Raw genomic sequence first — 143,829 nt, 5'->3', positions numbered from 1 at the left:
ATGAGAGTAATACAGAATATGTACATTGAAATTGATTTGTTCTTGCTAAACATTTATTTCTCCTAGGCTTCTTCTTCGCCATTTCCACTAGATTCTCTTGCTCCTTACCCAGCTCCTTTTGCTCCTCCACTTGCTCCTTGGCCCTCCCCAGCTCATCTTTCTTCTTGGTCTTCTCCAGCTACGCTTTCTTGATTTCATAATATTTTAAATGTGACCCACTGACTTAGATAGGTTTCATCGGTATTAATGTATTGGACTCGCCTTCGCTGAGTGCTCAATCCGGCTGATCTGCTGTACTCCTCAATGGGCCGATAGTAATGCTGCCCTTTTTCACGCGGTTCAGCTCGGACTTGAAGAATCGGTTCCATCTAAACACTGTGGCTCAACTGTTGTATAGCCTTCACCAGGAGCATCCGAATCTCTTGCAATGCCCTCTTGGGGCGGCACTGTTTACTGGGATTGAGGGGGGTTGGCGGCTAAGCCCTGCCCCACCACATGATAAATGAGGGCAATTTCTCTGTCTCTGTCTGAGTCTCTGTCCCTTATGAGCTATGGCAAATCGCTGCAAAAATACGCGCTGATTTATCCTGGACGTCCAGGGAGAGCACTCAGAGGAGGAGTCTTCACTGAGAAATTATGTCTAGACGTTTTTTGTTTCCCCATCCCCCTCACATTCTCTCTGGTCCTATCCTCATTTGATTTTTATTAGAGCAAAGAGAAAAATTACATGTTGAAAGGGAAGATATTCTGTTTTCAAAGAAAAAAAATATTCAAGTTAAACATAATTCACTTTGGCTTAAGAATAAGTTAAGATCTTATAGTCTCTGAAATCTAGGTGCTCATCGGCACGAAGGGACAGACAGACTTATCTATATCGACTAGGCCATTATTGGTGATCAAGAACGCATACACTTCATGGGGTCGATAACGCTTCCTTCTGGGTGTTACACAAATCTAAAGTACCCCTATACCTTTCGAGTACCGCGTATAAAAATCGCCCAAACGGTTCCACTGGTTCCACCAGCTGAGTATCGCTGGTATCGAGATATAAAATATATTTTATAAATTTAAAAAATCATTTTCTCACATATATACATATATACTGACTGATTCTCAGGGATTTTGTCTCTGTGTGTACGTTTGATATCCTCTCCAGAACATTGGCGATCTTTGCCAGGACTATGCTTATAAAATTCAGTTTGATCTCTGATCAAATCAATATCTTGGACATTAAAGTGCTGTATTCGGATCTCCACTTGATCTCCACTTCAGTGTCTGTAAATCAACTCCTCGAAGCTCATCTTCTTCTCCAAGCATATGGCCAAGAGTTTCAATGTCTACAGTTTCTCCCCGTTCCATGATCCCTTCTAAATTCTTCTCCAGCACTAAGGGTATGTCTTCCCAAACCCAATTTCATTTCGCAACATCCCAATCAAAATTTAAACATTCCTACTGTCTGCATCTGACATATGTTTCGAATTTCCCAGAAATGTCGCTTGGCAATAACTTACCTAAATGATCTTCAAATGTGTTTAAAGAAAGATGGCTTAAATTTTTTCCAACAGTCCCCATACTGTCCTGCCACATCTCCGACTGTTTCCGCCACATCTCTGGCTATTCCTTCCCCATCTCCAGACGTATCTGCCACATCTCTCGCTCCGCTCCTGCCATGTCTCTCTGGCTGCTTCTGCCACAGCTCCCCTGGTTTCGGCTCTTCCTGTTTCATGCTTCCTCCTCGTTTTTTTCGCGACCAACTAAATACCTGTATAAATATTTTATTACGCAAATGAAACAAGCATTGTTTGCATTTTATTTGCCAGCACAAGGAAACGTCTCCAGGTGGAGGTGCAGGAGTGTGGTAGAGAGTGGCAGGCGAACAGAGGGACCAGCAAGTGGCAGAGAGACACACATTTGTATGCAGGACACGAAGCGAGAGAGAGTGGAGAGCCCCGCGTCCGTGTCCGTGTCCGTGGCCATTTGACCGCAGACAGTGCCACAGGAAATGCAAAGCAGAATGCAAAGAATCCTCATGGACACAGGATATCCTTTCTGTCTTTGAATGGTAGAGTGGAGGCGGTTCATATAGCTAGTTCAAGCCCTGATTCATAGCCCAATCGCTTGTGATTGAGTGTCAGCGATTGCAATTGGCCTTAGAAGAAGGAGTCGGTTGCAGGTGACAATCGAAATGCTCTAACTCATCGTACATGAATATAGATTTCCAGTATATAGAGATGCCAATGGCCCTACTGATCAAGCCCATGTCCCTACTGCCCTTTTGTACCATCAAGGGGTCCCACCCAACCAAAGGGCGCTACTGCACGATTCGCAACACAGCCAAGGGTTAGAGGGTATCAGAAATGCCACCCTATCAGTGGTGGGGAGATGCCAATTAGTCGACTGGTCGATGAGCACAAGCAACTCTGCTAATTGAACCAAATGGAGAGACCTAGTTACAACCGAGAGTCTCCTCAGTGTAGAGTCCTTGTCCTCCCGATGTACTATCAACTCAAATTCCAGCTTAAAGCACAAATTGATGGCAAAAGTATGTCAAAATGAATTTTAAAAAGGACCAGAACCACACCAGTAATGGCTGTCCAAACAGTCTAAGGCACACACACACACGCCGCTGCCATCGCCGGAGGAGAGCCATCAGAATTGGGGCTAATGAAATGCTTGTAAAGGCAGAGCGAGAAAAATGCAGGAAAATTGATGTATGTGGCTAATGGAGTGCGGGGCTAGATTTTCTACTGACCCACATGGGCCATCTAGGTGCGTCCTTCGTTGTCTACGCGTTAATTATTCATTATTATTTAGCTTTTGTGGCTGCCATGACTGGCCGATCCAGTGCTGTGCTGCAGAGTGAGATTGTGGCCCTTTGGGTCAGGGTGATTGAATGATTAGCCAGTTCTGGCCAATGCTAATTGATTCGCGAAGATTGCCTCTCGCAGCTGGGGATTGAACTGAAGGCCCAGCCACTCTTAAGGCCATTGGCTTTTTGCGGCCAAATCTTTGAAATTGTCTATCTTTCGGGGCCACTCAAGTGGAGCGCTTTCTGGGGCTTCTGCTCTTTAAGTGCTGTCAACATATGTGCATAAATTTCACACGTGGCGCCCATGCGATTCATGCATTTTACATGCACCAAAGGATTTCCCACTCTGTCCAGTGTCCGCTCCTCCACCCTCCCACCCACAAGCCACTCCATCAGCCATTGTCCGTGTGGCTGCTCAGCTTTTTTTTTTGTGTCTTTGCTCTGCTCTTCTGCACTTCTGTTCCCTTTTGCCTTTCCCCATTCCCATTCCCTATTATTTTTTATTTTTTCAGCTTTCGGTTTTTCCCAAAAAAAAGGAGAAAAAGAACACCAGACAGCAGTGGGGAATGGCTGTTTGTTAATACGACGGCATTTAATTTTTAATCGCTGCATCCGACTCCAAGTTGACGCGTGGTCCCCGGTCTCAGGTCTCTCCGGCCGCCCTCCGCCGTCTTCCAACGATTGTTAACCCAACGCGTTACATATGTTTAATGAAGAGAGAGAACCGCACGCACGAGTTGCTAGTGCTCCAGCGGACGAGGACGAGGACGAGGATGAGGACCAGGAGCAGACGGATAAAGGCAGGGAAACAGGTCTTACACAGAGAGAGAAATCTGTGTGTAAATTTCTGTGTAACTTCTGAAACACACAAGAAACACATAAATTTAGAGAAAAGCGGGGGAAAAGCAGAGAGAGCACAATGGTTACTCTGTTATATCACTTTATCAAATGTTTTCCTTCGTTGCTATGTAGATCACTGAAGGATCCCTTCAACGCGTTCTCCCTTAGAGCTCTTACAGATATTCTAAGAACAGAGAAATGGGAGAAATAAACCCTTTCGGAGACGTCAAAAGAAGAAATTCTACAAAAGAAAAGCTTAGGAAATGCAGAGAAAACAATATAGTTTAGTCCCGAAAATCACTCTTTATATGGGTGTCAATCGATCATGGATCTTTCAATGGTATTCCCCGTTGCTTGTCGAATTGGTCTCTTGTTTCTTGCAGTGGAATTTTGTTGCAGTTGGAGGTTTGCCTTTGCATGCGAATGCCTTCGCAGCCGCACTCGCACACATTTAAGCATTTAGTATCTGTGAGTGTCTGTTGTGTCTGTGTGTCTGTGGGTCTGTGGGTCTGTGTGTGTGGCAGATAGATATGTGGATGCTGGGATGCTCGCTTCTGACTCTGCGGCAAGTTATTATAACAGTTCATTGATTTTCAATTTTCAATGCATTTCATTGTTTGCCATTTTCTCTCTTTTTATTCGCTACCACCCTGCCTCACGCCGCCTCTGCGTGCCACTGCATGCGATGCCTCTTCCTGCCCCGAGAACGGCTCAACTTCTGCCTGCTTCTGCCTCGTGCCACACAAATGCAGAAAAATTTCCGCACTGCAAAACTCACTCGCATGCATAAATGCATGCAAGGCCCAACTTTATTTTTGACGAAAAGCGCGCGCGTGAAAAAAAAGTAGGAGAAGAAATGAGGAAAAATTTAAATGATTTCCCAGGCTTAAAAGTGGAGCGAGGGGGTGGCAGGCAGGACTCAGCAGGAATTGTCCCCCCTCGCCCTCACCCCAATGCAGATGCGGTTTATAATGCTTTAAGCTCCAGTTATTTATGGCAGCAGCAGGCGGCATGGAATGGTTGCGCCCCACTGAATGGTGGTAATAGGCCAATGGGCTTGAAGAGGGACTCAAATTAAGGGAACCCTTCCATATTGCATGGAAACTGGTTCATCCTTCGGTCCTTAATACTGCCTTTTTGGGAATTCCTATTCTCTCCTTTGCTTTAATTGAACTCTGATTGTCTTTAATCGTGGATGATTGTCCATATTATGTTCCTCTAGGGGATAGGGGTATATAAGATTTGTGATGGAAGTGGCTGGCTTCTGACCCATAAAGGACCCCATATTCTTAGTCAACATCAATAGCCGAGTCTATCCATTCCCATGAGCGCCTAGATCTCGGAGACTATAAGAGCTAGAACAAATCAATTCTGGATCCAGACTCCTGTAATATTACACTGTTACCAGAGCATTTCGAAATTTCACACCGCTCCCTTCCGCACACACAATGGACGAAAATCTGTGGCATTCACAATTTTGAAAAGAATGACCATAACATATCTACGATATCGTAGGCACGCGCTTCAAAGCCCAAAGACTTATAAAACATAATGTATAAATGTCATATATCATATGCTCACATATATATGTACAACATATACACTCACCGACGACACTCACGTTCGCGAGCGAACAACGAAAAAATTCTCAAAAATCAACTGCAGTGTCCTCAGTATATGATAGAAATTTGGGTTGTGGAGAGTCCCTTTCAAAGGACGAAAAATCGAATAAAAAAGCATTCCTTCTGTAATTGTACAATCCTTCAGGAAGAAGCTAGGGCAGGTCCCATCTCAAAGAGGAACATCTTCCGCTCACTCTAAGTAATGGAAAACACAAGTTTTCTGCAGTAAATGACAGTAGTTTTCTCTTCCAGAAACCTAAGGAGCCTGCATTTTGAATCAAATTTCAAATCACAAATTAATCAGTAATAAAAACAAAAACACTTTCTAAACTTTTCAACGAATGAATACCAAGAAAAATGCCTGGTAGGGAACGCCTTTCTCTGCTTAAGAACACCTCTATTGTGTTTTTTGCTTGCAGGAACCCATGGACATCCCACGAATCCTAAGATCCTACTAAAATGGATTAACATCATGCTCCGCAGCGACTACCGGTCGATGTCGGAGCTAAATAATGGTGCGGCCTGGTGCAGACTCTTTTATTGCATTTATCCCGACTCCTTCAATGTAGAGGCTGTGGTGGATGTGGGTCCCCCTGCCGTGTTGCAGCGGAACTATGATATTTTGATGCGGACTCTCAATCGCTTGGGCATTCCGCGCCAGTTTTGTGTGCAGAAGCTGATGAAAGGCAACACCACGGATACCATCGAGCTGGTTCACTTCTTTATGGATCTTTATGTGCATAAGAAACTAGCACAGAACCGGCAGAGGCCACAGCCCAAACTGCAGAGAGGACCGCTTAAGGAGTTTCTTGGCTGGCTGAAAAGATTAATTGTGGGAACGTCCATGGAAGACGATCCGGAAGCATACCTGCTGCTGTTCGAGGAAATGAATGATCCGAAGCCCCAGCGGCGGTCCCAGCCCACACAAACCCTTTCCCCTGAGATGAACCACCGCCTGAGCGGTGGACAGAAAAAGGAGCCAGCACAGCAGCCGCAGCAGCAGCAGCCTGAGGATCTTCAGGGCCACTCCGATCAGCGTCGCAAGGACCACGATGAGATCCGTCCACTGATCGACGCCTGCCATCAGATGTTGCAGTTCCAGCACGATATGGAGGAGCGCTGGCTGGAGTACCGACGCGCCCGTTTGGCCCGGCAGAAGACGAACCAAAGGTTGCACTGAAACTTCTGCCCTCTGGCCGCCTTTCAGCTTTTCTGCCACTTAACACACTTCCATTTAATGGACGGCGCAGATCTTAATAGGGTTTTCGCGGCAACGAGCATCTTCTATCTTCTGTTTTCTGTTTTCTGTCTTCTGTCTGTTACGGGCCACACTTTTCCTCCCCCCTGTAGCATGCCTCAAACTTTGTTTGCTTGTAATTACTTTGACCTTGCGGGGGCACTCTCTGGGAAGTCCTGTGCCCGCACTGTGGGATTGGCAGGGAGCTTATGGTCTTAGATATCCCCGTTCGATTCGATTGTTTCCATTCGATCATCTGTTAATTTTATAACCAAAATTTGTTAGATATAAAAAGAAATAAACAATTTTTTCCATTTTTCATCCACAACATTCTGAAGAGCTGCATTATATTAAGCGAGAAGGAGAGAGGAAAACATGTTTCAAACTCATTGATCCTATAAATACATACATTAATAGGTGGAATGAAGTTAAAAAGTTCCCCGTCGTGGATCACTTTATAGATCCCTCTGTAAGAATCAAGGAAAACCACACAGCAGAAAGTGGCCTTATCCTCGATATAAACGGTCCATTTGATTCAGATTCAGATTCAGATTCAGCATTCGCTTTACAGCGTCACCAGTAGATGTGGTGTGTTCGGAAATGAATGGACACGGAGGGCTTATGGTCTCTGTTCCGAAAAGCTCCGAGCTCCGACTGACTTTTCCCAGGCAATACAATTTTTGGCTTACTGGAATGGCCGTAACAAAGAACTATTGTACTATATACAGTTCTATGGAGTGATGGAGTGTACTCAAATCAAAGTATTCCTGATTATAGATACCATACCATACCACACTATGAATAGAGGTTGACTGAAACCACACGAACCTTCTACTCTGATCAAATCCCTCTACTTTAAAGGAGTTTCTGTTAACACGATTAGTTGCTATACAAATTTGTCCCATGGTAGCCCTCTGGTAATTTAGTTTTTCCTTTTCCTGCCCCTCTCTGCATCGCTTCTCTCTCTGTTTTCCTTTGCTTTCGTTTCCTTTTTTCTGTTGTCCTTTCTGTCTGAATTGCCATTACAATTTCATTCCAGTTCGGTGTTCAGGCCACCTCTGCTGACCCCTCGACTGAGCTGCCGCCGCGCCTCTATCGTGCTCTCATTTTACAGGTATTTAATTTGAGTGTCCCATGCCCCCTGACCCCATGGTACCGCGATGTCTTCATAAATTTTAATTATGTGCATTTTTAAAGACGCCGACACGGCGACCCTGCAGTGCATCATCGTCCATGACTGGACCCTGGGATCCATGGACCCTGAACGAGGCGCTGAACCATTAAATGGGAAAGGGAGGAAGCCCTATTGAAGGGTTGTTTTCTCTATTTCCGTTTCGGCTGCCGGCCTGCCTTTCCTTTGGTGTGGCTGTTGTGTGCTGCGGGGGAGAGACAAAAGTCCACTGGAGTCGCCCCCATTCAGGTGGTGTTCGATGTGCCGCTTCGATGTCATCTAATTAGCGCTTGAGTTGCTCTGGGCCTCAGAGCGACCCTTTCAATTACAACGCCCGCGGCACTTTCCTACCTCTGCCACCTTGCAACAGAGACAGAGGCGACACTCGATGTGCGACAATCAACATTTTAAGCGATGCTGCCCCTCCCCAAGTCTAAGCATTTGTGTCGGGTGTTTCTGTTTGGATTGCGAAATGCGGTGTGGCCTGCCACTGGCTACTGCCTCACAGCGGGGCAGCACACAATGGACAATCCCAACATTGATTTAGTGCTGCCACAGACAGTGGCACGGCACGGCACGGCATGGCATGGCATGGCAGAGCAGTGGCAGAGCTGGACAAATGCACATCGATATGGCTATTTTAGTTCATGGACGGGCCCAGGGCCCAACTAATGGATGTCTCTCCACCGCCTTCAGGCCAAAGAGATTAACGAGAGTGAGTGACGAAGAGCTCCAGGTGGTAAACGACCTTATAAATAAGCCCCACAAACGGGTGGAAGAAGGGGCAGCGGTTCACAGGTTCAGAGGCTGCCTCCACTGATGTGTTGCTATATTTTTAGTTGGCATCTAATCCACTCTTCTGCGCACTCTATTGAGCCATAATCGTGGCCTGATCTTTCTTTTAATGAAATAGCACGCAAAAAGGCAGCCCAACTATTCTACAAGCCGTGGGGTGCTGCTGCATTACCCTACTCTAACGGTAAGACCATTCACTTGACCGCTTCTGTAAAGAAGTGCTGCTGCACTACTCCCAAGCGGTTCATTCATCATTCAGTTTTAGTAACTGGATATCTAGAGCTCTAACTATCTTTAGTTTTCCACCCAGGAACAGGGCGGGAGGAAACTTCTCCAGACTTGTTTGGACTCTCTCTGTGTCCCAGTTATGGTCCCGGTTTTCTGGTTCTCGTTCTGGTTCTGGTTCGTGCTCTTGGCGCTTCGACGGCGACCTTAAGCCATATAAGTGCAAACAGCTTGTTGTCTGGGAATCCATAATGCATGGCTCCACCACCCACTCCTGGGTCCAGGCTCCTTTGCTCCTTCTACCTCCTGCCTCCTACCTCCTACCTCCTGGCCCCTCCCTGGTTGCAATAATTCAACTTTTGTCCAACATCGAGAAGTGCCCAAGTGCCCTTCCCCTTCCCTGCCCTTCCCTTTTGCTTCCTTCCTTCCTTTCTATAAAAGTTGCAGCCAAACAACAACAAAATTGGTCCAAAAGGTGTAACTTTTTTCTGTCTCTTCTCCTCTCTCTCGTCTGTCTCCTCTCCCGTTTATTCCATAGCTGGGGCCACGCCCACTACTGGCAACGGGGACGCCCCAATAATATTTTTGTTGAACGGCCACATTCCACCTCCCCAACGGCAGCACAGACTCCATTGCTGCGTCTCTTCTTTTGTAGGATGGAGGATGTCTGAACCAAGGTTGTTGTTGTTTGTTGTTGGCCAGACAATCGCCAACCCCCAGCACCCCCAGCACACCCTGCCCCTGTTTGTGGCACACCCCCACCCAATGACCAAGCTTCCCATAGAATCTCCGTTTGTATCAGTGCCAAAGGATTTATGTGTTTATATTGAGAATTTTGAAGTTGGTTTGGCAGTCCGCGGGCTTTTCCAGGGCAGCTTTTCCAGGGGGGTAGGGGGGGCTGTGGAGTTGCTAGAGGGTTGTGCGGTTGCACAACTGACGGGCTGGTCGCATAAATTGCAGCACGAAACGTAGGAAAGGGAGAGGTTACATGTAAGCCAAAAAAATAGTAATAACAGAAATAAACGAAGCTTGGAATACCCTTAGAGATCGTTGGAAAGAAAAGTACTGCCTTCCTCAATCGTTTCTATACTCAGTTATAAGATTATATAATCAGATCTGGGCCATCAATCCAATGTATTCCATGGAAACAGATGCGTTATAGGGATGCAAGTACCCGTCGCTGAAAGGGTGTGAAAAAACAGACATTTGTTGGAGCTTTAGACGTGAAAAGAGGGGAGATCCCCAGAGGAAGTTTCAAGGGAAAGTTTTTTTTGCTGGATATCGAAGAGGGATGCCTCGATTGAGAGCAACTTTGATTGAGAGCTTGAAGGCTCTCGGGGATGTTGTTGTCATTCAACAAAATAGGGGGAGAGGGGAAACATTGGTTTTGATTTAATTTTTGGGAAACTAAACGATAGAAAAGGATCTTCAGAAGAGTAATCGCCCCCTGTCGAGCCATTTGTAATCGTAAGCAAACCTTGGTATTGGATCAAATCTAATCAGAAGCCAATAAAAGTCGCCTAAGAGTAATCTTGTATGGCATTAAAGGAAGTAAAGATGAAGATATTTGTTTGTCAATAATGAGACCTTATATCTATCTACTCGAGATATTCCCTTGAACATGATCCCAAAAGTTCTTAACTTTGAACGAATCTTCAGTATATCAGATATATCTTCTTTGGGTTCCATTTTCGGAGCTGCAAATGGAGAGACATAGCTCTTCTTGGCTCGTCAGATCTCTTTCCTTTGGATCCCGCAATCTATCTCCACTGAAATCCACCCCTCCCTCCCCAGTATAGCCTCCTTCCACTTTGACTTCTGTGGAGTAAAAAATGTATAAAATATAAATTGTAAATGAATTCTATTTCCCCCTCCGTTTGGCGGCTGTAAATGAAAAACTTTTGATTGCTTTTAGCAGCAAACACGAGAGGGAAAAAATACGAGGAAAATATGATCATGTGGCATGCAGAAAGGAGCAAAGGAGCGAAGGCAAATGAAGGCAAAACTCAGGCAGAAAAATTGTTAAAAAATTGCGAGGAAAAAACACATTTTTAGCATATTTCCCTGCATACTCCCTGCAAACCCCTCCTACAACCCTTAACATATGGCGCATAAATCTCCAACCTGAGAGGAGGAAGAGATGTGGCAATGAGAGGATGTGGCAGGGCAGAACAGGTGGCAAGGTGGCAAGGTGGCAAGGTGCTAATGGCAATGTGTGTAGTGCAATGCCTGTGTTCGTACGAAGGAGCCATCCACGGGAGAAGGTTTATTTTTTCAATTTTCAATATAATTCCTGTCAAGCACCCACACTCTCAATTCTGCTCCCCAAATCCCGTACCTTCTTCGACGTTCCCTTTTCCTCAAACCCCCCTTTTGCCCCTCTAAGCGCTCCCTTATCCCCCTTTTATCACCCTTTTACCGCCCGTTCTATCCCATGTCTTGGCTGCTTCTTTATTGGCGCGATATTGAAAATTATGCGAACGCGCTTCATATTTGGCTAAAGCGATTTATGCTACAGCTTTTGGAGGGGGTCACGGCTACATATAAGAAGGGGGAAGTGGTGTGTGGCAGAGGCAATATATTGGGGAACAGTGTGTCAATCCCTCTGAAATGGTTAATGGTGCAACAAGCAGGGGCAAATTGAGGAAGCTGCCACCGCCGACAGATGACAAATGGGCGAGGACAGACAGTGCGCGAAGTAGGACAAAGTGTCTTTTTGGCTGTAGATGCTAAACCTCAAATTAATCCCCATCTTAAACCTTTTTTTTTTTTTTTGAGAAAATCGCTTGTCTTTGCCCGGGGAACATTGCACATGTGCATCGACAAAACCCTTTCGATAGATAAATCGATTATTCGGTGCTTTCGGCCAGCACCGTACGAGCAATCATGGAGGAAATTCCCAAAGAAATCAAGAGGATTTGATTGGATTTGGGAGTGGGGGATCGCATCACAACGAAACCTCTTCCGAAACTATTTTCGAACAACAGCCTAATCAGGTCCGATATTTGGATGATGCGCCCAGATGCGGATGAGGTGTCGACAATTAGTCCAAGCGCGCTGATGGGGCAGCCGGAGATAAACCCCCAAAAAGATGATTATGCGAAGAGGCCTAATGATGATGACGCCAACGACAAAGATGATGTAGATGATGATGATGATCTGTTGCAATTGTTTTGTGTGTGTCGGGGTCACCTATTTGTAAGAGCCATGCACTTTTTGGGTTAAAACGCCACTCGATTCAATTCGGGCTGAGATCTTGCCTGATGACTGACTGCCTGCCTGTGCTGCTTGTCACTCGTTAGGCATTCATTTGTCGAGGGCTCTCGGACCCCAAAACTTAATGACAGACAGCCAGACAGCATTAGACCTTGGTGGAAGTGGCAGAGGGAGATGGAGGTGGCGATGGAGAGAGCGCGAGCGAGAGAGGGTGTGAGGAAGAAGCTTAGGCTGGGGCTGGGGCTGAGGCTGAAGCTGAGAAGGTGGCGCAACCGATGACGGCGACGACGCCGACGACGCTTTGGCCCTATTGGGTCGCCGCGCCACTTGAGGCATTCGCTTTGGCTTAATTACAACACCGTTTCTGTTTCTGTTTCTGTCACTCTCTGTGACTCTCTTTGACTCTAACTCTGCGTCTATGTTGCAGCTGCAACATTTAATGGAGGGGGCTGCAGCAGCAGCAGCTGCAAGCTGCAATCGGCAGCAAAAGCGATTGCCCAATGAGACACTCAAACTATTCGGAGAATCACAGGATTTAGCTATTCTTTCTCGAAGTGGCAGCAATCCCAGGGACCGATGGGAGCTGCCGCATGACTCGAGAGCAAAACCTGGGAATACATTTTTAAGAAAAAACCAAAGCAGGAAGCGATTCGTGCACTCTGATGATGTCCGTCACCAGCTATTAGGCAATCGATGATCGAAACTAACTAAGACAGATGGCCTACCCTCTCATCCTCCCATCCACATGCCAGGTGGCACTCCAGGTCGCACTCCCCCTACCACTGCCCATCCTGCATTATCCTGCATTATCCACACTGCCTGCCATCAGATAGATCATTGCTAAGCCATAAATCACAATTCGTGCAGCGGCCTATGAGAGCAGAGGGGCGCCTCTTGGCATTGCCTTTGCGAAACTTTCCTTGGCACTGTATCATTTTTTTCTGTAGATTTTTGTACTGGAACTTTCGTGGCAGGGCAGTGGGAGGGGGCACAAAAAAGTTTCTTTGGCAAAGTTTATGTGCCACTTGCAAAGATTTACTGGCTAAACTTTTGCATTTTGCATACAGGACTAGGACTCTTGGACTTGGAGATGAGTCGGGTACACCCGGCCATCCCCCCTCGCTCCCATAGATATGCGAGCGATTCCGGTATTCTATATGAGGGCTCCTCCACAGAGTTTGTCGTATTTGTTTTTCCTGTATTTTCTTTCCTCATGCTCTCGCCTCGTTCCTCATTTGGGGCGACAGCAAATCCAAGTTTTTGGAGACGTCTCTCCGGCTGTCACAGAAGGTGCAAAGCAAAAGCAAAGCAAAGTTGAAGCTGCCGACAACTTCTGCAGACAATTCGAATCAAGCTGCAAGCTGGCGCACAGGACGCAGGACCAGCTACTGAATAATGCATGCGCCCAATGTGCAGATGGGAGAGGGGCGAGCTCTACCGATTTGGACAGTTGATTAGGCAGACGGGCTAACTTTGGTCCACTGTGGGGTAGAGCCTGAATGCTGTATACCCTAGCTGTCATCAAAGCGAGTGTCAAAGAGAATTGAGGATCTGTAAGCCGAGGAGAATCAAGTAACAATTGGCTTGATCTGCTGCCGCCTGACCACCACCCACAAGCTCTCCCTTGTGCTCTCTTTAAGGCAGATCCGCTTTTGGTTCGATGACAGAGTCCTCGTCTCCTAGAGCCTTGCTGTAAGCCGCTGGTAATGCCCATGCAAAGACACTGGATGGAGACGGAGATGGGTACCGGAGGCGACATAAATAAAACTAGAAGACTGCAAAACAACGAATGCAAAAAAATATTTCACCAACACATTTTTTTTGTGTGAACCCCAACAAAAGCGGAGGGTGGGGAGAGGAGAGGAGAGGAGAGGAGAGGAGAGGAGCGAAGCGAAGCGACAAACAGCAAACAAACAACGAACTGAACTGGAAACTGAACTCAACTGAAAATGGAAAATGGAAAACTTTTGCCTGCGACGACTCTTTTTGGCATCAGGCAGCAGCATCCAAACATCCAGCATCCAACAGCAGAAGGAAAAGTTCATTTACGTAAATGTTTTTCTTCTGCTGTGGATGCTGTTTTTCTTTTCGGCGAGAAATTAATCAGCAAATGGATTTTCAATTTCCCATTAACACTCCACGACAAAAGTGAGCCCTCTCTCTCTCTCTCTCTATCTCTATCTCTCTGATGCTTCGCCTGCTCCCATGTGGCATGCAACTCCCTTTGTCGCCTTCTAAGCTTTTGTCTCCAGATGCCGTCTATGGTAAGGGGAAGAGGAAGGGGAGGGCATATGTAATCATCGCTAGGGTTTCGCCAGGGCAAAAGGGCGCCACAGAGAGATCTTCTTGTCACTGGCCAAAACGAATATCTATAATTAAACAACACCATTTTCGGATGGGTGAAAAGGGATGGGGCGATGGGGCAAACGGCGGGGAATGGATGATAAAATCAGGAAACAGGTTGCATCATCCATCGTCTGCGCTGGGATCCTCATCATCATCATCATCATCATCATCATCATCATCGTCGTCCCCAGCAAACACAGTTGCCGCATCAGCATCCCACTTACTTGCCACTTGCCACTCGCTACTGGTTGCTAGCTGCTGCTACTGTGTGCATTTTGGAGTGCAGTGGCGTAAGCCAAAACGAGACCCATTAGATGCCTGCCGAAAGGGGGGCTTTAAGGAAGGTTTCATGGAACCAAATGTATAAATACATTATTTCCACTCGCTACTTGTTTAATTTGAAACTACAACAGATGAGGTATTGTTTTGTCCCTCCGTTCTTTCTCGTTGTCGGTGTTTCTCATTTCTACGCACACGTTGCTAGTACAAGATACTCGCAAATCATTACCGCTCTAGCTCGATTCTATACTTACATTCCATTAGTTACAATCGAGTATTCTTTGTCAACTTTCTTTTTCACTTCAACTTGCCTTTCGCTACTTTTCACTCGCTCTTCGTTACTTCTTTTCCCCGATTCTACTCTTGTAACCGTCTCTTCTTAGCTTCTTTCCTTTTTCTTTTCTTGCAATCGCTGCTACTCGATACTTCACTACGGGCTACTCGCTACTTTATGGTATTTATTTTGCGTTACCATTAACTAACAATTTCCCATAACTTACAATCGAATATTCTTTGTCAACTTTCTTTTTCACTTCAACTTACTTCTCGTTACTTTTGCACTCGCTCTTCGTTACTTCTTTTCCCCGATTCTACTCTTGTAATCGTCTCTTCGTAACTCCTTTTTTTTCTTTTCTTGCAATCGCAGCTACTCGATACTTCTCTTCGGGCTACTCGCTACTTGTATGGTTTTTATTTTGCGTTACTATTAACTTTCACTCGATACTGCTGTTTTAAGTTTGTTTTAATCCTGCCTTTCGTTGTTTTTCCACAGTTACACTATACTCTGTTTTTTTACTAATCGCTATTCAGTAACTAGTTACTTTTCACTCGATTCCACTATTTTCCATTACTTTGTATCGTTTTGCTGTTGTTTTTTTCGCATTTCATAGGTACTCGATACTTGTGCATCTCGCTACTCGCTACCGACTCGCGCTTTCCTTTCCTGCAACGCCTCTGGCCCATGCTGTTGAGTAACAGATGCTGCACATCATGATGTAGTAGTCGTTGCAGTGCAACCACTCTGCCTCTGTGGCTGGCTCTGCTGTTAAAGGTGACGATGATGACATCCAACTTGTTGCTGCCGACTGCTACTCCGGCAACCGACTGCCGGCCTGCCCATTAAGTTGTATAACATGGGGCGGCCCCGCGGCAGTCGAAGGATGGCCCCAAGAGGCAGACGCTCAGAGGTAGGGCGGAGAGAGAGAGAGACAGTGTCAGATCGTGCAGATCAGGCATAGATTTAATGGGAATAGCTGGTACACTGGTTCACCCAGAGCCACCGTTTCGTTCCACCTCGATGTCAGCTTTCGCTAACCCAAACAAGTCTCTCTCAATCCATCAATCAGAGAGCTCTGAAGTGTGTCAAACCTTTTACTAATCGCCTTGCGGTCACTCAATCAATTAAGCCAGAACAAGAAGAACAAAGAGAACAAACATAAAGAGAAATAGCGATAGAGATAGAGAAAAGGAGAAACCATTAAGAACCAGAACACAGAAGTTGTGAGCTGAGGTGACGGAGAGAATACGAGTACTCGTACTTGCTTAGAGAAAAGACCGACCCAGATAGCCAAAATAGTTCCGAAAACAGTGCCATAGTCATGTGTGTTCCGACGAGTACTCGTATGAACATGCATATATCTGGAGAGACATATCTGTCAGATACGTGACACTGTCTCTCCCACTCTGTAATTCCCTCCTAAAGCTCCAGCCACAGAGGGGCCCTGGCTGGACACGTATTTCGGTTTTTATCGCCGTCGTTGTCGTTTCGGGGGCCTTCATAAAGTGTCGCGATATTCATAAAGATAAAGCCCTCGGCTCTGTCTCTCTCCGTCTCCCTCCTTGTGTGGGTCTGTGCCACGCCTACAATTCGTGTGACTTTTATCGCCCCTGCCCCCCAGGCACCCCCACCCTATTTGCGGGGGCCTTCCCAGGCAATTAAAATGCCCATTAGGCTCTATTAAAATACCATTGACTGACTCTGACTCTCTCTGTGGATTGCCTCTGGGGTTCCGTACTGGCTGGCTCTGGTTTTGGCCTCTTTAAGTGGCATGCCACCAACCATGGCAATCCATGCCACTACACGGAGTCTGCTGGCCTTTGAGGCAAATTTAATGCAATTACATGCCAAACGCCCCCTTAAACAAACGACGGGGCAACAACGAGAGCAAACAACTCAATTAGAAGAGTTTGCTGCAGCAGGAACACACCTCTCAAAAGGGGCACTAGTAGAGAATTTATAGAAGGGTAGGAGATACAAGAGTGAGGGAGAATACATCAAAGTGTTCAACATCCTCTGGACCAAAGTGCATTCCTTTTCCAAGAACTAAACCGATTCAAGGGGAGAAATACCTGAAAACAATGATTGAGAGGACTCTAAAATATGAGGAACTCCAAGAAGTATGTACTTCCTTGGGGGAATAAAAGATTTCCAGGGATTTAATCTGTTAACAAATTAAAGGTATGCGTTCTTCAGAGGTATCAAATGATCTGCAGTAATATTTTGTCCAATGAGGAAATTACTCACGCACATCCTATCCGATCTTAAACAGCAATTAAAACTCCTCAGAATTAGACGAAGATATACAATTCAGAGGGTATTTAATGAGACGGAAGCAATGCCATGAAGTATTTGTAAAATATACCATTAGGCAGTCATCTGATCGTTGTCTCTATAGGTGGATAAAAGATACTTTATGATCCTTTATAGTGGATATCAGAGCCCTTTTTTCAAGGTAGATGATCGCTACAGAGGATCACATACTTAACAGTCTGTGTGTGTATGGGTGTGTCTCTCCTTTACATTCGTTTGGGGACCTCTGATATCCTGATACAAATTTGTTTTCCTGAGATAATTCCTCCCCATCGTTAGCGTTTTCTGTACTCTCCTATTTGTACTTCCCTCTCTCCCTCTTTGTTCTTTACACCCGTCTTCAGTGCGAGTACTTTCTCCATTCCACCTTCTTCTCCGGCTCTTTTTCTGTTGGAAAGTTCTCGACTTTTTGACATTCGTCGTCATACGCAGATGATGCAAGACATGGGGGCGGCAGTACTTTCCCTCCTTTCTTCCTTCTTCTCCTCGTATCTTCTTGTTCATCTCATCTCCTCTTCTTGTTCTTATTCTCTTGTTGGTGTTGGTGTTGCTGTTGGTGTTGCTTTTTCCGCCACTGTCATCATAAACGCAGCCTTATTAAAAGTGCAAAAAAGTTTTATATTAGTGCAGACAGCAACACGCTCTCTTCGGCCTGAAGGCGTCGGATGGGATGCCAGAGTCGGTGTGGGTCGAGGGGGGGAAGGGGTAAAGTGCAGGGTTATGGCCAAAAAATCAACTTGTGCAAGGAATGAAGAGGAGGAGCAGGCACCGCCAGAACTACGAAGACGAAGCTAACCAAGAAATTATTATCAATGTACGCATAATTCATTAAAACGAGCAACTTTCCCAAGGACTTTTCGACAGAAATGAGAGCAGCAGGTGCGGGGCATGCAGTTTTCTCAGACATGCGTTCCACAGATGATGATCACGATGATGATGATATGTATACCCTGTAGTCGAAGCAAGCCAAAGGGTATATGGTGTGTCCTGAAATCATTCAGACTCCGAATATATGTACATAGATCTCAGTTAGAGCCATTACAGACATTCTTTCCAATACTTAATAGAGCCCACGATGTCGAAGAAATGAATGAATGTGAGCCACAGAGGATATTCGGACGCTGATGATGCCCCAAAATGTCAGAGTGCACTTTGTCATTATATCATTATATGAAGTCCCATCCGCGGCACACACTCGTCCAACATTCGGGACCGGAGACAGGAAGGAATGAAGGAGGAAATGAGGGAGGGAGGGCAGGAGGGCAGGAGGGCAGGAAGGAAGGAAGGAACAACCTAACCTAACTTTGTTAAAATGTTCTCTCTCACTTTTGGGCTCTCTCCATGTCTTTCTCTTTGGGAATGTGTGGGAGTCTGTGTGTGCATGTTTTCCTTCCTCCTGCCTGCTTTCTCAATGAAGTTATCGTTGTCAAGTTTTAAGCGTGAACTTTTTGCCACGCCTCCACATCCCATCCCTCTTTCGGCCCCCTCCTGGCCTTCCTTCCACCCATACCACCTCCGGCTGCATCATAATTCGCTATTAGAAGTCACTTAAAAAGTTTCCCAAGTTTTCTTCCATGCAGCTGCCAACATTGTTGTCAGCCACGCCTACTCGCCTCCACGTCCACGCCTTGTTGGCCAAAAGTTGTGGGTGTTTTTGGCGTTGCGGCAGAGGGGCAGGGGATGAGAGTGGGTTTAAAATAATTTTACTGTCTCGAGGGATGCAATTTTTTAATTGAATAATTGTAGGCATAATGCCAAGGAATCCAGGAGAGGGAGTGCGTGACATGACTCCAACACACACTATGCCTCATGCCCCATGCCCCATGCCCCCTACCGGCCTTTGCATTTACTCATAGAGTATCTGTGACTCGACAATAACGTTCAGACGGCTTTTCACTGTATTTCCTGGGGACTCCATTCCAAAATGTCACTATTACCCAAGAATCTATCCCTGACTCAATTACCTATTCATTGATTAATTTGAATTCACGATTACATGGTTACATCGCAGTACATCCCATAAATCTTCCCGATAAAGCTAACAATATTCGATCATAAATCAACATTTGGAAGGAAAAACCTTAATTGAAAGAAAGTTCATTCCTTATGGAAAATATATTACATTAGAAACATACATACTAGTGTTGAGAAAGGGTATGCCACGGCGTTGATCGAGTCCAGCACCAGGTCTTCCTCCTCTTTCGACAGAACGTAGAACGGTAGAACGTTGCAGTAATTAGATATCAATGCATTCAACATTGCTCACATTGGAACCTCCTTATTGTGCATATCTGAATGGGAACTTTGTTTGGAACTTTGTTGTCCATTTTCCATGGACACAAAGCTCCAATCGTTGAAGTTGTGTTGTAATATATATGACTATTGCAAAGTGCAATTTATTTAAGCATCAGTTGAATGTATTTTTTGGACGTTTGGACTGTAAGAGTACGGCTTATTAGACAAGCGGGATGTTCGGATAGTTGCCGGAAATGTATCATTTTGGCTTTAGGAAAACAAAGTGCCAAACTCCGAAGCAGGGAATCCCATTAGAAGGACACCTTTCAGAGTGGGTGAAACGCCACAGCTAACTTATACAAACCAGCATTGTACAAAGTAAAAAAGATATTATCGTCGTGTATTTATAAACGGCACTCAAAGAGCCTTGAAATATACATGGTTGTGGATGTGTGTAACACCCAGAAGGATGCGTTTCCGACCCTATAAAGAATATATATTCTTGATCAGTATTTAAAGCCGACTCGATATAGCTATGTCTGTCTGTCTGTCTGTCGCTTAGATCTCAGAGACTATTATTTGTATTTTTTGCTCTTACAAAATCCGAAAGTCTGCGGGCTCCACAATTGTAAAGATACGAGAGCATCAAAAACACATAATCGTTGAGAATGGCCATTTCTAGCAGATTGCCGAGTCTGGATCAGATCGAAAACTGGGCCATCAACCCGGAGAAGTGTGACACACTCTTCAAAAAGAGGAACGTGCCTTAGAGTCTTCCTTCATGGCGAACTTCTGGAACAGCGCAGGGAGCATTGATACCTAAGAGTCCTGTTGGATACCCGACTAACATTTGCCAGCCACACAAAGATCATCTGAAGTTGTCTGGACAGCAAGGCCAGGAAGCTGTACTGGCTTCTGGATCTTAGCCTGTCCAATAAGGTTCTTATTTATAAAGCAATCCTGGCGCCAACGTGGAGGTAGGGCATTCAGGCTTATGGTATCCCTGCTCAATATTCGTTCGAATTTCGAGTAACGGCATTGAAGTGGTTTGGCCAAAAGGCTGCACTTTAACCGTCATTCCATAGATTTGTAACAAACGATGCCTCAAACGACGCCTATTTGTTGTACCTATACAAGAAAAATACAAGAAGAAATAAGCCGGACTGGCTAGCATTGAATTTTGGTTCAGTCCAACCACAACAACAACAACAACAAAACTCTTACCAGAAAAACTCGCCTAGTGCACACGACATGTATGTCATTTTTTGTAGTAATTCATAGCAAATTAAAATCATAGAAAGTTATAAAATTCCAATTACAAAAGTTGTAAATTTAATTTTGATAAAAAATGTAAGTACATATATAATTTATATATTTATTATAACTATGTAAATTTAATTAACAATTACGAAAAATAAGTTACCGTCAAAATAATACATTTTCAGCTCTGCGTCATGGGGAAGCTACTAGGAGCTGTTTTAAAGAAATACAAATACGCCTTCCCGTATGAACGAAATCCTTATTGGCAGTATTCCAGTTCCTAATTTAATTCAATAATCTTTTTCAACATAAATTCAAAAATATCTTTTTTGAACAATGTACATACATTTTGTATATCAAAATAAATAAATCTTGCGTCTTACAACCCCCGACCTCGCGCCTCATGAAGTGTTCGCTGCTCACCAGAGCCTTTCAAGACGTGTTCTCGGGGACATAAAAGTGAGTATGGATGAGTGGAAAAGATTCCCACGGCTCGAAAGGATTGAACTCTGGCATAAGTGTTGACGTGATTTCCAATACACTGTAGACACGTGCTGGTAGGCTCCTGCTCCCTTCCTTCTGGTGATTATACCATGGAACCCCGAGAGAGAGCTGCTGTCTTTCAGGTGTCCTCGTTTTCCTGCTCCTTGCTCTCCATTCCTTCCATAGGGGCAGCCATTAATGGGTTAATTTGCAATAATATTTTCAATTGAATGCGTTGCAGGGCCGCCAATGGATGCTGCAACTAGCTGCAGGCAAAAAATGAGGGTATAAGGGATCCATTAATGCTGGAGCAATGCAATTCGAAACAAATATAGCATCGCCCTTAATCTACTGAAGTATTAAGAATCATTAAGATGTGACCATTAAACCAACAGAAAAGACTTCATTTAGAGGGTATCCCATAGTCGGAATACTTTTTCACATGGCTTTATTCGAATCAAATTCATTTTTCCAGCCAGACACCAATCCCCCGCAGATTTACCCCCTAGCAGCCCTCGCACCCCGTTCAACGATGTCCTTTGGGGCGGGAAAACCCCGTGAAAAGTTTTCAGGGCATAATTGCATTTTAAGCGCCCACAAACAAAGGCCCTGACACTCTGCCACCCACGCCACCCATAAGGCTCTCTCACGGCATTCCCTTCAGTCTTTCTTTACTCACCTCCCCCCCTGATAGCCACGAGTCAACTGAAGCTGAAATCATCATTAAAGTAATTATAGCCGTCAATCCAGGGGCTGGGAAAGTTCCGATAAGGATGCAGGACACACACAGAAAGAAAGAGCTTGAAAAGAAAACAGAGCAGATAAGTGGGAAAAGTGTAAGGCGGAAGAGCAGCTGGAAGATCGGAGTTGCGGCATACGTACCGCGACACTATGACACCCTATAAAACTCATTTATATATTGTACAGATATACAATAAACTTGAATGATTTGAATGATTCTAAGAAATAATCTTTCCATTCCGAAAAAAGACCATGGGCAATTTTAAGTCGACATAACTTCAAAACTGAGGAGTTATTCGTTGTTGGAAAAGCGTAATGGGTCCCGCCACCTCCCCGCGGTTCGAGCATACCCTTTTCATGCAATTCGCTGTCCCCCATGCGTCTCTCCGAACCACTTGAAGCACGGCTTGACATTGAGCGGGGGGTCGGCGGGGGCCAGCACGTCGATGTTCAAGGTCAGCTGGCCTCGCTGTCCCCTCCCTGCCACTAGACTGGCAATTGCTTTGCAGTGCACGCAAATGAGAAGCCGCTTAATTAACCCCCCCGGCCACACCGACTCCTCTCTCCACCATATGAAACACTGAAAGTCATGGGCAGCGGCAGATAGTGTGTTAGCGTGTGGGGGGAGGGGGGCTGGGCCGACATTCAACGCATGCAAATGCTTGCTTCAAACGCACTCGCACCCCAACTCGAGCCTCCCGCTCGCAACACCTGTTGTCCGCGATCGAACAGTTTTCGAGCTGAGAGCTGATCGGACAGAGGAGAGCGCAAGAAAGAGAGCATGATGAGGCGATGAGGCGAGTGAGGTAGAGAGAGACAGTAATTGATTAGACGCTGCGCAACCAAATGTTAACTCAACATCATCAGACATGCTCGAGGTGCAACATTGTCAAACTGTTGCGCCCCGGCTTGACAGGCGCGCAGGCGTGCTCGTCAGCATCGAACCGGCCGAGCAACAGCGAACGACTTGAACGGGTCAGGAACAGTGCTGGCACGAACATTGGCTGTGCTTGAGAAAAAAAGCTAGAAGAGTTAGTACACCACAATTATTCTACGAAAACAGAAGTATAAAGTATAAGAATACAAAATAATCTTTAGCCACTTCTTTAAAAATCACGGTCGTAGCCAAAATAAGATAAATTAAGTTATGATTTTTCCCATCCCTATATAAAAGCATGCAGTGAGAGTGAGAGGGCTATACAGTCAAGTGGAAAATTATAAAAGAACACTGTGTTTCAGCAAAAGCTGCATAAAATAACTATTTCCAGTTGTTTGAATTGATCTTAATTGCTTAAAGTTGGTTCATGCTTGCAGTCCTTAAAGTAAAAGTAGAAAACCAAAAGTGTATTGGTGGAAAAATAATAACATACACCACATTAAGACAACGACTAGAATCATATGGGGAAATCCTTCTTCGATAGACAAAACACCCTTTAAGACACTTAGCATATCATATAATTAGCAGAACTTCCGCTATTTTACAGCCAACTCCCATACAATTACAGCAAGCCAGGAAGCCATTTCCGTGCTCGAACATGTTTGACCCAGCGGATTTGCCGGTAACATCGTTGGTTGTCTTCAAACCCGAAGTCGGCCGAAGTCGGGTGCCTTAAGAACATGAGTCCGGATTTTCTGCAACATTACGTTTGATCAAACAGGCTAAGCGAACTCGAACCGCCGGGCCATGGAAAGGTATGGACAACAGGCAAAAATGGCCCAGCAACATTTCAAACACAACACGCACCTCACCTCACCGTGTTAGATCAACAAGTGATTGTTTACAAGCCCTGTAAGCAATCACAGTATGTTAAGCATTGAGGTGTATTTTACGTTGCATGCGTTGAATTCGCTGGCCCGGTTGGCCTGTTGTCCATACCCCTCTTTTTCCCCAGCAACACAGGTTTGCTGCCGAGCAACATTTCAAACGAGCATCAACATTTGGCTTGAAAGAACGGCCTTGCCGCCCACAAATAGTTAGTACAAATGCTTAAATCGGTTGGGTCCACGCGCGTCGTTTGCCGCCTGCCGTTTGCCCGTTTTACGTATTTTTGATTTGTCGCGTCCCATCTTCCGCGCTTTTTCGGGCCCCGTGGTAAATACATGAATTGTTCAATTGTTTAAACATTTAAACAGAGCAGGACAGAGAGACCGGAGAGCAGGACCATCGTCGGCGTCAGCGTCCTATGTTTCCTTCTTTTTGGCGGCGTTCACGTGTTTTGTTTTTTCCTGCCGAGCCGCGTCTTTGCGTAGGTGTTTTTGCTTCTTTGCGTGTGTGTGTGTGTGCCGTGCCTGTGTGCGTCGGTGTGTGTTTTCTTTTTTTCTAAACAAATTCCAAGTGCATTTTTTTACTAGTTCAGTGTTTTTTTTCTCTTGAGGAGAAAAGGAAAAGGAGTTGTAGAGAAAGAAAAAAAAATAACAAGTGGAAAGAAATATCCGAAAACCGGATTCAATAACAGAAGCAGCATCCACGAGAGGAGAGCAGGGCAGAGGATCAGCAGCAACAGAAGAAGAAGCGAAAAGAAAAAAAAGCAAGCGCACGCATAAGGCAGCGACGCCGCAGCCAGCAGAGTGCCCTGATCCTCTCAGCGCCGGAGCTGGCAGCACACTCTCTCTCTCTCTCGCGCGTTTTGTTAGACGCAGAACAGCGGAGCAGAACAGCAGCATCAGCAGAAGGTGAGTGCGAAACGGAGCATCCTGTTGCTCTCTCTGTTGTGCGCAGGCGTAGCGGTATGGCCAAATGCTCCACTGATCCCGATCCCCTTTCCCCCCGTCACTGTGTTTTCTGCGAGAATCAAGAGAGTGCGACAGAAACGCAGTGCAACTAAAAACAGCGACGGCGGCAGAGGATCTCCATTCTTTATATTGTTTTCTCTCTCGCTGTCGCTGCGCTGCATTCCCCGCCGTTGCAGCGCTGCCTACCCTTTCGCTCTCGATGGGTATAAGGGCTGCTCTGCCGTTTACTGGAATTCTGCCCGTCCACCGCTCTCTGCCTGGCCCCGACGCTCTAATTTCTTGTAAAGCAGTTGGTGCGACAAAGAGGGGACGATGCTGTGGTTGGAAGGGGCTCCGGCGATAGACAGAGTCGCGCAATCGATAGACAGAGAGCGCATATCGATAATCCGCTAATTGAATTAGCACCTGCCTCTTGCACCCCCTCTGCTCAAACAGCGAAAACAAATTGGATTAATGAAAAAGAGAGACGGAAAGGCAGGGAGAGAGTGCGAGAGAGAGGGAGACAGGTAAAAACTAAATGGTAAAACGATGTATTTCTTATTAAAAAAAGAAAGGGCCAGCCAGAGAGGGAAGACATTGACTGGGAGAGGGTGAGGGAGAGGGAGAGGGAGGGAGATGCAGCTACAAAATGTTTATTTCATAATCGAAGAGTGTGAAGAGGAAGAAGTGCGAAGAGGGAGACGGAGTGGATGGGATGGCCACGACAAGACATGATAATAACGGTTTCACAAATTTGTTTTTTTCTGTCTGTGGATTTTGTCTTTTTTTGTGTTTTATTTTCCTTTCGTTTGGTTTTTAGTCTTTTTTTTTTACTGCGATGCATATTCCTTTCCTGTTCTACCGCCTGCTGTGACGAATCCTGCTTCAGGTTCCGTTACTCCTGTTTCTGATTAGAAACATCGACTGGAAGTCCGATTGCAGCCCTGATTTCAAAGAGAATCCGTCCATTCGAAAACCGATTCCCACCCAATGAAATCGATTATTCATCGCAAAGAGGCGCTGCAATTTCTTTTGTTTAATTAAACTTCTGTCTCGGCTAATTGCAAAATACGAGACCCGTCGACGGAGAGAAAGACCTATTAATATTACCTTTGTTTAATTTCGATTCTCCTTTCAATTTAAATTTCGATTTGCATTTGAATGAATGATTGAATGATATCTCAATTGTTTGCCGCAGAGTGCAGAAGAAGGAGGCGAAAGTGTGTGCAAATCGTGTGCGGCCCAGCCCTTGGGGGTATCTTCTGGGATCCCTCTCCCTCTTTCTCCCTCTCTCTCTCTCTCTTATAATATGATCCCATCCACTAATTAAAATAGCCCGCAGAAAAAAAACAAACAATTTGTGATGTATTTTTGATTTGATTCCCTCGTTCCTCCCTCCCGAAAGGGCTCAAATAATTGGATTATGATTATGATATTCGCATGATATTCGATATACATATGTATCGTACGGCAGCTGTCGTTAATGAGCTCCTCCCTCCCTCCCCCTCCCTCGCACTCTCTGTCTATCTTTTTCCGAATGGAGCCCCCTTCTCGCATTTCACTCGAAAAAAAGTTTTGGGTAAATGGATGAATGGATTCGTGTCATATCCGCAAAATGAATTGGCATTCGCCTGACGCGTCCGTCTGTTGCAGAGTCGCGTAATTGGAGGCAGATTGGAGAGGGGGAAGTGGCGGATAGGAATGGATAGGGCAAAACGGTTTCGGTTTCGGTTTCGGTCTGGTTGTATCCGCAAAATCAACACATTTTCAACCCGGGGAGGGGCGTTCGGTGTCTGTCAATGGGTCAATTGGGGTGCCACCTTTCCCAGCGATTAGCCGGGATTAGTCGATGAAAAGAAATGATTATTCGTGGAATAAAGTTTGTTTATTAACCAATAAAAAGATAAATTCAATCGGTCTTGTTCCGTGTTTCATTGTTACAATGCAGAATACAATTTTCGATCGATATAAAGATCTGTCTTTCCTTTGATCGGGACTTTAATAATGGAGGAATCAAATCGATTAATGATTAAACCATTTATATGGATAAAAAAATATACATATATTGATCAATTTCTTATATATAGTTGGTCGATTTATCGGCTATTGAGTGTTTTCCATGTATCAAATGTTAAATTAATATTAACGATAATTGTGGGGTTCCTTGGGATATGTGATCGATGCGAATGGCAATAATATGTCTATCAACAATATATCCCGGAATAATCAGTACAAGGATCAAAAACGTATCGATTATGCCATGTAATGATTTTAAAATTCGTTTGTAAAATATTAATCGATGGGATTCGATTATTAAGTGTTTTTTTTTCTTAATTCCATTAAATATCTTTAATAGATTCGATATATATTGATTATCGATTACATTTTAATCGAAAAGTAGATGAATAGTTTGGATATGCATCGATTTATTCGTGTTTTCTTTAGAATTTCTAGAAAATTCAGTGATATGTAATTTTTCGAAATTCTCCAAGACTTTTCCTTTCTTTTTGAAGATTCTTGGAAATCTTCTTCTCTTCGGCAGTTAGGCCTATCTAAAGAGTTCTAACTCTTGCACTTACATATGCAAGAAATCAATCAAAACCAGCAATCCGTTGACAAAAGCCTTATCAAATCCTTTAAAATTTATAAATAGAACCAGACCAAAAATGCCCATCCAGCAAAAATTGCAGAATAGAATTGAATAAAGACGGTTTCCCACATTAATTTTTTTTGATTTCAATATTTGGCATCCATACCTTCAAAAAACTTCCATCTATTTTATAAAAAACTAGCACGATACCTATGTATGTGTGTACATATTATTTTGACCAGTAGTGTATATCTATAATCGATAATGTAGATCGGATTATTGAGTTTTGTGTGAAATATTAAATCGCAGATTTGAATCGCTCTCTCTTGTGTGGGTTCTGTCTGAATGAGAGGAGAAACCCCTTATTGGATCCCCGATTAATCCTCATCCTGGTGGATCTTCTGGGATCAGCAGCCTCCAAGGCCCCGAACTGTGGATGGATGCCGGGTGCCACCTAATTTATCTGCACGCCATTGATCTTAGCCTTGCCCCCAACTGCTAAAAATTGTATCACTCCTCTGCAAAAAGCATAAGCATGCACTTCTGCCACGGACTACAGTAGCGTGGGGCACCGGCTATTGCTTCTGGGGCTTGCAGCATGAGGATTGGGAAGACTTGCATGCACCGGATGTGCAGCATGAAATTTGTTTACCTCGTTACCGAAGATGTGATACACTCTATGCTACCCCAGAAACGGGGGAAGGACCTCCAGAAAAGACCGGGAGAGTGTATTATTGAAGATTGTCTTTCCGTTCAATTTCTTTTACTCTGATTTCACTGCTGTTTGTCATACAGCCTTCTGTTTCACTTTCTGACTGGATTAATTAGTAATTTATCGACTTATCGATAGCATCGTTGATCGATAACAGTGCTGCGAATGCCACACAATACTCTGCAGTCGAAGAATTCTTCTGTAATCATCGATTTCAAGTGAGTTCCCATCGCTTAATGCCTGTCGATAGACCTTAGAAACTATCGCTATAGTATTTCGCATTTGTGGTGTGTCCTCCTCCAAAAGACAGAATTCCAAACTTCATTTTAACCAGTGTTCTGCAACGTGGCATGCAACACCGCAGTGGATGTTATTTTGATTGATTTATCGACTATGAATGTATCTATTTATCGATTAACGTTTTCTATCGCCTTTTTAATCATCGCTCAATTTAATGTTTTCGGAGAGCTGTTGCTGCTGCCTATGCGTGTGGCATGCCCCTTGGTATTGGCATTCGCATTCGCCGCAGAGCCCGTTTTCAGTTCTATATTTAAGTTGCATGCCCCAGACACCGCTTCGCTGAGGGGAAGGGTTGCGCGCTGTTGCTCTGCCACTTTTCACATCGTGCCACACGAAATGTCTGCTGAGGCAGCAGCAGCAGAAAAGAGGCTAAATATAAAATAATTTCCAAGCCAAAACGAGCGAAAACCCACTCGCGACAGAAGACAATCGAGAAGAATGTCGAGGCCCAAAGCGGCACAAGACGAAAAGATGCCAAAAAACAAAAGCAAAAAAAAAAAAAAAACAAAACGAAGAGGGACAAAAGAAACAGAGTGCGCAGGGCAGGGGGAGGAGCGAAAGAGGGAAAAGGGGAAAAGAGTTTCCATCTTCGAGTACTTCTTGGGACCTTCGAGTCATGTGGGAGACCCACAAGGCATCCGAAAAGGCTGTATATCCTCCACATCTCGAGATCGATGATTCATTCTGTCTTTTGAAGATTCCAGTCCTCAATCAATGATGAAACCGGCAGCCACAACAAGAGCATTTCTTCAGCAGGGTTCCACAGAGTATATCCTGGCTCGAACCCTCTTTTGGTTGGTCTCATGCCCCGTTCTGTGTGTGACGCTGCTCAACGATGGATCTGTGGATGGAGCAGCCACTCAGTCAGCGGATGGAGTTTTCTGTGGGAACTAGAACCGAAAACTGAAGCTGAAGCTCAGACATAAAAGACCTTGGGGCGCGGTGATCACACAGTGGCCCCACTGCCACCCACTGCTGCAATTTTGAGCCAACACGAAAGATCTTTGCAAAAACATGGGTTTATATTTTAAGGAATATTTAAAGAACAACTTATTGAGAAAAGATTAAAGGAAAACTAAATGATTAAAGAATCAAGAGGAAAACTCTGAAGGAATCCCAGAGAGCTTTTAAATATTCTAGATACCACATGCTCGTATGAATGCTTCCATCCAGGATCCTTACAGGATGCCTTTGAAGCACGTTGGGATGAGAGGCAGATTTTCGGGAGGCAGATCTTTGGGGCACACAAATCCTTAGGAGCAATCTTTTGGGCTCCATTTTCACGCGTCTCTTAGTGGGGGAAATCATGCAAATTGTGTTGTGCCACACATTGGTGCAACACGTGTGTCGTCTGCCACCCCGCAGCCCCGGACAAAAGTCCGCCGTTTCGAGTGCACTCCCGCCGCTTGCTTCGCATTTTGGAGACTCGCATTTGGCTTCCCAAGAAGTGCCCCACCCCCAGAGATACCCCACAAGTGGTTGCAAGCGGTATATTGGTGGCATGAACAAAGCAATTTCCATTGAAATACCCAATCAATGATCGACTATAGGGTATTCCCGTGGTCGACTCCACTCCAATCTGGTCCACCCTTGTGGCATGGCATGCCCCCTCCCCCCTCCCTCTAGAGGGGTTGTGTTTTTTTCATCGTGTAATTAAAATAATAATGCGGTGTTTCAGTGCGCGATTTCGGGCTTCGCCTTCGGAGTTTTGCGGCTGCAGCATTTCGAAGAGCGAAAAGCGGAGGCGGAGGCTGTGTGTGTGCGTCTCGAGTGGGCGTGGAGTGTGTGGTGTGGAGTGCACTGCACCACCGTGGGGCACGGCAGGTGGAAGGAGTGGAGGTGTGAATAATTTGGTGCCACAAAAATTGTGTGTGCGCTTCGCACTCCGCACTCCGCACCGCCCTTCAGATGCTTCGCTCGCCAATTGTTTGTTGGGTTTTTTCTTGTAATAGAAAACTGGCGAGGATGGGGGCGCAGGGCATGTGTTGCATAGTGACGGGAGGGGGCAGCAGAGGGGGTGTGCCACAGAGCGGGGTGGGCTGCACCGTGAGGCTTCGCCTTTGTTTATTCTGCTGCATTTGGAATTTGTTGACTTTTGTGGGTTTGCTTTTTGCTTGCATATTTTATTTCGATGGCATTTTTGTGGATTTTTAACAAGAAATAGAGGAAGAGAGAGACAGAGAGAGAGAGAACGAGATCGCGAGCAATGGGAGTGCAATATGGATCATGGATCATATCCGAAAGAATTCATCTTGATGGTCGAAAAGGTTCGATATATTATCGAACGATAACTAAATTAACTAAAATCGATGATGCATCGATTCCTTTTCGATACATTTATGAAAATGCAAACAAAACAACAAAAAACTCTGTTGATCAAATGCATTCCCATCGTTAAATCATTAAAACAAAACTACTATCAATAATTATCGATAAATGCGGGTGCTATTATAAAGAAAATCTTTGATTTCCGCATTGCGGCTTCTTCCTCCAGAAATACCCGGAAGGGAAGTGGGAGTACGGTAAAATGTTGTGGATTCCAAAAGGAGAGATGCATTCCTAGAGAGAGAGAGAGAGAGGGCGAGCGATCCCTGTGAAAGAGAGCGAGAGAACGAATGCCTATGCATCGGCAGAAGAAGCGTGATAGAAGTATAGAGGGAGAGAGAGAGAGGGAGATAGAAGGAAGCAGAAGGCGCACAAGGCAGAAAAAGCACCAACAACAAACAAGCAAAAGAAGAACCGGTTCCCTACGTCTTCTGCTGCTGCTGCTGCTGCGTCTGCTGGCGAGATATTGCTGTTATTTTTATGTGTTGTGAGTGTGTGCGTGTGTGTGTGTAGGTCTCGTATAGAAATTCCTGCTGCTGCTGTTTGTTCTTCGGCTGCGCTGCTGTTCCTCTGTAGCTGTTGCTGCCTGCAGAGCCGAGTGAAGACTCTGTCGACGGCAACAGCGACAGCGACAGCGACAGCGACGCATGTGTTGTTTTTCCCCTGATGATGATTAACTGCTGCGCAACGATCATTAACGCCCCCTTCGTCGTGTGTGTGAGTGTCCGTCTTATGCGTGCGTGTTCGGGATCGGGTGCGTGTTCGGTCAGCCAAAGCCGAAGTCAAATGTTTGAAGACGAAGCGCAATGTTAATGAATGGCATGGAGGGGGGGCGCACTAAGAGAGGCCTGCTTAAATCTACGCTCTCACTCCCTCTCTCGTCATTTATTGGCATCAGAAGAGGGGGGCGCAAAGACAGAGAAGGAAGAGAAAAGCCACGAGAAACGAATGCATTTTCAGGGTCACGCGACCAGTGGCCGCCAACGAAAAGAAACGAAAAGAAAAGAAAGCTTCTGGTAAGAAATGGAAGAGGAGGAACAGGCAGAGAGAGAGAGAGATGTTCCATGCAACATGTTGCAAAGGAATCGATCAGTATGAGATGCATTAACAGATTCTATGCCGTTTTAGATGTCTGTTGAAAGTCTTCCCAGAGGATCCGTTGGGGAGCCTGCCTCGACTTTTCCCTGGACTTTTCTGCCGTTCATCTGCCCCCGGGGAGCCTTCTTTGAGGCCGGTTTTAAGAACCGGTTCCCCCCCCCGCCCCCCGCCACCCAGCCGAAAGCCCGAAAGAAGATAAACGAGGCATGGCCCCGAAGAGAGGTTTCCTTTCCTCTCTTTCTCTCTCTCTTGTTTATTAACGTGAAAATTCTTTGCCCCTTGTGCTGTTGCCCCGTTGCGTGTCCTGTGGCGGTGGATCCTAGCCCAGCCTGTGGCGTTGGGGCCGTGGTTCTGCGGTGCCGCCACTTGGCGAAAAAAAGAAGCGATTTGAAGGCAAATTGCCAAAAAAGCTTTTTGCTTTTCCCCCATGGCCCCCGTTCGGTGCTGCTGCCACTCCCACTCCCACTCCCGAAGGCTTGTCAACGGCACTGTGCCACAAGCCCTATCCCGCCCCCCTCTCTCCCCCTCTCTCGCGTTTATGCAAATGCACGTGAAAATATTCAAAATATTCGCTGCATTTTTTTTGATGCCTGCAGCTTCTACGCTTGTGCCCCGTTTTTCTCCCACTTTTCTCCCGTTTTTGCATTCAATTTTCACCGTGCCACGCCCCCGTGCCCGCTCCCGCTCCCGCTGGCAACAGCTAAGCCTCCAATTCTCATCGACATATTTCGATTATTGGCGAATACTTTTGCATCCATCTCGTATCCCCCGATGACGGGGCTGCAGCGCTTGGAGCCGCTCCTATTTTGGGCTCCTAGAATTTGTCAACCCCTGCTGTCGCCCCCTCCGCCCCTTGGGCAGCACTGGGTGCCACGACTAGAGGGATACCCAGGATCTGCCACTGCTTGTATCCTAATGGATTGTGGGGCAGGGACTGGGAGATGGAGATGGAGGGGGAGGGGGAGGCGAAGACTGCCGCAAATATAGCGTGAATATTCCCTCGACAACACACAGCAGCGAATGGCAAGCTGCAGCTGGAGAGCTCATGCCTCATTTAGTTGCAGCAGCACAGAGGCATCGATAGAGATGGGGAAAGCGCACTCGAAGTGGAAGGAAGAGGCGGCAGAAGCAGTACACGGGGAGAAAAAAACCGCGGAGAAGCTAGGGACAGAGAGAGAGAGAGAGTGAGTGGGAGATGCCCCGCGAGAGGGGGTGGGGGTGGGGGTGCGGGAGGGGAACCGAGGCGCTTCAACCTTTTTTGTGCAATGAAGCAAAACCGTTTTGAAGAGCGCGACTATCCCTCCCCCTCTTCTTCGGCCTCTCCTTTTCCTTCTCCTTCTCCTTTTTCCCTTCATTTTCGTTTCGTTTTTTCTTTTTCTTTGGAACACAAAAATATGACCATCCCACACCTGACCCCCCCCTCTGCCGCACCCACTGCACCCACAATGTGGCTTCGACTCTCCCTCCCTCCCTCTCCCTCTCCCTGTCGTGTCTTTTTCGTCTCTCTTTCGTCTCTCGAGTTTCTCGAATGAAAATTGCATGAACCCATCGATTGGCGGTTATAAAATTTCATGATTTCCTTAGTATTTTCCCACCTTCCATCTCTCGCCTGCCGCTCCCCTTGCCACATTCCAGCGCTCGTTCCGTGGCGATCCCAGGGTCTGGCTTCCAGACAATCGATCGTCTCTCTTTCTTTCGATGAAAATTGTCATCGGCGAGGGGGAGGAGAAGTGGACGAGGGAGTGGAGGATGAGTGTGCGACGTTCGGGCTTATGCAATGAAGTGGAGACCCCCCCCCGCCACCACCCCAAGTGGAGAGGCAGAAAGTGGGGGGAATGGAGTATGGTGGGAGTATCCCAAAGATACTCTGGAGAGAGAAAGGGAATCGTGGCAGGATTCTCTGCAGAAAGATAGAAATGTAAATATGTATCTCGAAGATCGTTTCTCCTCATCGCTTGAGCGCATCTTCTGCCCGCAGAAGACCCAGCCCTGACCTGAGAGCCCAGCCAACCGATTGGCTGGGCCCGGTCCGCCGCATGCCTGCCACACACGTGCCCCACAACAGATGCGTTTGCCGCTTAATTACCAAGCCGAGAGCCACGAAAATGAGTGGTCTGGTCCGAAAGGCCAAATGGTCAGCGACCCATAAAACGAAATCTTTCGTTTGTTTTCGGACATAATTTATGCACTCGCGATACATTTGTGAATATGTTTATTCATATCTGTCTTCGCGCCGCACTCCCATTCGTATCTCTCGGATGTCGCAGTATCTCTGGGATGTGGCAATGTGCGAGTCTTGGGCCCCGCTTTGGCTCTAGTTTTTTGAAGGCACGAAATTTTCGTTTGGTCTTCGGTTCTCCGTTTTTATTGTCTTTTTGCGGGGGAGGTGCGGAATGGGTGGCTTTTCGCCACCCCATCGTTGCACAATGCACAACGATACCCTGTAACGATAACTGAACTATCGATGAGCAAAGAGGGAAGCATCGCGATAGCCTAAAGTGTTGCAAGTGACAAAATCTTTAGCTGAAAAGTGGAGATTGAAACACAAAACTGATCACCAATCGAATTTTCGATAGTTATCGATAACAAGTGAATAAGGCACTGCAAATAGTTTTGTGTGGGTGAATGTAGAGATTGCACAATTTACCGATTCTCCGACTTATCGATAACAAATGTAAAAGTTATCGATATCGATAACCAAAACGAATGGCCTTGTAGCTCTTATACAGAGACGGACAGACGGCTAGATCGAATCGTCTTTAGATGCTGGGCGTCTCTATGGGGTCGGAAATGCCTTGAATACAGGGTGTATTCAAATGGTATGCTGTAGGGTATCCAATGCTTCTTTCTTGTCCCTTTTTTGTGACATTCGCTCTGTCCATCCACTCTTCCCTCCGTGCCTCCGTGCCTCCGTGCCTCCGTCCATCCATCATCTTTTGCGCTCACTTTAACGTTTCAGCAGCAAACAAATTTGGCAGAAAACTTTTACTTTTCATTGCACATAATGCGGCACGAAGAGGAGTGGAGGGCAGCAAGGGGCACCTGGGGGGCGGGACTGTGGCACGAACGAGCTCCGAACGCAAAACGTTTAATTTGCAACCAACAATGGGTGCCCCTGCCCCCTGCCTCGTGCCTCTCGTTTGTCAGTTCGATTTTTGGCCAAATGCTAAATGTAAACAGAAAATCAAAACCGCAACAGGCGTCCCCTGCCCCTTGTCCTGCCGCTGCTGCCACAATCCTTTGCCTCCTGCCATACGGCCCAGAGTTTGTGGCAAGACGAAACAACAACAACAGCAACAACAACAACAACAACAACAACGGATTTATGGCCCAAACAAACAACTTTTGGCACTCCTTTGCCACAGAGTCGAATCCTCCTCCGACGCTGCCTCTGATCCTCCCCCCACAGCCCCCACAGCCACCCGCTGCACCTTAGAAAAATGTCAAAAGCGACAAGCGGCAGAGGAAGAAGAGCGTGGGGAGAGAGAGCGAGACGCGAGACGGGAGACGAGAGACGAGACGGAGGAGGTGGCATGTGGCAGCAGACAGAAGGCTCGCCACAAATGCAATCTGCTCCTTTGGTGGGGGGGTGGGACGTTTCTCCCAGGCGGTAATCGATCACATACTCAAACCGATAGACTTCGATTGGAATCGATAACCAACGAGAATGGAAATCGAAATTGATCTGTGACTGAAAAGTAGAGATTGAAGGGGAGTGGAAAATCCACCATAATCCTGAAAATGAGCGCTATCGATATTCGATTTTGCAATGGATAAATTATCGATATCGATATGCAAAATGGGAGGCAATCGAAATCGAATTGTGACTGAAAGAAGAGATCGAGCAATCGATAAAAGCTGAAACCAAATTATTTATCGATTATAAAAATAATCATTTGCATCTGCCGCCCCCCGTCTTATGGCATTCTAAGGAGCACCCTCTCTCCCCCTCCATCCCCACCGCTTCACCTCTTTTTCCTCTCGCTCTTTCTCATCTTCTCCCCCTCCTCTTTTCACCTCTTTTCCAACATATTTATGCTGCAACAAACATTTAAGCGGCTTATCAACGCAGAGGGGCAGGGGGGGGGCAGAGAGAGAGAGAGGGTCAATGGGGCATGGGCCAGGGGCCACAGACCGCAGGCGTCAGGCGTCAAATGGTGGAAGGATTTCGGATTTTGGATTCGAATGCGGATTGGGGCTCAGCTGGGGTCAGCTCCGGGGTCCCTCGTCCTCGCCCTCGCCCTCGCCCTCGGTCCCCTGCTGCCCCGCGGAAGGACAGACCCGACACACTTTCAACATTAATTTGTTGTGTGTGTGTTTTATGTTTGTTTTCTGCCTTTTCTGCCACAAAACATGTGTCCCCCCAGAGTCCTGCCTCCTGCCTCCTGCCTGCTGGCCCCTCCCTCTCCTTCTGTGCTCCTCCAGGAGGTATATTTTATGAATAATTTGCATTTGCTGGACACTGGGACACACTTCTGTCAGCCGACTGTTGTGTCCTTCCGCCCAGGAGTCGCCTGTGGGGTCCCCCGAGGGGGATTCCGATTGAGCGGGGAATTTGGCTTCGGCTTTCGAGATTTGTCGCCTTTTTTGATAAATCGCCAAGGAAGAAGAAATGCTGCTTTTTTCCTGTATTTTTTGTCATTTATTACATGCCACCCCACTGCCACGCCCCCCTCCATACACACACACACAGGCGACAGGCGACAGGCGACAGAGAGAACCGGTTTGTGCCTCCAAGAGGCGAGAGAGCTGTCTGCCCCAATCCATCCATCCATCAGTTGGGGGTTTGCGTTTCCGTTTTCTTGGTTTCTGGAACTGGTTTCGCGGGTTCTTTGGATTCTGGAAAAACCTGAAGCAAAAGCCTGCGCCCCATGCGCCATGCCCCATGCCCCATGCCACATAGATCTGTGCTCCACATTTGAGAGGCCGATAATTACAGAGAGGGCGAAATGCCCATAGATCCATAAATCGAATGATAATCCATAAGAATTGAGAATGGCACAAAGGCCTGCCTTCTGGCATCTACTCCACCCATCAAAGATACTCTTTCGGCAGATACAAGATGCACACAAGTATCTTTTTGGGTTGGAAACGAGGAATATCTGTGGAGAGCCAGTAGAGGGGTAGCCCCTCTTCTGGTGGCTCTGCAGGGAGACTGATGGAGAGATCTCTAAGGAGGGAGCGGGGGGAATGCCCCAAATCGAAGGATAGGGTATCCAAGGGTGTCGCTGGGCCAGCAAATATTTCGATTTCCTTTGTTTTCTGGACTCACGCACGCCTTTCCCCACTCCGATTGTGTCTATCTGGCACTGCCACTTGGGCCATGAATCTCCCATTGGAACCATTGAATAATTTCCATTCTTTTCGTTCTGTTTGTCCTTCTTTGCCCTCCTCCTTTTCTTTCCTGCGTCCTTAAACGATTACGAAGGGCCATAATAAATAAATGTTTTGGCAATGAGACCCGCTCTCTCACACCCTCCCCTCAGACCATCCCCTCAGACCCTTCACACACCCTCACACACACACACACACAATCGCCCCGTGGGGCCAAAGTCAAGGCCAAGGAAATATTATTGAAAATGTAAATGAAAAATTCTGCCACACACACATGTGTATGTGGGTCCTAGGGCAAGGCCACACGACCTTTTCTTCAACCACACCCCCTACCCCTTGGAGACCTCCCCGAAACGGAAGGCGGAACGGAAGGACTCAAAAGATAAACAGCCTCCGATTGCGATTCTCTCTTTTTTATAGAACGGGCGTGGAGATGTGTGTGGGGGTGGAGGGGGGCATTTGTGTGCGGGGGAGGGGGGATGTATGTGCCTGTAATTGCATAAGTAAAGAGTCGGCGGGGGACGCGGAGCGAAGGCAAGGAGGGAATCACATCAGGGAGTACATTTTTTTCATATTTTTCATATGAGTTTCAGGATTTTAGGGGATTCATGCACCGCCGAGGGGCGGGATAAAGAAGCCAACCAGGGGGGGGCATAGCGATAATGTTTTACAAGAAAAGCAGGGCGGAACGGGAGGACAAATGAGGGGCAAGGAATGCAGAATGCAGTACAAATCTGGGCCTTGGAGTCTTGAGAAGGGTTTACCAACTCGCATTTCGGTGGTCAAGGGTCTCTTAAATGATTAATAATTTAATATCTAATTAAGTAGCGAATTGTAAGAGAATTTTGAGAGATATTTAGCGAAAAGAATAACGAGACTTGCTACACCCAGAGAAAAAAGGCACGATTCAACCAGATTTAAAAATCTGAAAAATTTATTTGCGCCGAGTCTGAAGAAAGAAAGTGCTTTCCCTTACACTTGACCATTAACTTCGTATTTAAATAAAATATAACCCACAAATTGAGGTTATTTTATTTATTTTCTTTGTATGTGAAACCCGAATATTTACTCTATTTTATCCGATTGTTCGGATGGGCATCCCAGGAATGGCATCCCATGAATCAATGCATAAATAGTGGAATCGGAGGTTTCTTTTGCATTGAACACACGATAGATCGATGGATAATGGTCTCAGATGGGAGATTTTTGGTCTGGATGCTCCAGGAAATAGAAACAGAAGGGAAAGATATCTGTTGCGTGCGAATGTCCCATTTCTATGGGAAGAATTAAAGATGGAATCCTGGGGACTCTGCCACATTTGGAGATCACTTTTGTGTGGCTTTTGTGGCCAATGGGCAATGGCCAATGGCCAATGAACTCCCGTCTATTGATACCGTATGTATGTGTCTCTGGAAATTACCGACTCCCACTTCAATTAAGAGAATCCCCCATTTCCATTTCCATTTCCCCTTTCCCTCTGCCGTTCCATGGAAATTGCAGTTTCAATTGCAGTCCCCGCATATCGCTATCGCTTGTGCACCATTCTGCTGAACGTTGAACGTTGAATGTTGAATGTTGAATGTTGAATGCCTCATCATTAATTAAACACTTAATTAAAACTGCAGCAAATGTCGAACCCACACATGTGGTAGCACCAAAGTGAGACGCCAGCAGGCAGGAGGGGCAGCGGCAGCCATCACAGGGCATTGAAAATTAATTAGATGTCATCGCTTTCAACAGAGCTTCCCCCCTTCGCCGCCCCCCGCCGAAAAACAATCGACTGAATGAACACTGGAGGGAAATAGATTTTCCCCCAACCGAAAAATAAAAAAAAAACCCACAAAAACAGCAATCGACAAAACGAGAAACGAGAAACCCGAACGCCCCACCGCCCTACCAAACGCCCCCCCTCCCGAAGGCCCCACCGAAGGCCCCACCGAAGGCCCCGCCCGCCCGATGATAATCGTGTTAATAATCATTTGAAATTAACGCAAAAAACTTTCCATTTTTCAATGCGATTTTCCACGCAACAAGAAGAGAAAATGGCGCGCACGGAGGAGCAGGGAACGGGGTAGATGGTGGCATCATGATATAGGGATCATCATCATCATATACCGCGCTATATGTGTGTACATGAGGACGTATCGATATAACAATGGCTGGAGGGAGGGATAATGCTAATGAATGCAATTGAATGAAATCGTATGGAATGGAATGAACATGAAGTAGAACGTGGAATGTGTCTGAATCGGATGGGGAATGAGCGAACGATGATTGATACAAGGATCTAAGGGCAAAATGAACGGGATTGGAATGAAGTAGAACAATGGAATAAGCGGATACTGCTTCGGAACGCTGGAATTGCAATCGAACCAGCCTGGGGAATGGTGGAATGGAAAGCAATAAGGAATCGTGAGTGCAACGATGGATGATAGAATGACCCGAAAAGCGTATCCATATGGATTCGTGACACAGGATTTGATTTGACTGGAAATGCATATGAACGGAATGGATCGGTATTGAAATGGAACGAAATGAAAGCCTTTGCACGTGCCTCTGTGTCTGACCAAATGTGTAATGTTCCACTGAATAGCCAGATATCAACGTCCCCCCCTACCCCTTTTTGTTCCATTTCCAACGTTCTTCTGCTTATCTGTTTCCTTTCCATCGTTCGGTTGTTCAACGCGTCTGTTTCGTATCTTTCCTTGTCCAATTCCATCGTTCCCTCCGTACCGTTTCGCTATCAAAGGCCGACTGTGGTGTGAAATGAAAGCCTCTGCACGTGCCTCTGTGCCTGCTGTCCATTAAGGTGTTCCTCTGCGGAATGGGGCACCATTCAGGCGTTCCCCTGACCAAATGTGTAATGTGCCACTGAATAGCCAGATATCAACGTCCCCCCCTACCCCTTTTTGTTCCATTTCCAACGTTCTTCTGCTTATCTGTTTCCTTTCCATCGTTCGGTTGTTCAACGCGTCTGTTTCGTATCTTTCCTTGTCCAATTCCATCGTTCCCTCCGTACCGTTTCGCTATCAAAGGCCGACTGTGGTGTGAAATGAAAGCCTCTGCACGTGCCTCTGTGCCTGCTGTCCATTAAGGTGTTCCTCTGCGGAATGGGGCACCATTCAGGCGTTCCCCTGACCAAATGTGTAATGTGCCACTGAATAGCCATATATCAACGTTCCTCCCCCGGTTTTTGTTCCATTTCAAACGTTCTTCTGCTGATATATTTCTTTTCCATCGTTCGGTTGTTCAACGCGTCTGTTTCGTTTCATTCCTTGTTCGATTCCATCGTTCCCTCCGTACCGTTTCGCCATCAAAAGCCAATTAGGAGTGGGTGCTCCTGTGCTCTTGGAGTGCGAATTTTCGGAATTAATTTTCGCTGCTGCATTAGAAACACAACAAAAAACAAACAAACAAAAAATGAGAAAGGAAAACAGCGAAAAAATGAAAATGCAATTTTCACTTTTTCCAAAACACAATAAACAACCCACGAATGCGAAATGTGTGAAGTGGAGTGGAGTGGAGGCCCAGTGGCTCCGCTGACTGACTGCCAGACCATGTATCTAGACATATGTATGTGCAGATACATCTCTGTGTGTGTGTGTGTGTGTGTGTGTGTGTATGGGATGCACGCTCTGCTAACAAACATTGCGCACACATAGAAAAAACAAAAAATAAAAATGAAAAGTCTCTCCCACCGCCACCGCCACCGCCATCGCCATCGCCATCTCCATCTCTGTGTGAAAATTGTGAAAAGCGTATTTGGAGCAGAAAATCTAATGTCTGGGCCTCCACGCCTCCCGCCTACCGCCCCTTCTCTCTTTTTTTCCGACTAGGATTTTTTTCGGGGCCGCATTTCGTTGCGCCGAGATAAGATTTCCCCATTCGTAGAATGATAAGATTTCGTCTGGAAATAGGCCTCTCAGCTGTCGTAGAAGCCCAAGGCCACGGGTTACCAGATGCCAGCGGATTAACGTGTGGCAGTATTTCCTGCAATGGATCCATCTTTGCTGCGGAGAGATCGCTTCCATCGCATTTCGAACGGAAAAATCCGCAGACGATAAGCAAAAACACCCGTGATATCTCTTATCTTTTGGGCCATCCATCCATCCATCCAGCGCGTCGTCTGGCGATTAGGGAGCCCCTAACATAACGTTCTGCGACCATGTTCCGCGATAAGCCGCGGCCCCACCCGCCCAGGGAGTTCTTGTAGTTCTTTGATTTTTTAGGGGGGGTGTCGGATTGATTCGCATTCCCCTCCAGTGGGCGGGAGGTGGTCTATCTGTTCTTTTAATGGTATCGATAATAACTATTGTTGTTCTTGCAGATCGGTGGGAGAACGAGCGAATCGGGCCCATTATCGAGGAACAGCAACCGGAGTCGTGTTGTGCACAAACTAATTGCAAGTAAGCCATCAACCACTGTAATTTCTAAATCTATGTATACCCCAGACGACATCGTCTGCGGCCGAGAAGGGGCCAACACCCCACCCCCCAAGAAAAGAGGCAACAACGGGCGCACATTCGATTCGATGTAAATCAGAGAGAGAAAAACACACGACAGCCAAGGCGATGGGCGCAATGGGCGACAGCTACAAAGTCCAAGCGACTAGAAACCCCTGCAAAAAGTCGTCTAACTTGTCAGATCGCGTGCCAAGAAATAATAATGAAGGAAAATACGAGTATCGCGTGTGTGTGTGTGTGTGTGTGTCGTGCAAAAACAACTGCGCCACTGCCCCACGAGAGGCAAGCAGTCAACACTTTATGCCACTAATAATCGTGGTACTCGCCCTCCCACTCCAGGCCTCCTCCTTCGTCTGGCTCGCAGTCTTCTGTGTCATGCGCCTGCGTGCCGTCTAATTGGCACGGAATGAGACTCCAATCGGTGGCAAGGGTGTGCCACAGATGTACATTGCACTTTCCGTGGCCTTCTTAGGGTCCACAAGACACAGGGCCTCACCGGGCAGCAGCTAACAAACAGAGGGGCACTTCTGCAAGGTGCGTGGCACAGGGGAAGCAAATACAGAGGTATTTGGGAGCATCCTTTTGCGATTATTTCAAAGCTCCACACAGAACGATACATTTTCCTCCTAATTTTTTGTGGCATTTTGCAACTCTTTTCGCTCCTCAATCTTTCAGCCATTCAACCATTCAACCATTCAATCGCTAACGAAGCCAATCGCTTAAGCCCTGTTCTCAAAAGTTTGGAGCTCTGCTCCAAAGGGAGACTGTATCTGTGTATCCGTGTATCCGTGTATCCGTGCTGCTATGTATCTGTATCTCAGCCTATTTGCAGTCACTCTCGGGGGAGCCTCCCGGAGGGTGGGGGAGGGCCCTAAGCCACTTTAAGCCAGTTCTGACTGCCTGCCCTCCCCCCGGCCCATCTATTGAGAGCTAATCAGGGGGGAAACCCTCGAAACTATACGGGCGAGTGTGCGCTGCATGCCACCTGAGTGTTGCGGCAGCAGCAGTCAACCAAAAAGCCATTGAAAAACCCCCAAAAACATGGAGAAGATAAGCCTCCGACGGGAGCAGCAGTCGGGCAGTCGGGCAGAAGGAAGGTAATTGCGGCCGCAGACAACATGCTAATTAAAAGCTACTCCGGCAGCCGCATTAATAAACACACAAAACACCGCAAAATCATGCGTCCTCGATGTCGCAGCTGTACCCTGCAATCGCAGCCCGGACTTAGAGGGTATATCCGTTGGAGAGTACCCGCGGGCGGGCAAGTGTGAAGATATGAGCCTGATTTTGAATAGGATTATAGATGAAGAGATTCCGAATCATGGAAATCGGTTGAACATATTCCAAATCATGAGAGTTTATAGATTTAAACCATCTAAAACACGTGATATGTTCCATGTTGGATGGAACCGTCCTCAAAGCAATTCTTCGATTCCAAAGCGGCAAAGTTTAAACAGCTGTGGCGTCTACGATTGTGAAGATATGAGCCTGGTATCTGGCAAGCTGCAAGAGATGTTTGATCTATAGATATAGTGCCCATCTGTGATGGAACAACCAATCAAGCGATTCCGTTTAAGGGGTCCTAGTCCTGCCCGTATTTTATGGAGCTGCAGATAAAGAAAACGCCCCATCAATCGACGAAGAAGAGAAGCTGCAGGGTATCCCTCTAACCTATTGCCGGCTTATGGCTGCTGTCTCTGGGGCTGCTCCTGCTCTTCGTGCTGCCCGGATTAATGGCGGAGCACACTACAGGGGCTGACAGGGGATGGCAGGGGCCAGGGGGCAGGCCGTGTCTCTGGTGCGGCGACATCGTTGAATGACAACAATTTGCATTTGTTTCATTTTCAAAAATGTTTCCGAGGTACAAACTGGTATTCATTCGACGGGGGACGGGGGACGGGTGACGGGGGACGGGGAGTGCCCCCCTGCCCTTCAACGATGGAACCGCAGACAGGACGAGGATTGGGGATTTAGGGATTGAGGAACGACGCTTCGGAGGATGATGGCTCTCCGGGTTCCGCCTGTTCGTGGCGTCATTAAAAACTGTCTTGATGGGTTTTGTGGTTTTGATTTCAATGCGTTGACGAGCCCTCCCTCCGTCCGTCTTCCTGTCTGTCTGTGGTCCTTTTGGGCTGCTGTGTTATTGTGTGTCCTGAGAGGAATCGACAGCTGTTGTTGCCTGCTCCCCGTTTCCCCCGTTCCGCCCGCCGACTGGGGAGGTCTCGAGTTAATTGATGGATCCAGCATCGAGTTAGCTAAAGCGGCTTTTCGCACACGGAAGCTCGGGAGTCCTGATGAGGAGCTCCTGTTCCTGGATTAAAGTACTCAATGGGTTCCTGGTTTTCCTGGCTCGGAAACCAGCGAATGGATCGGCACTGCACTGCGAACGGTGGAGCGGCACTCCCAAGAATCAAGATGTCCTTCCAGTAAGCCTTTAGGCATCCTTTGGCGTCCCCACTACCCTCCGCCCTTATTAGAAGTCCCCCCCCCTGTTCTGTTCTGTTCTGTTCTTTTGAGATTGTTGTGGGGGGGTAGGGGGGTGGCTGTCCATAAATTATGCAACATTTTTTGTGTGGCAGCTTCTTCTGCTTCGCGGGCTGGCAGGAGGTGGCAGGGGGGGGGGGGGCGGAGAAGTGTCAAAGCTTAAAATTTCTGTTTTTGGAAAAGGCAAAAACAGTGGGAAACCCGATACAGAACGCTGCAGCCGTGGACTCTGGGACTCTTAACACTTTTTTCAGAGTTCAAGTTTTCCCGCGCCCCACGTGCCCCACGTGCCCCACGCAGGGGTTTTTTTGACAGTCATAAATTTGCGTCCAGCTACGGATTCGACAGGAGGGAATGCAGCCACAACGGAAAAGGACCAAAAGGCGGACGGAACTGGAGGGAAGTGGAGGGGCATCTAAACTTTTGCCAAAGAAAAAGGCATGTCTGTGGCTGTGGCTGTAATGCTGGCCGAAATCTGTTCAGCGGAATGAAAACTTGCTCCCGTGTTGCATTTCGCCACAAAAGGAAGGACTTTCCTGGCGGGGGGGTGGGGGAAGAGATGTCCAGGGGCCGATCTTTCTCCCGACTTTCGAGGGTCCGTGAGCTCCCTGGTGGAACTCCTCCTTCCCCCTTCTCTGTGTAGTAATAATCGGTCGATCGGAGCCCGCCAATTACGAACGAAACGGATACCGATATCTATCGATACATTATCAATGTATATAGACATGTTATCGGTGTGCATGGATTTGTTATACGACAGGCAAGCGCCGATCCGTTAAGATCCATGCAGTCGTCCGTGGTCAGTGGCAGGGCGGCACTAGACACCCAAAGCATGACAAAATCAGTGCGGATTCATTGGGTTCCCAGCCACCGAGGCACCGAACGAAACGAGGCAGTGAACAGAAGAACTGAGAACGTGCCTGTCGCTATTAGAACACTGCTAAGCGATGGAAAGCAAAGACTGCCGTCCAGACTGTTGGCATCACCAATCGGGACAGCTGTAGGAAATTTGATGAGCCCTGGGGTCATCGAAACCCTGGAGGTGAGATGACCTGCAACCGGCCGGCCCTCTCACAGGGGGCCACCGGTCCTGGCCTCCAATCCGGATAACTAAGGGCCATATGGGCCTATGTATGGCCCCGCTATTTATCGATATGCAATGGCGATATTTTAGGAATGTATGGCGTTTTTTTTATCGAATGATTGCGGTCCGCGGACTATCGATAGTCTTTTCTTTCGTGGGAAATCACGCCCTCCCTTTAAGTCTTAAAGTGAGATATTTGCTTCTGATTTTGTTGGTCTAAATAATTACAAAATAAAATGCGTCGGATAATAAATCATTCGTTCATTTACATCGACCGGCTTATGTTTATTTACCATCGGTGTCCATTGATATGCTATCGGTATAAACTTATTTAGCGGCGATATACTATCGGCTTGTCGCGGGAATGCATAAGTAAACGGATTTTCCTCTGTCAATCCCTTCCGCCAATCCCCTGCGTCGTGATGCATTAAAGCCATGTGGCATGCGAGAGACGGATATGGCAACTCAATGTCGATATCATTTGCGTCTCCTCTCCATCCTTTGCGCGTTGCACGTGCATCATTTATTCAACGGCCCCAGACGGGACAGAGGAGAGGGGAGGAAACTCCTTGTCGTCTCCTTAGTGCCGTCGCTTCCTTAATACGTTTAAAAATAAGTACACAAGGCTCTCTCGCTCTCTGTCGACTCTGCCACTCCAGCGTTCAATGTTCCTGCCTCCTGCCGCCTGCCTCTTGCCTCTTGCCTCTTGCCTCTTCATTTCCTTTTGTGTGGCAAGTTGCTGTAACAGCAGCAACAGAGCTTGTTCTGTGTGTGGCATTGACTGCTTGAGTAATTGAAGCGCATCACAGTTCTGGCTAAAGGAGCTGTGGGGGGAGGGGGGAGGGGGGCTTGGATTGCCTGCTGCACTGACAGAAACTCCATGTATTTTAAGCGATGAAAATAATGAGCCGAGGAGTGGCTACTCTTTGGAACAGAATCTGTTTCCTCTATTAAGTTCTGGAGGACACCGACCCTCGAGTCCATGGATCATGGATGGATCATGGATTTATCGCAAGACGGATAATTTCCCTAAAAAATGATTTGCTTTTCATTTAATATTGCTTTAAAGCTGTTTTCTTGGTTTATTTATACAGCAATGTGTCAGAAATTCTCCAATATTCGATGGAATCACAAATAATTATTTTTTATTTTTAAATATTTTTTATTAATTTTTATTTATTATTTTATTTTATTTAGTTATTTTATTATTCTTATTTATTATAATTATTATATTTATTATAATTATTATATTTATTATTTTATTTAATTAAAAAAGAAAACACTTTATTTTATTATTATTTATTATTATATTACATTATTCATTATTATTTTTTATTATTAGTATTTATTTTTATTTTTACTATTACTATTATTATTATTTGATTTATTATTTTATTATTATTTTATTTTTAATTAAGAAAAATAATTTGGTGGTTGATTATTTTAAATTAACTAATAATAATTAATAATTAAGGTGATTTAATACACATACTTTTAAGGAATCATCGATAGAAGGAGGCTCTTTTGTAAGGCTCTTCGGAGCCTTTCGCTTATTGTATTTCTATAAAATGTGGCTCTTGAGCCCCCAAAATCTCTCAATTAAATATTCCCCTACCCCCTCGTTGCCTTTAAAGACGGCCACAAAATGTTGAATTATAAATGAAATTGTGTTGCTGATGGGTTGGACGGTTGAGTGGTTGAGTGGTTGGGTGGTCGGGTGGTGGCGTGGGTGGGTCAAATCACTCTGTGAATATTTCATTTTTCAGGTATTAAATATTTACCAGAACTAAACACACTAAAAACGCCCCAAAATAAATGTGTACAATATATGTATCCCCTACGCTTCAATGAGTCCTAAATGGGAAAAAGGATTTGGCATCACAATCGGAATCGGAATCGGAGTCGGAATCGGGATTGGAAATGGAATTGGAATTGGAGGCGCCTGTGCCCCGCCCTGCTGCGTTCCCGTGGAGCCTTTCAGCATCTGCTAGAGAGATTTTTTGTTGGAGAGTAAAGTATCCCCCACTCGGCACTCTCTGAATAGAGAACGTGCTTCTCTTTGCGTGGCCCCACTTGGTTTTTTATTGTTAACACTCTTTTCTGCCACATGGGGGCGGCCATAGGGTGTGGCATGCAACTCACAGTTGCAAATATGCAACAGAATCGGCAACGAAATGCGCTCAAGTCACATTGTTGCTGGCATTCAGAAATTGATTGGCCAACGGGAGGTGCGGGAGCCACAATGAATTCCGTGGGGGGGGGGAAAATCAGGCATAAACACACACAAAATTCCACTCGAGAGAAAAGGCCCGTCGATAAAGATGGAAATAGTTTTGAAGTCAAGCTAAATTATCCACCAAAAAGGATCCCAAAGTCGGATTTTAGTGGAACAAAGGAGAGATGGAGGGGCCATCCCGTTCCCAACGACAGCTCGAAAATATTATTATTTGTATATATATTTCAAGAATGTTCATGTCTCACTGTTATATCTTCACAGATACAAATGTATCTCGTTAGTTCTTGAAAAATCGCGGCCCATCGCGGGTTTGTGGCTTGAGCACGAGAAAGGAGCAAAGCGGGGCTCGGCTTGCCCCCCAGTGTAGGGGTGTACTGGACTTGTGGCGACAGTTTTCCGACCCCAAAAGGTATAAATACATATTCTTGTCTATATTTGTCTCTTTTACCCGCACTCGCCGTCGCAGAGAAACACGCTCGACGTGTGTCTCTCTCTCTCTCGCTCTCGTCGCTTTGGATCCACTCTGAGCGAGTCTCTCGCTCTCCCGCAAACGAGTGCAGCAGTTGGCTAGAGGAGATGCGATCAGTTCCTACTGATCACTGTACTCGACCGTGGGCCTTGCGGAGGTGCACACCCTTTTGGACCTCTTCTTACAGGAGGAAGGATTTCCAACCAAATGGATGTTTAGCCCTGGAGTTTTCGGTGTTTATTTGGGTCTACAGATATCAGGGCTTTTACTCCTGTCATCCATTCATGGATGCATCCTACTGCCTGTTGCATAGAGATGGCTATGGTAGCAGTGCAGTTTTCATGTTCATGTGTGAAGAAGACACAACAGAGGCAATACACTGAGCACAAATCGTATGAGCCTTTCCTCGCTTTCCTCTGCGGGAGTCCTTCGGAGTCCTTCGCTAAATATGAATATGAATCGAAATGTCTTTTATCTTTATTTTTATTTTATTAATTTTTTTGTATTTTTCTTTTATTCTTTGTTTTTTGGTTTTTTCTTTGCTTTAAAAAATATATAACTTCTGAACAGGAAAATTAACAATTAATATATTGAAAATCAACGAAATGGGGACCCGAAGCTGCTAATTCTCGCAGTCGGCGCGGGAGTCGTCGGCGCAACCGGCAGCACTGAGAAGGGTGTTCAGTGGGGCGATCCCCGACTCCTCCTCAGCCGCCGCCGCCACCGTCTCCTGTTGCAGGCAAGCCAGAGGCACCAGAAGCAGCAGCTGGTCAACGTCGGACTTCGGAATCGGTATCGAAAAGGTCGCCCAGCGAGCGATCTGTATCATCGCCTCTGGCAACAGCTGATTTCCAGATCTTTCCACTTCGATCTCCTTCTCTTCCTTCTTCTCGCAGCCTTGAGGCACCAAGGACTGCGTGCTCTCGAATATCGATTGTGGAGTGCCATCCCCTGGAGGGAGCACTATCGGGACCTGGGGCGTCATGGTCTTGACCTCCGTCTGTTCGGGGATATCCTGGTCTTCCTCATGGCCGCATTCTGGCGTCATAGGTTACAGCGTTAGACTTTGGATCAAGGGGAGCCCAAGGGGATGAAAGGCTTACCTGGCATCATCTCTGGCGGTGCCTCCTTCTCGACGGCTTTCTCCAGGAGGTCGGGCGACAATGAGGCAACCCGAGGGGAGTGGCAGACTGGAAAAAAGTGCTGCCTTGTCTCCTGTGGAGGCTGTGGAGGCTGCATCTGCGGTGCCTTCTGCACCTCCTTTTGACGGGGACAGTCCTGTTCTTCTGCTGGTGCACAGGTCTGTGCAGGCATGGTCTCGGGCTGTGGCTGGGAGATCGCCTGCTCCGCGTGCTCGATCTCGGAGCTCTCTGCTGGCATGATCTTTGCTTCGGCTTCGTCAGGATCCGGGATGTGGCTCTCTGGGAGAGGCTCCGTCAGGCAAACGCTATTGCCGGGAGGAGCCTCCAGTGCCGGCCAATCCTGAGAAGAGGTTTCCTGCCCCTTCTTTGGGCCAGTAGCCCCAAACGGGAAGAAAAACCTCTGGCCTCCGCGATGACCCGGAAGATCCATTGCAGGCTCAGCGGATCCCCGGCGGGGACTACGGCAGTATGGAAGGAACCTTATCCTTGTCTCCACTGGAGGCTTCTTCTTGCACCACTTCCGAGCCGCCTGGGTGGTGTTTGAACGAAGGACTCGGGGCACGACGCTGCAGGCAGAAACGTTCTCCGTCGGATTCTGCAGGGACTGCCCTTTGCCCGGCTTGGGTAGATGCTCCATGCTCGTCCCCTTCACCAGGGTCTGCGATTCCCGGCTCCTGAACCGCAGATAGCGGTTCAGCGGCAGGTCCTCGACCGCTATCACCTTCGGGACGGTCGCGGTGTCCGCGGTGACATGATAGATGTCCGCAAACTCTTGGAATGCCTTAAGAAACGCGCGCTTCAATTCCATAACTGATGTGCTGCCGCCATCGGGAGAATGGCTCTGGACTTGAACCCGCAGCCTGCGAAGATCGTCCAGGACTTCGAGGAGGACATCCGCTTCGGTGCGGGCTCCGCCGCTGGCCTCAATCTCCGCCTCCATTAGGTGCTCAAAGCACCAGAGGACGTCGAAGAAGCCCTGCTTCCGACGCTTGCGGCGTGCGTTGACCACTTCCACTTCGTCCTCGTGCGAGCTGGTCTCATCCAGGGCCTTCAGGTGGCTGCCAAGGACCTTCCGGAAGTCCTGTCGATTGAAGAGCTTCTGTAGCATGGACTCGGAGGCTTTCGGGCACAAATCCTCGCGTTGCAGCAGTGCCTCTTCAGCATTTGTGGCTGCCCCCAAGGGCTCTTCCTTCTCGGAGACGTCTTCAAACGGCTCAGGCTCGACCTCGTCCAGTTTTTCCATAGGGTGGTTGGGATCTTCCTTTGATAGCAGCTGCCGGAACTTTTCATCCAGCGCACGCAGTGCCTCTTCAGCAATTGTGGTTGGCGAAGGCTCTCCCAAGGACTCTTCGTTCTCGGAGACGTCGTCAAAAAACTCTGGCTCGACCTGGTCGTCCAGCTTTTCCATGGGGTGGTTGGGATCTTCCTTTGATAGCAGCTGCCACACCTTTTCATCCCACGAACGCGTATCCATCGTATCACAGGTTCCAATGCTGTCCGCGGTATCACAGTATCACAGAGTAACAGTCTCCCGTCTCCCGTCTCTGTTTCGGTTTCGGTTTCGGTTGCGGTTCCTGTTGCTTTTCCTTTTTTCGATCTCTGTCTCTGTTTGAGGAGCCTCTTTTTAGTTTTGTTGTAAACTGAAAAATGGGTCTGAACATGCCAAAAAGCAGACACAAAATGATACAGATACTATGCGGGGTTTTACTTTACAAATTTTCCCACAAGGGAATCGATTTTTTTGATGCGAACGAATGTCACAAAATATTACCCAAAGGAAGCGTTTCCGACCCCGAAAACTATATATGTTCCAGATCATTTGAAGCCATAAATGTCCCATTGGATCTTCTGGACCTGTTCTACAGAACGACGGGCGTCTAGTGTACTCTCTGGGGCAATCAGCAGCGGAAAAGAGCAAAGGACAAGCCAAAGGACAAGAGGTTGGGGCTCTTGAGGGGTCTCAGGTCTCAGGTCGCGTGTCGCCACTGTTTGAGTTGATTATAATGATAAAATCTAATTAAACAAGTTCTTAACTTCCAGGAGAGAGAAGTCAACTCAATTTACGAATGCCTCCAACCCCGTTCTTTGGTTCTTTGGCCTTTTCTTTCCCCTAAAAACTTAAACCAGAGACAACCCCATATACCCGTCCATTCTCCATTCTCCCTGCTCTCTGGGTCTCCTTCTCTCTCCCTGTCCCTCCGTCCCTCCGTCCGTCCGTCTGTCTGTCTGTCAGCACAAACATCTTAATTACCAACTTTTTGTAGCCCAAGACTCTTTGGCTCTCATCAATGGCCATAAAGAGCGGCCCGAAAGAGGGAGGAAGGCGAGGAGCAGCCAGTGGGGAGAAGGTGATGAAGGGGTGGTGGGGGATGGGGGGATGGGGGGATGGGAGAGAGAGTGGGCCATGGCTCTCGTTGGGTCAGTGGAGCGCTCCACTTTACATGTTTCGATGTCATCGCCTGCGTCTCAGTCGTCGACTAATTACGTTTCGTGCCCCTCCGACCCCTCTCCCCGCCAGTGGATGGATGGACAGGCGTCACCTAATGACCCAAAGCCGCCTACAATGGAAACCAAAAAGAGGGACAGACAAACAGAGAGTGAAAGAAACTGTGAAAGAGAAAAGATGGACAGAGAGAGAGGGCATATGTAGGTTGCTTTACGCACTTTTACTCCGCAGTCTCCTCCTCTCTCTACGGGGCTCCCTCTGCTCTCGTCTCAGAGTACATTTCTAATGACATGCGACATTACATTCGAGTGTCGAGGGGGGTAGGCTCGCCCTGTTGGTCAAACACACACAAAAAGATGGAGGAAAAGGGCAGGGTGCTCCTCCGTTGGGGAGGACCTAACGCATGAACGGCTCTTACAGAAAGATAACGAGCGGAGTGGCAGGAGCACGGCCTAGAACGGAGTTCTTTGATGATCCGAGAGATGCTCGCGTGAAGTCTAGAATTCCGATTAAGGCCCCACGAGAACAGGAGTACTTTGATCGGATAAAAGTGTGGGTTGCTTTCAGAATCGCCATAAAATACTACGAGTAAATGTTAGCAGTGCATCCGGGGAGGCCAGAGTAGAGCCTCTTGAGATGCCAGCACTCGCCAGAGTTCCTTCCTGTCGAGTCTTGCGGCAAAGGCAAATAGATGGCTAGAGCAAGGGATTTTCATTGATTCCTGACAGTAAATGCTAAGTATTGAATCGAAGATCGAAGAGACTGAGTATTCGAGTGGATCCATAGGGTATCTACGGAAGGACTTTCCTTGGCGGCCATCGACGGACAGTCCTTTGGCTTTTTTCTCTGCGTTAAGTATCCTGTAAATGTACTGTGAAAAAATTCCGAGAACAGAACTTCATTTATTTGTTCAATTTTCTTTGCGGGAGGCGCCACCGAGTGGCTGTGGCTGCTGCAAGCCCCACTTTATTTTCCGCTGTGGTTCCCCTGCTCCTCCTAATAGCTTTGAAATGAGTTTGGCGTTCCTCCCGTTGTTCCGTTCTGCTGTTTGTTTGCCTTCGGTTCTGTTTGGCCTTTCAGACGGACAGCTTTTGGAGCTCTCAAAATGCAATGGCGACGGCGACGGCGATGGCGATGGTCATGGACAAAATTCATTAAAAGAGCAGTCTTTTCCAAAATGCTTTGAGGATACGGTAGCCTAGTAGGTACAGTAGGTACAGGCCACAAGTCCACTTGGACTTTGAAATGTTTACCAATTTATTGGCCACGAGAGCCCTGAAATATGTTTCATAATTGAATGAATTATTTCCTTAAATTCGAATTAAATATAATTTCGGCAAGTCTAATGTATATTTATGTTTAAATCGAAGCGATTTTAAGTATGGGTACTCATGGTGTGGGCGGAGGAGGTGTTTTGCAAGGGAATTAAATTGGAATAGGGATCTTTTGGGGTTCTTTGGTGTTCTGCGAAATGAGAGCCCTGCCGATTGTCCACAGCGGTCCGGCAAAAGTTGTTCTGCTTGCAACATTAGCGGTTGCACGGTCCATATGCTGCTGCCTCCTGCCCCGCCTGCCCCCCCTGCCCCTCTGTTGCATAAGTGAAAACTTTTCAATCTGTGAATCAAAGCGGTTCCGGGGAGAGCGAGAGGAGGAGCGATGCGGAACTAGTTCCGGGAGCGGAAAGTGCAGCTTTTTGATTTCTGTTTCAATTGGTTTTTTGTAAAATGCAAAAAATACTTAAATGCCAAATGCCATTGCTCTTGAATGGAGAGTCCTTCTCTGGCTGCTCCCTGCTCCTCTCCAGTGTCCGATGTCCAGTGTCCAGTGTCCGATGTCCTGCTGTGGTCTGCTGCCTGCACATCCTGCACATCCCACTTTTTGTGGTCGTTTGAAGTTTTTATCCTTATTTATCTTCATAAAATATTCATGCACTTTCCACTTCTGTCTGTCTATCTGTCTGTCTGTCTCTGTGTGTCCGTGTGTTTGTGTGTCTGTGTGTGTGTGTGGAAAGCCACTTGAACTCCCAGGCAGTGGAAGCACTCAGCAGCAGGACTCTCCCTGCCTCCTGCCTCCTGCCGCCTGCCTCCTGCCTGTGTCTCTTCAGGTGAGTGCTTGCTGCCTCCTGGGGCTCTCTTCCCGGGCCACTCGTCTCTGCACTTTTCAATTAAAAATTGTTTTTCACTACATTTGAGTTGATTGATTTTTAATTGATTTCAATTCGAGCAAGCTCTGCCCCTCCCCCAATACCCAGGCGGGGGGCAGAAGGCAGGGCACGGGCACGGGCACGGTAGTGCCACAAGAAGCTTTTAAGAAGCAAGTCCCCAAGGAATGGAAAAGGAATCACGGAACGGGCAGAGCATTTGCATGGCCTTTCGGCATGCACTTTTCTCCGTCTGCGATCTCTTTCTGAGGGAAAACGAATGGAATTTACTTTCATTAAAACATGGATCTATTTTCCAAAAAGCCCCTGTAATCGATGGAACCCGAAGATTGGGGATCCCTCCCGGTATTCCAGGATCACCCTTTGGCCTCTTCCTTCTGCCAATATCTGAGGAAAGACTTCCCCGGGGTACATTTTTGCAGGGTACTTGCCACGGCGCTGCTCGGTGCTTTCCCCGGTCCCTTCCGACTGATTGTTTTTGCTTCTATTTATTTATTATTAACCAGGCAACCCGTTCGCCATGTGGAATATCCTTCCGCCAGGATGCAAATCGCATGAGCTTGCCGCATGCCCCGTGTCTGCGGCATCCATAAATTCTTAACAAGTGTTTGGTGGCATTTGAATACAAAATTGAAAACGAAATGAAATTTTAAAATTAAAAATTTAGAAACTAAAGTGGCATGCGGCATGCGGCATGCTGCAAGTGGTGGTGTCATGTGGCAAGTGCTGGAATGTTGTTAAGTGAATTTTAATTTCCCATTAACACAGGCCCCGCCCCCGTGGGGGAGGCGAGCGGAGGGCTCCCACCCCCCAAAAAAGGACAACAAAAAAGGGGTTGAAAGCGAAACAAAAGGCGACACAAAGCGACAAAAACTTGCTACAAAAGTTGAGGCAGAGTACCAGGAAGGACAAAAACAATAGCATGAGGACCGACGAGGATAATGTGTAACAGCCTGGCTTTTCCAGTCGAAAAACAACAACAGGAGGAGGAGCAGGAGGGGGTGGAAACCTGTCAGAAGAGTCCCAGATTCAGAGTCAAAGGCAGGGCGCCGATGGGCGTGGGAGGAGGCAAGAGCAAAACCCCTTCTTTTGTGTCTTTAAATATTATGGAAATATGGGAAGGGGGGGCATGCAACAAACTGTGCAGAAAAGGCTGGATGGAAATGGATTTTTGATCTGATGAATTTTCTCATTACATTAATTATACAATAAATATTTATAATTGTCATAGAAATCTGAAAGATCCTTGGATCCAAAGGAGGAAAGAAAGATCGACGGAAATCAGCAAAGAAATAACGAAAACAAGGATTTCCACAGCTCTAAGGATTCTCTTTCTTTGCCACTCTTCAAGATCTTTATTCAAAAAACATGTTTTTCCGACGTACTTGTTGGGGATATGTTTGTATATTCCCCAAGGCTCTGTCTGATAGTGGAATGGTATTTGAATGTAATCCCCATTTAATTACCATCTTTTCAGGGTTTTCTCTTTGGGGATGGCTCTTGAATAGATCATAGTTTGAAGATCCTTTGTATATATTACCTTTAAATATTACTGGCTCTCTTTTACAGAATTTGGGTCTGCCTTTGCATCTCTCTCCCCCCGGTCTTTCCTTCTAATCTCCAATAAATTTTCTAGCCAGAACCAGTCCCCCATTCCCATTCCCATTACCCTTCCCATTCCCTTTGTGGATGTGCCACTGCCACCTGTCGTATGAATGATATTCTCCTTACGATTTCCCTTGAAACTTTTTTTATGGGGCACAAGTTTTCCATGGGTGAGGCTTTGGGGAGGCTGGGGCGTTGTTTGTTACCTGAAAATGAATGGCACGACCTGTCGATATGTGTGCGTGTGCCCCAAAAACCTGTAACCTGCCTCAACCAATGCCTTCTGTCTGCTCCGGCCCCTTCTCCTACTCCTGCTCCTGCTCCTCGCTGATTTCCATCCATTTTTCCTCTTTACGACGTTAGATGAAGGGTATGATGGGATTTTTCCAAAATTATGCCATAGAAACGATTCCTTTTCGATCTTCTATACAGAGAGTACAGTTCCAGGGACATTTCCGCAAGAAAGGACCCAAAGCACGAGGAGAACAAGTGCCAGAAGAAGCAACAAAAACCTGATTTTCTAGGCATCGCCATTATCTCCCTGGAGAGCATTCCTTCTCCCTTCCAAAATAGGTACTCCTCGAATGAAGAAGAGCTCTCTATCACTCCTTAGAGGGTATCCCGATTGTCATGGCAGAGCCTTCGCCCTTCTCTCTCCGGTTTTTATTCTTTTGAATTATGGCAGAGCAAAGAGAGAGAGAGAGAACGACAGAGAGGGGGAGAGGGGGAGAAGGCAGAGGGGGGAGAAGGCAGAGTGGCTGGAGGAGTGAAAGTTATGGTCTACACATGTTGCTGTCGTCTAATGCCTGTTGTTGCTCCCTGTGCCCCATTCTGTTGCCTGCTTTTGTTGTTGGAATTTGTAAGTAAGAAAATTGTTTTTGAAATGGCTAACAAGCTATTAGCAAACAAACAAAGGGAGAACGACGATGATGATGCCCCCGACGATGTTTGGGCGATGTGTCGGGCCAGAGGCGAGGGGAGGAAGAGTGGCGGGGGAGGGGCTGGCAGATTCCTTGGGTCTTTGAGGGGATTGCCTCTTGGTTCCTTGCTGGCTCCAAAGTGACATTTAAGCGATTCATTCGATGGAGCATCAATCAGAGGATGGCTTTCTTCTATGGAATGATTTATGAGGATTCAAAAAAACTGCACACAAAAACTGAAGATGGAAAAAGTCTCAGGAAAGTCGAAAAGTAAATTGAAACTTGGATTCAAATTTCAAATAAAAGAGCCAAAAAGTTGAATAATTTTGTACATTTTGTACATTTTGTCCACACATTTTCCATATTTTTCTTTTTGGATTTTGTGGAATATATAGGTCCGTTCCACTGACCCTTTCACTCCCCCCGTTCAAGCCTCTTTCCCTTCCCCCTTCCCCCTTCTTTTCCTTTTTCCTTCGCTTCTTTATTCGATTTTTTCCTATTGGTAATTCAGAAAGAAAATATTAGAGGCCTCTGCGGACCCTTGGACCCCCCCTAACCCCATATGGCATACCTCTTGACCCACAAGCGCCCCCATCGCCCACACGCCTCTGCCTTTTCGCTGACCAAAAAAAAGAGCTAAAAACAAAAACACTTTTACCTTCAGCAGAAAGCGTCAGAAGGGCGATAGGGGGGTGTGGCAGGGGAAACAAATGACAACCCAAATTATTTTGACACCATTCCCGTAAATGCTTGCCACACTTGCCACACGAGAGGAGGGTGCGAGTGAGAGAGGGAGCGAGTGAAACAAAAGCAAAGCCAAAAACTCAAGTGGCGGCCCAAAAGAGGCGCCTAGACGGCCGTTGGAATGGGCAGAGGGGTAAGGGGGTGGGGGGGGGGGGGATACGAAGTAGTAGGACATGGGGTAGGTGGGCAACATATTGTGCCTCGTTGCATGCAACATGAGAACAACAATAACAGCAGAGGGAGATGCGAGACGCGACGGAGAGTGGGGGAAAGTGGCAGACAGACGGCGCAGACGATGGGGATTCCCATTTGGGTACGAATGCGTGGGGGCATTCGGGGACGGGGAGGACTACGGAACAAGGCGGGTGGAGCAGGCGGGTGGGGCTGTGGCAAGTTCGCGCTCTGTTGCAAATTGCCAGTTAAAATTTTGCTGACATTTCAGCAGCAGCCAAACGTCAAACCAGCCACCGGGGAGGCTGAGAGCGAATGGACAGAGAAGGAGATCGAGGGGAGTACGTGTGAGGGAGAGACGGGGCACAGTCGGATTTCGGTGTCTGCAAGTGTCAAAAGGCATTTTATGACATTCTAACATGCTTTGGGGGTGTGTGCTCTTGTGTGTCCTGTATCGATGAGTGCTATTATCGAACATGTTTATCGGCGAGAGCGGGAGTGTAGAAAGAGAGTGGAAAATATAGGAATCGCTGCACTTAATACCCTTAAATTTATTGAGACAGGCAGTGGGAGACATTCACGGATTGACACGGGTACCGGATGCTATGGAGGTGTGCAAACCGATAGGATGACATATTCGATAGTATTTGTATTCTTTTTTTAAATAAAAATAAACCCCTTATGGTCTCTGTATGGAACATTTTCGAAGCGAATCAATTGTATTCAACGAACGTGCGATTCTTTCTCTGAAGAAGAATCGCACCTCAATCGACCCCCAATCGCTGTTCAACACCAATCCGATATCTTCGTCTCAAAATTCATTCCGCGCTTGAGGCCTTCGGGGCCATGGGGGCGACCTTCAGTGTGCCACTCGTACGCGTATTTGTGTTTTGGGTAAATATTGACTCGAAGGTCCCCCTTTGCCCCCAAACGCCCAACGAATAATCGAAGCCAAATTGAAGACCAAACATTAACACGCGCCTGCCTTCGGTCCGCCTGCAGTCATTACCTCAAGCCACCCGCTCCACCGCTCCCCCGCTCCCACGCTCCCACGCCTGGCCATCCCGTCCCCTGCCGATGAGCCAAGGGCAAGCATTGCGTGGCGTCGCGACTCGCACTCGTGACTCGCGAGAGACGTATTTAATAAACTCTGAAAATGCGTGTCGCGCGAGGCGAAACGAAACCCCCAAATGGGACCCGAGACCGAGACCGAGCCCGAGCCCGAGCCACGAAGTGCAGCCCACGAGCTGCGGGCGGCGACCGAACTGCATTCAAATGAGAAGAGGGAGGAAAGAGAACGGTCCACACTCTCCGCGACCGCGATGAGAGGCCTCTTATCTCTAGTTCGAGTGCGAATGCGAGTGCGAGTATGTGTGTGTGTGTGTGTGTGTGCAAGGCACCAAACAATAACAAAAAACCCAAACAACGAACTGCAAAAACTAAAACAGCAGCAACAACAACAGCAAGAGTTTGTGGTGCCAGAAGAGCAAAGAGAGCCAAACAAAAATATATTATACGATTCAAGTACCGTTGCCGTAGAGTAGTCGTGGAATAGAAGGGGAGGCAAGAGCAGTAAAGTGTGATAAAATGTCATTGAAATGTCAAATAAATGAAAGAATGTCCAAAGAGTGGGGGGGAGGCGCAAGATCATTTCACTTTGGAGGCCTGCCTGCAGTTTTTAAAGCATTTAATGGCAAAATCAGCAGATTTTAGGAGAGAGATAGGGAGAGAGAGAACAGTTCAAAAAGAGCAGGAGGAACACAAATGGAGGCTTGTGTTAGAGAGAGAAAGAGCAAATGCTACGCAAATATGAGGACAAGGTGATGACATACTACTCCATCCAATTCAGAGTATAAATATACATACCTTGAGGAACAGCCTTGCAATGCATAATCCCTATTTCCCAATGGTCCCAATGGGTCCCATCCTAAGATCGCCATCCTGGAGCTCCTTCAAATTCAGTACCAATCTAGTGGGAGATTCATTCCACTGCTGTGAAGGGTAGAGACCTGAAAAGCTATCTTCAGTCCGGATGGATTAGGGAATGATATAAGGTCCCACCGTAAAGATATTCCCTGCATGGTTTTTCCCACACATCAAGGCACTCGATTGGTGGGCTGGAAATTCGATTCAGCACAGAAGTTATTTGAAAACACACTTGACACATTTGCCTTCTATGTCAAAACTCTATATTCCACGATAATTAATTTAATTCCTTCCAGAATCTTTCTTTGTGGCTTCGATCTATGTGTGGATTACCCATAGACTTGTAGCCTCTTGAGCCGATTCGCAGCGCTCTTATAACTTTAGAGGCATCTCAGGAGCAGGCTTTTCGATTCCCATCGCTAGGAATCGTTGCAGCAATCATCACTCTCGCAAAGAGTGGGGCACAGCCGTAATTATCACACCCCCCGCACTCCCCCTTCTGCTCGAGGAAAATCTCTGCTGGAAAATCTGTGTAAAATCTGATATCAACATGGAAACTGTCGGCCCGTCTCCGGTGTCAACCCTCGTCGCGTTGCCTGTTTCTGCCCCATTGAGTGGTACACAGAGTCAAGCCCCCTGCCGCATGCCTCATGCCGCATGCCACATGCCAGTGGCAGTGCCTCTCTGATGGCTTTGTTCTTTGTGTTGTCAAACTGTCAGGATGGCGATTTGCTGCCGCACAATTGATACATTGATAAATGATGTTCCCAGGAGGCAATCTCGCAGGATCTCCACCTCTTCTCCTCCTTCTACTGCTCGATTCATGCCACTTGGACGCTAATTTTGTGTGACAAACAATCCTCTCTCTCTCGCGCTCTCCCTCGCTGGGAACGTGAGACGATTTTCGATTGTGGGGCACGGACTTAATGGGGTTTTGTCATGCAAGAAGCACATTTGCTGCCGCATTCCTGTGGCAATTAAAAGGATATTAGTAGCCATGTAATATAACACCATGCCTTTTATTGAATATAACTATATTGATTACTGCTTTAGCGCTCAGCGACGGGGCCATCGGATGTAGGCCACGCCATCACGGAAGAGCATCCCATCGCGGTACATGCCCTGCAGCCGGAAAATGACCAACATCTGGTACTGGTACACCAGCGGCATCGTACCGAATCCCATATCTACCGGCGGATAATGGATAAAGCGCGCCTGCGTCTTCAGATAGGCCCGCATGGCCCTCTGCTCCTCCGTCTCAAAGGGGTCCGGTTGGGCAATCTCCACTCGGACCACAGCGCGTGGGCCATAGGGCACCACAGCGCTCCTGTAGGATGAAACGGGAAACGGGCGCGATTGTCAGAGAGTCCGGAAAGGGTTGCGGAAAGCGTTTGGCCGCTTGGGCGCTGGGGCGCTGGGGCGCTGGGGCGCTTGGGGCGCTTGGAGAGTCACCTGTACAGACGATTACGACGGCGCCGCATTACGAAATAGACAGCCAGCCCCAACGAGGATGTCACTAAGCCCACTATAAGGGTGTTCCACAGATCGCACATCTCACCACTGGCGAAAACACACAGGAAACTTGAAGTAAATTTTAACGAAATAATTCCCTCCGTTCGGGAGATATGGTTTGATGTTCGGACTCACGAAAAACAAAATCAAGTGGGAATTTAACAGAGAATAAGCCAAGGGAAGCGTTACAAGGCACACTTGTTTTTAGTTTTTGGCTCAACGATTGTTCGTCTATATATATTTTGTTTTTTACATGATTTGACTTTTATTTCATGACTTCCTTTGACCAAATAAAATATCGATATCACAGATATCGATAATATCGTGAATATCGTGGGGCGTGGGGCGAGTATTTCAGACGTGCTTTAATGTACTGCGAAGGAAAGGGCATCATCAGAATAACAAGCGTGGAACAAGTGGAAGATCCTTCAGAAAGAGACAACCCGAAAAATATAAGAATTTTCGAAGAGAAGGCCAGGCTTCGCCAGGGTATATTTTGGGCATCTCTTTGATGCCTCACGAATGGTATCAAATATATACGGTATTTATTAGGACATTATTACAAAAAAATCCATTGAAAAGTGTTCTCAAAGACACCGAAAAGCGTGCTTATCCATGGGTTATTGTGTGGGGCAATCTATGAGCAATGTATTAATGTCGTATTCAGTATACATATCCTAGGAATCTCTCCGCTTATATCTCGGATAGCGTTTGGGTATCTTCGAGGCACCTGCTGGAACTCTCTCGGGCATCGCCTCATCTGCGTTTAGTCCCAGAAGAGACACTCTTCCTCTCAGCGGAATCTCAGCAATTTGTAACAGCAGTGATGTGGGGATAGCACATAGGCCGGCCTCTAAAATTCGCGCAGTTCAAAGAGCTCTTTGGGTGGCTTTGGGATCCCAAAGTCACGGCCAGAGGCGGCCCCGGCGGCGGAGGCGGCGGCGGAGGCGGATGCGGAGGCAGGGCCAAAATATCTGTACAGATCTCGGAAATCTAAGAAAATTAAATGAGAAATAAGAGAGAAAAAACCCAGTGCCGCCGCAAGGCATCAACCTCGGCAATCGCCGCCGAGCACAAAAATCTCCGACGGCTATGAGGTTTTTGTTTTTGGTTTTGGTTTTGGTTTTGGGAGTTTCTTGAACTCTGGAGGCGGAAGTGCCCTGCCACTTATGACTCACAATTTGATGGATGTACAGATACAGATACAGCACGCAGCACACAGCGTACATGGAGGCACACAGATACGGGTTCAGGTACAAAAGATACAAATGAGACTTCGAGGGAGAGATAGAGAGAGAGAGAGAGATGCTCATACGCGTGTGGGGAGTACATTTAGAGGAGTGCTACGAGGATAGATATTCGGAGTGGAGATACAGATATAGACACAGCGACAGACGCTTCTGGTAGCCCCATCTGGCAGACACTTTTGGCAGCCACTGTGTGGGCGTCCCGCGCCGCACGCATCGGTATTCCATATTCCGATTTTTATTGGGAATCCGGTATTATGAATCTGAAATCTGAATCTCCCTCTACCTCTCTCTTTCGTTTCCTTGTCATAAATTCATTTGCAAGAGGCGCCCACGCGGCCCCTTGAGGGGCAGGAGGGAGGCCGAGAGCGGGGAAGTGGCAGAGGCTGTGGGCTGTGGGCTGTGTGGAGGGGTCGCCAGGCATTGACTGACAATCGCATTTAAATGTCAGAGGAACGGGAAACTATTTATAATTTCACACCTCGCAAATGATTTACGATCCGAAGGGGTCCCAGAGGGGCACAACGGGGTCCCGCCCCCTTCCTCATGTGGGTGTGGGTGTGGGTGTGGCCGTCTGTACGAGAGAGTTCTCACTGTTTTACTAGTGATAATTGTTTAAGGAAGTCAAATTGGAATGCACAGAGTTTCGGGGAAGGAGCGATGCAGAAAATGAGCTATGGATCCATCCGCAGAGGTCCCCATTGAGATGCACGACATTCGAGGGGTTTATTGTCCCCTAAAACTGCCACCTGACCCTTTGAAAATTCTTCCATTCTTCGGTTGCTCTGGGACTTGTCCCTGGAAGATTATTCTATGGTCTATCCATCGAAGGATGCATCTATCCTTTCCCTTAGGATCGTATAGATCGCATATTTCTAGACATACGATCTGGTGTTGCCTCTTGGTTCTTGCATGATGTCAGGCCGCAGGCCTCCCCTCACTCCACTCCACTCCACTCCACTCCACTCATCGATCGATCATTCGGTTCGTTCGACTATTCATCAGCTATTCATGAACCCGCCTTCCCTCTTCCCACCGACTCCTCCTCCTCCTCCGCTGAATGATGGCTTCTTTGGGCCTCAAAGCGCAATTAACAAAAGGCACAAAAACACAGAAAATACGAAAATGAAATACAGATTAATCCCCAAGCTCCGCCGACAGCCTGGGTGTATTATTTCTTCTTATTAATAAATTATTTATATAAACAATAAGCTGAGATTTGTTCTCGCTCTCTTCGGGGGATACGAGGGCGAGGGGGGATGAGGCGAGAGGGCACTCAAGCGGAAAGATCTCTCTGGGTCTCTTTGGCTCTAACAAGCCATGAAAATCGTCAAATAATTGAGCGACCAACGACGACCACCGAGCGACGATTCGCCGACTTCCGGATTCCGGACTCCGACGGAGAACAACGATGGGCCCCTGGCTCCAGCACTGGCTCTAGCGATGCGATCATCAGGTGGGGGATCCATCTATTGGGAGGCCGCATGGCAGATCGCGGGGTTGGGGGGGTTGGGGGGCACGGCACCGTTTTGGACATGATTTTGCGGATGAGCGAACGAGCGGCAATGAGCAAAAGTTATGCAAAACAATTTAGTTCTTTACGATCTGTACGATCCATCATAATTAAGCATGGGTTTTAATTTGTTATTTCTGATTTAGAAATTAATTGTAATTCGGAATTAAGTAAAAGAGGGTCAAAAAAGAGCCTAATGATTCTGTATATAATACCCAAAGGAATACTCTTTCATGGAGAATGTTTTGGGGGACTCCTTAGCCCAAAGGGAATGCCCAAGAGGTGCTCAAAAGAACGCCCCAAAGATGAGGCAGAAACTCGATACGCAATGCTGAAAAGTTGCCCCAAAAAATAACCAAAATGTACTCCAGCAATACCCCAGAAACTCTTCCTTTCATCCACTTTATACACACTAAAGATGGGTTGGAATACCTTTAGTATTAGATCTGTGGGATGCTCCACGTGCTGGGCACTTGGATACCTCCTTCTATCTCTGCGGATCGAAGACAGATCCTCTCGCTTCCTCGGAGATCTGGTGGCTCGGAGTCCACTTTGAATGTTCCGTTCTTGAATTTGCATTTGAATTGAATTCATATTTTTCTGGGCAATTAAATTGTGTGTTTGACCCATTTCCCTGGGCTCTGGTGGGAGCCTGCCACATGCGTCCACCCCCGCCTCCCGTGCCTCCCGTGCCTCCTGCTGTTTGCCTCGAAGACAAGCATAGGAAATGCCTTTTTGCAACTACAGGGGGGCAGGGGGGGGCGGAAGGTATGTGTGGCACTAGAGGAGGGGGTTTTCCTTTTGGGAAAACTCAAACAAAACATACCCCACCCCCCCAAAGGGAGTTCTCTTCTGTTTCTGTGTTCTCCGAGAGATCTCTCCGTGTCTGTGTGAATGTTGTCTGCAAATGAAAATGAAAATGAAAATGGAATTAAGCACACAAGCAGGCGAGGAGTAAGGAAAAGCATAAGTACACACAAGTATAGATACATACATAGATATATATATATATATATATATATATATTTTCGTGCACTTGAAGATACAAGCTACAAGGAAGAACAGTGAGGCAAGGAGGCAGGGAGGCCACGAGGAATGGGCGAGGCAGGCAACACAAACACACACAAAAAGTTCAAGTATCCCAGAAGTATGCGCCCTTCTCTAGAGCAAAAGATATTGGGAGAAAGTGAGTGCGAGAGAGATGCCCACCCAACCATGCACCATGCCTCCCTCTCCCGAGGTCGAAGTCAACTCTGAATGTGGCATTTTATATTGTTAAACCTTTCCCTTCTCCCCGTGCAGCATGCCCCCCATTCTTTGACTTGGGTTGGTCTCCTTTTTGGGGATACGGGATTCTCTTTTCTGTTTTTCATTCAAGCAATTGCATTCCTTGAATGGTTTCCTTCTGTCCGGCTATCATCCTCGGCTATCTTTTACTCGCTGAGAACGATAGAGCGGGGGCTGGGACTCTCGGGGCCTGTGATCGCAGGGCCCTCTCTTGGGGCGATCTCCTGCAAGAGAAGACGGTAAGAGACGGCGAATAAGTGATCTGTTTCTTCTTACAGTTTCCATGGAAGAGTTGCCTCAGTGATGCATAGCGCCCTTCTGTGTCCACTAGAACCGGACTCAACCTAGAATACCCGGGGTTCATCGTTCCACGTGAGTGGCTGCAGCTCGTCCAAGTGATCCAGGGGGCTGTGCTTGCGTCCCGCACTCTCTCTTTCTGCCTCTGTATCTCCCTGATGGCAGCATCCTTGAACGAGAGGAATGGGATGCTCATACGCGTTAGATACAAGTAATTATGATTGAAATTAAAGGGGAATGAGGCTGGTATTCTATCGTACGGCATCTGGCATTGTGCGTGCCGACAGGACCTTAATCATTGCAGAGCTCTCCCTTCCTTTTTGTATCGCTGTCGCTGTCCGTCTCTCCGTCTCTCTGTCTCTCTGTCTCTGTCATTCAGCGGGCGAATGTGTTTTGAATTATTGCCACGCTGTAAATTCAGCAAAAGGATGGTGGTGCCCGCTCGCTCCTGCCGCCTGCCGCCTGCCTCCTGCCTCCTGCTGCTGTTCCTCTCGCTCAAGTGAAAAAAGATTGCCCAAAACAAAAGGATATTGTGACAAGGATTTATTAGTGTGTCCTTCGGAGGGAAGAACAGCACACAGGACGACGGCAGACTGCAGTCTCGAACCCTCGTTGGGGCTGTTGCATTGTCTCCCGTTTTCCACCCCTGAAACCCTGCGACCGCCGCGTGTCAAAGTGCAATTATTGCACGTTCCTCGACTGCCGCCGCCTCGGAATCATCTCGGAATTTATGTGGCATTCAATCTGTTCTCGCTCTCCCGCTCTTTAAGGACTCCCTGAGCAGCAGCCTTTGGCAGGGGCTAGGGCTGCGGCAGGGGTTGGGGCGCCCCAAATATCGAAAGGAATTTGACTAATTTATTTAATGGCTTTGGTTATTACCAGAACATGGTCCTCCGGCAATCCTCGAGAGGCAGAATAATGGCCCAGAATCTGTTGCTGAAAAAGTTTTATTGCAATTGCCAAATTAATTTGGGGGCCCCCGAACGGCAGGAGAAGGAGTGGCAGTGCCCCCAAATGAGGGCCAGGCGACACACAAATGTGCGTTCATTAATTTAATTTTTCATTACGGCTAAGAAAAGTGTCATAAGACCCGGGGGGGTGGGGGCTGGGGTACCATAAAGAAAAGGTTCCGACCCGAAAAGGTATTCCGATGGGTCTCACCTTTTGTTTTAATATTTCGGTCATTAAAAAAGCGTTTTCCCCCCAAAGATGCCAACGGCCGCTCAGTTTCGGTTTTGATTTTTCGAATTTTTACGATGACAGAGCGTCAAATGGGGGGTTACGAAACCAAGGAAAACTTCAGCGAGAAACAAATCGTTTGAACAAAAGCAATAACCTTTAACGCTCCCAAGAAACATTTGGATACAAAAGAAGAAAAGAGAGTCCCCCAATCTTAACCGAGGAATACCCTGAAGAATACTCCCCCTATCAAGCGCAGACCGAGGAGTGCTGCTGCATAACCGACCGATCGAAGGATAGCATGTGGCCTAAAGGGAAACATGGGGAATGGAATTCCATTTCATTCTTGGAATGAAACGAAAGGCGATCCATGAAATAGGACTGACTGGAATGAGTCGAAATGCTGGGAATGAAACAAAGAATCACACTAATCACGTGAGGAGTACCGTCTAGTTTTAGAAAAGGGTATTGAAGCTGTTGCTGAACAAAATAAAACCAGAAGCCGAACCAAAGGAAAAGAAAAAGAAGCAGCGCCAAACAATTAAGACTAAACGCTTTTATAACATCCAACAATTGGGATTTGTGGGGGAGATGGAAACTTCTTTCGACCCTGTGGCACACACAGATTACAGGGAAACAGGGAGGGAGAGAGAAAACAGCCGGCGGAACGAGCGGAATGGGACACACCCATAGTAGGTCTTCAGATTAATGACACAGCGCAATTTTTACGATTGTTTGACCAAAGTTATGCAAGAGATGCTGGATGCTGGATGCTCGGATGCTGCTGCTGGGCCTTTTCGCTGTTTCCTTGGGCCTTCATCGTGTGTTTCTCTTTCATGAAATTTATGAAATTTCACCTTTCGGCCGAGCAATTTGCTCCATTTACATTCTTTATTAGCAGCCGAAGTTTACCAAGAGGTTGCATGCCCCAAAAAAAGGATGGAGGATGGAGGCGCCACCACCACCTGTAATTTTGTGCCTCTCGGAAAAGTTTATGGAAAAGAATTTGTGGGGGCATCGTGTGGAAAGAAACACGAAAGAGACGACAGCGAAAGTTTTTTCTGGTTTTCTTTCTTCCTGGAATTATGGAATTGGGCGAGGGGATGGTGGAATACTTTTGGAACAAAGTTTGTCAATCTTGAAGTCGTATTTCTTGAGAGAGAGGAATAGTCACTCTCACGAGCATGAGAATGGGAATAGGGATAGGAAGCAATGGATAATAGAGTAGGAAAATGTCCGTAAAGAGAACAAAAATGAGAGTGAAATGAAATGAAGATGAACAAGCAATTAATTGCAATGGAACAGGATGGAGAATAAATGGGGAATGGGGACCTCATGGGAGTGAAATGAGTACGGAACGCATGGAATGAATGCGAAAGAATACCAAGCAATTAAGGGAATACTGGGAATGAAATAAACGGTAATGTATCCTTGAAGTGAATGGAATGAAATGAAGAAAAATACACACAGATAATGAAAGAGAAGCCAAAAATATAAATCATTCCCATTGCATTACTTAATCTGAAAGAGAGCAAAGTGGCATTGGAACCAACTAAAAATGAAACGGCACATAGAACGTGTAACGGTGGATTCCTTCCTTAATTCATTCCCATTTCATACCAAATGGCGACCAAAAGTAAATCATTCCCATTGCGTTTCTTTAGCTAAAAAGGAACATCGCGGCATTGGACCAACTCAAAATAAAACGGAAGTGGAACATAGAACATGTAACGGTGGATTCCTTCTTTAATTTACAAAAAATGTACCGTGTGTTTCATTCCCATTTCGTTCCCAATGGCGACATGAAAGAGTAGGACCCTGCCTCAATATATCCCGTTTCCTCCAAATTGTTGCTCGTCGAATGACATCCCCTTGTCCCACCAATTGTGCCCCATTTTCTCCCTCTCCGTTGCTTAGACACTGCTGTATGCTGAGCGGGCACCCGCTCTCCCATCCCGCGGCACCCGTCCCATGGGGCGGACAGGGGAATTTAATAAATTCATCATCTTTCATTTAGTCAGCATCCCCCGTCCCCGGTCCCCCGTCCCGGCAGCCCTTCTCCCCGTCCGCGAACAAGTCTGTTACACTGTCCAACACAACACGAAGGAAATCTAGCATGAAGAATGGAAATCATAAAGGAACGAAACGAAACGAAACGAAAAAAAAAACGCAGACAACGCAAAAGTTTCCCCGAAAAAAAGAGCGAGCGAGAAAAAAAAGCAACAGAATCGTGACTGTCATTTCAACGAAGCGAAGTTATTTTTCATGACAAAGAGGAAAACTCCTTGCCCCTCCTTCGACTCATTTTCCTGCTCTTCCTTCCCCTTCGAATCATTCTGCAGCAGCAGAGGGGCATTGGAGGAGCAGTGGGGAGGCAGGGATAGGAGGAATTCCAGCGTTAAAATACCTTTTACTGGCACATTACCAGGGCCCCCCCACCCACCGAGCCATCGCTTTTCCTACACCGCTTTTCCCCTCACTTCCATCGTCTCTTCGCCCAAAAAAAAAGTGCAGCTCTCGCTGTTGGCTTCGCTGCGTTTTTCATGAAATTATTACGACTTTCGGGGAAAATGGGGTCGTACAAAATGTCGTTACGTTGGCGAGGAACAACGTTATAACGTGTCTCCCCTTGCCCCTTGCCCCCTGCCCCCTGCCCCCTGCCCCCTGCCGTTTGCCCCTTTACCCTTCCAGAGAGAGATAGAGAGGAGTCCAACGAGAGCGGGGAGAGAGCGACCTCTCCTCAATTTAGTTTATTGTTGAAAATCTCTTTATTTTATCTGCTCGGAAAATGTTTGGAAACTGGTTAAAGTTCGAAAGCGGAAGCATCGAATGCAAGAGAGAAACGAGACGAAAATTATTCGAAATATGTTCCAAATAAAGAATGATTTTCAAGGATGGGATGCCGTCTGGACGCACCTTCTCCTGGTTCCACTTGGATATATTTTCTACTGACAGATGGTTGCCTCTTTGATTCTCCTCGTAGATTGTGAGAGAAAGTGCTGCCCAACATTCTATATCCAAGAACCTCTTTTCGAATGTCTCTTTCTTGTGGAAATTCGTATTCTCTCGATCATTTCATGCGTGAGAACGCAGCGACAAAGAGAGATTCCCACGCATTTAGGTTTCGTTTTTCGAATAAATGATCTTGACCTGATTTTAATATTTGATCGCCTCTCTGCTTTCCTCTTTTTGAAGACAAAAAAGAGTAACAGAATGGTGATCCAGAAGGGGATCTCGGAATGGAGATGATGATTGGATCAGAGAGAGATTCGATCGTGATTTGAATGGGATCTTGAACTGATTTGATCCCCTGAAGAGACGCCACACCCTACTCCAAAAAAGAGAAGTGTCTTGCAGAGTGATCTTGATCTCAAAGATCTCTCACATCGGAGAAAAGAAGAGTGCGAGGGGAGAGGGGAGAGAGAGACCAATCGTCACCGACTGACCCACTTGATCCCCTACCATGGTCTGGTGTGGTCTGGTCTGCCACGATATCGAGTCTGCTATTCAGACATTGTCTCTTCTGTCACTGGCCGTCTAGACGGTACGCATCTGACGGATTGTGTCTGCTTTTGGCCAGATGCTAGATCTTTGTCACACACTCGCGTAAAGATCGCATTAAAAGGCCGTAAAATACAAAAAAAGAAGCAGTACTTCCGCCTGTATATGGAGTGTATATGTATCTGTGTATCTGCGTTGCGACTCTCCTTTTTCGTGCTGTCTGCTTTCTCGACATGGCCATTGCTGGCCCATCATCATCATCGCATCAGCCATCGTCTGTGTCGTTGTCGCATGATGAAGGCCATCAAAAATCTAATAAGCGTGAAATAATTGACATTTAAGGCAAAGCGCACGCACATAGACAATGAATGGACCATCCTCTTGGCCCTTCTGCCCTTCTCCACTCGCCACTCTCCACTCTCCACTCGCCACTCTCCACTTCCCACGTCCCACTCCCTTCTGCCGCTCTCCCTTCTGGCACTTCTCTGCGGTTTGTAGGCCACGAAGAGAGCGAGAGAATCATGACAGATGACCGCACGTACTTCGCGTATTTCACGTTTCCACGACTCTGAAAACAGTCGACAAGATACACTCCACTTCACTCCTCATGAAAGATTGGGAACCCGAGACCCAAAAGATACTTCTACATTGTTGCAGGCGTGCGGAGGAGGAGTGGCAGTTCACGTAGCGGGGGAGGAGATCGGCCTTCGTTTCTGGGTCATGAACCACTCACTGAACAAAAATCCCAATGAAAATATTTTAAATAATGAGTTTTTTTTTGTCGAACAGAAATCGACATAGAAAGAGAAAGACCCCATACTTCCTCTTACGCCTGCGACACCTGTGTTTCGGCCATAAAGAGGCGTGACAGTCGGTACGACGTGTTGGCAAAACGGTGAGGGAAGAAAGAGATGGTGGCTGACGAGGAGACAGAAGAGTAAGAGAAGGAAGGTCATCGGAAAGATGGGGAAATGTTTCTCAAGCGAGAAGATTTTGCTGACAGGAAGTGATCGGAAGATATCTATGAAAGATAGGTATCTATAAGAATATATAGATACTATTAATTAAATCTTAAGATACATCGATAGACAGGTGGGCAGATAAGTATCTAAAAAGAGATAGGAGACACTCACGCGGATGCACTTGTAAAGATAGAGGGATACTAAGATAGAAAAGTGATTCTAAAGATAGATCTATCAGTAGCTGTAGATGTTGATTAATATATACATTGTCTATTGAGGTACTGAGTGATTGATAACGATAGAAAGACTTTCAAGGTCTTCAAGAATGCAATCAAAAGTGGAGTACAATCAATCAAAGTCCCCCACACGGGATTCACTGAAATTCATTCGAACTCTGACTCTGACTAATTTTCAGAGAATGCATTTGTTTTATTTTTGTGCCTTCAGGGAGACACCTAATAGATATGTAAATACATTTAGACACAGGAATATGGAACGGGAAATTAGTTACCAAAACACAACGATATATTTCATGTGTATGTAATATGTATATGTAATGAATGTGGACTTCAGGAACAGGTTCGAATCTGTATCCGTGTTGATGATTCAATGATTCTGGGAGTCTCATTTTCAGGTGGTTGGACTTTTCCTGATCTGAGTCATCTTCGAATTTGAGGGCTTGACAATGGAGCACTTACGGATGAGCGGGGTATTCAGTAGTTCGTAGCAAAGCGGATGTAAATGCTCGACATTGTCACTGCTGAATGCGTCTGCCTCGTGCCTCTTGTGCTTGCGATTCACGGAATTGTGACATGCTCACACGCACATTTTCGTTACCCTGTTGGATGCGTTCGTCTGTTCTTTCTGCTCTACTATTGCGTATGTTTCTTGCTTTATTCGTTCGACGACCCAATGATCAAAATCGGTATGCAGACCTTTCACGGATACACACAAACATATTATAAAAACATACCTTGTTACGTTTACATTTTGTATAATATATTTGAACAATAGTTTACCAAGAATACTAAAATCCCAATTGAAAGAGCTGCAACGTTGTGAACCTCGGCAAGGGCCGCGGCTCTACCTTTATGCGCGGTACTCGGTCGATACATATGTGAGCTTATTATGAGCACTTATAGGCGGCAAACACGACGGACGGACCGACAGACGGCCTCCAATTATTGGGTGTAATGAATCAGACGTTCCTTCGATGGTCCGAGATATAGAAGTTTATCCGTATCACGACATAAGCTTTCCATCTACATACATATCTATTGAAATGGCAACCATCTGTATCTGTATAATTTATCCATCATCTATCAATCGCATTGCTAAGCATTGGAATTCCTTATCTGTATATTTTGCAGGACTTAAAACAGAAGCTAAAACGTTGCAGCAGGCAACCAGGCCGCCGCCGCCGCCCTTTCAATGTCCACAATTTAAATGGTGAGTGCGAAAATGGAGTGTGAAATGCATTTACTACCGAGAGAGAGAGCAGAGGCCTCACATCAGGCAAACAGAACTAAATTGCTTTCCCGCTCAGCGGGATATGTACGTAGGAGATACCCTATAGAATGGCGAGTGATGCTGATGGGGGGCTGGATTGGGTCCCCACCCAAAGCCAAAGCCTTTACCTTTTTAAACCAAAATGAATGTCTATAAAACGGGCCGCCCGCTGAGTGCAGGAGCAGGAGTGCTGGAGGAGGGGCAGTAAAATGCAAATAGATGCCGCATCCTACACTGTCTACGAAAAAATGTATCTCATGCTGACTGGCTGCAACGTCATCGGCAGCACAGAACAGCAGAGGCATCAATGGGAATACCATTGGGGAGGGCGGGGGGTATTGCTGGAAACGATGGCACATGCCACACGGCAGTTGACCAGCGGCCATGGAATGTGCGGCACAACCTCATCATCATCATTGCCATCGTCATCGTCATCGTCAGCGCTGTGGGGGCCTCATCTTTTGCCTCATTGTGAAAGCAACGGAAGGGGAATTATTGTATTTTCACCATTTAACAAGCAAATGACAACGCCCCTCCTCTTTGGGAAGCCTCTCGTCACGTGCGGCGAGAGGAGATGACACTTTAAAAGGGAGAAGAGTCTGATTTGGGCTTGTGCAAAGGATCAAATATAAGTCACAGCAAGGAGTCTGTCTGCCACAGCAAGGAGCTGTCTTATTTCTTGCTGATTGAGTGAATTCAAGAAGAAGACAATCAAACGAAGAAGCAATGTTCGTGGTCACCATTTACCTTCCACAGGAAGGTTTGGGGTCACCACACGACGCAGCCGTGATCGTGGTCACCGAAACGAGACTCTTTCAGTAATAGATAATCGGAGATCGGGGACCGGGGCTACTGTTGTATGGAAAAGTAATCCAAGGGTATAATATCGGGGTCACCATTATGAAAATATGAATTAAAAGTGGATGGAGAATGAATGGAGAATCGAGGACACCATATTCCCCTTCAAGAGAACTATTTCATTCCATTTGAAGTCACTGTTCCTTCGTAGCGTCTGGACCCCCCGTTCATACCCAATCTCTTGGTTATTGGCTCCTTGGCCCCTTGGTCCAGAGCCATAACATTGACCAAATATTGCCACAAGTTGCCTGACGTCGCCCCATCGTTACATCGCTACATCCCTGCATCGCCGGCTGCCTCTCATTCTTCCTTGTGTCTTTTGTGATGAAAGCAAGCTGTACAATTATTTGCACAACTAATAATTCACTTTAGTGTCTCGTTCAGAGGCAAATATTGAAGGAGCATACGATACAAAGAGCGAGGGAGCTGCGAGCACAGAAACAGACATTTGCAGTTGTCATTAACAAGGGGTTTGTCGATAGATAGATAGATAGATAGAATCGAAGATAGACCCGAAGAAACAAAAAAAGGGGTAAGCAGGGGATCGCATGCCTTGCTGTCATGCCTCAATGCTCGCGGTGGCCTCTGTCCCTCGCAAAATGTCAACAGAATGTCTGTCTGTCTAAGTAGCTTACGTTTTAGGTTTATTTTAGCGTAACTTTAATGCTTTTCGTACTTCTAATTTGGCCAACAATTCAGACGACGACGGAGCGTGGCCTTGAGAGCCTGAGGCTATGGGGCTATGGGGCTAAGGGGTCTCTAGCGATTGATTCCCACAATGACTCGAGCAAAACGACCGGCCTTTGTTTGCGAGCTAATTGCTGCTGCTTGAATCGAAGGTACGAGCATTCGTATCTGTAGTTGGAGTATTACGCCGGATGAAGATAGATAGATAGATAGATCTGCGAAATATACTTGAAATGACAGCCAAAACCAAGTCCAAAGTCTCGTTCTTTTCGGGGGAGACTGAACTTGACATTGGAGGGGCATGGGACCACACTCTTCGCTGCTGTCACTGTCACTGTCACTGTCACTGCCGCTGCTGTGGCGCGTCGCTTCCTAATTACTTCAATATCTGGAGCTTCAACTCTCGACTTCAACCGAAAGTTGTAGCAACGTCGCGTCGTTGGCGTCATTCACCTTCAAAATCATGTCGCGCCGCGTCGCGTCGCGTCTTGCCGTTTATTGAAGCGGAAAAACCAGTAATTAAATGTCTCTCTTTCTTTTCACTTTGTTCCCCTCCGAAAATCAGACAATTTTGCACGCGTCGTCGACTCCGCAGCACCAGAGTCGTCTCTGGCGTCCCTGGCGTCTCTGTCGTCTCTCTGTCACACAGTCACAGCCATTCGACCAATTTGTAATTGAAACTTTCATTTTCATTTACATTTACATTTTCTTTGGCCCCTTGATTCGTGGAAATACAGAGAAACAGAGACAGAGATACACATAGCGGGAGAGCGAAGGAGAAAGAGAAAAAAAGACCTGACTTTGCCACAGCAATGTTGCAACATGAATGGAGGTAACACCATGCCACTCCACCACTCCACTCCATCTTTTCATTTTGATACGTTTTATTGACACGATGAAAATCTGCGGCATTAGATGTAAATTTTCAAAGCGGCAATCATGTTGCAATTGTTGCAACAAAAGAGGCGACACAGCGAGCGAGCGGGGCAGAGACGAGTGCGTTTCCGTCACGAAACTGTAGAAAAATGTACGTGGAAATTGATGTGGAAGTCCCCCCCCCCCCCCCACCTCCCCCGTCAAACGATGGCACCTTGGATGGACTTGGATGTCGACTGTGGATTACATGCGATTTATGGCTCAATTCCAGGATATGTAGAGGCTTATCTTCGATTGATGGTTTATTCAGGAATAAAATCCTATGATAAGGAACCGCTAAAGTGAACCGAACCCCAAATGATACAAGCCATCTGCTTTGCGTTTGGCTGTGAAAAATAACTTCATATTTGCATATACCTATCCGAAAAGCATACAAGACACGAGCCAAAGATACAATTCAACGTTTTCTTTGAGGCACAAGCAGGTGAAATGCTTGGCTATCCAAATATCCCCTACAAGATGCCTCTGAAACCTTTGCATTTCCCTCGAGGATTCATTTCTCCTGCAATAAATCATGAAATCTTAAGATAAAGTACCTCGTATCTGTGTCGGGCAATGTCCAAAGTGGCAACGTATTCTTCGAGGAATTATCTTCGAATGCAGCCAGGATTAAAGGATTCCAAGATCAGGACTTGCGGACTGGCTTCCACCCCCACCTAAGACTCTAATTGAAAGGACTTTTCATTTCCAATTCAATGTGTGCTTAAAAGTATCTCAAAGATACACACAAAATGGCTAGAATATTCGCTGGAAATGTGATTGCATGACACACTCTTTTGTGCTACTGTTCCGTTCCGTTCCGTTCCGTTCGGTTCCGTTCTGTTCCCACGCTTGGGATTCCCATATCGAATCAGTCATTCGGTTGCATGTTGCTAAGGTTCTTTTGCGATGCCACATGCCCCACCCACTGCTCCTCCTCTCTGTGCTTAAGTGAGTTAAACAAATTGGTTTGAAACCCGATGACAGCTCCGTCACATTTGCTTCCGCTGCACACGCTGTCGCCCGTTGGCGCCCCAGACGGAGGTGCAACCTGTGTGTGGCGTCGCGGCGTGGAGGGGTGTCTAATTAATGACATGCGATCCTAATGAATGGCAGCTCCTCCGCCTCTGCTCCTCTTCAGCGCTGGCTTTCGTCTCCCTCTGTCGGCTGCAACCTGAGCGAATCAATGGCTTGGCTTAAACAAATGATGAAATACGATATTTGTCCTCGTCGAAAGGTACCGTTCTTTATACCCTTACCTCTGGAGGGGAATGTGCGCACTTGCCAGCGCTTCGAGAGGGTTCTCTTCGTGGAGGAGCACGCCCACTGATGGGCGGAAAATCATGGCGTTTCGTTGTATCTTTTCGCTGGAAATATCATTATTTCAAAAGTTGTGCCTCGACAAAAACGTTGCTTAGCCTTGCCAAAGGGCATCAGAGACGGATGCCTCGATAAAGGCGTTTTTCGCGTTTTCGGAACATTGTGCCTAGAGAAAAACGCTTCGTTCTATGTTGTTTTACTGCCTCGTGAGAGCAGTGGATCTTCGACACTTGGGAAACCCTTGGAACTTGTTCCTTGTGTTGCAAGGGGAACCCGAGACGCCTTCGCCGCTAACGGTGGTTGCAAGTGCCACAAAGTGCAACAAAGGAGAGAGAGAGAGAAAACAGGTGCGAGAGTTGCTTGTGGGCTTTCGTGGGTGCGGATGGGGAGGGAGGCACACGATAAATTACGCATACGCCGCATAAGCCAACGAACGAATGAACGAACGACAGCCACAGCTACAGCGACAGAAGCAGCAAAAAAAGATTGCCTGTAAATGAACAAAAAATAATTAAAAATGCATTTTTCATTAAGGCATTAAAATGCAAACACGACAGAGAGGGAAGGAGATGGAGAGATAGTGAGAGAGACGGACAGAGGGACAGAGCGACAGAGCGAGAGCGGTGGAAACGGCCATTCATTTATTTCATTTATCGCACGGATTGCCCCCGTGGACTGCGGCCCGCCACTTCATTGATTACAATGCCAGAGTCGACTGTCGTTGGATGTCGTGATGTCGGCTGTTGGATGCCTAGAGATGGCCCCCAGGAACCAGCGGCAGCAGCAGCAGGAGTAGCAGTCGTGACTCCCAAAGTATCAGCCTCAGCCATGAACATGTGTAGAGCGGAATTTTCTTAAGAAATAAAGGAATATCGTCAGTGAGAGCCACCTATATTCCGTTCACTCTCCTTACTGGAGTAGCATTTTTACAGCAAAGAGAATGCATTGCTCCTTGCCGCCAACAGGACCCCAAGTCCCTACCCCTAAATTATAGTATTTACTTCTGTGAAAAGGGCCAGGAATCAGGATATTCCCAAATGAAAGAGGAGGCTGCCTGGAAAGCCAAATTTTGATTGGAAAGCCTTGTTTTGAGCGAAATAATTATCCAAATAAAGATGATTTCTACAGGGAAGAAAATACAATATAAAAGGTGTTACCAATCCATCGATGGATGGATGGGTAAAAACCATAATCATCAGAATATTTCTTATATCAATAATCGCATTTTTAATCATTTTTTTGTTCACTGAAAAGTATAATTTTTGTACTATTTCGGCGTTAAGAATGCCAGATGCCTTCGCCTTGAATGATGCCCAATAGCTTAGAGGCATGAGCTTTCTGTCTATCGTACGCACTCCTAGGGTTCTGCCTCTGGCGTGAGTGAATCTATTGTGAGTGACGGCGTGAGTCCCATCTCTATGCCGATGGAGGACTCTGCGCCGCTCTGGTAGGTGGCGTTTATGTCATTTTGAAATTATCATTAATGCTCGGTCGTTGCTTTTGCTCTGGATCTGGCTCTGGCTCTGGCTCTGGGATGGCCACAAGGGTCTGCAGGGGCACAGATATGACCACTTCATTTCGCAAACAAACAGCACCGACAGCGGCGGCAGAAGCGGCAGCGAGAACTGTTTGCTCTGAGGCTTTGGGGCAGCGGCAGAGGCAGAGGCAGCGGTGTATAAGAGGCTTGTGGCGTGGCGCGTGACGGTCATTGAAACAATTCGCGGAAAAACGCGTGTAATTAAAACAATAAAACGACTGTAGAGGCGGTGGGCAGGGGGCATGGGCAGGGGTAAGCAGCAGCGACAAACAACAGGAAAAATGTTCAGTTAAGTTTTAATTTTCACAAGTGTGAAAAATACTATTGAAAAGGCCAGCCAAAAGGCCGCGCTCGCGTTTGCAAAAGCCAGTGCTCTCACTCGCCAACGAGCCACTTCCGCCGGACGGACAGACGGACGGACAGACGGACTCGTGAAAAATGAAATGCGAATGTAAAAAAGAATTTCCAAGCCGCGGGGAGTCTGGCTTTTTTGTTCTCGAAACGAAACGAAACGCAGCGAATCGAGTCGAAGGAATGGAAGAGCAAACGAAGGGATTGCCACCATTAGGGAGGCCCCGAAACCCCCGAAGAATATCCAAAAATGAATGATCGAGTGGAGTCCTAGATGAAAATTGTTTTGCAATCGCTTGCCATTCCCTTTTTGCCCTCCGCAGCGCGGAGATCGTGTGGCATGTGCCCAAAATGTATTGTATCTTTGATTTTGCCACCAAAAAGTGAATGTCTCTTGTGGCATTTTCCTCTCTTTGGTTGTTGTTGGGTCGATGACTCGGGCGATTGTTTCTATAGCGAAAACGAAAGCGAAAATTGCGACCCAAAAACAAAGATTTTTCGGCAACTTTTGTGGCAAGTCACTCGCAGCCGTCGTGCCACTGCGATCCGCTTATGCAATGCACTCTTTTGTGGGCCCCTCCACTCCACTCCCCCCCTCTGATCGAATGCCTGAATTGTACATAAATGTGTCACATAAGGGGCTTACATCGGAGTAGTTGTGGAATCGGAAGTGGAAATAAGTTTCCATCGCGGCAAAAGAGGAGAGGCTAATGTTGTGGGTATACCCTGGAATCGAGAGGCTATGATGAGCGGGAACACCAGTCGATTCGTGGGACTATGTCTTTGCAGATCCACTGAGGTGTTCTTCTGCTATACGGCCTCCATGGAGAACCTTCCTTTGAAACCATTTCTATTCGCCCCCTTTCAGACCCGTTGGTCTTTCTTCAGGGTTCCGACTTTGGAGAGTAAGTATTACGGCCTTTGAAGGAAGGGAAGGCCCTTAGTGTGTCCAAAAGTCGCACCACGTCTGCCTCGATGCACATCTAACGTTTCGAGGCTCTCTCCTCTCCTCTTCTGTCCTCTCCTATCCGTTGTGTGTGTTTTTTTTAAGGTTGTGCGCTGTCAAAGTGCTGGCGAGTGAAGTAATCAGAGTAAACAGTCGAAACAGTCGAGTAAATAAATAAACTGATGAGCGGAGAGCAAACGAAATGAATCGAAACGAGAGACCCAGAAGAAATGCCAATCATGCGCGCTAATAACAGAAACAGAAACAGACACAGAAACGGCAACGGCAACAAAAAGATGTGGAAAGATGAGGAAGAAGAGCCCCATCGGATGATGATGGGGCAAGATGGTATATGAAAGATGGTAGATGATGGGGCAGGGGAATGGGGCATCAGAGCAGCAGCAGCAGCAGCAGCAGCAGCAGCAGAAATCAATTTAATGCAGTGCAATCAAAAGGGGATTGACGATTGAAGTGGCAGCAAAGTTGAAAGTGCGCTTGCAACGGCAAATACGAGTATCTCCAAGCTAAAGTTGTGCCACAGATTAGTTGCATAAATCAGAGACACACACACAGCTACTGACATAACTCTTGGCTTGGGCAATCCACGACCACAGTGAGCACTGCTGTGTGAGGAATAGATGGGTTCTTTGATGGGGGGTGACATTTTCTAGCCACAAATCGAAGAAAGTTAGGGGATATCTATCGAAATTTGTGTGAAAATGGATGTCTAATAGAGGCCTTATACCTTGTGGCCCTGCGAAATAATGGGAGTAGGAAAAGATTTAGTGAGCGAAGATTCTTGTGGGGACAAAAAGTCATCATTTCTGTGTATCTTTTGAGGCATTGGATGATCAAGAACCAATGATTCTCAAAGCCATTTCGATTCCCCGCTTTGCATGCCCTCCCTCGTCTGTCTTCGGTCTTTGGGGAGTATTGTCTTGTTTAGTCTTGTTTGTGGGGCTTTGGCTGCTTTGTCATTTTTGCGGTGGGTCAACAACACATTCTCCCTGGCGTCGATGGGAAAGTGACGGTCGAAGAGAGCGGATGGCCGGACCACAGGGCAGAGGTGTGCGAAAAGCTGTCATAAATTTGCATAAGCGCCTCATTATAGTGTGCCATTATACCCACCTGCCGCATAAATGTTGTGTATACTCGTAGCTGCGTGTATTCCCCTTTTTGACTATTGGCCATCATCCAACACCTTCACTTTCCGCGCTTTTCGTGTGTGTGTGTTTTGCTTTCATCATTTGTTTTGTTCGCGGCATAAAAACTGAACAAATACACGAGATATTTGATAGACAAACATTGTCTGTGCATAATTCTGTGGGCTATATCCGGTGGGTCAAACGATGGGAATGGGAATCTCTCCTGGCCGCTGGCCGCTGGCCGCTGGCACTGGCGCTGCCCTCCCCCTTTCCTCCTCTCATATGCAATCAAAACATAAATCATTGACAAGCATTCGGCTTGGGGCGTGTCCCCAGTCCCCAGTCCCAAGGCTGTGACACTGCCCCGCCATTCAACGATTCGGCATTCGATTCGAACATTCAATTCGTTTGTCAGTGACTTTTGTGCGTGTGCCTCCCCGTCGCCGGCGTCTAATTGCGAGTCAATTAACAAAATACTAAACAAGACGATAGGAAAAAGATACGACCGCAAAGGCGAAGGGATACGAAGCACTCGATACCCTCTACGGTGGCATTCCAGGCCAACAGCTGGATCCTGGAGATAAAAGCAGGCCCACAGTCCGACAAGCGTCTGAGTCCTAGAAATAGCCATTCCATTCCTTCCTCCCAGGCGGTTCCAAGCAGAAGCGCAGACCTGACGACCGAGGAGTGCTGCTGCAGGACGCACAAACTCGTCAACAAAGAAATCCATTCGAAGGGATTTCGAGGGGTTTACTCGGATTCTCCGCGATCCACGGAGCTTTGCTGTTGTTTCCTGGATCCCTAAGGTCGCCACATGGCTCCTTCTGTCTGAAGTCCCCCCTCTTACAGGGTAGCAGTAAGTGGCAACAGCCGTCAAACGGCATTCCACAAAAACATTTCAATTTTAGAATTGTCTCTGGCGATACCCCGCGTGATATTTATGGCGTGAAAGTTGCTCGACCTTTTGTCCCGTCTCTCTGTCTGTCTGTCTGTCCGGTCGAAAAACGTTTTGCGGAAATCAATGTGCGACATTTTTATTTGTGTTTTTATTGTGCCCCCGCGGTCGCTGGTCGCTGGTCGAAAATTAACAATTAATCGAATATAAATTAACACATTTATGCGTTGGCTGCCAATCGAATGAATGACTGCTTCTGCCTCTGCCTCTGCCTCTGCTACTGCTGCTGCTGGATAGAGGGAGGGAGGCTGGTGGCAGGGGGGGTGGGGGTGGTCTCTGGTTCATCATTAACGATATGCTAATTCCTCCTCCGCCGCTGCTGCTGCCGCTGCTGCCTGTCGCTTCTGATTTATACAATGCTGATGCTGATGCCGATGCGTATGCGTGCTATGTGATCCGATCGAATACGATGACGGGCTTGAGCGAATCATCGCCACACCACCCACCCCTCCACCGTGAATTCCACTCAAAAGCGATTCTGTTGCGCCACGAACGAAACTTTATCTGAGTCATGGACCTGGTTTTTTTCTGGGAGTTTTTCAACAGATTTGCAGGCGTTGAGTGTCGCTTGAAAATGGATTGGTTATTCCCCACGAAACGGAGAAAATGGAGAAGAGATTTGTGGCAGGAAAACAGAAAGACTTTATAGGGATGCGAATGGGGAATCGGGTACGATGGGTAGCAAAATAAATTCTGTAAAAATGATTCAAAGTGGATGTCGGAGAAATAATCCTTTCGGATGGTATGACGGACCCAAAAAGTGTCTTAATTATATTTTATTATGTGTTAAACCGTTCATTCGGTATGGTAGTATTACGGCCGTACATTAGGGGAATTTGAATTAGTAAAATATATCTAGATCTGAGGAACGCAAGGAGGCACCTAATTGTGCGCGAAAAAACTATTCTGAACCGTCGAAATAGGGACATGTTTAGCTAGGACTTCCTCGAAGGGATGTCGTTTTCTGGATCTCAATAATTTCAATCGAGAAACAAAGGATCTCCTGCAATTGATTCCCCTGCTTCATGCCGCTGCTACATGCCACATCTTCTGGCTCCCAATTCCAATTGATGGACCATGGAAAATACACGAGGCCCACACGGAGGGGAACAGGGGGCACATAATCAATGACGATGATGAATAAAACTGTTACGATATTTATATTTATTTATTTAACGAAACGCTGCAACGGCAATCGATGGATGGCGGAGGCACAGAAGACGATGAATACCGCGATTATTGTTACGCGCGAGTGTTACTCCTATTATTATTGTTATTTATGTCGAGCTGGGGGACCATTGTGTGCGTTGCTCTCGAACTTTGGTCTCGGTCTATGGTTTCGAGTCTGGCTGTCGTCTGGAGGCGGAAACGGACAATTGAACACTGAACGCAGAGCGAATGATAATTAAAACACTGTACAAGTAATTTCTTCATGAAGAGCAGAGCCACAGACAGAGCCAGAGCGTCCGGTTGGGAGATTTACACAGCCCAAAATGTGAACCCAAAAGATGCCGCCAATTGTGCAACAAAGATACGAAGGGGGTCCCGTCCCCCATGATTAGAGTGTTCCAATAGTGGACTGCGAACCCCCAAGCAATCATCCTATCAGCTCTTGCGAGTCAGTTTTTCAATGAACGAACTCTAATCATCGATCCATCGAGAGATACATATAATCTTTGGTTTTGTCAGGGAACCAAATGCGAGAGCACTATCGTTGGAAAACCTCTTGACTTGGGGATCGTATTATCTGTTGGAATACGTATCTACCTATCTGTCTCTTGCTCCATCTGCCAGATACTCAATCCATCTGTATCTATAAGGTGAAACTGCAATTTGTTGTTGAGTCGCGTTGCTTGTTGTTGGTTGTTGTTGGATGTTGTTGAACTTGTTACAGTTTCAAATTAACATTTTTATTGAGCGGAGCGGCGAGGATGGGGGGGGAGGCCCCTCCCTCTCTGGAAGCCAAAGCCAAACCGGATCGCATTTTTCTTACTTTCTTGTGGGGGCTAGCCCCTGTAAGTGTTTGCATCTGTATCTGTGTATCTATGGGAGTGGGACGCGTGCTGCAAAAATGTTGACCGGTGGCCATGTGCTGCCGCTGCCGCTGCCGCTGCCGTTGCCGCTGGAAGGCAACTCTTTGGAGCGAGAAACCGAATACCGAAACCGGCTTGACACGTTGCCAAAGTCAGTTTGCTGCGTGTCTGTGTCTCTGTGTGTGTGTGTGTGTGTGTGTGTGCGTATCTTCGTATCTGTATCTGTGTGGTTTTTTCTATCAAATGCCGTTGTGTAGCGTTTTGCTGGCGACTTTTACAGCGCGTGAATCGCGCGTCTATTAAACTTGAACTTGTCGCAGCGATGCGTGGAGCCGCCAGCCCCTCCACCCCCCATTCGAGGCGGTGCCACAGGGGAGGGGGTGCACCACAGAGGCAGCCACAGATCGGAGCTCTTGGACTGCCACTGACCCAATGGTCAGGCCGGAGCGCGCGGCTCTTCTCAGGTGTCCGTCTGATGGAAAACTTTAAAGTGCAGGGCGAAGGGTGCCGGGGGCGGGCACGGGCTTTATGGCTTCTCCTTGGGTGCTCCACGATCCGTCTCTTCCGTCCGCGTCTTTTGTCTGTGTCTTTTGGTCACAACGAAACTTTGAATGATTCGTTAGGGGCGAAAAGTTGGGGCCAGCAAGTGGATACATTCCGTACAGAACCCCTATTGGGGGGCCACTTGATTGGAGGGAAGTCCTAGGCACCAAATGATGCCCCATTGTGGCAGGGTAAACTTTGTTGTTCGGCAGGATCCCAGGATCAAATTCCCCCCTGCAAAGATGTGCAGAGAGTGCGGGGGGCGGGGGGGAGGGAGATTCTTTTAGCCAAAGAAGCCAATCACAGGAGTTGCCCCAGAACTTTCCTAATGAATGGAAATCAAAGCCACACAGCAGCAGCAGCAGCAGCGGCAGCAGCAGCCTTGAAGGATGATGTGTGTGTGGCACGACTGCTGTTCCTGCAACTCCGAAATGAAGTCAAATATTCACATGAATGATGATGCCTCAAGCCTCGGGGATGAGCAAACTTTTTGGCAAAGGTAAAATTTATGCAATTTATGATTCATAACCGTTGCATGCCCCACATTTGGGGCCTCAATTTTGATGCGACGAAAAGAGGAACGAACTCGAACTCGGATTTGGATTTACGAGAGCGAAAGTTGTGTGACAATTTTTTGATTTTTGGTCAACGCTTTCGCATTTGAGAGACCAAATGAAGATCTGCTGCAGATCTCGCAGATCGCAGATCGCAGAAACCGGAGTCGAACCGATCGATGATCGATGCCAGTGCCAGTGCCAGTGCCTGTGCCAGAGACTTTCTCAGAGAGCGATGACCGAATCGCTTGGATTGATTCATGAATAGCATGCCTCATGGCTAATAAACGAACGAAACAAACAATCTGTGACAAATTATGGTTATGTGGCAATGGAATGCGATGCCATGCGATGCGATGCACAGCAAAACCCAGACAGAAACTCGTCTCCTTCTGTGGAGCGCCCCTGCGGGATTTTCGTATTTATTGCAAATCTGTTCGGACAATCCACACACACACGCACACACACACGCACACCCAGATGTGGATTCTCGGGGTCGGCCCTCGAAAAGGGAAACTCATGAATTTTCAATTCTTTCATCTGTTTGTTCATTACGCAGAGTGTTTGCTGATGCCTGCTGCGTGGGTGGCAGCCAATGGAATTGGAATTGGAATTTGAACTGGCACTGGCACTGGCACTGGCACTGCCACTGGTACTGGAGCTTGTGGTTCCCCTGAAGGCAACCCACAAAATAAAGAAATATGCAATTAACTCTGGGAATGCTCGTAGCATCCTGGATTTGTGGTTGCAGTCGCCTAATTTCTCATCAAAATTCTTCTCTTTCAAATGAGTTGTAACTGGATCATTTTGACAGCCATTTTGTCAGTCATTTTGACCACTCGGAGGGAATATATTTAGTTTTTCAAACAACAAAAAATCATGTCTTGGGCTTGGATACAATTGTCGAATCCAAAAGGAACACTGGAGCAACACTGGAGCAGTATGCGACTAGCTGTGATTGTTGTCAATTGTATTATCACATCAGACTTAGTTAGAGGAGAGAGGAAAAATGTGAGACAAGACGCAAAATTAGTGTTCGAAGCCGTATCCAGAGTCGTCTCCCGGCCATTGCCGAAGAACTGAGGCACTATTCGTGACAAAATTATGTTTTCCAACACGCAACACGCACCCAACCAGCCAGCAAAATTGGATCCAAGAAGTATAACAATCGATCATCTCTGTCCCGCGCTGCCGCCGGCTAAAAAATTAAAGAACTAGTTCAAAGTTCCAGATGAGAACAGTGCCCGAAAGAACAGAGACAGTTGCAGGTTTTATGAGGAACTGCTTAAAGTTAAACTGGTTCACCTAATGTATTATGATTCATATGCCTACAGAAAGCTATTTTCCATATATGTAAAAATGAACTAGTTCCAGCCACTAAAAGAACTAGTTCCAGTGAAAAATCACCCTTATTTATCACCTTTATTTGAAAACCTTTCCAATTTCCAGTACGAGCTACTGAAAATGTGAACTGTAGGAACTAGTTCCACCTAAAAAACCATCATTCACACATTTTGAACACGTTTTAGATTAAGTTTTCACACGAACCTTAGTTTCGAAGAACTAGTTCTAGTAACACCCTGAACCCCAGCAACGGACGGCATATTTTGAACTAGTTCATAACGGCATATCTTTTAATTTTGAGCTGGAAATACATTCAATTCTATTCTCTATGGCATTGTGTCCCATATAAATGACTACTTCTAAGGCTTCGTTACAATTTCCTGTTGCAGTGCGAAAATAATCAAGAGCAAGTGGCAACTAGTTGCGGTTCACATACACCTCTGTGTGACTTGCTCTCTGGAGTGTGTTCCAATAAAAAGAAGCCCTTCATCCCTCCGGTTTCCCAATTAGGAGTATTTTTTTTGCTCGATTGATGTACTATATGTGCCTCCATGGTTCAAGTCTTTCCACTCTTTTGTCTTTCGCTGCCAGAAATTAAGGAATTTCCCAAGCAAGTAATGGCCTCAAGTTCACCCTTAACCAGGTCCACCTCCAGTTCCAGTTCCAGTTCCACGGCCACTGCCCACCTCCGCAGCACCTTTCGATGGCAGGGGGAGGGGCGTGTCCCATCAAATAATTTTAGTTGTTTGCCATCGCCATGCACACGCCCTTGTCGGATGCATTCGGCTGCACTCTAATTACATTTCCAGTGTGGCCAGGCGCACTTATCATCATCGTCAAGCAGCAAGAGAGGCAGCAGAAGAAGCGGAGAGGAACCTGACCAGAGGAGGACCCAGACCCAGAGACAAAGCCAGAGACAGAGACAGAGTCGGACCCTCGGCTGTGCACTCAAGCGTAAGACTTCTTGTTTTCGAATTTGGCCCAAACCTTTTTGACCAAAACGCAGACAGCCAGAGAGGAACAGCCAACCGAAAGAAGAAAGACAAAGAAAAAGAAAAGAAGCAAGGAGAAGAGAGTAAAAAGAAGTGAATAGGTAATTGAACCAAGATGTAACCTTGAGGTGGGCACCCACCCGGCTCTTTTCTTTTTTGTTGCATCAATCTCGAAACAATTTCTAGAGGAGACTCTCTCTCTCTCTCTCTCTCTCTGTCTCTCTCTTTGGATGGCACTTTTGGGAGAGGCAAATGAATATCGACCAGAGGTGAATGATGTTGCAAAGAGTCTTGAGACCCTGTGCCGTCTCCCGTCTCCCGTTGCTGTGCCTTGGTGAAAAATTCGCGCATCATTTGTCAAGAATTCGATTTAAGTTTTGTTTGCGATTGCAGCAACCAACAAAAAGTCCTCTTCCTGCAAGTTTTTCATCTTCTGTTGCAAGTTTTTCATCTTTATGTTGCAAGTTCTCCCTCAGTTTTGGAACAGTCAAGGCCATTCGATTGGAATGATGACTAACTGTGCCATTCCCGCTGTTCCCACTGGGGAAACTGACTGGAAATGGAACACTCCAAGTGCTTTCGTGGGGTACTCGTAATATTATTTCTGCCTCCGCCAAGTCCTGCAAGTCCTGCAAGTGCTGCAAAGATGTTGTTTTTCTTGGGCTAATAGCTTGAATTAATTGCTGTTTATTGAAGAGGAAACAGCAGGAGGAAGCACCCTGAAGGAGTCCCGAATGCCGACACCTCTGGGCCATGAAAAAGTTAAAGCGAGCGAGCGAAAACTTTCATATTTCGAGGGGCTAATGAAGGCTAAAGCTGTCACACAGTCTTTTTGGGGGCGATGGAGCCCCATTCACCCGTTTCCCATACCCTCTTTCAGCGAGGGCTCTGGATGGCGGGGGCACAGAAAGAATTCTTTCTTTCTGTTCATTCGCACAGACGCCTAGACGAAGGGCATCTGACGGTCGTTGTGCTCTTCAAAGGGTCAGCCCTTTCGCATTTTCGGGCCTTTTGCAATTGACCGCATAATAAATTCGTGGAGCACTTCCAGGGGAACGGCCGAGCGAGGGAACGAGCTCTGGAAGTGAAAGCCATTGCAGTTTAGTCCTTCCTCTCGTTGTCGTCAAGTTTTAATTTGTTTTAAAAACTTTTTGATTGTTTCTCTGTTGCTGTTGCAAGTCCCCGCTGCTTCTGTTGCTGCTTCTGCTGTGGTTGCTGGCATGCAAATGCTTTGCTTAGCTGGAAGCCGGAGAGTCCTGTGCCACTGACACTGCTGCTGCTGCTGCTGCTACTGCTGCTCTGGGCATTCATTTGCCAGTTGCTTGATTAAATTGTCTCCCGCCTTTGCCTGCATCCTGGCGTTTCCTGGCGTCTCCTGGCGTCTCCTGGCCTCTCCTGGCGTCCCCTGGCCTCTTCTTATTTAAAGTTTTTAATTTCATTTTATTGAGACTGGCCTGGCAGAGGAATAACAGCTTAAAGCTTTGTTTTGTCTTTTCCCATTTGGCAGGCTATCGCCGCCGCCGTTGCTTTTGTTTCTCCGCGTCACTCTGCCACAGCCACTGCTGTTGCTGCCCCATTTGCTGCTGTCGTTCTGCTGCTGCTGCTGCTGCCGTCGACAGCTTTCTGACCCTCACAAAGGCAACAATTTGCGGCAGGGAGCCACAAGGCAAGTGCCGATCAGGACAAGGAGTGGCAGCAGCTGTCATTACAATTTCCGCACACATTTCAAAGACAAGGCAGTCGGTCGCCTTTGTCGATGGAGGATGTTGCTGCTGCCGTATTACGTTGCGTTACCTGTGGCAGCAACAGCAGAAGAGCAACATCTCAAGGCAGTTGTGACAGCTGAGAGCTTGCAACGCTCCGCACGCTCCCCCCACCCACTTCCACTCCCACTCGCTCTCGCACTCTCACTGGCGGGGATACAGAATTAAGTTTTGGTCGATGTGTGTCCATGAGTAGGTTGCATTTGAATGCAACGGGCGGCACGTGGCAACGTGCTCTTTGCCCAGATGTGGCAGCCACAACAGCAACAGAAACAGCAACAGAAACAGCAACAGAAACAGCAACAGAAACAGCAACAGAAACAGCAACAGAATTGGCATGTGAAAACGTGCTAGAAATACGACTACCGTTAGGGCCTACGTAATTGGAATTAGCGATGAGATTAGGGCCGGCATGGGCTCTGCAACATTATGTGGCACTGCTCTCGTAGTACGAAAGCCACACACGGAGCCATACAATTCAGAATGGCACTAGGGTCGAACTCGTTAATGAAAAGAATCGTCACTATAAATACGATAAAAGGACGCTTTGGGACCTTACCCATCGATGATAGGTCACCTCCCCTCGCGGATGGTGAGGGTATTTACTTTTCCAAAGAAAACTGCACTACTGATCCGTGAAAAGATCGCCACTCGATGTCAAATACTCTTTACTCCCCAATGAAAATACTCTCGCCACTCGTGGATGGCACGTACTTGTACTCGTTGATGAAGACTCGCTAATCCTTTCAAGTAAAGACTCATACTCGTGGATGTTCCTTTCTGTGTCGCATTAGCAGGAACTTTGCATCTCGAAGTACACTTCCGCGCCGCTCCCATCTCTAGACGTAGTGCCCCCACGACTTCTGCTCGAGTGTGTATGCTTCTGTTGCTGTTGCTTTGGCAGTGGGCAACAAGTTCATATTGCTGGTGGCACACACACTTGAATACGTGCCGAACGTCGCCGATCAACGGTCAGACAGCACGCGCCTCCGCCGCCAGCTGCTGCTTCGAGTGAGTGAGTCAGCCACATGCTGGATCATGCCGCAAGCAGCATTCTAATTTATTGACGTTAATGCAATTAAAGCACTCAAATCGCAGCGCACTCAAATGATTCTACCATGCTGCAGCATTCGTGAAGAAGCAGTTGCGAGTAATATCTTCACTAAGAAGTAACGAGTAACGAATCAGCGAGCAGCGAGCAGCGAGTAGCGAGTATTCCCATGAAGTACGATAGAATATGCTCGAAAGGGAGAAGGGTATTCCCAGCATCGGCGTAGCCCCTCCAAAGACTAGCCTACCTTTTTTTCTAGTTGTTTTCCCATTTGTTACCATATTTCTGTTGCTTGTTGTCTGTGGCACACACACACACAAACATGCACTGCTTTTTTATGTTGTTGCCGCATGATTTATGGCGTTTTGTGTCTGTGTCTCTAGGTTTTTTTTTTGCTCCAGTTGTGGCACGGTGGGGGGAATGTGGCATGAACTGTAGCTGCAGCTCTAGCCAGAGTCCAGAGCGAAAGAGAGAGGTCAAAGGAAATTCCAGCAGCGATACTTGGACCAAGGTTTTTCCTTTGGGCGTTCCCCACTGTGCGGCAGGCGACTCCGGCGACTCCTGCGACTGTTGACTGCTTTTCATAGACTGCTGCTGCGCCTCTTGGACCCTTGGACTCTTGGACTCTTGGACTCTTGGAGTTCATAATCGCCCCGCTCCACTCGCTCTGTGGCAACATCATTTGCATTTGTCACACATATATTTATATGAGCGGAGGCGCTGCCACCGAATGCAGTTGGCAACATGATTTGCTGCCCCAGAAAGTGGCAGAGAGTATCTTTTATTATTTGCCAAAACAGAATACAAACAGGGGAGAGCTCCATTTAATAATAAAGTCATTCCCACATTTGCATTTGCGGCGTGTGCCGGTGCCTTTGTCTTGATATTTATTCACATTTCCTTGTCCGTGTCCGTGTCCGTGTCCTTGTCCTTGTCCCATGGCCATGGGTGTGGCTTCCAGGGGACGGAGGGCGGTCTGTACCGGCACTGTACTTATGTGTATCCTTGAGGAGGAGAACATTTTAAATGCCATTTTAATTATATTTGGCTTTTGGTGCAGCAGCTTTTCGGGTTTTTTTGTGTGTCTGGTGTTTCGTCTGGAGTGCAAGTTTTTCAATTAAAATTAAATAAAATGACATAAATCATGGCCCGCCCTCTGTCCCTCTGTGGACCCACAAGAAAGTTTATTTTTGGACGCAAAACATGGACCACGGATGCTGCTGACAGACAGACCGACTGACATTGTTTTTGCTCGGCAAAGAAGTAGGGAAGCAGCGCGTGTTGCACTTGTCCGACCAATCATTAATCAAAGAACAGGAGCCCCTAGACAGAAGATGGGAAAGAAATCACTTTTTCACTTTTCATGGAAGAAGCAACAGCTTTTCTACCTAAAAAATCTCCCTAAAAGTAAAATGCGGAAAACCCTTTCGAAAAGCCCCAACCTGGGGACATCTTAAGAGATCTCCAGTTAATGGCCGCTCACTCGACACTTGTCCGCCGACAGAGCCCCCGGAAAAGTGCCCCTTGTGCGATATCCACTCAGGGGATCCCCAGCGAGCACTCCCCTGCCCGTGTCCGTGGCTGCAGCGCCGGCTCTGGGCAGAAATTTCCATTATCGACCACTGGGGCACGCGGTAGCCGTGTGTCTGTGTCTGTGTCCGTGTATGCCGTGTGCACTTTTATCAACGCCAATTGCAATTGTTTTTAATAATTCACTTTCACTTTTTGTCGCGAACCGTGGAAAAACCTTGAACCACATTTCCACGAGCACGCCCACACATGACTGTATCTCTGTATCGCTGTATCTCTGTATCTGTAGCTTATGAGTACGAGTGTACGAGTGTGAGTGTGCACTGAAGCACTGAAGGCCGCACGGAAGCGAACCACAGGAACCCTCCCTCTGTTCCTTTAGATCCAGCAACGGGGGGAACAGCTCTTAAATACGTAAACATTCTGGCATAGAGCGTCTTGCAATAGCACTCCTCGGTCGCACGGTCCTCGGTCATGCAGCAGGTCACTTCGGTCTGCGGCTGAGCAGCGTCTCTTCCGCTTAATGTCCTTTCTTTTGTGGGTATTCAGGTATTCTCCATACTCGTTTGCATATGCGATTGTCTCTCCTCGAAATGTATCCGCGTATCTGTGCGTGCTTTCAATTTGTATCTTTCTGTGGAGGGCAGCACTCGAGACACGAACGAACAGCAGTTGCTGCCGTTGCCGTTGCCGTTGCTGGTGCCACCGCCGCAAGAGGCAAATAAAATTAATGAGCTTAGAGGTAAACCAAAAACCCCAGGCCAAAAGCCGAGACAATGTTTTCGCAACTTCTCCCAAGACTCCCAAGACCCAGCCTCCTCGCTCTCCTTTTGTCGTCTTTAAGTCCTTTTAAATAAAGTCTACATTGGATATCCCCCTAGCAGCCTTTACAGCCTTCCCAGCCCCATCTCAAGAACCGCTTTGCCTTTGTTTTATTTTCTTACAGCCACAGCAGTCGCCACGTCAGAAGCAGCCTTCAAAGAAGCAGCAGCAGTCCGAGCGGTCCTCAGCAGTCCACGTCGTTGCCGTCCCGTCTGGTCACCGTGTGGCACCATTTGCCAACGAGGAGAAGCGCATTCGTCAGGTAAGCCCATGGTCCAAGCGCCAAAGCCAATCCAATCCAATCTTCAGGGCGGGCTACAGGGATACAGGGCAGGGTCCACGACGGTACGATGTCGCTGACAGGAGCCTTGCGTTTTGGAACGGCAGGCGACAAAACTGTCGAAAGACACTTTTTGCTTGGGAGAGTGGAAGAATATTTAATCTAGTTCTTGGAACAGCAGGTCTCTTATCTTTATCTTATCCACCAGCGAGATTTCATAGATATCAAGCCAGAGAAAGAGCCTCAGATGCCATAATCTTGAGAAGATGGAAACAGCCCCAAGGTCGTCCGTCTGACGCATAGTTCTTGTCTGCTTCTGTAATCGTATATTATCTCGTGGAAGATCGGGCCAAGATTGTTTCCTTGTTTATCGCGTGGAATGTGGGATGGGATTCAAGAAAAAGAGACACAGATTTCTCTAGGTTTCACCGATACAAACGTTTCGATGTATCTGTTCTTGAGGTAATTTCTCCCCCCTCTCTCTCTCTCAATTGTTCCGGTGCACTTTTGTTCCATTCTATGGATTCCCTCTTTGAAAATGCATAACATTTGGTGTTCCATTCCATTGGTTCCCTCTCATTGTTCCAATGTTTGCCGGATGCTCCCTTTTGTGGGTGGATTGTATTCCAGAATCCCGAAAATCTCTTCTTATCAAATATATATAATATTTAAGCCTATTTATTGTATTTTAAGTTGTTCAATGTTCCGTTCAGTGTGCACTACCCCGGTACCCCGGTGCCCCTGCACCCCGGTACCCCGCTCCGATTCCCTCCCTTTCCTGTCCGTTCCTTTCCGGTCTCCTGCTCTCAAGTGGCAGCCCATGAAATGGCCAACGGGCACACATCATCCACTCCCCCTCCCGACGGTCGCTGCCAAAACAACAAGCATCCATCCCACACACAACACACACACACACACACACAATGAACAATCCTGCAACAATCTGGACATCAAGCAACAGCACATCAAGGGGGCACAAGGGGCATACAACATGCTGCTGCTCGTGCTGCTCGTGCTGCTGCCTCCCCTCGCATTAAACGTTTCGGTTTATAACGCTGACGGCAGCCTTTCGAATGGCTGCTGTATTGTGCAGGTCCTGTTTGGTTTTTTTGGGTCGGAGTTTTTCGGTGTTTCGTTCTCTTTGATTTCTTTATCTTTTATCTGTTGGCGTTGGTCTTTTGGGGGGATAGCACAGCCGCTGACCCTGCCACACGTTGCCCGGGGCCCATTCGCATTATCGGCTGCACATTATCTCTCTCCCTGGGTCTTCCCGGGTCTCCCCAGGCTCCCCAGGCTCCCCGCTCTGTCCATTGTTCCCCGCCCCGAGCAAACACACACTGACACTCGACTCATGCATCATCTAATTTATGGCCTAGACAGCGGACAAACAGGAGGTAATGGGGAGCATGGGGAGCGTGGGGAGCGTGGGGCAAGCTGCTTTCATTTCATTAATTATGCAGCGAAAAATCAACAGGGGCAGGTGCCACTGGCACAGGCAGTGCCGTCGCCTAAGCTGGAGATGAGCTCGTGACACGAGCGGGATGCTCCATGGGCTACTCCATGTGATATAGTCTTGAACTCCTTCAAAGTAGCCTCCAGTGAGTCGGGGCTCCCAGTCTCAGGCCTCAGTCATTTCGTTTCTCAGTCATCTTTTTGCCTTTGAGTCGTATTGGAAGAGATTCCCAAGGTTCGAAAGGAGTCAACTCTGGCGTGAGTTCAGCTTTCGAATACTGTGGATTCCATGTGAAATCCACTCCAAAATATGTTCAGTAATAGGATCCCCAGATCGGTTTCAGCAGGCTCTTGCGGTAGGCCCCCCTCTCAGGAAATCCTCTGTCTGTATACGATATTTGCGTGCCCTCACGCGACCATCTCTGATTTGGTTGCTCGCCAAAAACTCCTTTCAGTTTCCCTCTCTGCCGCTCGTTTGCTTGCATTTTTTTGTGCGGCTTGAATTTGTTGTTTCTTGTTTCTTGTTTCTGTGGCTGTGGCTGTGTTTCTGCCACAAAATCTGTTTATGCGCCTCCAGCAAGCAGCTACAGCTCCAGCTCCAGCTCCAGCTCCAGTTCCAGTCGTTGCCCCCCATCCTGCTGCTGCTGCGGCTGCGGCTGCTGCTGCTTCTCCTCCTGCCCTCCTTCCTCCACGGCATGGCAGGCCATGGACTGCATTTGACTTTTATATGCGAACTAATTCATGAAAAATGCATCATGCCTGCTGCTCGCTCGCTCGACTGCTTCTTGCCGCTGCTTGCCGGGGGCTGGCTCTTGGAGCTGGGAGCAGGGAGCTGGGAGCTGGAGTTTGAAGCCTAAATGAAGAAAAACCGGCCACCATAAATCGTTGTCGTTTGTTGTCGTCATCGGAGTTGAAGTTGCTGCTGCGGCTGCTGCAGCAAATGCGAATGTGAGTGCAGTTTGTGAATGGCAAAACGCCGAATGGCAGTGCAGCTGCGAGACGACTCCATCCCGACTCGCATCTCCGGAGTGCAGTACGCTCTCTGTGAATCCCTCTCTCTCTCTCTCTCTCTCTCTCTCTTTCTGGGGTTCTTGCCCCTCTTTTTGTTCGTGTGGCAAATAATTAAATTAAGATTTTTATGGCTTAATTGGATGTTTGTCGTCAAGTGACGAACGACTTCCATGGCCCGTTACATTTTGCATGGTTTTGTGGCTCTGCGGCCACAGCTTGCAGCATGGGGCATGGAGCTGGCAGCAAGTGAAAGGCAAAACTCCATCCAGTACCCAGCACTCCGTTGCGGGGGTGGGTGGTCTCTGCGCTCCGCTTTGATCGCCAGTGGACACTGGACGTGGACGTGGACGTGGACACTGGACACTGGACACTGGACGTGGAATGGAGTGGCAGATAGAGAGGTCTGAGACTGGTTGGTTGGCCACAATTGGTCGCAACTAAAAGGTTCTAAGAAATGTCAAACGTTGCGGCAGATCTGCTCTGCTGCCTTGTGGTGCCACTCGATGGTTGCTCTTGTTTCGATTGTTTCGAGGAATCGATGCACTCAACTCTGGCATTCACTCGTAAGATGCCCTCGTTGTAGCTTTTTTCCCAAAGATTCCCATGAAGTGATCCACAACAAGTAAATACAAAGCAATAGCCCTAGTCGGGGAGACTTTGTCACGCACACGACATGCTTTTTGTACTGGAACTGCCGTCTAGAAACTCTCTGCCGCTGTAGAGCCTGAAGCTCTTGTTTCTGCATCCTTCCTTGGCCAGCATTTTCTGTGTGCGGCATTCCTTACGCTCATCCGTGCCTCAGTGCCCCCGATTCTGTTTCTGTTTCTGTTTCTGTTTGCTGCCTTTTGGGGTTACCTGAAATCTGCACATAATCTAAGCTCACGACACGACAACGACGGCCGCTGCAATCCTTGAACTTTTCTGTTCTGTTTCGCTTTTCAAATATGCATGGCGGCATGACAAAGTCGCGTCGTGGGTCAGGCAGAATGCAGCAATGGTGGGGCATGGGGCATGGGGCAGCAGTTTGCTTGCAGACGAAGGCGCAGCAGAAGGTGGCAGGGGGACCCTGCTGATGCTGCCGCCTGGCGGATGCGATGGGATGGTAGGTTGCTTTTGCATTTGGCTTTCATTAACATGCAGTTGACTTTGGGTCCGGGCATCGCCATCGTTGCCATCAAAAGCATAAATTCCATATGCAAATTGCACGGAAAGGAGGGAAGGAGAGCGGGCGGTCGGCTCGGTGGCTTACTGTTGGTGTGCCCCATGCCTCACTTTCTGCGCCCCATGCCACCCCGTTCCACTGTGCCTGACACGCGGGCTACAAAGGCAGCGCCAAAGCCGAGCCCGCAACCAAGAATGAAAGAAAAGTAAGACCCGAACACAGCCTCCGCCTCCACCTCCGCCTCCGCCTCCGCCACAAAACTTTTCCAAGATGAAAACTCAAAATGAACCGAAACTGGACTTCAGCGGAGGATCTCTGCCGGACCCTCAAAAGAAGGGAACTTCGCTCACAGACGCGCGCCTGCCCCCTGCCACGGAGGCGCGGAGGGGAGCAGTGCTGGCCCCACAAAACGGGGTGTGCCTTTTGGTGAGAGGTGCGAGGTGCAGCCCCCCCTTTGCTGTTGCTGTTGCTGTGTGCTCTGAGCTCTTAGCTCTCCTGCCACTGTCTTTGTTGGCGCTTCTCTCTCACCGATAAACGAAATGGCTTCCATTTGCGTGGTAGTGTCACACGGTGCCATTTCTCCCTGAATTCATTGTTTTTGGCAATTAAAAGGCATTCGCTTGTCATTAGGACAGTGCCTTATGTTACTTTACGTATTTTTCCTACGTTGCGTAGTGCATTTTGTTGTGACTGTACACTAATTAAGCGAAAAATAGTCTTGCAAATAGTTCTCGCCATACTGGCATACGGCCAGTGCTGCCAATCTGCCAGTGCTACCACTTCGTGCTCGTTGGACAACGCGGCTCTATTAATCGTTCTGCTGAACCGAAGAGCAATGCCACCTTCGTGTCTGTCTATCGTTCTCGTTTTCATGGTTGTGCTGGCGATCGGCAAACGAGGCTGTTCGCAGTGGATTTCCTGAAATGCGTGGATACCATTGGAATCGGGGATCTGATCTTTTGCTGTGTCATCAAGGATCCCAGAGAGGAGCGAATCAGCGATTGGTTCAATTAGTCTGTGGGTGAACTCCGCTCCGTTCTTCGGCAAACAAGAGTCTAGAACGCAAAATACCGTGAAGCTCATCTAGTTCTTCCCGAAGAGGATCCAGGATTATGTCGGTACCGAAAGCATCTCAAGGTCTTGGATGTCTCGTACCCTGTCTCCTACCCTGATGCCACCTGAAGACGGCCGAGGAGATCCCAATGAGTCGCATCCTGCGTCCCCTGAGGCACTTGTCGCATCCATGGCTGTTCTGAAGATTCAATTGGATCCGAATAGGAATGAGCAGATAGATCAAGGATCAATACAGTTCGCAGCCTGAGCGATCGGATTCACTGCTCTACAAGTATGATGACATGCATGAAATGCAGCCAGGAAAACGGGTAACAACGCATAAGCAAGAGCCAAATGCATCCAAAGAAAGTGTCCAAGGACAGAGATAGTAACCACAACATTTCATGGCACGCCTGCGAGCCAACGAATGGAAAACACCACAAACGGGGGTCCTCCCGGGAGTCCCCCGCTCAAGCGCTTAATTATAGGGACTGCCTCCAGGACTACAATAATAATTTAATTTCAACGTCACGTAGTGCGTCCCAACGTCATTCTCTTACGTGGCGTAATCGTGATCAAAAATCGAAGCAATCGGCGGACGCCTATCACATGTCGCTATCACAGCCGCTGCCATCGTTCGCTGCATTCCTGCGATTTTGCAGACAAGTATTTTGCAATTTGTTCACGTAATTGTCTCACGTCAATAGAGAACGTAACGCCCAGCCCCCGCCCTTCTGATGCTGCTGGCGCCCGAGGGGGCTTAGCACCTGCCGCAGAAGAACGGAATCTATTGACTTATTGCCGCCACATTAAGCGGCAGAGGCATGGCAGGGGGAGGGAGAGAGAGGGGGAGATTCGTTCATTGCCCCACTATCCCCCTCCCCCCCCCACAGCATTTCTCCCGCATGTCACACACAGCGTCTTGACAATTTTCGGCAAATGTTAGCTGAAGCGTTGCCTGCTGCACGTTGCACGTTGCATGTTGAACGGAGGATGGCACTGGAACCTGCAGTGGGACAAACTGTCGGTGGATACATCAGTGGAAGCATCAGTGGAAGCATCAGCAGCAGCAGCATCCTTGGCGCATTGCAATCAAAGTCAGAGCCCAAATGACTGACAGCGAGACGAGAACTTACAGATACGCCATGTGTCTGTCTCTCTGTCTCTCTGTCTGTCTGTCTGTCTTTGCCGTGTCCCTTTCTGTATGCGTCATTCAAATGCCGTTGACAACTCGCAAAAGAGACCTCGAGACTGCGATTCTACTCCACTGAAGGGAGGAGGGAGGAGCGTGGAGCGAGGAGCGAGGAGCGAGGAGCGACTGTCGCTCAGGGGACGACTCAGACTGAGACTCGACGACTGTCAGACAGGCACCATGCCACCGTGCCACCATGCCACCAGCCTAGCATTTGACTGCTTCCTTATGTTGTTAGCTGGAACGTGACAAGAAAATCAAATACGCAAGAGTCCACAACGACTCTCTGCCGAGTCTCCGTCGCCGACTCTCCGCCCCGCAGACAAGAGGGCGGACTCTCCTCTCGCAAGTCTTTGGGCTGCTGCTGTGCTGCATGTTGCATGTTCCCAGCACTGATTTCAGTGGCATGCAACAGCCAAAGCTAAACATTTCGTGTCGCATTTATAGACAACGTGCGGCCCAACGTTTTTCCTCAGCTTTTTTGCACTTTTTCAGCACATGGAATACCCTTTTGCGGTGAGGCGAGTCCCATTCGATAGGAAGGGATGGAATCCCTATATCTATCCGCCTGACATGGAAACAGGTGATGGAACAGATGGAATAGCTATAGCTATAGATTCTCTGAATTTATTGTAGAAATTAACACCGAGAGGCACTGTTGAATAGATGATGATCTCACTTCGAATAGAACTACAGAAACTATATTGAAGGGATTACCTACCGATGGGCGCTTCTGCGGGACGCGTAGCAAACAGGAACACAGGAAAGAAGAGCCAGGGATATGTGCATTTACAGATGGAATTACAAATACCATTCTGACTACAAATATTACAGGCAGAACCGACCGAGGAGCGCTGCTGCATGCCATTTTCTCTGGCGAAAACCGATATTTTAGGGTATTCTGCTCATCGGCCTTGCACCTTTCGATTTCCCGGGCTTTTGGGGGTTTTGTCTCGGGATAAACGTTGATTTGCTTCTCGTTGAAATTGTTTCCCAATTGCGTTTGCGTTGCTGTGTGTGCCCCTGCCACGCTGCCACGCTGCCACGCTGCCACACTGCCACATGTGTGGGTGTGTGTGTGGAGGAGTTGATGCTGCTCCCCCTGCAAATTGCCATAATGGGTTACCAGCAGCAGCAGCAGCAGTAGAAGCAGTAGAAGCAGTAGAAGCAGTCGGAGAAGAAGATGCGCCACACAGTCACAGCTAAAGCTACAGCTACAGCTACAGCTACAGATACAACTCAAAAGATACGAGATGCAGATACTTGCACGAGGAGTTGTGGTAGGAGCAGGCGGGCGGAGGGAGGCAAGATGTGCTGTGGGTCAAGGAATTGTCGTGCGCTTTGCCTCTGCCTCTCGCTCCCTCCCTATATCCCTCTCTTTGCGGCAATTGTTGGCATTATTCGGTTACGTAAGCAGCTGACGTAATTTATCAGCAGTCACGTAATGTCAACTATCTTGCAGATACATCCAACAGCTCTACAGCTCTACAGCTACAGCATCCAATCGTACGACGTGGAACGCCACTTACTTGTGGGGGGGTGTCGTGGGTGGATGGACGGGTGGGTGGTACTTATCGCAACAGCAGCCACACAAGTAGCATGCCTCCCCACGCCCACGCCCACGCTTACACGTAACGTAAGCAAACGTAAGAGATAGGCGAAACAGGTCAAGAATGATAGTTACTCCAGAAAGGAAGAGATCGAAAGGTATTCCTGGAACAAAGATAACATAATAGAACAGAAATGACATAAGAAAAGAGTGCATATCTGAGAGTATTATCTGATCGATCAGATTGGGAGACTCTTGGAGACGTTGGCCCCTGTAGAAGTGAGCGGTCTAGGAGCAGGGTTCTGCAGGGTAGCCACAATAGATCTTCATCTCCCAAACATAGTACCTGTACCCAAAGCCCATGAACGGATAACCTCTATTTGCCACCAATGTTGCTTGGGTTTCCTGCAGAGGAGACACTCCTCTATGCTCGTATGATTATTAGTCTACACCTCAACATTGGTCAAGAGGAGATATATGTGGACTTATAGACTTATAGACTCCACGCCAGTGCTCGTTTATTTGGCAAATGGAATCTTCGAATCCCCGAATCATATGGCCCCTGACATTCATGAATGAATTTCTGCTGCAGTAGTGCTTGCCCCTCCGACCATGGCTCCTCGCCGCCTTCCTGAGGATGAGTATCCTGCGGATGCGGGCAAAAGTATCTCAACGTGAGTCTGGAGTGGTGCCGCAGTTCTTTTGGGCCCATCCACCGCGTCTCGGTCCCCGCTTCTCCGGCCATTCTGCATTATTAACATTTTGGTGGATGGACAAGGGCCATCCGCTGTGGGCGTAGTAGTGGGTGGGGCGTGTGGGCGTGGCCAGTGCCCCATTTGTATTGCGGCATGTTGCGGCACACAGAACTGCTGCTGCGGCAGGAGCACACGGACGGGGGCAGGGCGGCAGTTCGGCAGGGCGGCAGTTCGGCAGGGCGGCAGGGGGGCAGGCATTGGGGGCCCTTTTTTCAATTTGCATATTGGCCATCGCCCGTCCCGTTTCATGTCTTTTGACAATTTGCCGCATTGTTTGGCTGTTTGGTTGTTTGGTTGTTTGGTTGTTTGGCTGTTAATTGTTATAAATTTTAAATCACGGACAACAATTGCAGATTGTTTTTGCTGTAGTTGTAGTTGTTGCTGTTGCTGGGGGCTGCTGAATTTATGAGATACATTTGCTGTGTGTGTGTGTGTGTGTGTGCCGCCACCACAGCCAGAGCACCACTTAAAGCCATAAATAGCCCCAACGCGAAAAATATAATCCGAATAATCAGAGTGCTTTTTGCATTACGACCCGAATTGCGATGGGGTGGGGGGGGTGGGGGTTAATGGGTAGGCCAGCAGCACTTTAACCCCCCCCACCCTAAGCCCCTCGCCATGAACCCGCCTCGCCTATATCTAGATATCGCATCCGATTCAGTGGAACACACATTTTGTGCATGTGATTATTCGCAAGTTTTTGGTGTTTGCCTCGTAATTGAAATTAAATGTTTCTTTTTCGGCAATATGCCGAGTGTTCGTGCCTGCCAGACCAGAACCCGGCCCGAAACATTTGGGAATAGAACGTGGTGGAAACAGACGGGAATGGAACAAGGGGAGCACAAGTTCTCTGATAATGCATGGCTGGTTGGAATAGAATTTAATGCAGCCAGAAAAATGGATAGAAATTCTTCAGAAATAGTGTCGAGTGGCACGCTGTGGCACAGTGATACGTACTCCATTCCCTCGGAGGAAAAGCCACCGAACGACACCCAAATGATTTAGTTTTAGCCAGGGAAAACCGTTCTTATAGAGAGGTTCGCATGGAGTCTCCTCAACCTTTTTGTACGATCTAACAGCAGTGCGGTGCTCCCCGGGGTGGGCCTCGTTGGGGAGCAGATTTGCAAGGTTGAAAGATACACAAGACACCTATTGACTTATGGCACATATCTGTGAAAGATACTTGGAACGAGGGCGCATCCGAAATCGTCTGAGAACTGCCAAATATTTGCTTAAGATTTTCACATGTTTCTCCACAAATAATGAATAAATTCGGCAGATACTTAACTATCTTTTCAGTGAACACGCTTTGCGAAGTATCTATGTATCTGTTAATGTTGCGCTTCTTATCGTTGCCATAGATCTATACATCAGAGTACATCCATAATTTTCTTTAATATCTGTAATTCAATTTTCTCAGAATTTGCCTGTGTTTGTCTGCGAAATGTATCTGTGGGAGGCGAGAACGTGGTGGAGGAGCAGCGGCAGCATCAGGAGCACAAAAATTTCATTTGCCATCCGAAAATCAACTTAGGCGACATATTGAGAAATCATTTTGCTATCAATCGTTGTGGGGGCGGGTAGGGAAGGGGAGGGGGAGCCATCCCCCGGTCCACGTGGTGTTGCAGCAGCAGCACTGTTCGTGTGTGTTTTGGGGGCACGGAAACACAGCCGCACACGTACGCAAATAAAAGGATGTGAGGCGAATTAAAATCGCACACGCAGCGGCAGCAACGGAAGATTCGGATACAGATACAGATACAGGGATACATATGCTGCCAGCAGCAGCAGCAGCAGCGTATCTGTAAGATACACAGGCACACGAAAGATACTTAAGTTCATTTGCGCCACTTTGCGTCTTCTCGTGCATTTTAAATGCGTTCGTTCGACTTTTCCTGGTTTGGTTTTGGGTTGGTGTTGGCTTTGTCTTCACACAGATACATTTGTCTCTGTATCTGTATCTGTATCTGTATCTGTATCTGTATCTGTGACGTGTGAAGTGTGATGTGCGAGCAATCGAACGGATCTTTGTGCCACTTTGTGCGCTGTGCTGTGCTGCGGCACTCATTTGGATTCTTTCTACTTTACTCTACTCCCATTCCATTTAATTTAATTTCAAGCCAGGTCTGTGCTCCACTCTCTGCCTTCGGGCACTCGGCGGACTCTGCCCCAACGTCTTGGCCAGCGGATGGATGGAGGATGAATAGTTTGAGGCGTCTTCGGGGGGAGAGTCCCAGCCACAGCCACAGACCCAGACCCAGACACCCATCTATAGATACACATGTGTATCTGATTTGCATTTAACGATGATTTCCAACGACTGCGATGCTGCTACCTCTCTGGGTGACTCATCTTTGCAGTTGTCCGACGGACGGTGCCACCTGTAGTATGCCGAGTGTGCACTCTTCCAACAATAGACGTCCCCGTCTGTCTATAAATAGAATGCTAATGAATCTCTCTCTCTCTCTATGCCACGAGCATAAATCAATCAGAGGGCCACAAAAAACAATCACCACAAAAACGAGTTATGATCGTAAACCGAATGTGACAGCATTTATAGATATTACGTAGGCCCGCAAGAGCCGCGCAGATAAACACTCACCCTCCTCGGGAGTCAAGTATCTCATGGATATTCTTAGCTGCTGTTTGTGGCCGACGGCGAGGGCTATATCGCATGGGATATTCCTCAGATATCCCCAAATATTATAGAATCAGCAGAAGAAGGGATATGGTCGGGGCGTACAGAGTGTGGGCTGGTCTTCACAGCAGAAAGGCTGGCGGGCCAGGTATCTCTGAGATACGTTAGTATCTTCTTGTGCCTTTTCTCTGGCAGTGGTTTTGAGAGTATCTTGAATGTACATCGCTGTGATGTATCCATTAAGAGCTCCTTGCATCTCGGATCTGGGATCTCTGTTTCCGATCAAGTCTTCCAATCAATCTGTAACTGTAGTCCACCGCGCGTGGCACATTCCCGTTTGATATTCCATCCGTTCTAACGCTCGCTGGCCTGAACCCATAGATCATTGAACTGAAGCCCCAACAGAGAAAGACAGAGGGGGAAAGAGATCCAATCCAATCCCAAGCCAAAGCCAAAGCCAAAGCCAACGCCAGATCCCAAATCAATCTTTGAGGTCTGTTTTCCGTTTAATTGCTGTTTGGTGGGGGGTGGGGGGAGAGACTCTACCTCCACCTCTACCTCTACCTCTGGCTCTGTCGCTGGAGTCATTGTAAAAGTCATTGAGGCTCATTGACCCATTTTGGTAGCCACCGAACACCCAATAGCGAATACCGAGCAGCAGCAGCAGCACCACCGCCAAGGCATCATTAAAATTTGTGTACCGCTTGCCACTCGATCGTCTCTGGGTGCGACACACAAACCCGCCCCGGCATTCACAGATCGAACCTGTTTTGCCTAGCAAATTAAGAGCCAAACAACCAGCGGCGGCCAACTACCAGAACAAGCGACGAGAAGTTGCCCCTGTCTTTGGCCCTGCCTCTGGCTGTGGCTCCGTCTTTGGCTCTGTCTTTGGCTCTGTCTTTGGCTGTTGTTCTGGCTTTTAAGAAGCAAATAATCGCATAGCCATGACGCGTATCTTAATGGCAAATTGACCCAAATCGTTTTTCGGGGCTTCAGTCTTAGAATTTTTAAAGCCCAGAACGTGAAGGTACGTGAAGTGGAGGCCGAAGACTCTTGCTCGGATGATAAATGATCCATCTCCCTGGCGGATCCAGCATGCAGACTCCAAGTGCCTCGAAGTGCCTTGAACCCGATTTTCCCTCATCAGATGAAGCCGAGAGAGTTTTTGGGGGTTAATCAACCAGTCCCCCGGCCCCCTCTCCAGTCGCTCCTCCTCTGCACAGTTCACGTGCAGCAACAACAGCCCGGCGGCATCACAGCACACTCTCACCCTTTCGGTTGAAAGCTTGTTTGTTGTTTGTTTGTTGCAACATCTGCCACAGCAAGAGTGTATCTCAGTTCGTGTCTCTGTTGTTTCTGTTGCCTCTGTGTGCGTGTGCATGTGCGTGTGTGTGCCAAAGTTGGCGGCGCATGCAAATGAAATGGAAAACACTTGAGGAAAAACTCTCGACTGCTTGCTGCTGGCTGCCAGCCACACAGGCAAATGTTGCACACACAACTTTTTGATTCAACTAAAACAAACTAAAGCGATCTGAATGCGAAGGGAGGATGGAGGATGGTGCAGGGGGGAGGGGATGGTGTTTGTAGAGGGCGGAGGGCAGAAGACAGAAGGTACCAGAGGCTGCAGAAGGAGCTTTGTGGCAAGGAAATGAGCTGGACATGCAATTTGCTTCAAAAAGCGGAGAGGAGCGCGGGAAAGGGTTCTCTTGGAGGATGTGGTGGCACTCGTATCCCGCTGTCATCAGTGGCCGCAGTGGATAAGGGATAATGGATAATGGCATTCCATCTGTGGGCAAGGCTGGGAGACAATGAGCAAAGATAGGGAATGAGGGATACTCCAATGATGGATTCTTGAATGATAGAAAATGAAAGGCCCAGAACAGTGGACACAGAGCACAGACAAAGGAAGAAGGCAGGATGCACTACCCTTCCATGTCATAAATATTCGAAAGCCCCAACGCCAGAGACACAGTGCTGTGGCTGGTGTTGCTGGTGTTGCTGCTGGATGAGGAATCGCACCCATCGCACGCACAAGAATACAAGATACAGGCACTAGGCGCAGCAGAAAGGCAAACAGATTTTTGCCTGAACTGTGGCCGCAGAGTCCTTTGGGCCACGGACTCGGACACGGACACGGACACGGACAGAGGCACTGGGTGCCGCCCGCTTGTAATCGTCTAGGCAGAGGTGGCATAAGCCAGGCATAATGACACACAAAGCAGAAGGACATACAACGGGGAAGGAGAGCCAGAGGGAGGGAATGCAAATGAAATGTTGGCCTTGGGGCACAGTAGACGCCACAGAAGAGAGCAGAGTGCTAAAATATAAGAGCGGAAATATCTAAAGGGTAAACTACGGATGACAGCCGGTTGGGGGGCAGAAATCGAATGAATGCACGGAACCATTCAGCGATTAATTGGTGGATGCACAGGAGAATTCCTTCTGTTGGTAGTCCTTGCCTTTGGGCACCAGTTGTTCCTGCCACAAAGCCCACTGTGCCGCCTGCCGCCTGCCACCTGCCACCTGCCACCGGCTTCCTGCGGTCTACAGCGTTCTGTGGCATTTTTAGATTGTTTTCCATTAGGCAAAAAGACACCTACTCCTGCTCCTGCTCCTCTTTTCGCTTCTCTGCCTTCAAGAGAGGAGAAATATGTCAACGCCCAGGGCGTTGGCAGGAAAAACCAAAACGGAAGCGGAAATAGCCGACGCCATATTTAAAGATGAGTGACGACCATCGGAGGGGGGGATATACATAGATCCCCACTTAGTTCCCAGAGAATCTCCATTTAATGGCCAAATTCTTGCCCCATTTCTCATTGCAGTGAAGCCTCGCAGAAAAGTGTAAGCGAAAAGGGAGGCAAAAGGCAAAAGAACCCGACGCCATGGCCCACTCCAAGGTGATCCTGAAGATCCTCTTCTCGCTCTGCGTGTGGTCGTTCGTGATCATTGGGCTGTTCAAGATGCACGGCACGAACCTAGTGCCGCAGGAGTACCAGCAAGTGCCGCTCAACGGCCGGATACTGCTGCAGAAGGACATGCGGTACGCGGAGACGACGTCCACGACGACAGACCACTTCGACCCCAGCGAGATACTGGTGGACAATCGCACAGGTAAGGCCCACAGAGTAACACCCAATCACCCATTGCCGTGGATCTCCATTCTCATACGTATCTTTGTGCAGCCATGGACGATGATCAGCTCGTGAGGGACGTGGAGTCCCGGATACCCTCGCTGCCGATTGCCTACTGGAGCAAGAACAAGAACTTTCTGCAGCAGAAGTCGTCGACCTGCGCCAAGTATCCGTCGATCTTCGAGCTGGAGTTCAACAACATCTACTGGCAGACGCTGCGCACAACGAATGGGACCTTCCAGCTGTTCGGGGCCTACTACGACATCCGGCGCACCTCGCTGCTGGGGCCCACGGTGCGGATCCTGGGCATGATCGACCGCATCGAGCCGAAGGTGAAGACCTACTGCCAGTTCTGGTTCGACGGCCAGAAGGAGCCGTTCATCGTGAAGACGTTCGAGTACAAGTACATCTGGTACAACAAGTGGGGCAACTACAAGCAGGGCATCTACCAGCCGTATCTGATCGCCTGCCAGATACCGAAGCCCTTCCACGGCGTCGTGCCCAGCTCCGTGTCGATGGTGGAGAAGGAGTGCGACACGGCGACCAACAATCTGCGGGTGATCTACAACCGTCCGCCCGACGACCAAAAGAAGGGCTTTGCCGTCTGCGTCAAGGGGCTGGACTTCCTGTACGACGACCTGAGTGTGCGCCTCATCGAGTGGATCGAGATGCTGAACATCCTGGGGGCCGACAAGATTTACTTCTACAACCTGCAGGTCCACCCGAACATCACCAAGGTCCTCAGCCACTACGAGCAGGAGGGCAAGGTCCAGGTCATCCCCCTGACCCTGCCCGGCGGCCAGCCGAACGTCCCCGGCTTCCAGCATCTGTACCTCACGAAGAAGACCAACCACAAGCGTCAGAACGAGGTGATACCCTACAACGATTGCCTGTACAAGAACCTCTATCTGTACGACTACATTGCCCTGCTGGACATTGACGAGGTGATCATGCCCAAGGGCAACGCGGTCCTCTGGTCGGAGCTGATGGAGAAGGTGCGCCCCGAGTCGCGGAAGATCAAGCCGGACGGCTTCCACAGCTACAACTTCCGGAACGTGTACTTCCTGGACGACCAGCAGCACGAGCACGGCTGGCACAAGGACATCCCCAAGTACATGCACATGCTGCAGCATGTGCATCGCGCCAAGAACTACACGAAGCCCAACCAGTACGTCAAGTGCTTCCACGACCCGGAGCGCGTGCTCACCCTCCACAACCATTTCCCGCTGAGCTGCCTGGGCGGCGTCTGCAAGTCCTATCCCGTGGACACGCAGGACGCCCAGCTGCAGCACTATCGCGCCGACTGCGTGAAGACGCTCAAGAAGAGCTGCGAGGAGTACCGCGAGAACTCGGTGGAGGACAAGACCATCTGGAAATACAAGGACGAGCTGATTCGGCGCACCATTAAGGCCTTGGACACGCTTGGGTTCTTCCGGCGCAGCGGCCTGGGCTCTGGCTCGGGCAGCAGCAGCGGCCTCGGAGCCACCACCCACTCGACGGAGCGGTGATTCGGACTCCTCGGCGGCGGCGGGTATGGCGGCGGCTGGTCCTGGCCCTGGATGCCGCAAGCAACGCAGTACGTCGAGGCCGCCGGTGGCGACAGTAGTCTGGGCAACGAGGAGTTCTTTGTCTAAGGAAAAGATAGAGGGAAGATACTCGTATCGGTCGCATCTATTGGATATCGGATAAAGATTCGATTGCTGGATGCTGATGTTGCGTTCCTGAACCCGTCCTCTCGCTTCTGTGTTTTGAGCTCAACTTGTATCTGTATTTCTGTATTATAGAAAGGGTCCCCCCACCCCGCCCCACACACACACACTCACATTCGCTCATCCTAAGACCCCTCCATTATCCCTCAGACTCAGATCTAAGTTTAGTTTTAGTTATAGATACATTATACTCGTAATGGAAAGAGAGCGGAGCGAAACACTTTTGAAATTGTGCCTTCAACACCCTGGAAACCCGGAACCCTGGAACCCCGGAACACTGGAACACTGGAACACTGGAACCCTGGATTCCCCTTCCTTTCTCTGGAGATTTCACACTCACACACATACGATACGTCACAAAGGACCCCTGGCCCACTCTAAGGATATTTCACGAGTTCCACAGAAAACAGAAGCAGAAGAAATACAGATGGAAAATTATGCGAAAAGAAAGAAAAAGAAACCTAAACTAAGTTCAAGACTGATGTTTATTGATAATTAAATGAAGAATTTCATGAAAATTTGTTTTCACATTCGGATAGAATCGATATTATTGTTGTTGTATAGGCAATTAAAGGGCCACACACCTTATAGGAAAAGGAGGCCTGCCCCCTATTCTTCTTCTTCGATAAAAAGAAAAGAAAATCGTATACATATATCACTAAATGCTAAGCAAAGAAGCGAACGAAAAACGAAATGGAAAGAGAACGGGAGAAAACCAAGAACAAAAGTTTGAGTTGTAAAACTGTAAATAGGAAAATTGTTAAACGGAAAACCATTAAGATAAAACCTATGCCTAAACTAAGGATAAAGCCGTCTAAGAAACGGATAAAACTATATGGAAAGAGGATAAAGGAGAGGTGTTTGTCCCCCCTTATATCCATCCCATTATTATTATTCTTTCCTATTCCTATTCCTATTCCCATCCATTTATTGTATTGTATTGTATTTTATGTTTTTTTAACCTGTACAGATTCCTTATGTATTTTTACTTTATATACTATGCACATGTATGTGTGTATGTTTTTTTTTTAATAGCAGCTTAGTCAATTTGTTGGAGCGTGGAAGTCGGTGTAAAAATTCTGTTGCATGCGCATCATCCATGTTGCATCCACTAAAAGTACTCTACTATGCATACACACACAGATACACAATACATATTAAACATAATATTATATACATACATACCTAGTAATTCACACTGGAATGTACTCTAATGTTAGTTGTTTAGCCATGTAAGGAGATCGGATCACACCGTGTGAAGGAAAACCCCAACATTTCTTGACTCATTTTTTTTGCGTAGCTAATAACACAATTGATATGAAAACGAAAAGTGATTGAAGAATAAAATTTCCAAAAAAAAACCAAAGCCAACCCAATGGGTGTTTCGTTTTTGACTGGGGGAAGAAAGGGATTATCCCTTTGCCCTATCCCCAGGCGCTGCCTCTGCCCCCCCTCTTCATCTCCCTCTTCCAGTTGAGTGGCTGCACCTTGACTGCGTCCAGCTCAGACCCAGACCCAGACCCAGTCCAAGGCGAATCCACGGCAGAGGCGACTGGAGAGCGTGCCGAAGACGTGAGACACAAAACTTCGTGGAATGCAAACAACAAAGCATTTATTCTCGGGCATAAATGAATCCACTTACGCACAACTTGGCAGAGAGGGTGGCTGGGATACCTTAAGCCACTGCACACAAACTTCTTTGGGGCTGCCCATGGAGCCAACTAACAAAAGTTGCCCAAGGAGCAGGAAATGGAAGGACCTAGACCGAGACCGGGACCGGGACTGGGACTGGGACCGGGACCGGGACGGACCAAAGCAGGAGTCGAGAGGCGAAGAAATTTGTATAAACGCAACTTAAGTGAGCATTAAACACGCTCCACTGGAGGACCAGCAGCAGCAGCAGCAGCACCGCCACCAACACCGAGCGAAAAGGATACCAGATACTCGTTGAGTATGCAACAGGCAAAATGAAGCATCTCAGGCAACGCCAACCATTGAAAATACATACTCGTTATATGTATATCTTCTCGAATATCTCTTTGTACTCTTTGGGAGGCGCATCTTTTTTTGTCAGTGCAGCAGCAGGACCATAACGTGGAGGTCCTTTTCTCCGTTGCGTCGAGTCTAAGTTGGTTAATAAACATTACCAACGCCACAAAAACCATTTACGTGAACTATTAAAATTCCGCAGCATTTAGGGTTGCCTACTCCTTCATTCCTCCAGAGCCCTCCTTGGCCTTGTTTCACGATTATGTTTATTTATATGGCACACACACACACACACACACCCACACACACGCGCACGCACACCCAAGAGAGAAGATGGGCCATGGGTCCTGAATGCTGTTATGGAGTCTGTTTATGGACTGCAGGACCGCCGCACTCGTACCCCTTTCGGCTGGTGGAAACATACACCACATGGCCGCCCTGGAGATGGAGTTGCTGCTGCTGCTACTGCTGCTGCTGATGATGTTTATGATTGCCCTGGCAGATGAGCATGGGGAGGCCATAAGGTTACACTTATTGTTAAGTTGGTTAACACTTTGCATTCCGCTCAAGAGGCATAGGACATTGGATTAAAATATACGAGAAAAACTTGTGCAAAGGGCACAGGCCAACATCCATGGGGAGGACTATCTTTATACGATTCTCGTCCCCTCGTATTTCCATGCAAATTTGACAAACTAATTAAAGTTTCACCCACCGCATCGCTCTTTCCTCTGTTTGAAATGGAATGGCAATGTGAACAGACATTATAATGCATGCGCATAAATCCTGGGATAAAGAGCCGCGGCTTAAATATTAAAATCTGCAATTACATAGCAGCCAATCCCCACAGGTGGGCATTCTCCCAGGCACCAGGACTGCAATGGTGGATGGCGGGGATGGGTATGGGGATGGGGATGGATGGAAGTGTGAGGATGTGAGCTCTGGTCCTGGGGCGTTAACAACTCAAAAAACCACATAAAATGCATGCTCTGCGGTCAGTCAGTTTGGTTGATTTGTTGGTTAACACACATTTCCACAATTTCCACATTTCCATGTATGACGAAAGAACCCCAGGGCGGATGCTGGCACACTGCGGGAAAATGCGACCTCTGGTAACGTGGCTATGTATCCCAGTTAAAGATGATCTACATAGATCTAAGCGATTGGGCCTCGGAGTGGATTCTTCAGACTGAAAACTGAAGACTGGATCTTCCGTAAACTTTGGATAAATATGCCCCAGACCATGGTCAGTGGTTACATTCCGAAACAATGACATATGAACATCCGATAGACAGTCTGTAGCCTTGCGATCCTGAGAAAATAGGACCTTCGGCTATCTGGTTCTATTTGGCTAACGCACCCGAACATTTGGCTATAAAAATAATATTAATACTGGGTTTTTTCTAAGCGGTATATCGCTTGGCATGCGATTACATTTTTTTATGATTAAATGGCCAAAAATCGACCTCCATTTCGTAATAGCCTATGGCTCTATGCACATACATATTTGGTTCTTCTGTGCCACAATTGGATATTTCATATTTCGAAGTATCTTTTGGGGATAAAAGAAGCAACGATTTTCGAAGTGTCTTGTAGGGATTTTAAGATTTAATAAATTTGAAGTATCTTTTGGGATTTCAGAAGTTAACAGTTTCGAAGTATCTTTTGTGGATAGTAAATACGGTCTGCAAATAATGAAAACGCACGTAGAAATTGATATTTTTATGCCGATCGAAAGTCTGGATCCCTACGACCCTGGGAAAGTATTGGCATGCGAAGACCTTCCATGGGATCTAAATCAAGCGCGTATGATCCCAGAACGTTTTCGGTGGATTTTTTTTCAGTGAAAGAAAAGGCTTTTCCGCATCATCATTCATCCTCAGCTGTAGCCTATATATTCCACTAGTATTTGCAGGTGCCTGGGCCTGGGCCTGAGTCTGGGCCTCGGCGCCAACAGATATTTGCTTAGTTCTTTCTGTGTCGGTCCTGGAGTCCGGTCCACATCCATGCACTCCTCTACATTGCATCCGTGGAACTGCAACTGCAACTGCAGGAACTACAGCTGGCAACTGGCAGCTCGGAATCGGAATCTGAATCTGAATCTGGGCTCTCATCTCAATTTGAATTTGAATGGAGATGGCGTTTGATTTTTGACTCGTCTAATTATGCCAGTGGCCACCCTTCCTATATGTGTGCGCGCATGTGTGTGTGTGTGTATGAGGGAGTGGGATCGGGAGGATGTATATGTGTGTGAGAGATTGGCAAACCAAACAGGAAATGCTAATTACATGTAAGTGTGCACTGTACTGCGAGGAGGCTTGGCTACACCCAAAGGCATATTAGGCAGAAGGTAAGGCATGCCTGTGTGTGGTGTATGCGACCCTACCTTACGATTGAGTACACGCTTGGCCCTGGCAGCTCTCCCCTTCTCCTTACCCACTCATTGATGGCTACAGTTGCCCGAATGCCGGCTCATGCAATATTATTACTCGCAATCTAATTAACCGCACAGCCGAGTCCCGTCGCAAGCCCCTCACCTCCCACTCACATACACACACACCTGGCCAATATTTGCAGCCACTGGTCATATCGAAATGGGCCCCACACACATACAGATGCACAGAGAGCCACACAATGGAAATTATACGCTTAATTGAGAACGGAATTCCACGCTAATTCAATTCACCCTCACCAGTGGCTGGGCTTGTGGGGTGGCTTTCGACTTTTGGCAGCAGCAACAGCAGCAACAGCAGCTCTTTGGGGGCTGCTAAGCTGCCACAGATTGGGGCGAAGGCTTAAAGCCGCATCAGCGCCAGTGTGGCTTTAACCCGAGCGATGGAGGGAGGAGGCAGCTCTGGGGTGGGGGGTTCCCTTTTAAATATATGTAACTGCATGGCTGTAGTCGATTCCGCTCAAGAGCCGCCAGAAACTTACAATAAACCTAAAGAATACACGCTGCAAGGACATTTTTAAGAGCAATAATGGTGTTGTTTGATCAAATTATGCTACACATTTTACCGTTTTTGCTAGACAATGGATGTTGGAAAAGCCGCAGCCCACGCCTAGTGCGGGGCTTGGGGCAACATCCGGCTGTCACTTCAGCACCAGCTGGCGGCCTCCACTGCGGTGAGTGTGAGTGGTGCCAGTGACACACTTTCCGCTCCCATCGCCAGCTACTGCTGCAGCTCGAACTCCGAGTCCGGCTTCTCCTGGGGATCCTCCTGCTCCTCCATCTCCAACTCCAACTCCAACTGCAGCTCCATCCCTTCCTGCTTCTGATTCTGCTTCTGCTCCATCTCCAGCTCCCTTTTTACCCTGTCGATTAGTCAATTATAGACAAATGGCCAGGGAGTTGTGTGCGCGGCACATTGTAAACAAGCCATCAATAGTAAAGAGGGTACAACGGGGAGCGCGAAACGGGGAACGAGAGATTGGAGCAGAGTTGAGATAAAAGAATTATGCATAGGCAGGATGCGATGGTGCCTCACAGTGCAACGGAGCAGAGGAATAGGAGGGGGTAGAACACATTCAGCACAAAAGACGACAACGGACCCGTACCCGGGGGCCAGCCTTCGGTCCGGAACGGAGCTTGAGGAGAGACTGACAAGGCAAGGCAAGGAAAGGAAACCACAAGCCACACAGAGAAATTGAAAAAAAAGAAACGCCAGAGAAAACAAGGTCCTGTCCGAACAAAGCACCTGCGTACGGGGATACCATAGAAAGGAGGGTTCCCCATGGAGCCAAGTGGTTCGACGAGGAGTCCCCTTGCATCTGCGAAGCCAAACACAAAACGGAAATCAGAAAAAAGCAAAGAACAAAGAACAAAAGCGGAACGAGAGGAGTCCCCGAGAATGGGTTACGGGAGAACCATTTGTATTGACTGTGGAAAATGGCTGGGGAAACCCGTAGAGAAGCTGTCCCTGCAGAACGGAGAAGGCGGAGAGCGGGGAGCGGGGAGCGGGGAGAGTCGCATGCTTAGCGACGGTGTCGAGAGATAAACAAAAGTTCTCGGTGTCCGGGCCACAGAACAGAACAGAACAACAAAACAAAAATATTGAAATACGAGTAGTGTCCGCCGCCGGACTTCAAAGACCACAAATACACAGTGGAAGTCAGCGAATGAGCGACATTAGTTATCCTGAAAGTGGCACTAGAGGTCCATGGCCACAGATAAGCTTCACTGTACTTGTGCCTCTGGCTCGTCCTCTGGCTGGTCGAGGGTAGCAGAGTCAACTCTTCTGATCGTCGCCTGACCACAACATTTCCGCTGGCGCTCCCGACTACCGTCCCCCGACCACCACATCGTCCATTCATCCGATGGCCAAAACAGGCAACAAAATCTAGTTAATTGGGTAAAACGCTCTGCGGAAATTGAAAGCAAAAGCAAAAGCAAATGCAAAACGAATCGGGAAGTGGAGTTGAGTGGAGTGGAGTGGAGTGGAGTGGAGGGACAGAGCCAGAGCCACAAATGCAATAAATATCTAAATTTCGCCTCTGGCCGGGGCATTATTTATCGATTTATGCAAATTCTATGCGTACATTTTATCAATAAACAATAATAAATTAAAATCAACAATCACTGAAAGAGCACTCCTCCCACTCCCACTCCCACTGCCACTGCCACTGCCACTCTCTCTTTCGCTTTCTGTGGATGTGGTGTTTTTTGGGTAGATTCAAATTGAAAACGAAATTTATAAATGCAAATTGTCAGCGCCACCAAAAAATGCGCAAATATCTCCCCCATGTACGGACATACTCGTACTACCATGTACATCTGGATAAGTGGGGTACATACATATAGTATCGTGCACTGTACACTGTACACTGTACATTGCTGTTGTATGTACAGACAATATATTCCGGTCCACCACATGGACAAATGTACGCCCAAATCGTGAATTTTTCTTGTTTGCAATCAAAAATGAAAGCATGAACAAAATAAAGATGGGCACAAGAGCAGAAGCACGAGCAGCAGCAGCAGAAGCAGGAGTTGGAGCTGGAGAGGAATGTCGGGTCGAGAAGAGCACACCCAATGGATGGCAAATGGAGCGCAAATGTGGAGGTAGCGATATTCCCAATGGGAAATTTGGGTGTCACAAATAGAAGGCGAACTGTTCTTAGCCTGAGCTTCTGCCCTTCTGCTGCTCTTTTATTGATCTATGAAGCAGTTCATGTACCCCTGACTTCATTTAAAGCTCAGAGCTTCAGTCGAAGCTGAAGCACGGCTGATTGCAGTATGCGATCGTGTGCGATGAGTGCCGCTTTCCCACCGGGTCACTTCGCCGAGCAATGGACTGCTGCTCTTGCTACCGTTTCCTGGCCTGCACTTGGACTCGACGCGAGAGACCACCTCCACGTGGATGTGGAGCTATTTTTGCATGCTTTTGTGCAACGCGCAAACAATTTGCATTTTCCATTTCAGCGTCAAATGAAATGTTTCCGACTGGTGCTGGTGCTGCTGGTGCTGCTCTTCTTTTTTGCCTTCCTTCGTTCCTGGGTTGGTGGTCAGTCAACGAATCCGGGGGCCATAGTGTGAGTCCATAAGAGGTGCTCCTCCCTGTTCAGACTTCTCCAGCAACAGCCAGCAACAGAGCAGAAGCAGAAACAGGAGCAGCCTGGGCCGGGGTCGGGGTCGGGTTCGGGGTCGGGGTCGGGGTCGGGGTCTGGGTAGGGGTCGGCATCGATGATTTATTGCACTTTTGACGTTATTGATATTTTATTTGCTTGCGATGAAGTCATTTAGTGCAGGCCGCACGTACAGAGCCGCTGGTCGGTCAATGATTTATGCTGACATCTCGGCCAAAGGAGGAAGCAGGAAGAAGCCAAGGGGGAAGTTGTTTCGATGCTCCTCAATCGGTAATTTCCAATCCTGCGGCCTGTACGAATACGTTGAGCAGAAAATCTGAAGAGTGTCTCTTCTCAAAAATGTAGCCAAGCAGCCGCTAGTGCTGGACAACGCCAGTGTGTCGCCAGTGTTGGTAGCACTCGAAACTGACTTGTCTTTGTGTGTCCTGTCAAAAAATTGTAGTCCGACAGACAGCACAAACATTTTCGGTCTTCGTTTCGATCGTTCTACTCTAAATCCAACAAAAACCACAGAGAGCTCTTTTGTTAGCCAGCGCGCAGATAAAAAGATAAAAGAGCGATAGAAAAGTGGTCTGAACACTCTACAAGCTCCACTCCCCCTCCGCGTGATCCCCACAGACGAGATATGACCATGTCCAATTGGCGAGCAAGCGGCTGGTTGGCGCCCGCGCGGCTGCTTCGTGTGGTGCGCGGCAAGTCCGACTACAGCAAGACGGCCAAGAATCTGAAGATCAACAAGGAGACCAAGCTGCTGGTGCAGGGATTCACCGGCAAGCAGGCCACCTTCCACTCGCAGGAGGCCTTGAAGTACGGCACCAATGTGGTCGGTGGCGTGTCGCCTAAGAAGGGCGGCACCAAGCACCTGGACAAGCCGGTCTTCAAGAGCGTCGCGGAGGCGACGAAAGAGTTGAAGCCGGACGCCACCGTGATCTTCATTCCGCCGAGCAATGCCGCCGATGGCATACGTTCGGCCATCGAGAGCGAGATCGGTCTGATCGTGGCCATCACGGAGGGCATACCGCAGGTGGACATGGTTCGCATCATGCAGATGCTGAACTGCCAGGAGAAGTCCCGCCTCCTGGGCCCCAACTGCCCGGGCATCATCTCCCCCGATCAGTGCAAGATTGGCATCATGCCCGGCGACATCCACAAGCGCGGCTGCGTCGGCATCGTCTCCCGTTCGGGCACCCTCACCTACGAGGCCGTCCAGCAGACCACAAAGACCGGCCTCGGCCAGACGCTGTGCATCGGCTGTGGCGGCGACCCCTTCAACGGCACCAATTTCATCGATGGACTCAAGATCTTCCTGTCTGACCCCGAGACCAAGGGCATCATCCTCATTGGCGAGATCGGCGGCAGTGCCGAGGAGGACGCCGCCGAGTTCCTCAAGCAGCACAACTCCGGCTGCAAGGCCAAGCCCGTTGTCAGCTTCATTGCCGGACAGACCGCCCCGCCCGGCCGTCGCATGGGCCATGCGGGTGCCATCATTGCCGGCGGCAAGGGCACGGCCCCGGCCAAGGTTAAAGCACTGGAGAAGGCAGGCGTCATCGTGTCCCAAAATCCCTGCCACATGGGCTCCACCCTCTACAAGGAGATGCTGCGCCTCAAGCTCGTCCCCAAGAAAGAGGAGGCCGGCTCCAGCAACAAGAAGTAGGCCCAAAAGGATAGAAAGATTTCCGTTAAGGGTTCCCTTCAAGAGTTACAAATAAATAAAGAACATGCAATAGCCCAATCGATGGTTGAGTTTGGGGCTACCATAAGGTGGGATCTGTAAGGTCGTTAGAATGGTTACAAATACCTAACCAAAATCCCCTTGTCATTAAAACTCATATCACAAGTCGTCGTTTCCCACATTGGAACACACAAAAATTCTCACATATATTTTCAAGCTGGAACACGATACGTTAAGGAGAGACCACAGGTAAGTGGATTGCATTTCATATTCAAATCGGAAGCCAGGCACATGGACATGGACATGGACTACCTTTGTAGGTCAGCATTGGCCTTCCAAATTAGAGTTGATTGAACTGAATAGACACGGCTTCGATTCGATTCGATTCGATTCGTTTCGTTTTGTTTCCTGCGAATGCAGGAGTTCACTCAACTGTCGTTGATATCCATTGAGCGGCTGATAGCGAGGGTATAATGGGTTCTTTTCAGGAATGGGGACTTCCTTCGCACCTCCGATTCGCATTCATCCAATTCTATTCCGATGAAAGCCCTTCAAATATCTGTGGGTATGCCCTGCTTCGAGTATCCCTCAACTGCTGCTCCGCCACCTGCACTTCCACTGCCACTTCCATTGTTGTTCCGCTAAAAACCTAATTTCGCTCCGTTGTTTGTTCATGGCTGTTGTTCCCGTGGCCCACACGGTCCACACTTGTTTGTTTGCCCTATCGCGGGGGCTAATGTTGCTGTTGCAACTCCAACCCCAAAACACCCCCCGGTGCTTGATGAGGTCCCAGCCTTCGAGGGAATCTACTGGTGCTCTCTCGGCCCTCTTACCTCTATAGGATGGAGTGAGAGTCTGCCCTGTTGATGGATCTTAACTATCTATGGACCTTTGAGCATGATACGAGATTACCCTCTTTTGTTTGTTTGAATATTGATGGCTGTCAATGATTGTGCATTGGTTTTTATAAAGTTTTCTATTGGATATTCAAGTCGTAAGTTTTCCGTAATCAGAGTAACCTTTTCAGAGGGTATCCTCTTGGGGGAAGCGCTTAAATTCTCCCTTCTTTTGGTTCTATTATAAGAGTCCTTCACTCTCTCGTCCCTGCCATAAACTAATTACCGCACGTTTTGCGCTCTGCTCTATTACAGTGGTTCTTCTAGTTGTTTTCTGCCAACAATTAACATTCAGAATGATGATGATGAGGTTGTTCATGTTGATGGGAATGAAAATAAAGATAGAGATGGGGTGGCATGGGGTGGGGTGTTTTGTTGATGGCAATGGCAATGGCGATGGGGATAGAGATCCCAAGCATAACCATCATCTGTCCCGTGTCTGTATAGCGACTCTTGCAACTGCTGTTCATGACAAATATTTAAATCATTTTGCTGTCAGCACAAGGTGGCCCCACCTGTCTGCTGGCCCCTGCCTCCTGCCTCCTGCCTCCTGCCACCTGCTGTCATCCTGGAGAGCCTGGGCTAACGCATAATTTAACTGTAAGATGGAGCAGAGCACTCCGACTGTGTCCCTGTTTCTGTCTTAGCCGCCGTCTCCTGTTCCTTCTCCGTCTGGGTCTCCTTCTGGGGCTTTTCCAGCAACTGTTAAATGACAGGCACGCCCCTTGGTCTCGAGACAAGTGCCACACATCATCCGCTGCAGGAAAAACTGAGAATTTGCCTGCTCGCTTTTCTTTGCTTGCCAGTCTGCCTGCCTACCTGCCTGCCAGCTGCTGCTGCCTCTGCTTTTGCTTTTGCTTCCCTGGCAGTCGAAGTATATTGATTTTTAGCTCAATTTTGGCAATACACAGAATTATACTCTTATAAACATCTTCCATACTATGCAGTCCATTCTTTTGCCACTTTCTATGTGCTTCCAATATTTTGCTTAAGACAACTTGTTTGTTTTTAAAGATCATCCTACATTCAAGCTTACCAACCGCTGGATAGTCCTGCAGCAAGGGTATGTGCCACTTCTGCTCCTGCTGCAAAGACTATCCTTCTTCGTTTTTCTTGTACTTGCTCTCCTGCTTAGGTGTCACTTGCTGCACTTGAGATATATTCATATATACATACGTGCACGTGCACGTGTAGGGTGCACAGTGAGAGCTCTCTGGGGCGGACAATCATGGGTTCTCTATGCGGTGATCTTTCAGTAGAGCTTTTACTGTGAGTGTGTGTGTGGTTATGTGTATGTGTGTGAGTGTCTTTGAATACTTTTGTGAGTTATTTCTTTTGCCAGCTATTTGGCAAATGCCACAGACACTCTGCTCTGCTCTGCTCCTTTTTTTGGTGTGGATTCGCACTCCTTTTGGAGCACTTCTCTGGTTAAGAGCTCGGCACAAATGCATTTTCCTTATTAAGAGTCCAGTTCTCTGTCTCTCTCTCTCTCTCTCTCTCTCTCTCTGTGCTCTCTGGCCTTTTCTGTCTCTATTTAAGTTTTCATTTAAATTATATGTAGAGGGGGCTTTCCCCGTCGAGCACATTTTCCATTTTTCACCTGCAGAAAAGAGGGAAATGGAAAGGCGAAAAGGCGTGACTCCTCTGATAATGCCAGTCAAGTGGGACAGAATGAGCGGTGGCGGGGGGTGGGGATAAGGGGTGGCTGGGAGAGGACGCCATTCGACCGCAGAAACAGTGAAAAGCAATTAAAGTAAGACAAGTTTTAAAAGTCCAACCCGAATCGAGGAGAAAGAAAGCAAAAGGCCACTGCCAGAGTCAATTTGATTTCTGATTGGAGTGGGAATATGGCGGAGGAAGTGGAAGTGGAATTGGATGCAACAGGGAATGGGGAAACATGCGGACTGTGGGTGGGGCCTGTGGGGGGGGCCAGTGACAAGTGACACAGCCGAATCCGCAAATGGATGATGGTGGATGGGAAACAGCCAAAAAGCGATTGAATGGTTGATGGCCTTCAATAAATTCTAGTATTCCCTTCTTCTCTCTCCCTCTCTGTCTCTCTCTCTCTTTCTGCCTTTTCTCCCTGTGGGATATGCTGCGGGGGAGGGGGGCAAAAACACTTGGCAAAAATTTATGAGACCGCCGCCATCAAACTAATTGAAAAACTAAGCCTCTGCTCCCCAAACCCAAACCCGAGCCCAAACCCAAACCCAAAAGAGTAAGCCAAACTTTTGCCATCCACAGAACAAACCCGAAAACACACACACACACACACAAAGAAGGGGTGGCAGAGTGACACAAGGAATGTGTGGCACATGCAAACAAAACCCCAAAAATGTTGCACTTAATTGCAACTATTGGAAACTTTGTCCTGCATCCTAATCCGACACTCATCCTTCCATCCTACCCTTCGCTTCCCCACTCTTTGGGCGTGCTACCAAATTCGGTTTATTTTCTTGCCAAATACTTGGGGGCATGGCAGCTGGCGGCTGGAGCAGGGTGTCCGTCCAGAGAGGGGGTAGAAAAAGTGCATGCCACAGAATCGTCTCGTAGTCGAGAGTCCTCCCTGTAGTTCTATCAAATTATGCATGACACACATGCCACAGCCATCCACTTTGTTGTATCAACCACACCTCTTCCCACACACTCCCTCCCCCCACTAGCCACCCATTTACGTGTCCAATTGATTGACAATTAGAGATTGACAATTGTCATTTAAACCGTAAATAATTTCATTTGATTGGGGCTCTGATTACATCCGTGTAATCAAATCGAGTTTTAAAGCACTCGAAAATAACCTCTGACCCTTGGAGAGTGGAGAGGGTGCCGCACTCTACTTTGTGGATGGACGATTGGCCCTCTAATGGGACGCCTGCCATGCGGTCGCTGCTTTCCGCTCGCTTATAATTGACACTCGATACACTCTCGAGTTAATCGAGAAAGGGATATGCGGTAGATCGCCACCAAATATCGTGCAACAATCGATGGGTAACAGTCAATGCCATTCCAACCCTTCTGTATCCCCCAGGAACTCTTCTCTCATCGATGGCTAATAGAAGGACAGTCCGCGGGACGGACCGCTCTGATCTGAATCTGAACAATTCGGTTGACGGGATAGGTATCCCGCCCAGGTTCGGCGGCTACTGGACTTTGAAATTGAACCACCAAAACGAGCCATTGGGATCCGGATCGCAAAAAACAGGCAGCTCAGGCAGTTTCAATAGGATCTACAACAAACTCGGCAAAAAACAAACCGCAAATGTAGCTAGAGAGGTTGGAGGTATATCTACGAAGCAGAAGTATATCTCCTGTAGTGCCCCAGTCTACCGAGAGAATCGGCAGATCTATGAGGATGCCAGCTCACTCCAGAGCCCCTTGGTCCAGTCATCCCGCATGGCTTCACCAGAGCTATCAGAATCCTACACCTCGAACAGCAGCTTTTTGCAAAGCTTTAATAAATTAAGGAATGGGACCACGAAGAAGCACTCTCCCAAAATAAAGCCATTCAAGAAACACTCGTACTACGACACCCCTCCCTCGGGCAGGTGGAAGATAACTCCAATACCTTCGCCGGTGTATCCGCAAGAATTTTCGATAAATATTCATTCCAGAACCAGCAGCAGCTCCTCGAAAAACTACATGTCCAAGCTGGCCCGCCGACTAGGGTTGGCATATTCCCCAGAAGGGCCCTCTAAAGAGTACACTGAATACTCCACAGGGACCTCTACAGAAGAATCCGCAGAAGAGTCGGGAATGTGGAATGTCCAGCAGAAGAAGGCCTTCCTCCCAAAGTATACCGATTTCAGCGGTAAATACTTCGAGGGGGACGACTCTTCCAGCAAGGACGCGGAGAAAGAGTCTTCTGAGGACACGGCAGAAAGCATTGCGGATAACGAGCCTTCCGATGATGAGGGTGAGGACGAGCGCTTCTACCGCCAGATGTACGAACTGTGCCGGGCAGCCCACCTGCTTATGTGCACGTACGTCCTGAAGAAGGCCAAGGAAATGTCTCAGAGACGCAAGGCTCAGCTCTAGGATCATCAGAGAATCCACCTTCAATCTGATCTTCCCTGGATCACAAGTTTCTTGTTTGGTTACTAAATAAAAAGTAAATCTTTTTCGCATTCAGTCGGGCTGTTTTTTCTCCACCTCCTTTTTTCAGCATCATTTTGCCCCATGCTTCATCAGAATTTTCCGCATTCCCTCGCCATCTTTCATTAGTATTTCCCCACTTTTTAGCACTGCAATTAAATATGCTAAAATGAAATCAAATATTTTTCGGGGCCACGAAAAAGTTAAACACCAAACGATTTTAATAGCTGTCACGGGGGAATTAGCGATGGTTGGCGATGGTTGGCGATGGTTGGCGATGGTTGGAGATGGTCGGCGATGGTGGTGGTGGTGGTGGTGCGGCTGCTGCTGCTGCTGCGGTGGAAAACTTTACTGTCGCAATTAATAAAGTTTTTCTAGTCGAAGGGTTGGACGTGGGTGGTGCCATGGGGAAACCGTCGGAACAAAAAAAACCACCCAATGAGAGAGCAACGCGAGTCTGTTTACAGTTTTCGCCATTTTCAGCGAAAAATCGCTGACATTGCGTATGTGGCATCCACACACACACACTTATACATCTCCCTCCCCCCCTCCCACTGTCAGCGTCAGCGTCAAGTGTCTTTGCATAATTTTTAGAAAACCGCACGAAGGGTGACTTTAATGTCATCAGCGGTTTCCTGTAGCTCCCCCACAGGACAGCTGTCAACAGATTTAATGTGCAGCTTTAATCAAATTCACATCAGGCTAGTTACGCTGTGAGGACGAGCCAGAAGGAGGCCATGATAAGGCCAGCATGAGGCCAGGATGATCCAGCGGAACCAGAGGAATGGAATCCCCCAGCGAAAGTTTCCCCACATTGCCATGACCCTACTGCTCCTTCCATAGCGCATTACAATGCGAAAACTTTTGTGGCAGTCCTTTTTTAAGCATACCCTGGAAAAAGATGGGGAGTATATGGGACCTTCTCGCCCTTATAGAATGCATATGTTTTGCAGGGGGAGGGAGGTCGATCCATGGTCCATGATCCATCCAAGAAGAGCCTCCCAAGGGAAGCAATCACAAAAGCCGTAGATCCCATTGTAGATCCTCCGACTGCATTGTATCAAAGACTATAAAATACCAAGATATTTCATCGGGAACAAATTCCAGTTCAATATTCGTTCCATACATCATTGTACCGGCAAGTGGCGTTCTGGTACTTCAATTCCCTTTTTGGGCTTGGTCTTTTCTGTGCCTTTTCCATCGATACTTCCTTTGGAATTCAGTTCAGTCTCTTGTTTCGAAAATCGGTCGTCCGGAACAGGACACACCCTTCATTACACACCCGAGTAATGAGAATCCTTTAGTCGAGAGTCTGGAAATGGCACTTGTATCTGCTTCACATTACGCTGGAATGCGTTGACTGATTGAAGGTGGCGGAGGTGCTAGAGTGTGTTGCAAGTGTTGCGGAAGTTGGAGTGTCTAGTGCCCGCTGTAACAAGTACAGCTGCTCGTGTGCTGCTGCCTCCTTCTTGTGGCGTGCAACTTGATGCAATTAAAAGCGCATCAACAACTCAAAATCCCCAAAAAACACTCTGCTCCAAGGGTTTAAAGGAGCAGGTGTCCAGGAAAACACCGAATTGCGAGGAACACGAAAAAGTGCTGCACGAGTGCAAAGTTCAGTCCAGGACTCCAAGACTCCCAGACTTTGTGGTACACTGAGACTTCTTGGCGGTTGTTATGCTCCCCGTTCGTGTACCTCTATCTGTATCTCTGCATCCCTCTGTGTGTGTCAGTATTCTCGTTCTCCCCGGCAAGGTGTTTGGGCCAAAGTTTTGTCGACATCTTAATTTCTCACTTGTAAATTGAGCTGCGCCAGCAACCGCAAATTAGACCCCAAAGTATACGTACTTTGTGGATGCCACATATTCCCCATTTCCCCACACATACAAGCACACAGGAGCCATGCCACACAGACAGTCATGCGTAAGACCAACACGGCAGACAGACAGGGAGGAGCAGACAGAAGAGGAGAATGCGGGACTCCATCTCTCCAGACAAAGCTCCCTCAAAGTGTGGCAAAGTGCGAAGTGTGCGTGTGGGTAGGGGGTTGGAGGACAGAGGACAGAGGACAGAGGGCAGAGGAATTCCCGCTCCGACTATGTGGCACCCACAATGGTGGTGACACCACAAAACCCAAAACACCCAATGCCGAATCCGATGAAAGTGCGTGGCGTGTGTGGAGGACTGTCAGCGATAGGAATCGTAACAGCATTATTGGGCCAAAAGTATGCTCGATTGATTGCAAATAGATAATGGATAATTGATTGGCAGATGGAAATTAATGGAATGCCAGAATCGATGCGGAAACAGATAATCAATTGAACAAACGAATGAGCCTCATTTCGCATTTCCCATTTGATTCTTCTCCACCAGAGCACACGGAGACGGAGAGGGCTAATGGGCTCGTGTCGCGCCTCTCCCATTAGCCTCCTGTACAATGTGTCAGGGATATCCTGGAACTGAAACTACTCCTGTTCCTGCCTCTTCACTCCTCCTCGACTAACAGAACTGCAGCCAGATGTTCTGGTCCTTCTGCCAGATGCTGCATTTCTCTGCAATTTCCCAGTGGACCGCTATTGGTTCCCTACCTTTCCTTTCCTTACGCACACTTACCCCCAGCCACACCCCCTGGAAAAGCCATCCCCCCACCCTTCCACACGTTTCGTCACGCTTTTCACACCGCACCAAAGTAGACAAACATTTGCAAATGAGCGTTAAAGCGTGGCTCTCCAGCAGCCGCAGACGCCTCAGGTGGCATGCTCCACCATCTGCCATTCTGGCACCTCTGCCCCTTACCCAAAGACACCCACTCCCCCTGGAGTCGTCGCTGAGAAAGAGGCACGAAGTGGCATGGAGCATGGAGCATGGAGCGTGGAGAATGCGTGCACAATTAGAGATAGTTGTGGCAATGACAGTGGCAGCTTTCTGGAAACAAAATTGAAATATTTAATTAAATTTGGCAGACTGCAGGTACACCCCTCACGCTGCCTCCTCCCTCCTCCTATGGAAATACGTAATTTCCATTTTCATTGCCTTTTCATGGACCCTGCCACCCAATAAAGTGCATAAAAATAGTAGGCATTCCTTAAACCCTGAAACTTTTCTTGTGTTGGTCTATCTCTTTGGTTCAGTGCAAAGATCTGCCAGAGTAAGTGCAAGCTTTAAGGACTCAAGATTCCTGGTTTTAGGATCCTCTGGAAGGATACTTTGGAGGTGTCCTCAAAGCGTGGAAGCCGCAGAGGTTCCTTCATTTACTTCTGTTTGGGAAAGTTGTGAGCCTCTCATTGAAAGATCTCTGAAGTCGTGAAAGCACCCATTGAGGGTTCGAGCTCTTCCGGGCCATTTCAGTCTCCTTTTGTTCGGCTTTACCCCCCGAAAAGCATTTGCAGTCCTCCTTCTGGCTCGCTTATCGCCGGCACCCCATCGAGGGCCAATAATTTGGCCAATGACGTGCAATTATTTGCCAGCCAACTTTTGAGCCCCTCTCCTGCACCGCTCCGGGCCGCCCCGAGTCACGCCTTTTGTCCGGTGGGGCAGGCAGCACTTTGCCAATTGCTCGCGTGGCACGTACAAAGTTTGTCTGCTCCAAGCAGCTGAATGGGAGCTGCAAAAGTCGCAGGACTCAACTATGACTTGGACTTGGACTTGGACTCGGACGGCGACGACGACGACGACGACGACGTCGAGGACGACTACGACTCTCTCAGTCCGACTGGAATGATTCATGGCCGTTGCAATTTAGCTGCCAACTCGCGAAAAGTACCGGAAACGCATTCATTTTCCGCATTTTTCACATCAATAATAAAGTGGAAGCGAGTGAAGGGAGGAGGATCAGGCAGGAGAAGGCGGGTCTGCGACTGCAGTCCTAATTAAGTTTGTAACATTTATGACTTGTTAGCCAAAGACTTTGACTGGCTAACTAACCAAACGGAGCCAAGGAGCCACTGGGCCACTGAGCCACGGAGCCACAGAGCCACCAATGAAACTATATTGATTGGAAGAAGCCGTTCGAATCCTTCAGGTCTCCAGTCCCAGCCTCAGTCGCAGTCTCAGCTCCACTCGCCAGCAGAAAACGAGGGACTAATGCAGGACGAAAGCTGAACTAAGACTCCATCCATTTCATTTCACGCTTCGTCTGCTGTCAAATGGCCCCCCAACAAAGCGAATCTGGATGAGACGATGAGGTTGAGAATGAGGACAGGGCTCTGGAGGTGGTCTCTCTTCCTTGTTGTTGTCCACTCTCTGGACTCTCTGAATTTCTCCGCTTGGGCCGCACTCGTCTGTGAAATGATGACAGTTGCGGTTTCATTTTTTCGCTGTCCGTTCTCCCTAAGATTTATATGACATTTTTTCGGATATGCCCTTCACAATGGGTCCCATGATTTTAGGGCGATCTTCAGTCCCAAGGACATGCAAAGATCGAATGAAATGCATCCTCATGGTAGTGCTGTTGAATGATCGCGAAGGTGAGTACACTTATTAGTAGCTTTTAGATTTCCGCAGCTAAAGCCCACGGCAATGGAGCAATGTAGCATCACTATTTCCTGTATGAATGATAGCACCATTAATCCGTATTTGCCTCCCATTCGATAAGTGTATTTGTAAATACAACCACTTCCGTCGGTTCTGGGCATCTCATACATTTTATGATTTACGAGGGTGACGAGGCACTCCGCACTGCAAATGGCTGAGGGAGGGGTAGGAGAATGGACTGGGGATATGGGGAATGGCCACCGATTTGCTTATCATTCCCGGAGAATGACTAGAACTTTTGTTTACTTTTCCCACAAAGTGCGCCAACAATTTTTGGGTTATCATTACTTATGCATTTCGTTGAGGATTTCCTTAATTTTCTCAGTGCTGAGATTACTCGTATCGTTCTACAGTTCAGCTCAAACTGTTCCCATTCTCGTTCATCCGACAGTTCAGGTAAAACAATGATCAGCTCTACTGAAACTGTGCCTGTTCCTTCCACAATGCAACAAAATCTGTATTTGGCCAGTGACCACACCTCACTTTCATCTTAGGGCACCAGCTTTTCTCTATCTTATATTCTGTTTCCTACTTTCTCTCTCTCTCTCTCTGGGTTTTCCTCCATTTTCCCCCCATTGTTTCACTGCTGGCGATAAGAGCCAGCCGGAGACGACTGACCCGCTGCTCTGCTTTTGCTTTAGCTTCTACTTCTGTTGCTGACCGATAAGCGGCCTGCAATATGGTCCGAGCGGCTCAGTGACCCCCAGCCCCAGCCCCAACCCTACCTCCCACTGGTCGCACTCGTCCCCATCTCATATTTCAGGCTTGTGTTTATGCAGCTCAACACTTTCCTGGATCCCGGACACCGACACGGACCCGCAGCCGGAGTTAACAAGGAAATCCGTTAAGCGGCTTACGCTCGACTTTGGAAAGTTTATTAAACATAATTATAAAATATCAAAAAACAAAAAAAAACAACGAGAGAGAAAGGATAAAGGAAAGCAGGCACACACGCAGAATGGAGAATCGGTGGGTGGGACGTAGAGCCCGCCCTTTTATAGGACGGCCGCCAACGGTAGGAGAAGGAGGAGGCTCCAGGCCACCAGCGAGGCGGCTCCCCCGGCGGCTGGGTCTGGGGCCGTAAGGGCCTGGGCCCGCTGCCGCTCCTGGAGTACCCGCTCGATGGCCGGCTGGCAGTTGGACTCCTTGCGGACGTAGCGGAACATGGACTCCACAATGTTGCTGGGCGTGATGGTTTCGCAGCGCTCCAGGTGGCGGACGGTGCAGGTTTCGAAGTCGTAGAGGTCGACGCACTGGCGGGGACCCAGGACGAGCTCTGGCAGCAGGTCGGCAATGTTGGAGGACGAGAGCTGTCCCACCTGGGGCAGGTAGCCGGCGAATGTGGTGTTGAGGCAGGTGGCGATGTGGTCGCGGCTCGCCTGCAGGCACTCCGGACCCTGTTCGGCGATGAAGAGGGCGATCTGGTCGCCGTTCTTGTAGCAGACGAACTCCAGCAGCTTGTCCATGATGCGCTGCATAAGGGCATTATGGGAGCGCTCTTCGCGGGTGAGACACGGCTGCAGCACGGCATTGAACTCCCGCAGGCAGGTCTTCGCCTGCGGCAGGCGCAGACAGTACTTCTCGAAGACCACGTCCAGGTCTCCCTTGGGGCTGGCCTTCTCTATCTCGTCCAGGATCTCGGTGACATTGGCCAGTCCTCCAATGCAGCCCATCAGCTGTCCGGCCGCCTGCTCGATGGCCGTTCCCAGAGCCGTGGCGTTCACGGAGCCGGCGGGGAGCGCCTGGTTGGCCTTCTCGCATTTGGCGCGCAGCAGGCGCTGCAAGTCCGCCAGCGACACATTCGCCTTCGAGTAGCCCGCGGGCAGGTAGTGGGCGCCCAGCTCCTCCAGATCCTTGACAGTCGCCGGATCCACTTCTGGCAGCTGTCCCGATCCCAGAGCCAGGCAGCAACCCCATGCGACGACGGCCAGCAGCAGCAAGTGCGATGCGCTCGGCGTTCTCTCCATGACTGATCCCGACGAACAGCCCCGCAGCCCCGATTCCGACCCAAACGGGCATTATCTTATCAGTGACGGGGGTGGCCAGGGGAAGGGGGCACCCACAGGGGGTGGGGTGGCTGCGGTCAATGTCTGAGATTAAGGCAGCACTATCGCCAGATAGAGCCCCAGTCCCAGTCTGCTGCCACTAATCGGGCGAGTAAACAACACACAAATGTCCGAGAGCGTCCGTATACGGCCTCCGACAACAGCAACCCAACAACAGACCGAACAAGAGAGAGAAGTGGATAGGGAAATGTATAAACACTTAAAAAGTAAAACATTTTTGAGAAAAAATCTCAAAAAAAGTTTAAACGTTTGAAGCAAGGCGTTGCTAATTTTTTATGCCCCTGAAGTAATTGAGGGACAAAGAAATTTATATATATACATTGTTCATAAAAAGAATGATAAATTAAAATTTTTAGAAATTTGTTGCCCTATTTGCAAAGTGATTAAGCAGACCTATTTTCAGCAATAATCGAACGTGAGGTTTTTTAAATATGTATACACCAAAATATGATACGGCAAATATAAACAATATATCCTTCTCCGTGCTTTGTAGTTTGTGGAAGAACTTTTACCCAGAATTAAATCAAAGACAAAAAAAAGAGCAAAAAAATGGACTTTGGCACATTTGAATAGGTTTTTGCTTCAAAGTCAATGAAATTATATGTAAATTGGCTAAATTAGGTTCAATAAATTTAGAAAATATTATTGCGCGAGAATTGTATGGACCTTTGTCTGGCCATTAAACAGCAGAACAGCTATGTCATTGCAACAGCTATTGCTTTTTAATACGTCTAACTACACGAAGTGCTAAGCCCTTAATTATACTACTTATAATGATAATGTTACCAATTCCTCTTCATGTACTTTTATTGAAACTTATACTCCCGGCATACTTCTGGCACTTCTACTGAAACTGCTACGAAATACGAAGAGTGCGATACTTCTATTGGTACTCAAACTGATGTTTTACTTATAATTTTACCACTACTGCTCTTGCCTCAACCTCTTGTCTTGCTACTTATATTTATATTGCCACTTATACTGCTGCACCTATTATTTCTACTGTCACTTCTAACACCACTCCATATACTACTACTTAATTTAAGATCCATTCAGTACGTCGGCAACTGAAAAAGAAAGATTAGTAGTTGCATCACAGCATCAACAAAGCACAGCTGCATGTTATCGGCTTCCTATCGGTTAGCCTTATCGACACATTGTAATACACAGATATGAGCACATGCTCGTATGTGGAATGCATTAATCCATCACACTTGTTTCATTTAACTGGACTCAAGCCTGATGCACACGCGGAAGTGCGTGCTCTCGATACGCACCACGTAATCGTAATCGTAATGGCCCACTCGATGCCACCGATAAGCCGGCCTTATCGATGCGGTCGGCTAATCGGCAAATCATGTTAATTTTATGTACCCCGCTCCAGGGATCGAGTTTAATCAGTTGTTTCGGGGCCGAAGTGCGGCACCCATGTGCCGCCTGCTCCATCTCAAAATGGAAGCCGGGATTGGAACCTTTCTCCCTGTTACCAGGCCGCATCAACCACAACTTGCATCCATCTATCGGAATAGGAATAATGGTAGAAGGGGGTAGAATAATCAACGGATTAATGCTTAGCTTCTGGATATTTCTGCCGTTCATAAAGTAGAAGCATATCCAAGGGAAGACCCCATCTACCCCAGTGAGGCCAGTGGGGGGCAGCAACAGCTGCTGGCAGCAAAACCCAAAAACTGTAACTGAAAAACGGTAAAACGAAAAAATAGCAACAGAAACCCGAAGAAGCACAACTTGAAAAGTAACAATTTATCTTCGTTTGCAGAGCGGATGTTGCAAGTGCAATAAACAACTCCCCCTAAACCGCCCCCAAAAATTGCACCCAAAAGAGGAGCCAGAGTGCAGGAGACGGGAGAAGGAGCACAGAACTCTCTGCGCAAATTGAAATGAAGCGCAGGAAAGGATTCCCAAAAAAATGAAACCAATTAATTGTGGAGCCATTCTGGTGGGCGTGGCTGGAAAAGGATCACTCAGAGAGGGTAAAGAGGGGGCTGGTGCAAAGAGGGCGTGTGGCTAATGGCTGCAGTGCATTAAAGTTCCCTTGCAATTAGCTACAAAGAGCAATTTCTTGCTCATTTCTCAGACGTTGAGACTTGGGACAGAGCGGTAAAGGTACACAAACAGAGGAAGAGAACAGATCAAGAAGGATATAAATTAAGGAAGGATATAAACATATACAACTTTGCCAGGACACATGTGTACTCTTGCCTCCAAGCTATCTATGCAATGTGTAGATTCTATCACTACGAGTAACGATAATCAGTAGCATACTTAATATTTGGACATGGGTTACGTTCGGTTTCAGCGTTTGAGACACTTGTGGATGTGCTCTTCAAAACCAGGCCAGGAAAGGGTGCAAAGCCTTCCCAGAGGGGGGTCGATATAATGGGTAAAGGGGTCACGGGAAACCCGCAAACAATTGGCAAGCTCCAACGGATGTTGGCGCCCAGCTAATTGCAGCTGCCAATAAATTGCACGAAGCAGTACAGGGAGGTGGAGCAGTGGTGAGGAGCAGAAGCCGGAGCAGGAGGCCATTTGCCAATTGCTTTTTCAACGTTTCCGTTTCCGCTATGGAGGCTCTGACTGTGCCTGTGCCTCTGACTGTGCGTACACGCGTGATGCGTTTAGCTAATGATAATTAGCAGAGCTCCCATTCTGATGACGATGCTGTCGCTGATGATATTAAAGTTACGCAGGAAACAGGGCTCACTCTCAATGGGGGCATACACGATGGAACCAGCACACGATGGTCCCCTACGAGCGTTTGGTCTAGCAGTAAAACCCGTTCAGTGTCTGCCTAGACTGTCTTCACTGTACCTGTGCCTTCATTGCTGTGTGTACATTGCTGTGTGCACTTCAATGCAAATAATTCATTTCATAATCAAGCAATGCCAACGCTGCAAATTGATGCCCATGCCAGGCATCCCACACTATTGTTTGTGGCCAAAAGCAAACAGCGTTCACAGATGGAGGCAGACAGAGGCAGAAAGAGAGAGGACAAACTGATATCATGGCTATGCATATCTGTATCTGTATCTGCAACTGTATCTGATTCTGCACTTACGAACCCCGAACACTGAATGTTAGATATATACATATTTTATGTGTATTTCATCCATTTTAAGGCATTTCCGGATGAAAGCGTTTGAGAAAAAGGCATATCGTTTATCTAGAGTGTATGCTCCCATCTTCGTAATACACCCACAAACCAATCTAATTTAAAACACCTCATATGATGTTTTGAAGAACTTTCTTTGGGGCTCCACCCGGGAGTCTCCGCGCTCAACACTTGCTTTCATCATTTCTTCTATAATTATCCTGCTCAGGACCACCCGGAACTTCCACAAGAGAGGAGCCCCCACAATTGAGATACAAAAAAGTATCAAAATGTTGAGGCCCAGGGGCCATGGTTGGTGAAAAACTTTCAAGTTGGCGTTGGCTAGTAGAAAAAGAATCTATAAAGTTTATAAGCAAAGAAAATATCTCTATATCCACACTTCGTGGCTTCACCCTGCTCTTACTCGTTAGGATTAATGAAATCGCCGAAAAATTCTTAAGAACCGAGAAGCTTACGGATTGTGCGATATAACCTACAAGCTTTATAAACCTGCTTCATAAACGAAATAGTAATCGAACTGAAGAGCCAACAAGTTTTCTCAATGTACAAATTGAACAAGAGAATCGAAGGCGAATCAACTCCACTCCAACTGGCGTAATCTTAGTCACTTTTAATTTACACTCTCCCAAGCAATATGAACAACTGCTGGAACACAGTCAAAGTCAGGGAATACGTTCCAAAACAAATATGGGATATTTATTTTCTATGGCTATTAAAAAGTGCGATGCAACATGAACTACTACATAAATAACTATCACGAGTTAATAACACTCATGAACACAGTAAGCCCAGATGTTATACGTATTGAAAAGACACATTTACCGCACAACTCCAAGAATATAATAAACCCAAGATCTTAGAATGGATACTTTAATAGCCATGACAATATAACAACAGCTGAGCTAGGGATTGGCCCTATGCCGCAACAATCTCTGAAAGGCATTGCGTTTATAATCAAACCCAAAGATCGCAATCGGCTTATATCTCCTAGTCATCAGCCTCTTATCCTCTCCGGAGACTTAAACTCCTGGAGACCACTTCCACTTTCGCGGACAAATAATTGAAAGCTTTCTCTCTGAGGCATCCTCACCGTCTTTTTCACACACAATTCGTTTACGCACGTTGATCTGACAATAATATCCCCCCAGATTATTGATAGATGCAATTGGTCAATCGCAAACTCACTTTACGTTGGCAATCACTTTCCGATCCCCCTCTTCGTCACGCATATTGAGCTAGAACGAGAGGGAACGTTGTGAGTTGCTGCGTACACCGCAACTCTACAGTTATACCCGATACTAAGTCAGTATGGCTCTCCTCCAGCAGACGGCGCTAACATTAAACGAAACGACAAAGAGTGCGTGCGAGAGAGACAGAAAATCAGTCTGTGCGTGACGTCGGGCGCTGCGTGGCCACTGCAAATTGATTTGTTCCTGTTGGCTATAAAAATTATCTGATCTGATCCAGACTCAGCAATCTGATAGATATGGTCATTCTCTATGATTCTGCGTCTTTAGTTTTCTCGAATCTTCAATATTGTGGATGCAACAGATTCTCATCCCTTGTGGGGGCGGAAGGGGGTGGGGCGAAATTCTGAGATATACGTTTTATAGTGAGATCTAACAGAAGTGTGGATACCAAATTTGGTTACTCTAGCCTTAATAGTCTCTGAAATTTGTGGTTGCCCCAGATTTTCGTCCTTTGCGGGGGCGGAAGGGGGTGTGGCGAAATTTTGACACAAAACGGTCAAGGTCCGATATCACAGGAGTGTGGATACCGAATTTGGTTGCTCCAGCTCTTATGGGTTCTGAGATCCTTGAACTCATATTTTGCAATTGGCAAAACCGACCATGAAACCTGTGTGTTAGAGGGAGACAGAGCGAGAAAGAGTGAAATTGTTTTCGTGATTCTGGCTATAATAATTATACGATCTGCTTCAGATTTTGCACTCTGTAAGATATAGTCATCTTCTACGGTTCTGCGTTTTTAGTTTTCTCGTATCGTCAAAATTGTGGATGCCACAGATTTTCGCCCTTTGTGGGGGCGGAAGTGGGCGGGGCAAAGTTTTGAAATATTTTTGTAGCAGTGACATATCACAGAAGTCTGGATCCAAAACATCGTTGCTCTAGCTCTTATAGTCTTTGAGCACTAGGCGCTGAAGGGGACGGACAGACGGACGGACGGACAGACGGACAGACAGACATGGCTCAATCGACTCGGCTATTGATGCTGATCAAGAATATATATACTTTATGGGGTCGGAAACGATTCCTTCTGGACGTTACACACATCCACTTTTACCACAAATCTAATATACCCCAATACTCATTTTGAGTATCGGGTATAAAAAATAAATAAATAAACTGTGATCAATTTTGTCACCTACTCTCGCCACTTACGGCATCACAAAACATCTTAAGTATTTACAAAAAAGGTACCATAATGACCAAAGTTATAAGGAATGCAGCTAAAGGGCTCTGCACTCAGAGCATATCCCGAGGAAACGAGATTCTCGCACTGGCACCATCCGACAAAAACCAGCTGATGAGCATAAAATAACAAAGTTTTGATCTGAATTTTGAAACTTCAACAATTTAAAATTAGTAAATTGTCTTTTTATTGGCTATAATAAAACAATCCATATGTGTAAAATACACTTTACTCTTGAACTCGCTTTGAAATTGCAGTTCTGTTTAGAAGCAGGTTTGGCCTTGGCTACTCGCAACTTGCTTGAGTCTCTCCCGCTTGGTTTGCTGGATTCCTGGTGCTGCTCCTGTAAATTCTGCTGCTCAGTCTGGACTTCAAGCATATCCCGAACAATCTCCAGAAGATTTTCCAATATACCCCGCTTTGGTGCGGCGCACAATGGGACAATCTGCCGTTTCAGCTTGCTAAATTAATAACATCTGAACAAATAAAAATATCTTTATGAAACAAACTGCATTTGAAAGAAAAAAAGGTTCAGAATAAAATCTGCTTAAGTACATTGTGTTATGCCTAAAAGCTTCACAATAATGGGTTAAAGTTTAACTTTGTTGCCGGTCCTATGTAAAATGCTAAATTTTTATTTTTGCTTATCGATAAGGTACTTTTAATGATGTTTTTTACTATAAAATATTATTTTTTATTACATTTTCAAATTAACCTAATTATATCAAATAAAAAAAAATTGCTTAATCTGAAAGTTGTTTGAATTTTTGTTTCTGTAAAATAATCCTCACCCTTCTGTTTAGTGGGAGGAATATCTAATAAACTTATCATTTCTGAAGAATAACTGCGGCGATTTAATTTGTGATCCCACATATGTATCTAATGGATGAAATATATGAATCTAAAGAGGCTGCCAACATATTGAAAAGGTCTTGGTTTTACTTAATTCGTGATGTCTTGCACATATTCATATTCCTGTATTTTTTGTAATCTTTGTTTCTCGTTTCCTGGGCTTCCTCTGACATCCCTCCAATTGGTAGGTATACTAGCCTGCATACTCATTCACAACCAACTTATTACCTAAGTCTAAAAGCCCTTTCCGCGCTTCGTAGCCGCTTGGCTTCTATACCGATATACCTGTCACAACCTCGCACGAAAAACGGTCAAAATATGATTTTGTATAGGATTTTAGAGCTGTGATAGCTTTCCTAAGAATTCATGCAGCTATAAAATGATACCAAAAACAGAATCATACGTTACATAGTTTACTTTTTTTCCACCTGAAAGATGTAGTATTTGAATTAAAGTTTAAAAAAGTGTTGTGCACTGAAACAATTTTCAATTTTAATTTCCGATTACTTTGAAAATTGATTTTTAAAAGCTCTGGAAAATTCTCTATTAGATGCGTGTATTGATTGTATCCAAAGCGCAAAAGAAATCTTCGACTTTTGCTACATCTTTTCGTCTAAATCGACACTGTCCGGCGCTTTGTTTGCAGAAAGAATACTAGAGCACCTTGGTCTTGGTCGACATTGACGAAACTGTTTCGGGATCCCCGCAAAAATACCTAGTATTATTCTATTTGTTTATTTAATGGCTGAAAAATACTAATCATAAAAAATGAAAATAAAAAATACATATATGTATATATATACATATGTATATGTATATTTATTGAACTTACTACCACACATTTTTGCTCTCTTCATTTTATTATGATTATTTCTTTTTGGTGTATTTTTGTTTTTTTTTATACCCGATACTCAAAATGAGTATTGGGGCATATTAGATTTGTGGTAAAAGTGGATGTGTGTAACGTCCAGAAGGAATCGTTTCCGACCCCATAAAGTATATATATTCTTGATCAGCATCAATAGCCGAGTCGATTGAGCCATGTCTGTCTGTCCGTCCGTCCGTCTGTCCGTCCCCTTCAGCGCCTAATGCTCAAAGACTATAAGAGCTAGAGCAACGATGTTTTGGATCAAAACTTCTGTGATATGTCACTGCTACAAAAATATTTCAAAACTTTGCCCCGGCCACTTCTGCCCCCACAAAGGGCGAAAATCTGTGGCATCCACAATTTCGACGATACGAGAAAACTAAAAACGCAGAACCGTAGAAGATGACTATATCTTACAGAGTGCCAAATCTGAAGCAGATCGTATAATTATTATAGCCAGAATCACGAAAACAATTTCACTCTTTCTCGCTCTGTCTCACTCTAACACACAGGTTTCATGGTCGGTTTTGCCAATTGCAAAATATGAGTTCAAGGATCTCAGAACCCATAAGAGCTAGAGCAACCAAATTTGGTATCCACACTCCTGTGATATCGGACCTTGACCGTTTTGTGTCAAAATTTCGCCGCACCCGCTTCCGCCCCCGCAAAGGACGAAAATCTGGTGCAACCACAAATCTCAGAGATTATTAAGGCTAGAGTAACCAAATTTGGTATCCGCACTCCTGTTATATCTCACTATAAAACATTTATCTCAGAATCTCGCCCCACCCCCTTCCGCCCCCACAAAGGACGAAAATCTGTTGCATCCACAATATTGCAGATTGGTCTTGAGCGATTTGAAATATGTCTAGGCTACGTAAAACCGTCGTCTAAATAACGCATATAAACGTGCGGTTTAGGAAAATCGCAGATGGATGGTGGAATAACTGAGAAATTTTGGGAGCGGCGAAAATGTACGGACCATCCCCGAAATGGATGGTGCATAGTCGCCAGTGCGAATAGCGCACAAAGCTAAAATAGTTTAGTGGAACGCCACCCTCACTAAACAACTTGATCACAAGCAGGCACTATAGACAAACTTCAAACTTGACCAAACGATCCGAAATCTGGTGGCATATAAGAGAGCTAAAGCTTTTTTCAAAGCTTTCCCCCAAATTACTAACAAATAATCTGGCATCAAAACTCTAACTGACATACACAGAGCACCCTTAAAAAGCCTGTCAGGCAGCTATACACCTATTTCCACACACTAGTCAAATTATTCAGAAGACCACAACTTCTCTGCAGATTACTTGAACATGGAAAGTTCCAGCCTTGCCATGAAATATACGCCAACTGCATTATTCACCTCAGATACCTTGACACCCCTATGACATTTATCGAACTCGAGTCTTCGAAGAAGAGGAAAAACCCCAGGAGTTGATAGGAAATCATAAACAATTCGAAAGAATCTACATCACAATGCTATGCAGGGACTTATAAACATCTATATCAATATATCAATTTTCTATCGCACAAACAAGTTACTTTTAAGCGCAAGCACAGCACTATTGACTCTTCTGAAAATCAAAAATTTCATGTCAGACGTTCTGTGCTCTAAAAATCATGTCTCTTTGCTAGGAACGGCTTTTAAAAGAGCGTTTGCCGTCCTTGACACTTTGGGGTGTGGGTACAAAGGCCGTTAGGATTCGTACTTCCTTCAGAGTTCGGATCAATAATATTCACTCTCTTCCAATTGCACTCTTTCTCTTTACGTCATACTTTTAATACACAATACTCAAAATGAGTATAGGGGTATATTCGATTTTTAGGTTAAAGTGGATGTGTGTAACATCCTGAAGGAAGCTTTTCCGACCCCATTAAGAGTAGATATCCATGATCAGCATCAATAGCCGATTCGATTGAGCAATGTCTGTCCGTCCGTAATCAGGGACTACAAGAGCTAGAGCAACGACATTTTGTATCCAGACCTCTGTGATATCTCACTGTTACAAGTGTATTTAAAAACTTCCGCCCCCACAAAGGACGAAAATCTGTGGCATCCGCATTTTTTAAGTCAGGAGAATATCACAAAAATCACAGAATTATAGGGAATGTCGTCTAGCCTGCAAAATCTTAGCCAGATCGTATCATTATTATAGCCAGAAATAAGAAAGCAATTTCACACACACGTTTCCTGGTCAGCTTTGGCTGTCGCTCCAGATGAGCGCCTAGATCTCAGAGACTATAAAAGTTGGAGCAACCAAGTGACCTGACCAAGTGTATTTCAAAATTTCACTCCGACCCCTTTCGCCCGACAAAAGACAAAGGTCTGTGGCATCCACAATTTTTAAGATACGAAAAAATTAAAAAACGCAAAATCATAGAACATCTACAAGATTGCCGATTCTGGATCAGATCGGATCATTATTATATCCATAAGGAACAAATCAAATCGCAGTTGCTACGCAGCGCCCGACAGCACGATCTGACTTATTTCCGGTCTCCCTCGCACATACTCTTTCATCATTCAATGTTAGCGCCGTCTGACAGAGGAGAGCCATACTGACTACTGCGGCCGTAGCAGCAACTCACTACCTTCCCTCTCGTTATAACAGTATAAAATAATTCTTAGGCATAAAAACATTAGTTTAAAAACACAAACGATGTTCATAATTGCTTTAAAAAATACTACAAGATATTCAGGAGTGGCGAAAAAAAATAAATGCATAATCCTGCATATTTACAGAAAACCTCACTGAACGTCGAGACCTTAGACTGTCCACAATTATAATCTAGACTTTACATCGTTTGATTTCTAAGCTCAATATTTTCTATTATCCATTTTAATACGTTAATTAAAATCACAAGAGCTCTTTTCCTTGCCAAAATGGACGATGGACTTCCGGTTTTCGGATGGAGTGCAGATGCAAACATGAGAAAAATCCAAACACCATACCACAATTTCGAGCGCCGCGGCCTTCCTACATCTCCAATAAAATGCATTTTAGCGGAAGCGGACCTTTCGTCCATCAACCACTGGTTGTACGAGTCCACAACCAGGCTGCTGCCAAAATTCTCGTCGTTAGCCATCCTTCTACTCAACAAATATTTCATGAGTACCATTAAAGCCAAACGTAAACACAAAGTAACCTCAACCATACGACGCCGCGCCATGCTCTGGAAACAATACAAAATACAACCCCCAGAACCCCCTTCCTCCACGGCAGCTATGGAGTTCGTCCTTCAATCTCCGACTTCATCAACTAACGAGGGGGAACGTTGTGAGTTGCTGCGGACACCGCGAAAATAGGCGAAATTCTGAGATGTACGTTTTATAGTGACATCTTAAAGGAGTGTGTGTACCAAATTTGGTTACTCTAGCCTTAATAGCCTCTGAGATTTGTGGTTGCCTCAGATTTTCGTCCTTTGCGGGGGCGGAAGGGTGTGTGGCGAAATTTTGACACAAAACGGTCAAGGTCCGATATCACAGGAGTGTGGATACCAAATTTGGTTTCTCTAGCTCTTATGGGTTCTGAGATCCTTGAACTCATATTTTGCAATTGGCAAAACCGACCATGAAACCTGTGTGTTAGAGTGAGACAGAGCGAGAAAGAGTGAAATTGTTTTCGTGATTCTGGCTGTAATAATTATACTATCTGGTTCAGATTTTGCACTCTAGAAGATATAGTCATCTTCTACGATTCTGCGTTTTTAGTTTTCTCGTATCGTCGAAATTGTGGATGCCACAGATTTTCGCCCTTTGTGGGGGCGGAAGTGGGCGGGGCAAAGTTTTGAAATATTTTTGGAGCAGTGACATATCACAGAAGTCTGGATCCAAAACATCGTTGCTCTAGCTCTTATAGTCTTTGAGCATTAGGCGCTGAAGGGGACGGACAGACGGACGGACGGACAGACGGACTGGGAGATTCTACCTGTTTGTTTCCCAATCTTCACTGCAAAGGCTTTCGCCATTAGTAAAGCCGGCATATACGCAAAAAAAACACGTGGTCTACTTACGATCGGCACTGGTAGCCTCTCCACTACCGAAGCTGTCAAAAACTTAAGCTGTCGCAATAAAATAAAGGACGATATTCGAAACTTCATTCATTAGCTTACTCTATTCTGGGTACCCAGTCAGCAGGGTATCTAAGGAAACGAGTTGCCGATTTAGATGCAAATCACGTTACAAAAGCTCAAAATTTCCTGCATTTCCTGAAAAGAGCATAAGAAGGCTCATCACCATAACCAAAACCGAAAGACACTCCGAAGAATGGTACCAACTGCACAGCGCTGTTCCTGTAAGGACACTCTCTCAGTGGACTTTTTAGGCTCTGGTACAAAATGGTCCACGATAAGAAAATAACTCTTTGAAGATAAACAACCCTCAAAATCTCTTCGGCATACAAATGCAGAGATAATAAATATAACATTTCATACATATAATGTATGATAATTTAGTTCTGGGACTCTTAGTGGAAAACCACTAAGTACAGATCGAGAAAAGCGATTATTTAATGGAAAGACTATCCACCATAGCAAACGCTTAAAGTCACAGCCAAGGAGGCTTCCATAAAAAACAACAACCAACGAACTTGCACTTTACTTAGGTTAGGTTAGGTTAACCCGGACGGCCCTCAGCGGAGCACCACATACGCCAATATGGCCCTTAGTTGTCCGGCAGTGTTTAGGGGATTTTAAAGTCCTCGAGAATCGAGGCATTTTTCGCATAGGCCAGTAGTTGCTGTGGCGTCCTCTTGGAGGAATCTTCCAGTGATGCCAGCACCGGTGCGCCGTGGTATCTCCTCATTGCCCTTAAGAGAGCAGGACAGTTGCAGATGAGATGTTCCAGGGTTTCGGTTGCCCCAGGTTCACATTTCCTAAAACTGTCCCTATTGGTGATGCCTAGCTTTGTTGCATGCGCCGCATGGTAGGCGGTATGGCTGAGTTTCTAATTGCGGTCTTTGCACATGATTTTCGCGGATCTGCAGGTGGTGGAACTCCTCCACCTACTTTCGGTTTGTGATCTGGCCTGCTTTTCTAGATCGCTTTTCGTTCTCGGTTCTCGTATTCGCCAGCCCGACACGCCTTCCTTGGCTTAACTATTTTAAAATTTAAAGTTGAATTTAGTTTGAAATTAAGCAAGCATCCCAAAAGTATACACACAAAAGATCTTGGCCTTAACAGTAATACTGTTTGACAGCCAGGTGTTCAAAGAGCCCAATGACCATCAATTTGAATGAAATATTACCTCACTTTTATAGAAAGATTGTAAATGGAATGAGTACCCGCACTTTGTCAGACCAATGCTTGCACATTTGTTAATCAATTTGCACTCCCGAAATCGGGGGATTATTTGGCTTTCGACTGTCATGAGTGTGATTTTCATAATGGACATGTCCGAAAAAAATGGCAGAAATGTTAATTAGAATGCAAAATCAATTCATGCAGGATGTGCCAGCGAACGGAGGAAAGACTAATCCCAGTGAAAATCGGATGAGAGTTATGGGGAATGAAATCAGGGGCGATGGGGTTACCAACGTGTCCATTCGCTCCGCACTCTCTCTCTCTCCCTCCCTCTCTCTGCGAGTGGATAGTAGCACATTGAAATTGAGTGCAGACCGCAACATCCAAATGAGAAATGTGGCGAAAATACAGTTTTTTGGATTAACAATTCACAGCTCCAGGATACCCCTGACCAAGCCCCCAACCACGTAACCCCCATAACCCCAAGCCCCATATCACCCCGGAATGGCACAGCAAAACAATGTGGAAAGAAATGCAATAACTAAAACAAACCGCAATGGAAAACTTTTGGCCAGAGGCACACACAAAAAGCCAAACAAACACATAATGTCAATGGGTTGAGAGATGGGAAGGGTAATGTGGCATAGAATGGGGGGCAACAATTGCCTCACGATTGATGAGTGCGCGTGACACGAGAGGTACCCCAGGAAAATCCCGAAAACAAAAGGTTGATGAAAGGAATGCAGCTGGAATTGCCATTGAGCCGCATTGAAGGGAGCGCAAGCCAAGGATTAAAAGCCGACTGGGGGATGCCCTGCAGTCACTCGAAAAAGGGGGAGCTTTGATACCCTGGCAATCATTTTTGTTTACAGGAACTCAGTTTTGTGGGTTTCCCCTAGTCGGTGGAGTCTTTGCTCGGTCTGGCTCTTCCGTTGTTTTGCAGCTGGACGACGGAAACAATTGCATTTTCCTGCAGCACACTTGTAATACACGACCGACAAAGAGGTGCACTGGGCACAGTAGTGGGCGCAGAGGGGGTGGACAAGTGAAGTACACATTCCCCCCTCTTTTCAACCCACTTCATGTGTACGGCGAGTATGAAGCAAAAATGTCAACATGTCATCGCGTCAATTGCCATACAACTTGATATCTGTCATACGGCAAGGATATTCCGTCAGTCAATGGCAATCATTATAAAGAGCTGGCAGCGTCACTCTCTGTGCCCCTCCCTCCCTCCGAGGCCTCGAGCCCTCGATCCTCATCCTGCTGGAGAAGGACAATGGAGGTGAGGGGAACAGAGTGCATATTGATTTTGATGCTGTTACACAAAATGTTGACAATTCCCGTTGCACCACCCCTTTGGCCCTTGGCCACGTTAAGAGCGTGTCGAAACAGAGGACACATATTGGGGCAATAGGCAATATGGCAAACAGAGATAGAGCGAGAGTGAGAGACAGTGTGGGAGAGTGACAGTGCTGTCGAGGGTTTTGTTGCTGGTTTTACGAGCTGTTGGCGTCAAAAACATCTGGCCAATATTGTTGTGCCCCATGTTAACACGTTGGGCAGGGCAGGATCTGGAGGCAGGCCCCCAACCCCCAACCCCCAACCCCCAACGCCCAACAGCATCCACATATAAGAACGAAGAAACGGGAGGCAGGGTACGGCAACAAAAACTGTATGATACTCTTGCAGTTGATATAGTACTCCGATCAGTACAGAGATCTCAATTATTTGCATTCAAAATATATCCTAATATCCTCTGAAAGAGAACATCTTAAAGAAATAATCTTAATCGAGAAACGAACCTTAAGAGATAAAGTCGATGGTACTCTGTCCTGTGGTTCACTGTGCTGGCTCTTCCTATCTCCCATTCAACTCCCCTTTCGTTCAACTTATCCTCCAGCCCCTCTTCTGATGTCCTTCCTGCTCCCTGCTCCCTGCTCCCTGCCATGTGCCATGTGCAACCATCTATGACATCGGGAGGCTTTAATGGGTTAATTTGCATTAATATATTCAATTGAATGCGTTTGCGGCGACACCAAACGATGCTACTTGCTGCTTGCCACATTCTCAATGTTGTTGTGGTTGCATGTTTGCAGGCATGCAGCGAAACGTTGCCAGTAGCTCCATTGGGTAGCAACGTAGTACGGGGGTATATTGAGTCTGAGTAAGAGCTGAAGCTGTGCTATGTTCTCTTTAAAGCAGATATGGTGCTTCCTTTTTACTGAATCGGGTATACCACAGATATGTTAAAAATCATTCCGTTCAATTTATTTTACACACAGAATGATGAAGTTCGTCTGTAAAATCTTCCTATAGGGTATCTTGTTTTCTGCGACACAAGCTTAAAGTACCTCGCCTTCTCTTTTTTGTACGAGCATGCAGCTTAATTCGATTTGCCATCGCAGTGCAATTAAATTAATTTTAATTTGCCAGCCAGACAGCCGAACCACATCTTCCTCCACTTCCTACAGATCCTTCATCAAATTCTCCCCCTTTCGGCCCTGGCAAACTTCTTTATTTTTGCCGATAATCAAACCACACATAAAATAATTGCAGTCTCATGTGTACGAGTATTCGTATGATAGGCTTACCTAATTCCCAGACATGCTACAATATGTACTCTTTTCACCGTGGTGGTTTATAGTACTCATTATACCCGATACTCGAAATGAGTATAGAGGGGTATATTAGGTTTGTGGGTGAAAGGGGATTTGTGTAACGTCCAGAAGGAAGCGTTTCCGACCTCCAAAAAGTATATAGATGATCAGTATCAATAGCCGAATCGATTGAGCCAAGTCTGTCTGTGCGTCCGTGCTCAGAGACTGTAAGAGCTAGAGCAACTACATGTTGTATCCAGACTTCTGTGGATGGGATCATGTGCAAAAAAGTGGAATTTTCTCTAAATTGTCTTATAATAATTTAGAGCAAATTCCACTTTTTTGTACTTACATCATTAAAATAAGGCACTAATCCCTATAATACCAACGCGAAATTCCACGAATCTTTGAAACACAGTTAAGAAAACGAGGAAGAGAAAGGTGCTGCGCGCTCTATGGCATTTTCCAGAAGACTCACCATTCGCTAAGCTAGTCAGTGAGAGAGAACAACAGAGCGAGTGCTGCTAAGACACTCTGTTTAAGAGTCAGAGCATGTGCTGTGGCTGCAAAAATTGGTTCAAGCAGGTCTCTCGGACCCAAGGCTGGAAACTCTTGTACAGTTAGCATAGTAGAATTGATGGACATATCTAAATCGAATCTTTAAATCGCTGCTGGAATAATCGCTCTCACTTTCTCTCACTTATTGTACCACCTTTTGTTGAGGCCTTTCCCTCGTTCACCTCTACCTCTGCGTTCACTTTCCTTCGTTTATTGTTTAGCTTCTCTTTTCTTCCTTCCTTTCTTTTTCTTTG

At 47.2% G+C, this 143,829-nt stretch overlaps 7 protein-coding genes across 7 annotated transcripts; 4 read left to right on the top strand and 3 right to left on the bottom strand.

Annotated features, from left to right (window-relative positions):
* Window positions 1–5,622: 5,622 nt before the first annotated feature.
* Window positions 5,623–6,827, top strand: LOC6596685. Its single transcript, XM_002021952.2, has 2 exons — window positions 5,623–5,635; window positions 5,691–6,827. Exons 1-2 carry the CDS (start codon window positions 5,629–5,631, stop codon window positions 6,449–6,451), a joined length of 768 nt encoding a protein of 255 aa, XP_002021988.1. The 5' UTR covers window positions 5,623–5,628; the 3' UTR covers window positions 6,452–6,827.
* A 17,400-nt stretch (window positions 6,828–24,227) lies between these two features.
* On the top strand, window positions 24,228–108,422 carry LOC6596653. The gene is made up of 6 exons (XM_002021955.2): window positions 24,228–24,522; window positions 41,248–41,326; window positions 71,640–71,718; window positions 91,249–91,386; window positions 105,039–105,327; window positions 105,399–108,422. The coding sequence occupies exons 5-6, from the start codon at window positions 105,099–105,101 to the stop codon at window positions 106,853–106,855; spliced, it is 1,686 nt and encodes a 561-aa protein (XP_002021991.1). The 5' UTR covers window positions 24,228–24,522; window positions 41,248–41,326; window positions 71,640–71,718; window positions 91,249–91,386; window positions 105,039–105,098; the 3' UTR covers window positions 106,856–108,422.
* LOC6596686 lies at window positions 48,193–50,408 on the bottom strand. Its single transcript, XM_002021953.2, has 2 exons — window positions 48,760–50,408; window positions 48,193–48,694 (listed from the first exon to the last, which is right to left on the bottom strand). The coding sequence occupies exons 1-2, from the start codon at window positions 50,270–50,272 to the stop codon at window positions 48,279–48,281; spliced, it is 1,929 nt and encodes a 642-aa protein (XP_002021989.1). The 5' UTR covers window positions 50,273–50,408; the 3' UTR covers window positions 48,193–48,278.
* On the bottom strand, window positions 59,764–60,442 carry LOC6596687. The gene is made up of 2 exons (XM_002021954.2): window positions 60,224–60,442; window positions 59,764–60,098 (listed from the first exon to the last, which is right to left on the bottom strand). The coding sequence occupies exons 1-2, from the start codon at window positions 60,322–60,324 to the stop codon at window positions 59,828–59,830; spliced, it is 372 nt and encodes a 123-aa protein (XP_002021990.1). The 5' UTR covers window positions 60,325–60,442; the 3' UTR covers window positions 59,764–59,827.
* A 6,709-nt stretch (window positions 108,423–115,131) lies between the features above and the next one.
* Window positions 115,132–116,363, top strand: LOC6596654 (succinate--CoA ligase [ADP/GDP-forming] subunit alpha, mitochondrial). Its single transcript, XM_026990124.1, has one exon. The coding sequence runs from the start codon at window positions 115,257–115,259 to the stop codon at window positions 116,283–116,285; it is 1,029 nt and encodes a 342-aa protein (XP_026845925.1). The 5' UTR covers window positions 115,132–115,256; the 3' UTR covers window positions 116,286–116,363.
* Window positions 116,364–116,493: 130 nt separating this feature from the next.
* On the top strand, window positions 116,494–121,267 carry LOC6596655. The gene is made up of 2 exons (XM_026990184.1): window positions 116,494–116,552; window positions 120,228–121,267. Exon 2 carries the CDS (start codon window positions 120,245–120,247, stop codon window positions 121,232–121,234), a length of 990 nt encoding a protein of 329 aa, XP_026845985.1. The 5' UTR covers window positions 116,494–116,552; window positions 120,228–120,244; the 3' UTR covers window positions 121,235–121,267.
* A 5,397-nt stretch (window positions 121,268–126,664) lies between these two features.
* On the bottom strand, window positions 126,665–127,806 carry LOC6596656 (27 kDa hemolymph protein). Its single transcript, XM_002021958.2, has one exon. The coding sequence runs from the start codon at window positions 127,789–127,791 to the stop codon at window positions 126,820–126,822; it is 972 nt and encodes a 323-aa protein (XP_002021994.1). The 5' UTR covers window positions 127,792–127,806; the 3' UTR covers window positions 126,665–126,819.
* Window positions 127,807–143,829: the final 16,023 nt, after the last annotated feature.

Source organism: Drosophila persimilis, unplaced genomic scaffold (assembly GCF_003286085.1).
Source record: "Drosophila persimilis strain 14011-0111.01,24,50 unplaced genomic scaffold, DperRS2 tig00000520-arrow-pilon, whole genome shotgun sequence".
NCBI lineage: Eukaryota > Metazoa > Arthropoda > Insecta > Diptera > Drosophilidae > Drosophila > Drosophila persimilis.
Note: the sequence above shows the minus strand (reverse complement) of the source record. Positions and strands in the feature narration are given on the sequence as shown.

Bases quoted from the DNA above. Each gene is read 5' to 3' on its own strand.
- LOC6596686 (XM_002021953.2), bottom strand. From the start codon at position 50,272: ATGGATACGCGTTCGTGGGATGAAAAGGTGTGGCAGCTGCTATCAAAG. The intron at 48,695-48,759 runs GTAAGCCTTTCA...CTATGACGCCAG, and splicing joins ACCGCCAGAGATGATGCCAG to AATGCGGCCATGAGGAAGAC.
- LOC6596687 (XM_002021954.2), bottom strand. From the start codon at position 60,324: ATGTGCGATCTGTGGAACACCCTTATAGTGGGCTTAGTGACATCCTCG. The intron at 60,099-60,223 runs GTGACTCTCCAA...TTCATCCTACAG, and splicing joins CGTCGTAATCGTCTGTACAG to GAGCGCTGTGGTGCCCTATG.
- LOC6596653 (XM_002021955.2), top strand. From the start codon at position 105,099: ATGGCCCACTCCAAGGTGATCCTGAAGATCCTCTTCTCGCTCTGCGTG. The intron at 105,328-105,398 runs GTAAGGCCCACA...ATCTTTGTGCAG, and splicing joins ACTGGTGGACAATCGCACAG to CCATGGACGATGATCAGCTC.
- LOC6596654 (XM_026990124.1), top strand. From the start codon at position 115,257: ATGACCATGTCCAATTGGCGAGCAAGCGGCTGGTTGGCGCCCGCGCGG.
- LOC6596655 (XM_026990184.1), top strand. From the start codon at position 120,245: ATGGCTAATAGAAGGACAGTCCGCGGGACGGACCGCTCTGATCTGAAT.
- LOC6596656 (XM_002021958.2), bottom strand. From the start codon at position 127,791: ATGGAGAGAACGCCGAGCGCATCGCACTTGCTGCTGCTGGCCGTCGTC.